Below are 110,000 nucleotides of genomic sequence, written 5' to 3' on the forward strand. Positions count from 1 at the left end.
TTCCTCATCTCCTTCCTACCCTCTCTCCTTCTCCCTTCCATCTTCATCTCCTCCCTTCTATCTTCCTTCCCTCCTCTTCCTCTCCTCTCCTCCTCTTTCTTTCTTTTTCTATTGTTGTAGGTCCTTTCTTTTCTCCCTCCCTCCCTTCTCTACTTTCTTCCTTCCTCTCTCCTTTCCCTTCCTTCTTCCCTTACCTCTCCCCTACTCTTCTCTTCCTCATCTCCTTCCTACCCTCTCTCCTTCTCCCTTCCATCTTCATCTCCTCCCTTCTATCTTCCTTCCCTCCTCTTCCTCTCCTCTCCTCCTCTTTCTTTCTTTTTCTATTGTTGTAGGTCCTTTCTTTTCTCCCTCCCTCCCTTCTCTACTTCCTTCCTGCCTTGCTCTCTCCTTCTCCCTTCTTTCTTCCCTTACCTCTCCCCTACTCTTCTCTTCCTCATCTCCTTCCTACCCTCTCTCCTTCCCCCTTCCATCTTCCCCTCCTCCCTTCTATCTTCCTTCCCTCCTGTTCCTCTCCTTCCCTTCTCTCTTCCTTTCTTTTTCTACTGTTGTAGCTGTCTCTTCCAGTTCTTACTTTTTATTTTCCTGGGGTGATATTTAAACCCAAAAATAGTTAAATATCGTTTCTTTTTCCCTTTCCTTCTCAAATCTAGCCAGGATATTTATGTTTGAAACTGCCTGCCCACACCTACCCACCCACCCAAGGAGAGGTGGGGAGCCTCCCACACCCAGCAACAAGCAGGGCTGTGTCAAAGAAATCACTTAGGCGTTTGGGTTTTTTCTAAAGAGCTTTATTATTTGTTAATAACAAAAATAAACATTCCATCTTTCCTTACGCAGTGTGTCATCTGGGTACAAACATTTCTGTGCAACTTCGTTCCTTTTTTGCTACATCTGTCACATTCATATTAACATTATTTCCCTAAGTTTAGTATTATAATATATTGAGCATTTAAACGTTATAAGACTCTCCATTTTTCTTCTTAATATCTTCTAGTAATAATATCATATCAACGTTAAACATCATTATTCTCATCATACACATATTAACAGTTTTCATCTTATTTATATCTCTAAGTGTATTGTCAACTTATTTTTTAGCTTTCTTCATTTCCAAACTCCTTTTTTCTCCCTCCAACCATTGGTAAAACACTTCCCATATCATACAATAACCAGTTTGCTCTTTCCCCTTAATTGCTAATGTTAATCTGTTCATTTCTGCACAGTTTTATCTTACCTTATCACCTTGTCATCAATAGGAATCTCTACACTTTTCCAATGTTGTGTAAATACAATTCTAGCTGCGGTTAATACATGAATGATTAAATATGCATTCTCTTTATTATAAATTTCAGGTAGAATTCCTAGCAGAAATGTTTCTGGCTTCAGCTCAATATGTTGTTGAGCTGAAGGGGGTGTTTGGTTTTTTTAATTGGCTGCGTTTTATCTTTCCCCAAAGCTGAAGGAGGTAGTGCTGAAGAGTGGTAAGATACTCCGGGCAGATGTCTGCGTGATCGGCATAGGTAAGTAGCTGGAGTATTGGGGGGAGGGCTTTGGGGGGGGTCTGAAGAAGATCAAAATGCACCAGGACTGCCCAATCGAAGCTCACTCTCTCTACATGTGTCACATGCTGTGCTGCCCCACTCACTCACACACACATCTAAGTGTGGTTTATAGAGAGTTTTATTGATGCTCCCCAGCAGTTCCCTTCACCCAACCTCAGAACTGCCCCAAATCAATCCAGCCACAAGCAGGGCAGGATTAGTCCACCAGACAATGGCCGGTGGTTCATAAAACAGTAGAAAGTTGCTCCAACCAACCAAGTCTACCAAACAAACTTGAATCCACCAGGGAAAACTGAAAGGACATCTACGAGAGCTCACGGTAAGAGAAGTTCAGAGTCTCCAAGGCACAAAGTCGAGCAGGACATATGAGGAATAAACACACATAGCCATAAACACAACATGTTATTCCCAGCAATGCCTTCCTCTTCCTGCCATGATAAATAGCTTTCCAGTGCAGCCCATCAAGACAGCCAGGGCCTCCTCCTGAGAAATCTGGAAGATCTCCATTGCTCTTGTTTTTTCTCTGCCCTGCGTGCTCTCGAATCTACCGGAGAAGGCAGCTCCTGCTCCTCCTCTTCACTGATCATCCACACCTGCAAGCTGTCTCCATCCGAAGCATCCTGTACATTTCTTTTGGCAGGCTGTTCAGAGTCATTAATTAACCCACTTTCTGACATGCCAGGAATGAGCTCATCCCCCCTTGAGCCGACCTCCAAGGAAGAATCGGAGGAATCATCCAAGAGAGACATCACACATGCTTTGATCAGTTGCTCTTGGCCATCTTGAGCTTTTGGATAACCCCCTGGGGATGTCCCTGAGTGCCCCCTGTGTCTTGAGGACTCTTCCTTGACCTTCCCACAAGGACAGCCCTTACTTTAATTATACAGCTCTTTCGGTCCATCAGGGGGCAGCATTTAGCTGACACTTGCTGAGTTTGAAAAAAAAACCACTGTAGATTTTGGGATGGGGGACCACCTGGAGATTCTAGAACAATGATTAAGCTGGAAAGGGGGCCCTGGCAAAATACGTCTCTATGGTGACCAAAAAAAATGTCCCTGAAGTAAGTTACAGAGCTCAGTGAGGAGAGTCAGTAGAGAGATGATAGTTGACATCGGCTCATTCACAAAAATGCAACTGAATGGAGCTGAGCGTTTACTGACCGGATGCCCTTCCTGTCACCAATGTGGAGTTTTGTTCAGCAGATATAGTCTCACTGGGCCCAGAGAGAAATATCTGCCTCTACCTAGGATCAAACTCACAGCCTCCTGATTGTGAGACGACAGTTTCCACCTCTAGGCTGCCGCACCACTCAGAGAAATCCTTGCATAGGATAATTATTTCATACGACAGAAACTGGGATCTTCTGAAGCCATGAGAAAGTGTGAGAAGGAAGTGATGACATAATGGGGGGGAGCCCCAAAAGTGTTTGACTTTGACAGTAAGGAATTAACAGCATCAGGGACACTAAAATATAGCATATATTTAAATAATAGTTTATTTAAACTATTTATTTAAAATAAGCTACATTTTAGTTTATTTAAAGCATTTTAATTCACTTTTCCACCAAAAAGCCAGAATGTTTTATAGGCCACCAAAGAGCAACCATCACCTAAAGTTTTTTACAAGCTAAAAAACTGTAATATGGAAGGAAAATAGGAGGGGGAAGTGGAGGGAGGTGGGGGGGGGGACTTACAACAAAGCACCAATTGGTAATTGGGACTTAAACTTGTATTATCTCCAGTTTATATGGATGATCTGTCGTTCTATGATTTATAAAGCAGATGGAGTTGTCAAGAGTAATTAGCATTTGATAATGGTCTTTTCTGTGGTTGAAATAAATGGGGCTGGGGGTCAAGAGTCCCTCCCACTGCTAATGCCCTTCTTCTCTTTGGTGCAGGAGCCTCTCCAGCCACTGGCTTTTTGAAGCAGAGCGGCGTCCATCTGGACTCCAAAGGTTACATTGTGGTGAACAAGGTACCCTAGAAGCAGCCAAACAGGCCGGCCAGGGAGGAGGGGGCAGTGGCAGTGGTGGGGGAGGGGGCTGTTGGCCAAGCACTGGACTATTCATCCATCCATCCATTCAATTCATTCATTCATTCAGCCATCCAATTCAACCATCTATCCATCCATTCAATTCATCCATCCATCCAGTTCCTCCATCCAGCTATCCATTCAATGCATCTATCTATCCATCTATCCATCCATCCATCCATCCATCCATCCATCCATCCATTCAATTCATCCACCCATGCATCCAATTCATTCATTCAATCCATCCAATTCATCCATATATCCATCCATCCATTCAATTCATCACCGGGAGAAGAGCCTGCTTGTCTCTAGAGTTTGTGGGAGCTTCATCACTGGAGGCATTCAAGAAGAGATTGGTCAGTCACCTGTCTGAAATGGTAGAGGGTCTCCTGCTTGAGGGGGGGAGGGTTGGACTAGAAGACCTCCAAGGTCCCTTCCAGCTCTATTCTGACTAATGTCACATCTAGCCCTTGTTTCAACGTTCTAAATACCATGCATGAAATCAATCAGAGACCAAGGCAGAATCATCCTTAAAGTTCCAATTTAATCATACAGGCAAGATAGCACGTCTATGGAATTCCAACTCTGATTTTCTTCCTGGAATTCCACCCAGTTGAAAGTTCATGATCTTATCCCCACACCCACAAATCCATCACATGTTCCAATCATCATCTTCTACGCTGGCATCTACACCCCTCTGCTTCCGGTCAGGTGTCGAGGTGCAGAGACAAAAGATGACCTTGGCTTCTATAAAAGAATGTCAACAATACATTCCACAATCCTACTCCTTTCTATTCCCCCCTCCCAACTACTACACTAATGAAACACATAGGAAATTATAAGAAAGTGTGGCAGGCCAAAGATCCTAAAAGAAACATAACTACAGGCCTGATACCTTGCCTTTCTTGAGGTCTGAATTGGAAACACTCCCTGGCATATCAGGTAAGAGAAAGTGTTGAGTAGGTTCAACCTTCTTTAGCCTTGGTCTTTGGGGTATTGTTGCTGGCTAATGCAGTTGCAGGTTGGATATCAAAAAAACCTTAATATAACCCTAAAGGCATATATTAAAAAGATTTATTAAGAGGGGTCTTCTATTTATGGCAAAGATTTTCTTTCTGGATACACCCCGGGAGATCCTGCCTTGTGAAGAGAGGAGTGGGCCATGGACAGGATTTGCAAAGGGGCTGCTTTCCTCGGGCAAGATTTAAAGCCCTCCCCCATCTCCCCACTTCCACCCCTGGAATGGCCTTGTTATCAGCAAAGGAGGCTTACATATTAATGAGGATTAACAAGTATTAGGCACTTGCTAAGACGAAAGAGAGAAATAATTAACTGATAAGGTTAGAACTGGAGGTTTTTTATCTTGCTATAAAAGTAAATAGGAAGATTAGCTTGTCTGGGCAAGCCTCTTTCCAAGTATTAATTAAAAAATGTGGGTCAATCACAGGGCAGGTATTGAAATATAAATGGATATTTTCCTGTCCCTGGGTCTCTGCTGTGTTTTCCACAACTGCTTAGCTGAATTGCAATTTTTTATATGACTTTAAACAGATCTGCTGCTAATTTCTCCAACTCCTGCAGTTTGCTTGCTAGCAGTGTTTTCTAAGACTTATTTTTTTTTATTTCTAGAACCTCTGGCTTTAGTGATAAAATCTTCCTATTTTATTTGGGGATCTTTTTAACGATTTATCTGTACAGTCACACACCTGTTCTTCACATCTTTCCAGTAGGTCTTTGCCTTATTGTTTTACGGAGTCCCTGTTTGTATAAATGTTTCTCTTAATTTCTATGATTTGCTTATGACCTGTTCTTCCCTGCATTACTCTAAATTTACTCCTTTTCTTCTCTGCATTTAGTTTGGGCACTTTTTCCTTCCTCTTTGTTATTTCTGCTTTCATCTCATGTTTTCAATCTTTGCCTTGTTTTGCTTTTTGCATTTGAGATTTGCTTCATCTTTAAGGATGTCAAGTAAACCTTCTAGTTAGCCGAAAAATGGACACACCAGGCTTAATAACCCAACAATTTATGGAATAGGTCAGATCAGTCAGAAGAGACTTACAGCCCTTGGGTAAGCATGAGAATATTAGAATACAAGGATATCCACTCTTCATGTGAATGTGACTCTCTCAAGAGGAAGAGCAGGCTGGGCTCCCTGTTTCACTGTCTGTATTTGCACGAGGACAAAGGCAGCTGTGCTTCCTTCAGTCAGAGCCAAACCATTTCTTAGTTATTTACTTCCCCCGTGCAGCTGAAAACCAGGAAGTGTCACGGGGCTGTCCGTTAAAAACGATCAGGATGCAACAGGTATAAAAACTAGATGACTCTGGCTGTGGAGAAGTTCCTAAAGACGCTTCCAGGTATTCCTCAGCATCTTTATTTCTAGTCATCACTTGACTATTGTTATATTTTTTAGAGGTTAGACAAATGATAAAAGCTACTGGGAAAGTTAAGAAAATGATTCTGTCTGGTTGCTTTGCCTGTCTTTTGAAATCTATTGATAGTGCATCCACCCTTCCTTCCTTCTTTCCTTCCTTCCTTTCTTTCTTTCTCCCTCCCTCTCTCTTTCCTTCCTTTTGCTCCTTCCTCCTTCCCTTGCTCTTTCCTTCCTTTGCTCCTTCCCTCCCTCCTTCCTTTCTTCCCTGCCTCCCTGCCCCTTTCCTTCCTTTCCTTCTTTTTTTCTTTGTTCCTTCCTTCCCTCCTTCTTTCCTTCCTTGGCCCCTCCCTCCCTCCCTTCCTTCATCCTTCCTTCACTCCCTCATTCCTTCCCCTTTTCTTTCTTTCTTTCCTTCCTTTACTTCTTCCTTCCTTTGTTCCTTCCTCCCTCCCTCCCTCTTCCGTCCTGCAATGGACCATTCCCTGTCCGTCCTCCCCTTGCAAGGTGTTCCCCCAACAGAACTCTTCTCTCCCTTCCAGATGATGCAGACCAACATTCCAGGGGTTTTCGCTGCAGGCGACGCGGTGGCCTTTCCTCTGGCGCTGAGGAACCACAAGAAGACCAACGTTCCCCACTGGCAGATGGCTCACATGCACGGTGAGTGTTGTGGTGGTGGAGAAGTCTCCGTGTCCCCTCTGGGAGTCCTGGGAAATCCTTGGCAAAACGGTGCAGGTAGCTGCAGCCTGTCTTGGCTTAGGGCAGTCAAGATATCGGGGAGGGAGGGAAGAGGGATGAGAACCTCTTCTGTGGTCCCTTCCCAGGCCCAGGACTGTCCTAGGCCTAGTTGGGTGCTCAGCTTCGCCTTTCCCAATCATACTTTCCCTATAAACGCCAAAGGAGACGCCTAGAGAGTCGTTGGAGATCCTCTCGTTCCGAATTTGACCGAGCACAGGCACGAGCCTACTTGAGGACGTACCTTGTGGCATTAAGAGCGGCCAAACGTCAACATTGCGCCGCCCTTATTGCGTCTGCAGATAACCGCCCTGCCGCCTTGTTTCGGGTGACTCGTTCCCTCTTGTTTGAGAGGCCGCGGGAAGCCCCTTTACAGGGTAGAGCAGAGGAGTTTGGGAAATATCTACATGACAAAGTCGCTCAAATCCGGATGGGATGGACCCCCTTCAGTGGTTCAGTAGAGACGCCCGGGGCGAGTCTTGAGGGTCCGCTTTGGGAGGAGTTTGATTCGGTTGCCATCGAGGATTTGGACAGGTTGCGTGGACGTCTGCGACCCACCACATGTTTATTGGACCCGTGTCCCTCCTGGCTTGTACTGGCATCCTGGGAGGTTACACGTGACTGGCTCCTGGTCCTAGTGAACACTTCGTTGGGTGAGGGGTCTCTACCAGCCGCCTTGAAAGAGGCGGTGGTGAGACCCCTGCTCAAGAAGTCTTCCCTGGACCCGACGGACCTAGTCAATTATCGTCCAGTCTCCAACCTTCCTTTTTTAGCGAAGGTTGTAGAGAGTGTGGTGGCACAGCAGTTCCCACGCCACCTGGAGGAAAATGATTATCTAGACCCGCGCCAGTCCGGCTTCCGACCCGGGCACAGCACGGAGACGGCCTTGGTCGCATTGGTGGATGATCTCTGGCGGGCCAGAGATAGGGGTTGTTCCTCTATCCTGGTCCTATTAGACCTCTCGGCGGCTTTCGATACCATCGACCATGGTATCCTGTTGCACCGGCTGGAGGGGCTGGGAGTCAGGGGCACCGTGTTACGGTGGTTTGGCTCCTACCTCACTGACCGGACGCAACGTGTGTTGGCAGGGGAGCAGAGATCGACCCGGAGGCCTCTCACATGTGGAGTGCCACAGGGTTCGGTACTCTCGCCTCTCCTGTTCAACACATACATGAAACCGCTGGGCGAGATCATCCGTGGTTTTGGGGTGGGATACCATCTGTATGCTGATGACACTCAGCTATACATCTCCACCCCAAACCACCCCAATGAGGCCATCGAAGTGATGTCCCGGTGTTTGGAGGCCGTACGGATCTGGATGGATGGCAACCGACTGAAACTCAACCCTTCCAAGACGGAGTGGCTGTGGCTTCCGGCGCCCCGGTTCAACCAGGTGTTTCCATCCCTGGCCATTGGGGGCGTGCAACTAGCCCCTATGGAACAGGTGCGCAATTTGGGCGTCCTCCTGGATGCCCGGCTGTCCATGGATGACCATGTAACAGCCGTGGCAAGGGGGGCGTTCCATCAGGTTCGCCTGATGCGCCAATTGCGCCCCTTATTGGACCGGGATGCCCTACGCACAGTCACCCATGCGCTGGTGACGTCTCGCCTGGACTACTGCAATGCTCTCTACATGGGGCTTCCTTTGAGATGCACTCGGAGACTACAGTTGGTCCAGAACGCGGCCGCGCGGGTGATCATGGGGAGGACTAGATTCTCCCCTGTAACACCTCTCCTGCGTGAGCTGCACTGGCTTCCTGTGGTCTTCCGAGTGCGTTTCAAGGTCTTGATTATGATCTTTAAAGCGCTCCATGGCACAGGGCCTAGTTACATGCAGGATCGCATCCTGCCCCACACATCCCTACGACCAATCCGCTCTCACAGAGAGGGACTTCTCCGGGTGCCGACCGCCAAACAGTGTCGGGGGGCGACACCCAGGAGCAGAGCCTTCTCTGTGATGGGCCCAGCCCTGTGGAATGACCTCCCCCGGGACATTAGGATGACTTCCGATCTCCGCTCCTTCCGTGTACAACTGAAAACCCACCTCTTCCAACTATCTGGCCTGGCTCAACCGTAATTTCCTCGTACTCCTCCTGACTGTCTGTTTTTAATCATTTTGAATTGGATTGTACATGGGGTATTGTAATTAGGGTATTTTAATGGTTTTTAACTGTCTATGTATTGTATTTGTTAACCTCCTCCGAACATGTGTGTCTTTGTACTTATGTATGTCGTGGATTTATGTAAATGTTATATGTTTTTTACTCCATTGTACGCCGCCCCGAGTCCTTTTCGGAAAGGGAGCGGCTAATAAATTTAAATTATTATTATTATTATTATTATAAATAAACCTCCCTCTGTTCTGGTTTTAAAGCTTGCTTCGCTCCACCTTGTTCAAGACAGATGCATCACACACACACACACACACACACACACACACACAAAGTCACACCCACCCACCTCCAACCACAACAGGGCAGGGTGGACCGTAAAAAAAAGAGAAGGCCGTCACTGTAACCACCCGTCCAACTTTTCCTGATCTTGCATCTTCCTTGATGCCCCTTAGGATTGAGTCTCCTTTGTTTGTAGCTGCTGGCTCAGGTTTCACTTCGGGATCCACCAGGATACCCAGAAACTTTTCACATGTGCTGCCGTCCTTTAAAGTTCCCCCCATCCTACTAGGTACCCGTCTTTAGATTTTTCCCTACTGGAGTCTCAGACTTTGCATTTGGGAAGAAGTGTAGAGCTGGTCTTGGCAATGAGGAAGGTAGGAGTGAGCTGTTAAGAGAGGATTTTCAGTAGTCTTGACAAACAGGAAAGCAGGAGAAAGACCCTCCAAATGGCTACGGTTTTGTGTACGAGACAGGGAGAAAGCTGGACAGGCTCCCAAGATGCTGTTTCTTTACCCCACAACAATAAAGAGCCCTGCGAGAGTCTCTCTGCAGTGTTCTTGTCTCAGAGGATGGATTTGTTGCGTGCAACAGCCAACGAAGACATGGATTGTTTTTTTTGACCTAGGCAACCTCAAAGGGCTTTCACCAGTTTTTCTCAACTTTAGCAACTTTTAAGATGGGTGGACTTCAACTCCCAGAATTCCCCAGCCAGGTTGGGGAATTCTGGGAGTTGAAGGCCACCCATCTTAAAGTTACCAGAGTTGAGAAACAATGGCTTTCACCAGGGGTCGGCAACAGGGGTGGGTTCCTGCCAGTTCTAAGCTCTTCTATAGAAGAGGTTCCACAAATCTACTGTGCCGTTGAGAACCGGTTCCAGCTCCTTCCCTCCACCCGTCCGTACATCATCAAGATGAAGAGCGAGAGGAGGAATTCTGGGAGTTGAAGTCCACAAGTCTTAAAACTGTCAAGTTTGAACACCCCTGGATTTTTTTTTCTAAAGGGTCTTGTAACTTGACAGCTTTAAGACTTGCACACTTCAGTGCCAGAGTTTCTGAGCCAACATTTTGGTTGCTAAGCAAGAGCATTGTTAAATGAGTTTCACCACATTTTACAAGTTGGCCACTCCCACCCAGTCACATGGCTGGCAAGCCAATCCCACCCAGTCACATGGCCGGCAAGCCACTCCCACAAAACAGGCCACACCTACAGAAGAGGTTCTAAAAATTTTTGAAACCTACCACTGGTCGGCAACCTTACACACTCAAAGAGCCACAAAGGTCCTAACTGGAAGACCCCCATTCAATTCTGGAGCCGACCGGAAGTCTGGTTCCTACACCATTGAGTCTCCTCCTAGCACGGCCTCCTTTTTTCTGTGCTGCCGGAAGTCTGGTTCCCCCACCATAGAGTCTCCTCTTAGCATAGCGTTCTTTTTTCTCCACCTGTCCTAACTGAAAGCCCTATCAATTGTGGGGCCAAGCAGTGACAGGGAGACACCGGAGAGGGATGAAAGAGCCACGTGTGGCTCCAGGGCCGTGGGCTGCCGACTCCTGCTTACACCATTCAAATAATGAACAAACACAGTTCTGATGTGCTCTAAAGTCCCTAACTCACATGCCTCATATTGACTTCCCTGTTACATTCTCTGTTGCATCCCAGGGCGCATAGCAGCACTCAACATGCTGGCCTACGGGACCGAAATCAGCACCGTCCCTTACCTGTGGACAGCCATGTTTGGCAAGAGCATCCGCTATGCAGGTGAGGGAAGAAAAGTTTAGGACTGGAGTGTGTGTGGAGACCTGCTTTTTGGTTGCCTTTCTGGGTTTTGGGAGGTGGTGGGCTGTTTGATATTCTCAGGTACTTTGTATTTTAACTCTTGTAATGTTCGTTATTGTTTTTATTTCGTTGTTTGCTGCCCAGAGTCACTCATTATTTAGCCACATATATTTGATAAATTAAAAAAAAAAGAATACACTCAGACAGATTGGCAAATCTTAGAAAGCTTGGAAGAAATGCAGAAATCTTGTATCTGTCTACGATTTGTGCTATGAAACTAAGTCCAGATTTGAATGGCTGGAGAAAGTATCTAATTTAGGGTGCCTTAAAATGTCGCCTTCTCCACTCTTGACCAAAAGGGAACTAATTCTGCACCTGGTCAACTCACCTGCACTTTGCAGCAAAAATTCTCTTTGTTTTTGCCACGTCGTAACCCAGCGCTCCATAAAAATGTGGTGAAATACATTTTTAAAATGTCTGTTTGTTTCAAGATGCTCTAAATGTATTTATTAGTGTGTAGTATTAAATTAGTTTCTTATTATATATATTATTATGCTTTTTTAAAGAGACGGCAGATTAAAATAGGAAAAAGAAACTAGTGCTTCCTACCTAGACAGGTTGTTTTTCTTTTCTAGGACACGGAGAAGGATTTGATGATGTGATTATTCGGGGAGACCTAGACGAACTTAAATTTGTAGCCTTTTACACTAAGTAAGTGCCCATGAAAAGCTCTAATTTAAAAGCCACCATGATGAGTGTTGCAAAATTACGCTATACTGTTTGTTTATAATAAGCAAATACAGCTGTTTGTGTATTGCTTGTTGGTGTTGTCAGAAGCTGGCTGAATCTGTGCAATCGATTTTAGCTTCCAAGAATCATAATAGAACTTTTTATTTTATTACTTGGGCCATGAAACTCCAGATTTATAGGGTTTCTCAACTTTGGCAACTTTAAGATGGGTGGATTTCAACTCCCAGAATTCTCCAGACTGCATAGCTGGCTGGGGAATTCTGAGATCGAAGATCATCTCCCGAGAAAGGCGGTACTAAAAAAAAAACATTTTGGAAGAAGCACACCAAGGACCATTCCAGGCTTCCAAAGTTCCAAAGAATTTTGATTGTCTTGAATATTGGGCTGCATCCAGTTCATTGTCCATGTTTAGCGGTGAGAAATGTCAGATTCCAAAAGTCAGTAGAGATTCTCAGTCATCCAAGTCACGGTTGTCCCAAAGGTGCTTTTTCAGGAGGCATAACTGGAGTTTCTTGTTTTTCCTTTTGAAGACGTTTCGCTTCTCATCCAAGGAGCTTCTTCATCTCTCAAGACAGTGGGGAATGGAAGGATTTATATTCCTTTAAATTTCCAGAGGACAAATTGCAGATTACAGGAACCATTTGCACCACTCAGCTGACCCTGAGGACACAGATAAAACCTCCAAGTGGCCTCAAGGACCCTCTAAAAGGATGCAAATGACCAGCTGTCTGCAAGGAATATAAATCCTTCCATTCCCCACCATCCAATCAGAGCTGAAGAAGCTTCTTGGATGAGAAGCAAAACGTCTTCAAAGAAAAAACAAGAAAGCCCAGTTATGCCTCCTGAAAAAGCACCTTTGGGTCAGGTTCCAAAGTTAAATACAGTTTATGCAGTTCCTGGCTTAGCAGTTGTACTTGGTAGACCACAGATTTCAAATAAGCCAACAATGCAAAGCACTTGCTCCTAGAAGGGAGCCTACCTGTTGCTGCCGAACAGCGCCATCTGCAGAAGGGAGTTTGAAAAGCCGTCTTTTTTTGACCATCCCCGAGAGATGCCACCATTGCTAGCTTGTTATTTGAGCCAATGAAGTGGGTCATGCGAATATAATTAGTCGGCATTTGTGCTCCATTCATATCACAGTTCGCTGGGTCAACTCAGCGGACCTGGATGCAAAAGAAGCAAAGCGCCTAGGAAAAGCTCCCTTGGGTTCCACTGGAGCCTCCCGCCTTGTGTGAAATGCACCCTGGGCAGCTGGCAGCGGCTCTTAACTCCCACTTCTGAGCCTTTGATCTTTTCTTCCAGGAGCGACGAAGTGCTGGCCGTGGCCAGCATGAACTACGACCCGCTGGTCTCCAAGGTGGCCGACGTCATGGGTTCTGGCAGGGCCATCCGCAAGCGAGACGTGGAGTAAGTCCTCTTGTGTAGCTGCCGCCTTCCTCCTCCACAGAAAGGTTATCTCTCCGCATATATTCCAGCCCCGCCACTCCCACTCCGCGTGGAGCAAACATGTTGGGACAAAAGCCTTTGTGTGAGCTTCCCGTGTCCCTCCCTCATCTCATCAACTTCTTTGTGGGGTGGAGTGAACAACTGAATGGAGCTTAGTGTTTACTGGCCAGATGCCCTCCCTGTTGCCGATGAGGAGTTTTCTTCAGCAGATATGTTCTCATCGTGCCCAGAGAGAGAAATATCTGCCTCTACCTAGGATTGAATTCACAGCCTCCTGATTGTGAGGCAAGAGCTCCACCTATAGGCCACCGCACCACTCTCCCTGTGGCTTTCCCTGACCCTCTGAAACACAAGCGCATCATTCTTGCGACTTTACACTGGGCTTGCCACTTTTGCCTGGAGGAAAGAGCCTGGAGATTGGAAGGAGGGAGATCTGAAGGGTTCTTTGTTCTAATTCTGAATCAGGAGGGTGCACATGTGGGTGGGTGGGTGGGTGTGGGGGTCTATGACAATTTGCTGTGGCCAACTGACCGCAGGACACCTCTCTGTGGGACAAGAGTTACACAAGCATTACAGAAACGGTGGGACAGAATCATTAAAGCAAGGATGCAAAAGGAGGGACAGAGTGAAATGCGAACGACAACAATGAAAATATTTGTATTCATTTTAAATAATTGAATTGTTAAATTTGATTTAATTATTGAATTTAATTCAATTATTCAATTTAATTATTGAATAATTGAGCCACGGTGACACAGTGGTTAGAGTGCAGTAGTGCAGGACTACTTCTGCTGACTGCCGGCTGCCTGCAACCTGGCAGTTCGATTCTCACCGGCTGAAGGTTGACTCAGCCTTCCCTCCTTCCGAGGTGGGTAAAATGAGGACCCAGATTGTTGGGGGCAAAAGGCTGACTCTGTAAACCGCTTAGAGAGGGCTGTAAAAAGCACTATGAAGCGGTATATAAGTCTAAGGGCTATTGCTATCTATCTTCCTTCCTTCCTTCCTTCCTTCCTTCCTTCCTTGTGGTTAGAATGCAGTATTGCAGGCTAGCTCTGCCCACTGCCAGCAGTTCAATTCTCACCAAGCTCAAGGTTGACTCAGCCTTCGGTCGTTCCGAGGTGGGTAAAATGAGGACCCAGATTGTTGGGGGCAAAAGGCTGACGCTGTCAACCGCTAAGACAGGGCTGCAAAGCACTGTAGAGCGGTATATAAGTCTAAGTGTTATTGCTATTGCTAAATTGTCCCACGGTGAGTTGGTCGTGGTGTGTGGGCTGCAGAAAGTTGCCCCTTTCCGTGTCGGAGGCCAGGGTGGGGGGAGCACCAAGCCAAGAAGGTGCTTGTTCAATCATACCCCATGTGTAAAATTGGGATGGGGCTTTGGTTGCGCAGTCCTGGTGGCCACCCTGACTTATTTGACGGCCCTGGGAGGTGCCTCATTCTAAGTTTGGGCATAAGCTGTTCTAATGAACAGAATTGACGAGAGGCCAAGGAATCCTACTTTTGGGGTCTCAGAACAGGGACAAGGTGAGGTTTGGGGTGATGGAGAGCTGGGTGCTTTTGAATGGTTGGCTTTCCTAGACTGAAGAGTGGAGAGGAAGGAACAGGGAGAGACCAATGGTCTCCGGTTTTGAATCCTTCCCTCTTTTTCTAAAGTGGCTTCTGCACTTTTGTCCTCCCCAACACGGCCACGGCAAATATCTGCATAAGAAACTTGCGCTGATCGTTTGCAACAGAATGTTAGCAGTACATAATTTATATTTCGGCACTGCAGTTCATGGGGGAAGGAGGGAGGGAGGGGGAAGAATGCAAAAAGGGAGCTGGGACTATATGTTGGTGCCGAGAACTCGGAGTGCTCCTCTCCCACCCACCACCCACCCCCTGGTTTAGAAAGTGGTTGGTCCTATCCAGTGTTAGGTTGGAGTGGAATTTAGATTTCTTTTTTCCAGCACCCAGGAAAGTGGCCCTGAACTTCTTCTCCTCTTATTCTGACTTCTTCTCTCTTTCCCTTTTTACTGCTACAACTCAAGGCTCTTCATCCGGTATGTATGTGCCTGTGTATGCTTGCCCTGGGGCCACAGCCCATCTGAGGGCATTGGAGGGGCTGCCTTGGGTTGAGAAGCTTTTCCTGCTTTTTAATTAGAAAAAAAGAGGGAACATGTGGCAGAAGAGCTTCATTATTCCATGATCGTTAAAAGAGGCCAGAGGTGCTTTTCTGCAGAGTTCTGGAGCCTACCTGAGTGTCTGTCTGTCTGTCTACCTATCTACCTTTTTGTTCGTTTTATGTATGCATGTATGTATGTATGTATGTAGGTAGGTAGGTAGGTAGGTAGGTAGGTAGGTAGGTAGGTAGGTAGGTAGATAGATAGATAGATAGATAGATAGATAGATAGATAGATAGATAGATAGATAGATAGATAGATAGATAGATAGATAGATAGATAGATATAAAATAAAGCTAACAAAAAGAAACAAATTAATATAGTACAATATAATACACACACACACACAATTCTTTATATTCTTGCAAGCTACCTTGAGTTGCCCTGTGTGAATAGGCGGCAATATAAATGTCCAAATATAAATAATAAAATAAAATAATAAAATAAATAAAATAATAATAAAATAATAAAATAAATAAAATAATAATAAAATAATAAAATAAATAAAATAATAAAATAATAAAAAAATAAAAAAATAAAAATAAAACAATAAAATAAAATAAAAAAATAAAAAATAAAGTAATAAAATAAAATAAAAAAATAAAAAAATAAAATAAAATAAAAAAATAAAAAAATAAAGTAATAAAATAAAATAAAAAAATAAAAAAATAAAAAAAAATAAAAAAAAAATAAAGTAATAAAATAAAATAATAAAATAAAATAAAATATAAGGCTTTGGCCGAACTACTGGCTGGTCCACCCCTGGCCAGGCCCTTCGGTCAGCATTGCCCGTTTTCTGCTGGGCTTCAGGGAGTCTGCCATAACCCATTTTGTCTTTTCTGCAGAACTGGCGACATGTCCTGGCTGACGGGGAAAGGCTCCTAAGAGCTGGGGATCCTGTGCTCGGTTCCCTTTCGGGGACCTTCCTCCAGGTGTGCTGAGCCCGACCTTCCCCTGCGACTCTTCTCCCGGCTGCCCCCTTGTCTCAAGGATCTCTCCGGAGAGCATCGGAGGTGGACTTGCCCTCGACCTGCTGTGAGACGGTTGTAGCAGCTCCCAGGGAGGAGCTGAAGGAAGGAACCGTGGGACCTCCGGGCTGGAATGCTGTCCGTGGAGCGGGCAGGAGAAGGAAGGGATATACAAACGTGGCGGGCACCTTTTGCCGGCTGGCACAAACTGCTGAGCCTGCCATGGGAGAAGGCTCAGCTCCCTCAGGATGCTGCCTGGCACCACCCTTCTCTTCTCCCGAGTCAAGCCCACGCCCACTTCCCCCGCAGTGCCATGTGCCAAAATGTCTCCTTGCGTCATGTGGAGGGAGGCAGACGACGGGAAGGGTCCTGGGATATCTGGGAAACCAGAATGTGGCCTGAGAATCTTGTTCCTTGTTCCTCTGGGCTGAGCCTCCCTTGATCTACTGGGATAACTGGAATCTGCTCGTTCTTCCCGGGGTCCATCTCCCCCCACCACTCTTTTTTTTTTTTTTTTGGCAATGCACTTTATCGATTTCGGACCAGGTTTCTTCTGCAGGAACGCTGCAGAATTCCAGTCTCGGATTACTGGCTGAGTAGGGAAGGATTGTCTTCTTGGCTATTAATTGAAATTACGTTGGCCTTTTCATTAAATCAAGCTTAATTTTTGTTCTCTTCCTGCCCCCTTTGTTGGAATGCAGCCTCTTAGTCTGGAAAGGCCAAAACCAACCCCAGGCAGAAAATGTTCCCTCTCTTTTTCCCCCCTCCCAGCGTGATTGATTCATAAATCTACATGGGGGGGGGGGGAACTGATTCATCCTGATCACACTCAGACTAATGAAATCGTCACTGGGTTTGATGCGTGAGGCACAGCCCCTTGGGGGCCACTCTCTTTACTTTTTGTGCTACAGTTAATCCTCGACTTACAACCATTCATTTAGCGACTGTTCAAAGCTCCGACGGCCCTGAAAAAAAACCAACTTGCAACAAGTCCTCACACTTACGACCACTGCAACATTCATTGTATTCAAAATTGCACGCTCAGTAACCACCATGTATTTTCGAGGGTTGCAGAGTCCCAGGGTCGTGCGGTCACCATTTGCGACGTTCCCAGCAGACTTCCAACACCCGAAGTCAAGGGGGAAACCAGTTTCACTTAATGACCATGTGATTCACTTAACTGCAGTGACTCACTTAACAACGGTGGCAAAAAAAAGGTCATAGAATTGGGGGCGAATCACGGTAGTAACAGAAATTCTGGTCCCAATTGTGGTTGGAATTTGAGGACTATCTGTACACCCTTTGGGACACCCCCCCACCCCCCCTGTGGCTCCCCATCCCAGGTGCTCAAGTAAGAGGGCAGTTGGGCTGGCCTAACGTGGCCTCTCCTGCGTCATAATCTCCCCACTTTTTAAAAAGGTTCTTAATAAACCAAATATATGCCATGCATCTGTCTTATGTTAGTCTCCAGTGCTTTTCTCTTGGTGGAAGAAACGTGGCGGTCATCCGTGGTCGAAAGGGGCAGGGAATTGGGAAGGGAAGGAGAAGGCCAGCAACACTCACCTGGATCTTCGGCAGGTGCCTGTCTACTCCGTGGAGCTGAATGTTCGCCCAGGACAAAGGCTCAAAACTCAGGAAGAGGAGGGAGGGAGGCGTCTTCCACTCCTGTTGGACTACAGCTTCCATCATGTCTCGCATTCCTGCCTGAAAACATGCTAGGTTGGGAAGTGGAATATGTAGTCCAAGTGTTCCAGACTTCCTCCTTGCGTCTGGCTGCATCCCAGCTGGTGGATACGCTAAAGGTGCATCTGGATAGCAAAAGCCTTTAAACTTCCATGCCGCTTCACATGGCTTTCCATCCCTCTCTAAGCGGTTGACAGAGTCAGCCCATTGCCCCCAACAATCTGGCTCCTCATTTTACCCACCTCGGAAGGAGGGAAGGATGTCAACCTTGAGCTGGTTAGAATTGAACTACTGTCAGTAAACAGAATTAGCCTGCAATACTGCATTCTAACCACCATGCAACCTGGAAGGAAGGAAGGAAGGAAGGAAGGAAGGAAGGAAGGAAGGAAGGAAGGAAGGAAGGAAGGAAGGAAGGAAGGAAGGAAGGGGAAGAGAAAAGGAAGAGCTATAGGAATAGCACTTAGACTTATATACCACTTCACAGGGCTTTACAGCCCTCTCTAAGCGGTTGACAGAATCAGCCTTTTGCCCCCAACAATCTGGCTCCTCATTTTATCCACCTCGGAAGGAGGGAAGGATGAGTCAACCTTGAGCCTGGTGAGAATTGAACTGCTGGCAGTGGGCAGAGTTATGCAAGGGAGGGAGGGAGGAGAAAAGGAAGAGCAATAGCAATAGCCCTTAGACTTATATATCGCTTCATAGTCCTTTTTACAGCCCTCTCTAAGCGGTTTACAGAGTCAGCCCATTGCCCCCAACAATCTGGGTCCTCATTTGACCCACCTCGGAAGGAGGGAAGGCTGAGTCAACCTTGAGCCTGGTGAGAATTGAACTGCTGGCAGTGGGCAGAGTTGTGGAAGGGAGGGAGGGAGGAGAAAAGGAAGAGCAATAGCAATATCCCTTTGACTTATATACCGCTTCATAGTGCTTTACAGCCCTCTCTAAGCAGTTTACAGAGTCAGCGTATTGCAAATCCCCACAATCTGGGTCCTCATTTTACCCACCTCGGAAGGAGGGAAGGCTGAGTCAACCTTGAGCCAGTTGAGATCTGAACTAGCAAATGGCAGGCAGCCGGCAGGCAGCAGAAGTAGCCTGCAGTACTGCACTCTGACCACTGCGCCACTTTTGCTCTAAGAAACTCCTCAGGCACCAAAGGAGGAGTGGATCTCATCCGCAGGCGATGGAGACACTGTGGAACAAGCAAGAGGTGCCCACTCTGATGGCTGCAGCCTCTGTTCCCCTCCCCTCCCTCCCCCTCCAGGCATTTGGGCACCAGCTTCCTTTTGGGTTCCACTGCTGAACTCTGGAGGAGCAACAACTTTGGCAGTGGGGGGCCTCGTTCTTTTAAAGATGTGTTTGCCGCTGTTAATTTTACTAAACAGAACAGAGAAAAGAAAACATTAGGGGGGAAAAGAGGTGGGACCCACAGAAATGAGGGCTTCTCGCACATGTACACAGCATGTAAAGTTTTGCACACATTTTTCATATGGTGACTGTACATCAGCACATGATCTGCCCCTGCGCATAAGACAGAGGCAGAACCTTTGCATTTTGGAAACTGGGTGTAAACATGGTCACCATCCTGATGTTGGTTCCCTGTGTCTCGTGCATAAATTGCCAGTGACATCTTCAAACCAGTGAATAACGGGGAGCCATCCATGTGGCTTTCCGACTGGAAGGTCTCCAACCCTAATCTTAACCTGATCTCTTGTTGTTAGTTGCAAAGTCATGTCCGGCCCATCGTGACCCCATGGACAACGTTCCTCTCAGCCTCTATATTTCTTTGCTTGCTATCGGCTGCCATAGTAACGGAGAGGGGGTGGTGGTTCGGTATTTGGCGGGGGAAGCGTGCGGGAGGAGATATCTTGGGATGAAGAGGGAGTTTTGTTCTCACCATCTTCTGCGCATGCTGAATGGTGTTGGTTAGGTCTGGTCAACCATCTCTGCATACCAGAGGGATGAAGCCACCTGAAGATGTGTCCCATATGACACCCTTGGGAGCTGGAGATCGGGTATTTAGCTTGGAGTTGTTGGGGGGAAGGGATTTGGTAAGTCTTTGATATGTACAATTTCGCGCCTTTAGTTTAAGATCTTGCTTTACTTTTGCTGCTTTCACTTCATATTTAGTAGAAGTACCTTTTCTCTAAAATAATGGAGTTGTGGATTTCTTTTCTTGAATTTTGAAGGAGGCACATCTGACATTAAGCAAGATCTGAAAATAAAGGGGTGAAATTGTGCATATCAAAGGTTTACCCAAATCCCTCCAGGCCTTCCTGTCCTCTACCATCCTCTGGAGTCCATTTAAGCTCACACCGACTGCTCCGGTGACTCCATCCAGCCACCTTATTCTCTGCCGTCCCCTTCTTCTTTTGCCCTCCATTGTTCCCAGCATGAGGCTCTTCTCCAGGGAGTCCTTCCTTCTCATTAGGTGGCCAAAGTCTTTGAGTTTCCTCTTCAGGATCTGACCTTCTAAAGAGCAGCCAGGGTTGATCTCCTCTAGGACTGACAAGTTGAATTGCCTTGCAATCCAAGGGACTTGCAGGAGTCTTCTCCAGCACCAAAGGCCTCCATTCTTTGGTGCTCAGCTCTACTGGTGGCTGAAAGGTTTCTCTTTCAACATTGGAAAGCACAATGGATTTTCAAGAGCGCTTTCCAAAAACAGAAGAGAAGAAGGCAGGCTGCTACCAAGCCAGACATCAAAATGCAGCAATTCATGCAGCTGCATTAAATGCCTTCACAGCCAAAGGAGATGGGAGCTGAGCTGGAAGGACAAAGCATGTGATGCTGGGAAGCCCCTTTGCACATCGCAGCCCTGCAAGCACTAAGCACTTGCCACATAAGCCTAAGACTGGAAATCAGGCTTGTCAGATGCTCCATCTTTTCTACCCTGCTCTACGGAGTGGAAAGTTGGTCTCTGACAGGAAGCCACTTGAAGAGAGGAGAAGCATTTGAAATGTGGATTGACAGGCGGCTGTTACGTATAAGCTGGGTTGACAGAGTCAGAAATGAGGAGGGGATAAGCTGCCTGGGCAGGGGTGGGTTCCTGCCATCATTACAACATTATGCACGTGTGCAGCATTTGCACCTAAAAAGGTCTACACATGCGCACAATAAAAATTATATATTTGCAATGAAGATTGGTCTGCGCATGTGCAGATCGAAAATCAAGATGGCGGTGCCAATCACAGGATCGGTTTAGGGGCATGACAGGCTGCATTACTACCTAGTCATCCGAACTGGTCCGAACCGGTGGGAACCCACCTCTCCGCCTGGGAAAGCCAAGGGAAATAATCAAACCCATCAAAAAGCAAAAGTTACAATATTTTGGGCATGGGATGAGACACCTGGAAAAATACGGCATCCTTCCCTTAATCCTCCAGGGAAAGATTGAAGGCAAACGAGGTTGAGGCAGAAGAAGAACCTCGTGTCTTCAAAATCTAAGAGATCAGTTTGGACAAAAATTCAGCAGCCCTTTTTCATGCGGCTGTTGACAAAAATATAATCGCCAACATGATCGGCAACGTCCGATGACAGATATGGCACAAGAAGAAGCGCTGCAAACACTGGCTGGGGAATTCTGGGAGTCAAAGTCCCCAAGTCTTAAAAGCTGCCAAGTTTGGAGACCCCTGGCATAGCCTGAAGATCGCTAGGACCCCCTTTTCCGTGCTCTAAATGAAGGGTTGCAACGGGAGCAGAGAGATGGGGGCTTTGTCATCTGGCAACCTCGGACTCTCAAAGGCCAGGCATGGTCAAGTTCTCATCCTTCCTACATCCTATTTTCAGCAGCACCAGATTAGCCCAGAGCCCTGGCTTGAAGGACAGTTGGGACAGCCTGGCCTGATAATGCGATTAAGCACAACTACCACCACGTCTCATGTGATCCAGCTGGGGAGGGGGAGGGTTGTCAGGGCTGCAACCTCCCTCTGGATCTCTGGAAGCTTTGGTCTCTCTCTCTCTCTCTCTCTCTCTCTCTCTCTCTCTCTCTCTCTCTCTCTCTCTCTCTCTCTCTCTCTCTCTCTCTCTCTCTCTCCCTCCCTCTCCCTCTCCCTCCCTCCCTCCCTCCCTCCCTCCCTCCCTCCCTCTCTCTCTCTCTCTCTCTCTCTCTCTCCAGCAACAGCCAGACCTAGGACAGCAGCATGGCTGAGCTCTACCAGCTAGGTACCTGGGGTAGGGGGTGGGAGTGGGCTGCCATACAGCACAGGAGGGTCTCACACATCCCACCCTCATTGCAAGGAGGGTTGAAGCCCTCCTGGGATCCTGTCTGCCCTGCCTGCCCAATGTGGAAGGCAGCAACGCCAAAAAAGCCGGATAGTTGGGTGGGGGGTCAAGGCTGCAGAGCAGGGGTGGGGAACCTTGGCCTTTTATGACTCGTGGACTTCAACTCCCAGGATTCCTCAGCCAACAAGGCTGCCCATCCTGGCTAGAGGGTCTCAAGAGCATCCAAATTGCGAAGGGCCTCAAAGGGGTGTCCCTCCTGACTAGATGACCTACGTATATGAAGTCCCTTCCAACTCTTGTTAATCTGTTAATAGATTGTGGGCAGGCTGGCAAAGGAATCGAGTGACGGAAGGAAACTCCGTTACCAGCTGGTGCCTCAATGCCAGCTCAACCCAGGAGGGGAGAAACTTAGGAAGAAGCATTTCTGACCACTTAAAGAGACTTTGACCTGGAGAAGAAGCTCTCAAAGGGGCTGGAAAATCCACACTTACGACCATTGCAGCATCCCCGTGGTCGCAGGATCAAATTTTGGGTGTTCAAATTTTGGGGCCAAATAGAAGAAGGTCGGGTACCACCAATGGCAACCGTTGCTGTGTCCCGGATCCCCCCTTTGTGACAAGTAAAGTCAATGGGGAAGCCAGGCCCACTTAACAACCAGGCTACTGTGTTATCAACTGCAGTGCTTCACTTAACGACCAGAAAGGTCATAAAAGGGGGAAAAACTCACTTAACATCTGTCCCGCAGAGCGATAGAAATGTCGGGCTCAATTGTGATCGTAAGACGAGGACTACCTGTGTTTTCTCCAGGCTGCCACAAAAGACCCCTGCCTGAAATGTGCACAGAGCTGGCCCAACTGAGGGAGGTCTCACACTTGCCTGGCCTGGCAGTGGGGAGGAGGAGGAGAGGACCACCTCTGGAGCAGCGCCAGGCACATGACGGTGAGTGGGTCAAAAAACATTGGCCACAATTGGTCCTTCGTTTTTAGATGCATCATCTTGCACACCCTGAAAAGACGAGCACTGGCATGGGGCCAAATAGAACAAGCCCAGGTACCTCCAGGGCCTCCTCCAATTTTGGAACTCTTTGGTTGCTAGTTGGCCTCCCTTGCAAGGCTCCTGGGGAGACTTAATTCCAGCAGAATTATTGAAGAGGGTGGTGGATCATGGGAAATGATGGGTGATGTAATTGCTGGGTGATGTAATCTTCCCAGGTGCCATGTGGTGAGGTGGGTAGAGGGTTAATCCTACTTTTGTGGATCTTGAGTGAGGGTGAATAGACCTAGCTATCTCTTTATCTCCTAAGTGCTGGCATCTGCTGTGGGCTCTTGAGGAGGGTGGGGGCTATTAAGAGCGAGTCTGCTTCCTGCCTTAAAAAACACGTTTCTCCATTTCTCATCCAGGGAAATACAACATTCTGCCTTTTTAATATTTCCTAGGATATTTCATTTTTCTAGGAGAGGGGTGGGTGCTAACTTCCTAGAGGTGTGTTCCAGCAGAGGCTTCCCTGGGGGGGGGGGCTCTAATTCAGATCCCTGTCCTGGACCAGGGGTTAGACCTGAGCTTCTTTTGCTCCTGGATTCTAGGATTTAAATGTCCACCACAAAACCAAAGACAACAAGGAAACCGAGAGTTTTTCCCCCACTGAGCTTTTTTCTGTCCCCCGAAGGCCAGACGGTGCTCTCCAGCCTGCCTCTTCAGATGCTGCTGTACTTCAACGCCTTCTTCCTCCCCTTCTGGTGTCTGTCGGAGGCAATTATGCTGGAGCTGAAGGTAAAGGGCTCTCGGGGCAGCTGCTGAGGGTAACTCTCTTCCCCTGCTTGGGAAGGTTGGACTAGATGACCTACAAGGTCCCTTCCAACTCTGATAATCTGATAAAAGGTGGAAGGGAAGTTTTCCAGTCCGTGGCATGACTGGAGTTTGCAAATAGGGCTTATAGTTGGAGGAGTCCTGGAACTGGAGCAGGACAAGGGACAGAATCTCCTCAAATGTTTGTGCATTACTCCATTTAATTGCAACCTGTGGTCTTTAACACGGAGAATAAAAGAGTTAGAAGAGACCTTGGAGGTCCTAGTCCAGGGGTGTCAAACTCGTAGCCCATGGGGCGGATGCATCACGCACTGGCCATGCCCACCCCTGGTTTAGTGAAAGGGGAAAAGTGATACGTCACATGATGACGATGTCACAATGCGAGTTTGGCACATCTGCCCTAGTCCAGCCCCCTGCTCAAGCAGGAGACCGTACACCATTCCAGACAAGTGGCAGTCCAGTCTCTTCTTGAAAGCCTCCAGGGATGAAGCTCCCACAACTTCCGGAGGCAACTTCTGTTCCATGGGTTGATTGTTCTCACTGTCAGGAAATTCCTCCTTAATTCTAGGTTGGGTTTCTCCTTGATGAATTTCCACCCGTTGCTTCTTGTCCTGCCTTCAGGTGCTTTGGGGAATAGGTTGAGACCCCTCTTCTTTGGGGCAGCCCCTGAAATATTGGAAGACTGCTATCGTGTCATCCCTAGCCTTTCTCTTTGTTAGACTAGGGTTACCTAGTCCCCTCCATTGATCTTCATATGGCCAGGAGTAGGTTCCGGCAGGCAGTACTGCCAGTTCATTCGTGTGCATGCCATGCGCATACGTGTGCTGTTTGCACCTACTTGATGTGCACTGCGCATGCACAGAACTGAAAAACAAGAGGACCACTTCCAGCGACCCGGGCCACCAAACCATTACTGAACCGGTCAGAATCAGTAGGAACACACCACTGCATATGGTTTAACCTCCAGTCCCTTAATCTTCATTGAACTGAATCATGAATCCTGAGCTCCACCATGCCACCATATAGGAAGCTTTGGGTCCCTCAAAAGTCTTGTGTACTCACGACAATTTTACCTGGGTCAGGAGAAGAGTCTTTGTCTCATATGAGCAGGCAAAGTCCGCAGGAGCCTTACCTTCAAATCTCCCTGTATCCTGGAAGAGAGGGTTAACTGAGGGCTCAGATTAGATTAAGTGAGTTGGAAGGGACCTTGTAGGTCATCTAGTCCAACCCTTGCCCAAGCAGGAGACCCTACACCCTTCTGACAGATGGCAGTCCAGTCTCTTCTTGAAAGCTTCCAGTGATGAAGCTCCCACAACTTCCGAAGGCAACTTCTGTTCCATGGGTTGATTGTTTTCCCTGTCCTTCAGGTCCTCTGGAAAATAGTTTGACACCCCTCCTCTTATTAGATTCAGAGGAAACCAGATCTGCCTGCAGCTAGTTTATTTCCTTCAGAATGTAAAGATAACATATTTTATGGGATGGCCAGTGCAAAAAGGATGGCTGCTTGCGATATAATAAGGGAAGTTTTCATTATTACGGTACCAGAAAGGAGGGAAGCAGCAGCTGGCTGAATCCCGTCTGTTGTGAGAATGCAGCCAGTGAATCTCTCCTGGCTTGCTGTTGAATTGCGGGCGGACAACCCTGGAGCTCTAAAGAGGCAGCTTTCCAGCTTCCCTTCGAGTTCAGGCATCGGCGCTGGGGGGCACCAAGTGTGTGGGCTGCTCCCCTTTTCTGGCAGGGAGGACCTCCTTCCCAGTATCATCTCAAGCTGGGCTCTCCTTGCTTCCCTTGGGCTGGAGAAGGCTCTGGAGAAGGGGCAGGAGTAGCGTAGCAGGAGGGGCCCATTGGAAAATATCCCCCACCTCTTTTTATGCCCCCACAGTTTGGCTTGCTACCCTTTTACTACCAATGCTTGCTGGTTGCTGCGTACCTGACAATCGTCGGAGTGGAAGCCGCTCGCCTCTTCCTTGGATACGTTGGGAATTTGAAAGAAAAGGTAAGGAATGACGGGGGATGCTATGCTTAGCTTTCTTTCAGTTGTGGATATATTTAGACGTTATTGCAAAGTATCTCCCACTGAAATCAAAGAGTCTGGGGTCCCTGCAGCTCCAGCCCTGAAAGAGAAGTTGTTGCAGGCCTCTCGTATGGGGCGGAGTTTCAATTGTCCGGGCAAGGCTGCCCTCTGACCTTTTCGGATCCTCCCTGTGGATACACCTGAGCAGGTGTCCAATGCCTGGCGCGTTTTCAAAACGCATTAAATTAATCTTAAACACGGAAGCAGAGAAGAACATTGAGAGGAGCAGATTTGGCTTCAAGGGTGCCCAGAGGCTTCTGAGATATAGCTGCAATTCGGGATGAATTCAGGGACCAGGTGGCAGGGTTCCAAATAATACATCCATGGCGAACAAAACTCCGAGGCAGGTAGATTCCTCAAAGAATAGTTTTATTAACTATTAATAAAATTATTTGGATATATTGTACTAGTACAGTTCTGGGGAAAGCTGACTCTGAAGGTTCCCGTGGTTTTCACCTAATTAAAAGTCCCCCCCCCCTAAAAGTCGCATGGTCCAATCAAGGTGCCGCCTGGTTGCCTGATGACATCACTCCTCCTCTCTCTGATCAGGTATGAGACTGCCCTTGGTTCCCAAGAGAAAATATTTTGTTTTGGCTACAAAACCCCGGCTATCTCTATTCCCCCCTCCCTATCCCTCAGCCCTAGTGCGGCAGCACTGAAGCTCCAAGATGGATCCGGTCAGGTGAGCTTCAGGGTTGACACCAGGTTAGTCTCTTGAAAGGTGACACCCCCGCCTCCCCATTGGCTCCCACAGGTTCCAGAGATGGCTGGATTCCTCCTCCTGTCCTTCGTCATTGAGATGCCCGTCTTGCTGTTCATCCTGACAGACCATCAGGTGATCCGTATGCCTCTGGAAATGGCGGTGCACGGCGTCCTCCTTTGCTTCCTCACCCTGGAGATCGTGGCCGCTTCCTTTGCCCTCAAAGACATGGCCAGGCACCTGGCCAGGCAGTTCTACCTGATGCAGTTTGAAGGGCGTCCGGGCAGGGTTAGGCACCAGGAGTTCTGTGGGGGGGACCAGCAGCCTTGAACATGCCCCAGTTTCAGTGCAGGGGCTCTAAGCACCCACTTCCTGCAAGAAAGAGGAGTCCCTTAATAAATTAAACGTGACTTTGGACCACTTGGGCTGGAGAGGACTCCGGGAACGTCGGTTCCTCTCAGTTTCTTTTCTGGTAAAGTCTGTTCATTTTGGTTTTGCTCATTTTTCATTTCTGCAACTCTCTAACAAAATGAAATTCAACGCAGAGAAAAGGAAAGTCTTGCACTTAAAACCCAAAAGTACACATATAGATTGGGTGAAACCAGGCTTAATAGCAGAAACTGTGAGAGGGATATTGGAGTCTTAGGGGACAACCAGCTAGGAGCCAGCAGTGTGTGGTGGCAGCCAAAAAAGCCAACACAATTCTAAGTTGCATTAATAGAGGGATACAAGATCAAGTGAGGTACTAATACCACTCTATAAAGCCTTAGTAAGACCACACCTAGAGTACTGCATCCAGTTTTGGTTGCCGCGATGTAAAAAAGATGTCGAGACTCTAGAAAAAGTGCAGAGAAGAGCAACCAAGATGATGAGGGGACTGGAGGCTAAAACATACGATGAACAGTTGCAGGAATTGGGCATGGCTAGTCTAGTGGAGTAGAGGTGACATGATAGCTGTCTTCCAGTATTTGAGGGGCTGCTACAGAGAGGAGGGGGTTGAGCTATTTTCCAAAGCACCTGAAGGCCAGACAAGGAACAATGGATGGAAACTGATCAAGGAGAGATTCAACCTGGAAATAAGGAGGAATTTTCTGACAGTGAGAGCAATCAACCCATGGAACAGAAGTTGCCTTCAGAAGTTGTGGGAGCTTCATCACTGGAGGCTTTCAAGAAGAGACTGGACTGCCATCAGTCAGAAATGGTGTAGAACAGAGATGGCGCATGAGAGACGTTCCTTCCCATTTTTTGCATGCGTTTTTCGCTCTCCCCAGGCTCCAAAGGCTTTATAGGAGCTTGGGGAGGGTGAACACAGCCCCCCCCCCCGGAGGCCCTGAAGCCTCTGGAGGGCTTAAACCGACCCTACGAGCAAATCGGAAGTCCGTTCCTGAACTTCTGGTTTGCCCATAGAGCTGGTTTGTTTTGCGCTCCGGAGGCTTCAGGGAAGCTCCTGAAGCCTCTGGAGGGCCTCCGGGGGGGGGGAGGCTCTTTTCGCCCTCCCCAGGCTCCTATAAAACCTCTGGAGTCTGGGGAGGGCGAAAAATGGCTTTAAAAAAGGCTTTATAAAAGGCTGAACTCAGCTGGCCAGTGCGTGCTCTGAGGGCTCTTTGGGACAGTTTTCATCAGCAGAGACCTCTCCCCCATCTCAGCAGGGCGTCTGTCACTCCATGGCCTCTCAGTCCCTGCCCCCCCCCCCCCCCCCCAAGGCAGCAGAGAACAAAGCTTAGTCAAGCATCATGCTTGGAGGCCACCCTCAGCCTATTCTGGAGCAAGGGAGGAAAAATGATGGGCTGGGACAGAAAAAGGCAACATTGTGGGCATGTGACGGAAAAAGCATGTCATTAAGCATGTGTTGCCACAGACCCCTTTCAACCTTTAAGCCTCCCGCTTGCTTTGGAGAGGCAGCATAATTGGTCAACATAAAGAAGAAAACTTCCCCCAAGTTTTACAATACATGCTTTTAGTTGTTTCTTTTGTGATACGCTGCTTACCAGACAGAGCCATGGCTCACACTTGGCTCAACATTTCTGGGATGTCCAGAGATGAGATGAGATGTCTAGAAATCAGTGGAATATCAGTAACATCCTCTACTTTCTGCCCCCTGGTGGGGTTCCCATACTACAGTCATACAGGGAAACCACATTCATCTCTTTTATAAAATTGCCTCCCGGCGATACTATTAAAATCTAATTAATAAGAGGCTTATTAATTGAATAAAGCATAAAACCCACAAAGGGCAATTAAAACCTACAAAACAATAAACCAGAAAGAAAGTAGCAATACTACCAGAATCTGCTAGCTCAAGAGAACTTCCAGCATTCTCACAGATTTTCCCCCCCAATAACATTTTCAAGAACTGCTCCAAACTTGATTGCAGAAAATATGACTTCAGCAACGGAGTGGTCAATGCCTGGAATGCTCTACCTAACTAACATCCACTAACCCTCACAGCTTCAACCCTAAACTATCCACCGTGGATCTCACCCCACCCCATTCCTAAGAGGTCCTTAAAGGGGGCGTGCATAAGCACGCCAGCGTGCCTACCGTCCCTGTCTAATTGTCTCCATTTATTCGTGCCCATTTCCTGTGTTCATGTCCATGTTTATACTTATACCTGTTATCTCGTACATGTTTGACAAACTAACTAACTAACTAAATAAATAAATAAAAACATAGATGAACAGTTATACCAAAAGGTGGATTTAGTAAACAAATATATTCTAGCCTAGCACGCTTAGCTGATGTTTCAGTATGCGGTATAAATGAAGATTAATTTGAATAATTTCCTAAACTAACATTAACTATGATGGAGGCTTACAATTATTTTTCATATCTTGGAACACCACATTTCAAACGCATTGGCCTTTTCATCCTTTCCCTGTGATATAATTTGCAATTTATTCTATTTGTGCAAAGACACCTATGACAACTTCCCTGCTTGTCCTTAGAGCCAATTTGTTCTTAGCTATGGCCTGATCTGATGACTTGTGTGGAGGTTACACTTTAGAACTGAAAGCGGCCTCCAGATTAAAGAGCTGTGACTATTTAGACTTTCCTTGAATGCAACCAGTGAAGTGGAGCCTGCCATTTATTTATATTTATTAAAATTATTTGCAGATGGTTCATCATAAATTTTCATTCCCACCTCCTAAGTAAGCGTCTACCTCTGCGTCCCTAACCTGGTGTCATGAGTCCCAGAATGTCCATAGACATCTCCCTTGGTGGTCTCCATGTTTGCTGCTTGTGACTAATTTATAGTATTTTTAAGAATGGAAGATTTGTTGCAAAGCAAAACATTGACCTTTATGTTCATCATCATCGAGAAAAATACCTCTGGGCCACAAAGTCTGCTTTGGACTTCGACTCCCAGAGTTCCTCAGCCAGCTTTGTTGGAGTTGAAGTCCACAAATCTTAAAGTTGCCAAGGTTGGAGAACCCTGTGCGAGGAAATCTGCAGGCCAGATACAGGCTTGCAAACTCGCTTCGCTTGTACGCACCACCTCCGTGCATGCGCAGGAACTTCTGCACATGCATAGAGCATCAAAAACAGGATGTGATGACGTCTGGGTGAGTGGGTGGAGCCTTCTGCCACCACTACCGATTTGCCACCTCTGATTTTCGGTAAATTTGTACTTGTGAGCATTTGTTTAATGGATGTTCCTTTCTGGGGGGATTACCTGTATTAGGGACTAGATCTGGATTGCAACATGTGAACCACCACTAGAGGGCAGTAATACCCTCTGCTGCCATCTAGTGATCTTTCGTATTTTGGCAGCCCAGATTCCGTCTCTGTCAGGGTTATTTCTATAATAGCACACTGGAGAAATCCCTCTGTCCTGAGATACGCCTTTGCCTGCAGCCAATGTAATGGTTATCTTCCACCGCCATGAATAGAATCACGAACAATAACCTAGAAATGCAGATGACATGCAATGTCCCTCTTTCCTTAGCCCAAAATATAGCCAAGGATTCCATGCTGGGTTGGGCAGTGCAAGAGCCCAATTTGTTCTGTTCCTGACCGCTGCAAATTTCTGATTTGTAATCCAAAAGGCTAAAGCAAGCACTGATTCAGGGATTCTCCAGTGCTGAAAACCACCACGAGATGCAGCACCAGAGAGCACATCCTGCTCAACTACCAGCTGGTGCTTAAAAGGCAAAGACGCATCAGGCACTTTCCCTGATGCCCATCCAGCCAGGCATGCGCTTTGGAATGCTGGGAGTTGAAGTCCACAATACTGGCAGGCCACATGTTGGGCCAGGTTGGTCTGAGACAATAAAACAGGTCGTCGTTCTCTTCTCCCAGTGCAAGAAGGAAAAGCTGCAAGGAATATCAGACTGCTAAAATTGAGGGCAGCTAAGGCAAGCAGCTATATTGGGGGCATGGCCCAGTTTGGCACCTTTTGAGGTGCTGCTCTTTTCAGTAGTAGGTTCAATCTTTTTGCCTCTGCAATAAGCCAGAAATGTCTGGATTTTCTCAAACCCTGAGCCAAAACCAATGAAGGCACATTATCGGGATCGCGTTCTGCCCCACACATCCCTGCGACCCATTCGCTCGCACAGAGAGGGACTTCTCCGGGTGCCGTCCTCCAGAGAGTGTCAGAGGGCGGCGCCCAGGAGTAGGGCCTTCTCTGTGATGGGCCCTACCCTTTGGAATGACCTCCCCCCAGACATTAGGACAAGAACTGACCTCCGCTCCTTCCGCATGAAACTTAAGACCCACCTGTTCCGACTAGCCGGCCTGGCTTAATTTAGAGCTTCTCCACCTCTTGGGCATTTTTAATTGTTAATTTTAATTTTTAAACTTTAACTATCATTGGGGATTTAATTGTTTTAAATTATTGTAATTTATTTATTTATTGTTCCACCTCCTCCATATTGTATTGTTGTGACCGCTGCTAGTGTACGTCGCCCCGAGTCCCTTGGGGGAGAGGGGGCGACTAAGAAGTCAAATTAATAAAATAAAAATAAAAATTAATAAATGGCGTAACATGATCTGCAAATCCAGCTTTCTTCTCCCTAAGACCACCAGGTTGTGTACCCTCTGTTTTCTTCTTCCATTGGCTGTGCTATTTGCACACTGTTTAGAATCAAAATTGGAACAGAGCTGGAAGGGACGTTGGAGGTCTTCTAGTCCAGCCTTCAGCAGGGCCGCAGTCCGAGGCTCCGGGCTTCCCGGGCGGCCTCTCGCAGGATTCTTGTAGCCGCATCAGTTTGTCTTGCATAACGCTGTCACTTGCTTGTGCCTGGAAGCGGTGGCCACAGCAGCGGGGACGGGGCATCGAGGCCTGGCGAGGCTTCAGCTTCGTGCCTGTTCCTCCTTGGCGCGAAGGTGCTATGGGGTGGAGCTGGCAATGTCTGCCCTGGAGACCGCAAAGAACAGGCTTTCCCTTCAATCCAGGCTGACGGGGCTCCGCGAGGCTGCTGCTTGCCCGGTTTGCGGACCAGGTTAACAGAATTGGAAGGGATCTTGTAGGTCATCTAGTCCAACCCCCTGCCCAATTAGGAGACCCTACACCATTTCTGACAAATGGCGGTCCAGTCTCTTCTTGAAAGCCTGCAGGGATGAAGCTCTCACAGCTTCTGTATAATAGAATAACAGAGTTGGAAGGGATGTTAGAGGTCATCTAGTCCAACCCCCTCCCCCCAATTTCTGACAGTGGGCAGTCCAGTCTCTTTTTGAAAACCTCCAGGGATGAAGCTCCCACAACTTTTGAAGGCAGGGTGTTCCATTCAATATAGAATAACAGAGTTGGAAGGGACTTTGGAGGTCATTTAGTTCAGCCCCCCACTCAAGCAGGAGACCCTACACCATTTCTGACAGATGGCAGTCCAGTCTCTTCTTGAAAGCCTCCAGGGATGAAGCTCTCACAGCTTCTGTATAATAGAATAACAGAGTTGGAAGGGATGTTAGAGGTCATCTAGTCCAACCCCCCCCCCCCCCAATTTCTGACAGAGGGCAGTCCAGTCTCTTTTTGAAAGCCTCCAGGGATGAAGCTCCCACAAGTTCCGAAGGCAAGTTGTTCCATTCAATATAGAATAACAGAGTTGGAAGGGACCTTGGAGGTCATCTAGTCCCAACCCCCCACCTGCCCAAGCAGGAGGCCCTACACCATTTCTGACAGATGGCAGTCCAGTCTCTTCTTGAAAGCTTCCGTTGATGAAGCTTCCACAGCTTCCGAAGGGAACTTCTGATGGTTCTCGCTGTCAGAAAGTTCCTTCTTGGCTTGGCCGCCAGAGGGATCCAGCAGATCGAGGCCTCTCAACGCGAGGCAGTAGAAGGCCCGGCACATGGGTTGCCAAGCCAACGCGAGCGGGAGATCGATAGGTGCCGCCTCGCCTCCCTCCTCCAATGGTCACGCGCGATTTCCGGATGCGCCCGCCCCTTCCGCTGGCTGGCCCGCCTTCCTCCGTCCCCTGCGCGGCGACGCCGTTGCCATGGCAGCAAAGCATGCCGAGGCCAGCCGCGCCGATGCCCAAGCTGCAGCTCTCGCCGGTGCCCGAGCAGGAGGCCGACGCGGCGGGGGAGCGGCTCTCCGGCGGCGCGTCCTCCGCGTCCCTCGCTCGGAGCGCCTCCAGCTCGCGGAACTCAAAGGCAAGGAGGAAAGAGCCGCCTCCCCCCCCTCCGCCCTCCGCACCTGAAGTCGGACCTCAACTCTCATTACCCCCGAGGCTGGGGGTGATGGGGATTGTAGTCCAGCGGGGACAAACTGACGGGATGGGCGCGGGTCCGAGTGATTTTTTTTTAAAAAAAGGAATGATGGTAGACCTCGGCAGCACGCCAGCTGCGGATGAGGGCGGTTGTAGTCCAATAAGGCTGAAAGGCTGTGAGGAGCAGTGCCGGCTGGGGATGAGGGCAATTGTAGTCCAATACATCTGGAATTAGGGAACTTCGGCGGGGGTGGGGGGTTGGACTAGATGACCTGCAAGGTCCCCACCAACTCTCTTAATTTGTCTCTCTGAGCAGGGATGGCTGGGGATGATGGTGGTTACAATCCAAAAGAGAGAATGCTGCTTTGGGGTTTTATTTTTATTCATGCAGGTAGTCCTCAGCGTACGACTACTATCGAGCCCAAAATTTATGTTAAGTGAAAAATTAGTTGAGTGAGTTTTGACCAGTTTTTACTGTTTTTCTTTCCATTTTATTCAGTGACTCATTGCAGTTATTAAACGAATAACACGGTCGTTAAGTGAATCTGGCCTCCCCCCGCATTGACTTTGCCTGTCAGAAGGTCGCAAAAGGGGATCACGTGACCCCAGGAGGCTGCAAAGGTCATAAATATGAAGCAGTTGCCAAGCATCCAAATCTTGACCATGGGTTGCTGCAACAATGGTCATAAGCATGAAAAATGATCATAAGTCACTTTTTTCAATGACAAAACTTTGAACAGTCACTAAACGAACTGTCGTAAGTCGAGGACTACCTCTGTTGTCATTCATATTGGATGGCATAGCTAGGGGGTGGCCTGGTGCCCCGCAAGGTGGGAGGAGAGCACGAGGTTTCCACTAAGACACCCGTCTCTCTTTCCAGTCTAATTCGTGCAAATTCGTAGCAAAATAAACGTTTTTCAGTAAAGGAGTTTTAACCTCCAGTTTTAATGACTGTTTCTCTTGACCCAAACAAGAACAAGAGGAGAATATTTGTAGCTCAGGCTTAAGAGGAGGGGGCCTTGTTGCTGTCGGCCAACCTCTAAATAACGTTCAGAATAAGCTCTCCGCGATCGGAGCCTGGCTCGTTCCTGGCTCTGAAAAGCAGGGGGATGTGCAGGGAATTACATTGGCATCAAATGAAATTTAAAAGTCTGGTGTTGATCAGGATTATGGTGATTAAGAACCCTGCATTGAAACCGCTGGATTAAAAAGAATAAATGAGTTGTAATAATATGTAACTGTCCATAGCTCAGGAAATGCATGACAGGAAACCACAAATATAGGCAATTGCGTTCGCTAAGTAGGTTTTTCTTTTCTAAATATGCTTCTGAAATGGGGCAAGCCACAATATTGCAGCAATTTCTGCTTTTTATCTATTTTCATGCAAACGGCTGTTTTCTTGCTTATGTAACCATGTAAACCACATAAAGTATAAAAACTATGTCGAATAGATCATTTGGGGTTCTTCCAGCTTTAAAAGTTCTTCCCACTTTTATATAGATCTAAGTAAACGTGACTCAGAAAGAATGACATTTTGCCTCTCTGCTTCTGCCACGCCAGGCCTAGATTTCCTGCTTGGCCCTGGTGCAAATCTCTTAGCTTAGAATCCATTTTGGTGTTTTGTTTTCCTTGGACGGTGAAAGCAGGCTTCAGAAAGTCACGTTGCAAACTTTAATTACTGGATTGTTTACCACTTCCTGAGATAAAGTTAGTCAAAGGGACATAATTACAAAATGATCTGCTTCTTAGTTATATTAGCAATGGGGGGACGACTCTTGAATATTTCCAATATATTTGGTATATCTATTAGAATATCAAGAGTCTATTATTTATTCTACATCCTGTATTTTCCCCAGCCTGCTTGAGGTTTTATTCAGGTTTCTAAGGCTGCTGGTTTTCTAGATTGGTTGCTGTCCCTAGGTGTTTTTTTTCTTTTTTTTGGGGGGGGGGTCTCATTTTTCAAGGGTTTTGTTAGCTGGACCTCTGTATCATTACTTCTTTTGGATAGAGATAGGTACGGTATGTTCGTATGTTTCTGTATCTTGACACGGTCTTTTATCAGACTTTTTCGAGGTCCTCTGATATATCAGAGCCCATCTTCCGGAAGAACAGTCCCTGCTTCTTGGAGAAAGCATTAAACTATTCTAAAGAAGAAGATGAGGAAGAAGACACAGAAGACGATGAAGAGGAGGAGTGGGACACAGACCTTGAAATAGAAAGTATGGATTAGACAAATTGCCAAGCTGCTTACCATTGCCAAGGTTGGGAAACATTGAACTAGATCCAGAGAGACCTAAGAGACTTTAGTTCATCTTTAACTATGGAAGCTCCCTGGGTGACTTTGGGCCAGTCAGTCAGACCAACTTACATCGCAAGGTTGCTATGGGAAAAATAGACTGAGCAACATGGAAGCCACCTTGAGCTATTGATAATAAAGGCAGGATATACGTACATGTGTCAAACAGATAAACAAATAAAGAGTTCTCAAGGATTTGTTGGCAATTATGCAAGCATCAGGTGTTCCTTCCCCATCAATCTGATAGAAATCTTAGACAATCTCATGAGAATTTGGCCACTCTTTTATTAACGTTTGTAACCTTTCATTCTTGTAATTTTTAATTCTGAATGCCCTGGTGCACCTGCCTGCACCTGCCTGCTTTGAGTGGCCAACCTCCAGTGTGAGCAGGGAATATTCCGCCTGTTAGCCTGGCTTCCACAAATGTGTCTTATTTCTTTTTAAGCCAAGTAAGGGTCGGTAGTCATTTTCAAAGCATTGTGACTTTGATGCAGCTCTTGTAAGTTTCAAAACAAACACACTAAACTCTTGTGAATTGCCCTGAGAGAGTCATTGTCCCTTCTGTATTTTTTGCATACAAGACCACTGAACATCTGGTTCAGGCATGCCTCACTGGGGACGGTGGTGGGACTCGGGCGGGTACTACAATTTTTAAACTCATCTTGCTCTTGCACTGCCTGAAACTGCAGATGCTTCCTGGGCCTGGTTGTTTTACAGAAAGCCAAGAGTGACCATTGCTTTCATTTTCCCTTTTGTCTTGGCCTAGGCTCTTCAATATGCTACGATCCTGCCGGGAAAGCCAGGTACCTTGCGATCTGTCAAGCGTACGGCGTGGTCCCTATCTCTTATTATTTACGGCATATGAGAGATTCTGAACTGATTCTGAACCATCGTGGCCTTAATCCTAAGGTAATTGGCCCGGCCACTTCAGGACTTGCTTTCAACTCCGCAAGTACGAATCTCCTCACCGCCTTTGAACATTCCCTCTTCCCCCTCTCCTTTTTCCCCATCTGCGTTGCACTTGGGAATATTATATTCCTTTACAAGAGTTATTTGTGGGAATACTCAAGGAGCATTACGGTACCAACACTTACACCATTGCAGAAATACGTAGGTGCCTGATTAAATGTTGACTTCAAATGTTCAAGGTGTCTTATGGGAGAAAAACGAGTTAAGCACGCCTAAAGACAATAGGATTGTTAGTAGCAAAGCATAAGCGACCAGTTTGGTCAACCTAAAATAGAGAAACAAAATAGGCCAGTTGACATGACAAAAGTGGTAAAGACATCCTTGCCTGGCACTGATAAGATTGCAGAGCAGGCTCAGGGGTCAGTCTTCTATCACAACACAGAGTTGCCACACGCTAAGCCTTTTATGAGGAGAGCCAGAGGGCTGCCAGATGAAGCACACGGAGGAGGAGAGTCCTTCCAGTCCTTCATTCTGTAACTTTAGGCAGCTGCCTGTTTCAGTTTGTGACCATTTGTCTCCAGAGAGGATGGTTCTGTCCTTTAAACAAGGTCTAAAGTTACTGGGCCAGTTCCTGGCAAAGCAGCCTCCAGGGTCTTAACCATCTCAGCTAAACGGGACTTATGGAGTCAAAGGCAGCAGGTGCTGCTGGCATATGGTGGAGCCTCCCTCCCCCTCCCCCCCCCGCCCAAGGCCTGTGCTTGATCTATATGGGAAACAGGAGTCCAGATGCGCTCGTGTGGCAGTAGAGCTTTGCTGCCCACTTCCAGGCTGCAGATCAGGAGACGTGACCTCGTTTTCTTTTCATGGCTGCTGAAATAATCCACCAGGCTCTGCTGTGCCTGTCACTGGGAGGTGAGACCGAAGGCAAAGCTGGATGGGGCCGTCTTTGTCCAGCACCTCTTCTGACCCTTCATTTCCTTCTCTCTTCCTTAATCCCCGGTGTTGCTTGGCTGGAGGTCTAAAAAGGCCCCTTGCTAATGGCTTTTCAGTTGTGGCAGAGCCTCTCGTGAAATGAAGGAAAGGCCATGCCAGCCTCCCTCCCCCAGGCTGCAGTTGGTCTCCCCCAGGCCCCCAAAACCTGACCACTGCTAGAGGACCGGGCTAGATCCCAGCATTCTGCCCTCACGGCTCTTCCCTCCTCTGCCTCTTCTTTTAGGCAGCCAAGGCTCTCGCTCTTTCCCTGACCAGCAACACGTCCATCCTGAAGCTGAACCTGAGTGACAACGGGCTGGATGCAAACGGAGCCATTGCGATAGCGGAGATGTTAAAGGAAAATTGCTACATTTCAGGTGCACGTCTTCATTGTGAGAATGGCTTCAGGAGAGCAAAATGGAGAGTCCGTGTAATCCGTAGCCTTGAGGTATTTGGGGTGGGCTGTTAAAACCATTGTCAGAGGATCCCCTCTCCAAAGTTTCCAGTTTTGAAAAGCAGCCATTTACTCTTTTCATATAATGGAGCAGCAAAGCTTGAAGCTGTGTTGAAACAGTTCTTCAGAGTTTAGTCCTCTTGACTTTTACACCGGGCAACCCAAGCATAAGGATTGCTAATGAAATGGTGGCTTGTAAGTTTGTTTATTTGCTTTACAACATTTATGTGCTGCCCCCAAATAAAGACTCCACGTCTGATGGATTGAAGTGAGGAGTGCCTTTCTCCAAGGGATCCTCCACGAAACCAGTTGCCCATTTCATTCCTGGTCAAAGCAGGGATTGAGGAACAAAGGCATGTTGGGCTAATGGGTCTGGGGGATTTTGCATGGGGAGCCACAGCTAGAGACCAACCTCCTTTCTCTTTCAGACCTTGATTTATCAGACAACAGAGTCGGGATGAAAGGGGCGGAAGCTCTCTCCGCAGTTCTTCGGGAAAACCCACTTCTTGTGACCGTGAAACTTTCAGGAAATGAATTAAACGACAGGGCAGGCAAACATCTGGCAGATGCTTTAGTGACCAATCAGAAAGTGAAGCACCTTGATCTGAGTCATAACATGCTCGGAGAGCCAGCAGGTAAATCTCATAGAAATATTGTATTTGTCTGTAGTGTGGGAAGCGCTGTGTAGCACATGTGAGAAAGACACACATCTACCTAGACATGCCATTTGTGTGTTCATGGCCCTTTGGTTTCCACATACCTTTAAGGGAATATGAAATGTTAAATTAAGGCCCCGCTGTGGTTTTCATAAGCTAAGAACTAACCATTAGGGTTTACTTTTGTTGGGGGGAAAAGAATTGCTGGGCTGTGACTCCTGCCCACCTTCCCTCCCTCCCTCCCTTCCCCCTTTTCTTCCCTTGTTACCTGCTGTGGCTTGGAATCTCCTTCTTTGCCTCATCCCATGAGAGGTTTTGACTTCCCACCAGCCCCATCTCTTTCTTCTCCTTATGTTTTGAAGAAGACTTTGTCATTTGATGGAGAACAGGCGGGGACAAAAGGAAGAGAGAGAGAGAAAGTATGCAGAAAATAGGGAAGAGCTACCAAAGTTGAGAAAGCGAAAAAAGAAAATTAAGGTAGGGATTAGAAAGTTGGGCTCACTTAAGCTTCTGTCTGCCCTTTAAGAGTTTTATCTATTGGTTTTCCAAAAGAATTGCTTCCTGAAATAGAATTATTAATATGTAAAACTAAAATTGTGTAGGAGTAATTAAAAGCAGTATAAAAAAGGTCATCGAAATAATGTATTTGGCATATGGCGTATCATACATGGATTAGTAATATAAATTAACAAGTCAAAATAATATGAATCATATATATATATAGAGAGAGACAAAGCCAGAACTGGGAAGATAAAAAGTACACAAGTGTTGCTGAAAAGCATTATAATTAGCTCCTGATAAAACTTTTCTGAGGGGGGGGGGAGTAGTCCAGAAAAAGGATAAAAAGCAAGTCAGATCTTTGAGTTGGCTTCGGTTACTACAGGCATTGTTTTCTTGAAAAAAAAATACAAAGGGGATTGCTAATGATTTCCTGTAGGACATGTGGTCAACTTTCAACCTGAGATTTCCAGAGAAAAACTGGAAATGTGTCTTCCTAGCACTGGGCAGCTTTATGTGATAGCAAGGTCAGCCGGAAGCTGCAACCGGCTGGGGCAAAGTAAAGATGCCACAATTAAAAAAAGTTAGGGTTTGTCTCCTCCAAATTGGTTAAAAAACCCACCAAGAACATTCTCGTAGATCTTCAGTCCAATTTGTGGAAATCTTAAAGTGCCTGAGGGGAACTGGGCTTCCACAACACGCAGTTTAAGAAACTCTGCTCTAAACTTGGGAACAGCTAGGCGAGTGATGGCGAACCTTTTTTGGCTCGCGTGCCACAAGTGGGGGGAGCGCAGGGGGGGTCGAGTGCGGGCGTGGCGCACCCATAATGCAACGCGCGACCCCCCCAGTGCGCATGCGCGCACAACGCGCGACCCCCCCCCATTTTTACATGTTTTTTTCGCCCTCCCCAGGCTCCAGAGACTTTATAGGAGCCTGGGGAGGGCGAAAAGAGCCTCCCCCGACCCCCCGGAGGCCCTCCAGAGGCTTCAGGGACTGTCCGGAGGCTTCCCTGAAGCCTTCCGAGCGCTTAAAACCACCCTCCGAGCAAACCGGAAGTGACTTCCGGGTTGCGCTCTGAAGGCATCAGGGAAGCCTCGGACGGTCCCTGAAGCCTTCGGAACGCTTAAAATGACCCTCCAAGCAACCCAGAAGTCACTCTGGGGGGGGCGGGGGAGGCTCATTTTGCCCTCCCCAGGCTCCTATAAAGCCTCTGGAGCCTGGGGAAGGAGAAAAATAGCTTTTAAAAAGGTGAACTCAGCTGACAGGGCAGCGCCTCGCGTGCCCTGACAAATGGCTCCGTGTGCCACTTGTGGCACGCATGCCATAGGTTCGCCATCACGGAGCTAGGCTGACCTGAGGGAAGAGAATAAAACTTCTCCATGTCTTCTGGGCAACTCCGTGGACTCCTCAAGTGGGAGGTGTGCAGGGGAACGGCCTTATGAATTGGGCCAAGCCTGTGAATGAGCTGCTAGGGAAATGAGCTCTTTCTGGAACTCTCTGGGGATTCCCAAAAGCAAGTGCTCCTCAGAGTTCTGGCTCTGTGGGAACCTCCTCTTCCTACTGCTTGCAGATCCTACTATCCTTCCCTTCTTCCTCTGTGAGCTGAAATCTATGCTGAGGTCAGAATTGCTTTGCGAAAATTCAGCAGAAAAAGCCACATTAGGTTGGATAGCAATAGGCCTTGGACGTATGCATACCGCTTCACGGTGCTTTCCGGCCCTCTCTAAGCGGTCTACAGAGTGGCTATTGCCCCCAACAATCTGGGTCCTCATTTTATCAACCTGGGAAGGACGGAAGGCTGAGTCAACCTTGAGCCGGTCAGGATCAAACTGCTGGCAGTCGGCAGAATTAGCCTGCAACACTCATTCTCACCATTGCGCCACCATGGGAAAGGCAGCTCCTGTAAATGTGGGGTGGGACTCAAGAGGGTGTCATTCTTTTGCAAAGCCTCCCTCAGTTTGACATTTCAGGCCTCTCTCCCATTTCTTGTGTCTCCCTCTAACACTGAACCAGGAGAAGCTCTTGGAGTGGCCATGGCGGAAAATGTGGGGCTGAAGGAACTCGACCTCAGCTGGAACAACTTTCGGGGCCAAGGAGCAGTGGCTGTCGCCAAAGGCCTGGGGGTAGGAAAGGGGATTTGGCTCGAGAATTTTCCTGATGGATGAAGTTGCGAAGCATAAGATGTTATTTCACCCCTCCGTCCTCTTAACATGCAAACAAGAGTGAAATAATTTGGCCCTGCTCGGTCTAGTGCAGTGTTTCTCAAACTTGGCGACTTTAAGTCCTGTGGACTTCAACTCCCAGAATTCCCCAGCCAGCTATGCTGGCTGGGGGATTCTGGGAGTTGAAGTCCACAGGACTTAAAGTCGCCAAGTTTGAGAAACACTGGTCTAGTGTATAAGGGCACGGGTGGGCAACTATGGCAGCTAGTGGTTTTTTTAAATTGTTTTAACGGTTTTTACTGTTTGTATTATTTTAAAATGTTTTTTTAAGATTTTAGTTGTAATATATGTTTCTGAATTGTGAGCTGCCCAGTGGTGTTTGCCAAGAAATCAATCAATCAATCAATCAAACAAACAAACAAAGCTTTGCAACCTGTACACTTCAACTCCCAGAATTCCTGGTAATTGAAGTCCACAGATCTTGAACTTGCCACAGTTGCCCACCCCTGGCCTAGTGGTACAATATCCTGGTCACAATATCACGGCCCACATTTCCTGCATCTCTCAGCAGTGGATAAGGGAAAGTGTGCAGCCACCGGCCCAAAAAGCGAATACAATCCTGGGTTGTATAAACAGAGGCTTAGAACCAAGATCACGTGAAGTATTAGTGCTGCTTTATAAAAACCCAGTAAGGCCACACCTGGAATACTGCAACCAGTTTTGGTCCCCATACTACAAAAAAGATGTTGAGACTTTGGAAAAAGTTCAAAGAAGAGCAACTAAGACGATAAAAGGCCTGAAGAATAAAACATAGGAAGAACGGCTGCAGGATTTGGGTTTGGCTAGTCTACAGAAAAGAAGAATTAGGGGTGACATGATAGCAGTCTTCCAGTATTTGAAGGGCAAAAAAAGAAGGGGTCAATTTATTCTCCAAAGCACTGGAGGGCAGAACAAGAAACAATGGTTGGAAACTAATCAAAGAGAGAAGCACCCTGGAATTGAGGAATTGGCTTAGTGGGCATGGCAGGGGAAGGACACTGCAAAATCCCCATTCCCACCACACTCCCGGGGAAAGGATATTGCAAAATCCCCATTCCCACCACACTCTGGGACCAGCCAGAGGTAGTATTTGCTGGTTCTCTGAACTACTCAAAATTTCTGGTACCGGTTCTCCAGAACCTGTTAGAGCCTCCTGAATTTCACCCCTAATTTAGGGGGACGTAGCTTTTGTAGCCACTTAAGCCATTGTTTCTCAACTTTGGCAGCTTTAAGATGGGTGGACTTCAAAGCCCAGAATTCCCCAGCCAGCTACGCTGCTAAGGTTGAGAAGCACTGACCTGGATAGGGGAAGAGTTTCCCTGTTTGAAAAGAAGCCAGAAGCAAATCTGGAGTGGATGAAGGCCCAGGAACCCTCTGTCAGGCTGTGCCTTGTGATTAGAAGCTCTAGATGGCAAGCGCAGGTCTCCTGTGGACCCTCCACCTTGGACCTTCTCCAAGCTCTGCTAACTCTGTCTTGTTCCACAGGCGAATATATTCCTTCGAGTCCTTGATCTGTCCTATAACGGCTTTGGAAACAGTGGTGCAGCTGCTCTGGGGGCAGCCCTGAAAAGCAACGATGTGCTGGAAGAACTCCACATCGGGTAAGGAGGCACATGTGTGTGGGCATCTGCACTTCCTGAGTGCCGAGAGCCATTTCTTAGTCATCCTTGGCACAAGCCAGGGCGGTTGAGGCTGAGGCCATCAGGTGAGTTTCTGGCAAAGGTTGGATTTGAATCGGGGACCTCACCTGCTTAAGGGGAGAGGAGAATAATAATAATAATAAATTTGGATTTATTAGCCGCTCCCTTTCCAAGCAGGACTCGGGGCGGCGTACACTAGGACATATATAAACATACATATATACAAAGACATACATGCATACATGCATGGAGGAGGTAATAGATTACAACATTTAGACAATTAAAACCAGTAACATACCCCATAATAAAAACCCAATATACAATAAAAATTTAAAATTTAAAAAGACAGTCAGGAGGAATATGAAAAATTACGGTTGAGCCAGGCCAGATAATTGAAAGAGGTGGGTCTTCAGCTGAACACAGCAGTCTCTTCCCTCCCATCTTCCACCCTGCCCAGGCTGCCCAGCCAGAACAGAACAGACTTAACGGAGTTGGAAGGAACCTTAGAGATCTTCTAGTGCAACCCCTACTCAAGAGGGAGACCCTATACCACTCCAAACAAGTGGCTGTCTTAAGCCTCCTCTTAAAAGCCTCCAGGGATGGAGCGCCCATCACTGACATCGCAACCAGCCTTCCTCTGGTGTAGCGTTTAGGGGAAAAAATGTTTGATGGGTGTTGAGAATTAAACAAGTAGATTGCTTCTCTTTTACGTGCCATATGTCAACAGGCTGAGCTGATCCTGTGGCCTCTTGCCAATCAGAGAGGGAGGAACCTGGGAGGGGCTGAGCCCAGGTCATCCAGCGCTGTAAGGCAAACCGAGCGTTATCTCCTTGTTGCTGGGGTGATGTGTGACCTCTGGTAATTGCAAACCATGGCTTAGCTTGAGATACCAACCCAGCCAATTAAGCAAATTGGGGCTTACCACGGGACTCAGGGTTCCGCCCTACAGAAGAAGAATTATAAACCTGGAGTTAGCAACAAAATGCTGCTGCTTAAGAAGGCCATTTTCCTTTTTTGTTTTGGTGAAATAAAATATTAAATAACCCATGTTTTTTTTTTTTTAAAAGGCACAGTGCAGCATCCAAGGATAATCTCAGAAGCTAATTTTTCTAATTTAACCCGAAAGTGAATTCTCGTGAACTGATGGGTTCTTCGAATTTTTCGGGAGCTGGACATCCTGCTTTCAGATAACTGATGGGCTGCCATGCAAAAAAATAAAATAAAATCCAGCAGTCTTGTTCTCCTTTCCCCCAATGAAGAGGGCCAGAAGGAAAGTGTGGGGCTTGCAGAATTTGGGGACTGGATTGCCCTGCCCTCTTTGCTGGATAACTGTTTGCATAGGATTCTGCTCCACTTCCAGACACTCTCAATTGAATGGTTCCTGGCGATCCTCTCAGGGAGGAAGCTGCCTTGTGGGTGGCAAAAACTCCCGGAGCCTCAGGAAAAACAAAAGATTTTTCCCCCCTTCAATTATTAGTAGTTCAGCTACTGGAAATGGAACACAGAACCTAGAAATCTAGAGTTGGAAATGCTGGGAATTTAGTTGGACCTATTACCCTATTTTTTGGAGTATAAGACGCACCAGAGTATAAAACGCACCAAGGTTTTGAAGAGGCAAATTAAAAAAAAAAGTAGGTAGGTAGATAGAGGGATAGAGAGGGAGAGAAAGAGAGAAATACAGTAGGTAGGGAGAGAGAAGGTAGGTAGGTAGGTAGGCAGATAAAGGGATAGAGAGAGAGAGAGAAATAGGGTTAGAGAGATAGAGAAATACAGGAGGGAGGGAGGAAGAGAGTGTGTGTGTAGGTAGGTAGGTAGGTAGGTAGAGGGATTGAGAGAGAAATAGAGAGAGAGAGAGAGAAATAGAGAGAAAGAGAGAGAGAGAAACACGGTAGGTAGGGAGAGAGAGAGAAGGGGGTAGGTAGGTAGATGTTTCCAGGTGTATTTATCCATGTGCTGGAGAAGGAAATCACTGACAATCTGCAGCACCTAAGACTTTGTTTCTGCTGGAACAGCACTTGATCAATGTAATTCTCATCAATCAGTTAAAGAGCTTTCCAAAAGGAAAAAAAAAGTTTTTGCACTCTGCAAACCTCCCAAAAACGGGCCCGGTTTTTTTAAAGGCATGAATAGCCTTGGGGGGGGGGGGGGGGGCTTGCAGAGTGCTCCAGGGGGGGGCAAAAACCAGCCCCGTTTTTTGTCAAACAAATTGCATGCATAGCCTTATGGAGGCTTATAGAGTGCCGCTGGGGGGGAGGGGAACGGTCCATTTTTTGCTCATTTCTGCCCTCCCCAGCCCCCAGGAGCTCTCTGAAAGCCTCCATAAGGGTATGCACGTCCATTTTGGAGAAGGGGGCGGGGCTTCAGGAGGCAAAAAATGCTGTATTCGGTGTATAAGACGCACCCAGATTTTCAGCCTCTTTTTTGAGTCAAAAAGGTGCGTCTTATACTCCGAAAAATGCGGTATGCGCTGACTGGGAGTTCATGCGATTAATGGGAACAATTTGGGCCAAATGAAAATGTGGGTGGCCACCCAGAAGTGTTTTCCGGAAGAGAAAGTTTGCTGAAGTTAGTTCCTTCCCTGTTTCCCTAATCTTTAGATCTGAACGAAGCTCTAAAATGTTTAAATGCCTTGACTAAGAGGGAAGATTTGATCTTTTGTCATCGCTGGTAGATCCTGTGATGTATTTTTTGTAAACTTACTTCCAATTGCAAGCTGGTGTGGGGTCTGCGTGGATGGGCGGGCGGGCAGAGAGAAAGTGGGGGGGGGACAGGACTTTTGAGCGCCTTCTCTCTTTATTTCCAGTAACAACCGCATTGCCTTGGAAGGAGCCCTGGCCCTGGCCCTGGGCCTGAAAGGAAACAAGAACCTGAGGAGACTCAAGGTGAGGAACCTTTGGGAAGGGGACCCTGAGGTCCAAACAGCCCTGCCAGGCAGGCAGGTGATGCAGAGGTGGGGGGGGACCCTGTTCTTTCCTGTGCCCTGCAGATGTCCAGGAACCCCATCCGGAACGAAGGCTGCCTTGGGATCCTCAAAGCCATCCGCGCGAATCCCGGAGCTGCAATGGAACTTCTGGATTTTTCAGTAGGTGTTGGTCAAAGAGAGAAAAGTGGCCATCTGAAATGGCGATACAGGATTGTCAAAATGGGTGGGGAACAGAACACCCTTTATTGGGAGTTCCCAAGGGACGGGGGTTTCGTGGGCGGTGGACGTTGTGAGTGGCACGCAAAGTAAAGGGAAACCCAAACAAGAAATGCTGGGTGGATGCAATGGAGGGTTGTGGTGCGAGCAGGTGAGCAGGCCTGTAGGCAGGAAGAGCAGGAGGAGAAAGGGAATACAGGTAGCCCTCCAGTTACGCAGGGAGTAAAGCCTTCCCATTCCATTCGTGAATCTCTTACCTTGAATGGGATCACTCCCTCCTTTCGACCACACATTCGAATGCGTGGCTTGTTAAGTGCACCTGAGGTATTTCAGGGTGTGGAAGGCCATGGGGGGGGGGGGAGGCTACTGATGGAACAGGCCACCTGCCTAAGACCACCCAAGAGGTCCCCGACCCACTGAAATACCTCATGCTCCCCCAAATTGCTTCCCCCCCACCCCCCCCAACCTGCCGCGTCGGATTGTGAAGATCTAGCAAGCAGTCTCCTCTCCAGCCCCTCAGCTGTTCCGTTCAGGCTTCTGCAACAATCCGGGGGAGGCCAGGGGAAGGGCCCAGATCTTCCCCCCGGAAGCTCCATTTTGGACTGCAGTGTTCAGAACAAAGGTTGCAGAAGCTCTGCGATCGTTCGTAAGGGAGAACAACCGCCGTGGTGCTGCAAGATTCGTAGTTTCGGCACTCGTTTGCAAATGCTAGGGGGCGCTTCTGGCGTAACTTCAAAAGTTTGCTAAGGGAACGCTCATAACTCGGGGATTACCTGTAATGAATTTGTGAAATTGCTGCAACTGCCACAGTTTGAGGGAAAGGAAAGGCAGCCTGGCCTAGGAAGGAGTTGGCATTTCCTTCTTCCAGGATGCCTGTTCGCTTTCCCAATTTCCTTCCATCTGACTTTCAACCAGACCTGCTTTGCTTGCAAGCCTAGGGAAGGTTGCAAAGTTAGGTTAGATTAGGCGAATGCATTAAGGAAGGAAAGCATATGGACTCTACAGAGGTGCTGCATTCCAGACTGGGGGGAGAATAGACAGGGAAGGGCATTTCCTCAAGCCCTGAAGATGAGGTTTCCAGCTCCACACAGCAGAGCACCAACTGGGCCTTGCTCTGATCCAAGAAGGATCATTTTCTGTCCTTCTCAGGTAGAAGAGGCCGCAGCTGGTGCAGTCCCTGTCTTCAGGTGAACCTGCCTCACCTGGCCAGGAGAAGCTTTGCTTTGTGGCTGTTTGTTGGGCTGCTGGGGGAACCTTGTTTTGTTTTAATCCATCTTGAGATTGTGGCAGCTTTGGCTCCAACCCACTCACTGCCCGGAATTCCTCTTTTCAGGCAATTGTGGTGAAGCAGGACTTTGTCCGGGCATGTGAGGCTGTCCAAGAACTTTTCCCCAGCCTTCTGATCCACCACGATGGAACCTCTCGCTTGTTCAGAAGAAAACTTCCAAAGGTGCAGCAAGTCACTTCGCTTCTCCGGGGAACAGCAGGCTAAATGCAGGGGTCCCCAACACCCTTGGCAACTTTAAGATGCATGGACTTCAACCTCCAGAACTCCATGCCATCTGAGGAATTCTAGAAGCTGAAGTCCACAAGTCTTTAAAGTTGGAGACCCCCGTCCTGAGGCGCTGTTCCTTCCTACCACTGTCTCAGCTTAGCCAGGCTGAGCAGTGCATGGGGGTGGGGGTGGGGGGACTACTAAGGGGAGGGGTTGAATGTGATGGCAAATATGCCGTTTTGTCGAACCCCAAGCATCCCAATGCTGCACACAAAGCTAAAAGGGGCAGAGCGGGCAGCACAAGGCTGCAAAGACCCATCGGTTCTTCTGCCCAAAGCAGGAAAAGACCTGGCAGCTTCTGCAGCCCCTGGAAGCCACCGGCTCTCCATGATCCCCTGATTGTCCATCCCGGCAGCATCTGAGTTCCCCGGTGTCCAGGGAAAAGAATACAAGAGCCTCAGGCGATATTTAGGCGACTTCAATTACTGGCTCTGAAGACCCCTGTCCCAGGAATGTTGGGTGGTTCCAGGCACTCTCGGAAAGGAGGTTCCGCAGCCCATGGTGCACTGCTTCTGCCCAGCCAGACCAAAGATGATTTCTTCCGCTAGACCAGGGGCGCCAAACTCAAGGCCCGTGGGCCGGATCGGACCCGTGGGGTGCTTGGATCTGGCACACAGGGGCCGCCCTGGAAACAATGAAGGACCAGCCCCAGGAGTCTCTGCCAGTGAAAATGGAACTTGGGGGGGGGGTCCTCCTAAGCTCTGATTTCAACTGCGATGGTCCCTGCGCTAGATCCTTTCCCGGCCAGATGGAGGATTCCAGCTCTGCATGCCCATCGCTGGGGCGTCAAGGCCGATTCTGTCGCTCGGTAGCCCACCTGTTCCCAAAGCCTTTCTTAGCACCTGAGGCTCAGAGGCAGCCCAGCCAAGCTTCAAGCTCCAGTTGCTTTCCAAAGGACGTAATTTGCATCAGGAGCTGGAGAAATCCGCTGGTGGCAGAAAACAGTGGCATTGACTCCTTGGTGGAATTACAGATTGGAAGGGACCTTGTAGGTCATCTAATCCAGCCCCCCACCCAAGCAGGAGACCCTGCGGCATTTCTGTCAGATGGCAGTCCAGTCTCTTCTTGAAAGCCTCCAGTGATGAAGCTCCCACAACTTCCGAAGGCAACTTCTGTTCCTTGGGTTGATGGTTCTCACTGTCAGAAAGTTCCTCCTCATTTCCAGATTGAATCTCTCCTTGTTCAGTTTCCATATCTATTGTGCCCTGTCTGGACTTGTGTGTCTTCTCACATTTGCAGGTTTCCTAAAGAGATTCCTGGTGGCCCTGGAAGATCAGCCTTTTCTTGTTGACGTCCTGGATGGGAGGAGCCCGTCAATCGTCTTGCGATGCTTGATAGAGGTCCAGGACTTGTTATCCTTTCCCTTCCTCTTTGGGCTGGAGCCAGCAAGTTGTGTGAAAGGCCGCCTTTTCATCTGCTGAATGATGGCTGCAGGGATCTCCTTGCAAGGATTTCGGTATCCTGCTCATAGCAACACGAGGGGATCCACTAGCACAAGATGCGGCAAGCGCTCCTAGCAATTTTCCCTTTGAGGCAAAACCCTCCAGTGATCTGATGAGGCAGGTTGTCCGAGCGGACCTCAGTGGAGGCTAAGAGGAAGCCGATAAAAAGGGAACTTTGTATGCATTTATTCCCTCTCATTCCACAGAGTTTGGAAACTGCTCCTCTATCCAAAACTCTGTCCCGGTACTTTTAGCCAAATTATTCTGTGTGCCATCCTCAATATCAACCTTTCCTCTTATGTAAATTGCACAGCTTCCCCTGAAAACATTTCCAGTTGCCAGGATTGTCCAGCAGACTTCCTGGCTGGACATTGTCCCAGAGGAAGTCCCCACCTCCACCTCAGGCAGACCAGTCCTGATGGCCAGAGGTGGTGAAGGTTGAACTCACTCCTGCTGGAGGCCATCTATAAACACACACACACACACACACACACACACACCATGGTAAGGGATATTCACACAGCTGTAGTGAAATTCAGGGTGGCTGGGGGGGTCGAAGGCCACAGCTTTCCGGGTGCATGTGGTCAGCTCCAAGCCACATTGAAGGGTGGGGCCGAGAGAAAGCTGAAGGAAGAAGGCAACAAGGGTTGAGGAAAGAAGGGTACCCCCATCCCTCCAGAAATGTGTGGGTCAAGCAGTGGATTACTTCCATGCTGTTTGCTCGATATAGGGCCACTTGTAGTAAATAATGTATCTCACTCCAGTTCTCTTTTTATTTTATTTTTTATTTTTGTAAACTCCAGTTTTGCCAATCTTGTCAGAGAAATACTATATTGTTGCTAAGTTTGATGTATTCTGCCCAGAATCACTTTGTGCGAGATGGGCAGCCGTATACATTTAATAAATAAATAAATCTAAATCTATACATCCCCTAAAACTCTCCTGCCTGTAACCTTTAGCCGGGTGAAAAGGTACATCATAGGCCAAAACCTTTTTCAGCCAGTTATACTTCAGATGGGCTAACTTACAGAATCTGGGACATACAGCTCTTGTAGAGCTGAAATTTGGCAAATTTCATACAATATGACAATCAATTAGCATTTTATGTAGTAATAAAAAATGTCATAAAACATTTCCTGTGGTCAATGTTTGACTGTGCTTTATAATTCAACACGGGCTACTTACAAGGCTGATACATCCTGAATTTTAAAGAACTTTTCAAGTACTTTAGAAGCTCTGCCATTCTTAAAGATACTGAGGAATCTGGCAAGGAAATATTTCTAAAACGGTGACCCAACAGGGCACAGGTGGTCTAGTAAATAAATAAAATCCACTGGGTGAATTAGCATAAGGATCTTTATATGCTTCAACAGGAAAAAAAATGGGCCAGAGAGGAAAGATTCATATTCTTTCTCTCTGTGCCATGAATCTGCTCCAGAAGAGAGACGCCTCAAAAAGCAGGTTAAAAAAAAATAGGCAAGAAATCTAGTAATTCTTTAAAGATCTGCTATTCTGTAAGCCAGTGTTTCTCAAACCTGGCGACTTTAAGTCCTGTGGACTTCAACTCCCAGAATCCCCCAGCCAGCATAGCTGGCTGGGGAATTCTGGGAGTTGAAGTCCACAGGACTTAAAGTCGCCAAGTTTGAGAAACACTGCTGTAAGCTTTTGCAGATCACAGACTTTAAAGTACCTATAAGCATCTTTGTTTTGATGCAGAAGTTAATAAAAGCTACTGGGCTTTGGTTCAAAACCAGCCTTAAATGCATCACGTAGTTAGTTATTCCTAACTAGAAAAATTGGAATCAGGAAGTGACTTCAATCTGGCATTGGGAGGATAGACGTTCACACGCCAGTTTAAAAGAATTAGCAAAATCTTTGGGTTTTGTTCCCCTTGAGAATGAAGTCACCAGAGCTGTAGCTATATTGTCATGAATTAACTGATTAGGCCATTTAACCAGCTAGTCCTCTACAGTTTTTCCTTTTTTTTTACAAATTCCTGGGTTTGAAGGCCGGACGAGCGCATGGGAGAAATGTGTTTGATGCTCAAGTGTGCTACAGTCCTTTGAATGCTACCTGGTGGGTGTGAGAACTCTGCAAGAAATGCTTATGGAAAGATTTTATTAGAAGCCGCTGTTTTATAGAACGAGGTGATCTTTTTTTTAAAAAAAGCCTATTCATGCCTTCTAATTTTATGCAGAAGCGGGATTCTTTAAAAAGTTTTCTACAGAAACGCAACCTTATTGTGATGACTGTTGTGGGGTAATCCAAGTGGGAAGGACGGGAGACCCTTGAGGCACCTCTGAACAAGGGGGGCTTGAGGTGAGCAGGGTGGGTGGGCACAAGGCCTTGCCTCTGTCTTTGGAGTGATGTGCGAAGGGTGCGCTCCCGATAAAGTTAGCGCTCGGGCAAGCCACACCTTTGCTGTAAGAAACCTGAAATCTATATTAACACTTGAGTTGCTCCTCCTGTATTTAACACCATTCCCTTTTTGTCACTTACAAGAACGGGTGTGGATTTAAGCTTTCCGAGGGGGAGGGGGGGAAGGCTGCCTGCGCACTACATTGCTGTCTGAAATAATCTGCACATCATCAGTTGAAGAACTGGCCGCCCAGCAAAGACAAGTCTTTATCGTTGGCTGGCTGGCTTCTTGGCCAAACGCCATCGCACAAAAGTCACCACACAAAAAGAAAAGGAAGAAGGATGTGGCCGGGGACGACACACACACACAGTCAGCACACAGTTAAGCAGGAAGCGGAGGAAGTGCGCGGTGGGAAAGGAGACGGGGGCCGCCAGGCAGGACAAACCCTGAGTAGCCCCTCCCAGCGAGGAAAGCTTTGAAAAAGGAAAGCCAATCTTCCTCTACATTATTGTCCCAACATGAAATGTGACTTCTGTCTTCTCTGTCCTAGCAGGCATTTCCTCCTTCCCCAAATGTTGTTTCCAGCCTGCTCTGCACCCTCCTGCATGGACCTAGAGGCAGCCCTTTCTCATGGGAAGGGCTCACCACTCCTACGTGCTCTCTGCACCCTTCAGGGGGGGCAGGTGCTGTTGCCCCCTTGGGTCAGGGTCTGTGCGGGAGGGCAGCCCCCTTGCAACCCTGCAGGAGGAAAGCAAACCCTGCAGCCTTCCTGTAGGCCAGGGGTGTCCAAACTTGGCAACTTTAAGACTTGTGGACTTCAACTGCCAGAATTCTGGGAGTTGAAGTCCACAAGTCTTAAAGTTGCCAAGTTTGGACACCCCTGCTGTAGGTATTTCCAGCCAGCAGAGTTCCACGGGCCTCGAAAAGCATGTTCTCACAACCCATGGGAAGAACAGAGCCACCCAAGAGGCCGTATCCACACAGCACACCAAGCCAGGGCAATTACAAGCCGTATCTACCCCCACAGGTCCAGCTGGGAGAATTCTTAGCATGGCAGTCTCTGTGTCTGCGTGTTGTGTGTGATTTAGCGTGTGGCGCTAACTTACCCTCGGGTCATTGGGGGTACTTGGCAAAGCAGGGATCCTTGGGGTAAGGGTGTCGTGTGAACTCAGCTGTTCTGTTTCCCACCTTCCCTACCCTGAAGAAACAAGAGGAGGCGCCCACTGTAATTCCTGCCTTCTGTTTCTGGGCGGGGCCAGCCAGAGATGGTATTTGCCGGTTCTCTGAACTACTCAAAATTTCCATTACCAGTTCCCGACCGGGGTCCCACTGTAATTCCTGCCTTCTGTTTCTGGGCGAGTCCAGCCTTGGTTTTCTTATCTGTCCACCTCCCTCAGGGGTGAAATTCAGCAGGTTCTGACCCATTCTGGAGAAACGGTAATGGAGATTTTGAGTAGTTTCAGAGAACCGGCAAATACCACCTCTGGCTGGCCTCGCCCACATCTATTCTCTGCCTCCCGAGTCCCAGCTGATCGGGAGGAAATGGGGATTTTGCAATAACCTTCCCCTGCAACGCCTACCAAGCCACGCCCACAGAACCGGTAGTAAAAACAAATTGAATTTCACCATTGATCTCCCTCCACCGTTTCTCTCCACATCGGGGTTGCTTTGCTCTAGAGTAGGGGTCTCCAACCAGAGGTGAGTTGCTCCTGGATTGGCCTGGATCGGCCAAACCAGTAGTAGGGGTGGCGGGAGGCTCTGCCCACCCTCCCGGATGCTTTTGAGCGCGCGGGAGAGGGCACACCGGAGCCCACCCGAACTGGTAGTAAAAAATTGGCAACCCACCTCTGTCTCCAACCTTGGGAACTTTAAGACTTGTGGACTTCAACTTCTGGCTGAGGAATTTTGAAAGTTGAGGTCCACAGGTCTTAAAGTTGCCAAGGTTGGAGACCCTTCCTCTAGGGCTGTCCGGGAGAAGAGAGAGTCAAAAAAAAATCAAGGTGGCCACCACCACCATAGAGTTGAAGGACCTCTTCCTGCCTCGTCGAGGATGCCATGTCGACTTGCTTCACCAGCCTCGGTTTGCTCCTGCCATGGCCAACGGGTAGGCAATGCCTTTTTGCAATGGGTGGATTCTACTGGCTCCCCTTCTTGCCTCCTCTCTCTCAGTCCGTGAGGCTACCCCCAAGGCTGCCCCCCTCGCACCCGAGAAGCGTCCCAAGGCCAGGTTTGTCCAGGAGGAAGTTTGTGCAGGAGGAAGCTTACCACACGTTTTTAACGCCTGCTGTTGTGTCAGTTGGATGGGTGTGATGACTACATCCCACAGTCTGTGCAAGAGAGAGAGATTCTTGGGCTCTCAGGTGTGCCTTTGGTAGTGGTCAAGGACCGTTTGAGACCGAAACTGGAAAATCAGCTCGTCTCAGTTCGTCATTCTGACAGCCCTGTCCCTGCCCTGCAGGAGCCCATCCAAGACGTACATCACACATCCTGCCTTCCTCCACTGATTGATCAAGACCCCGAAATGGCAGGCCAGGCATTGCCCCTTGGAGGGCAGGTCGGAGAGGGAGGGGAGGGGAGCAAGTGGATGGCACAAAGGAGGCACAGGAGAGGGGGGCTTAGCTGGGCTGCAAACATGGGGCACAAGAGGAGGAGCCATTTTGGGTGAGTCCAGTCTTCCAGTCAGAGAAACAAGGCCAGGTAAGAGAGGAGCAGTGGGGGGGGGACCCCCCGGCAGTAAAAGGTTGGTTTCTCCCCAGACTTCCCTGCCTGTGCTCGTCTCTGCCCAGACTGGAGAGCGACGGGTGGGGTGGGATGGGTGGGTGAGGGAAACATGGCCTCTGCCGGATCCTCCCAGGTCATCTCTTGGCTTCTTCACCACTCTCCTGGGCATCTGGCAGGCCCTGGGCCGGCTCCGTCCTGGGCTGCACTGTCTGCACCGTCTCCTCCAAGCTGCTGCTCGGGAAGACCACATAGCGGGCTCGGGCTTCCTGTGTCGGGGAGTCCCGCAGGTTCTCTTTGCTGTGCCAGATGCCGTAGCTGAAGTAGACCAGCAGGCCTGCAAGGAGAAGCAAGAAGAGCCATATCAGATCCCATCCCGACCCCAGGAAGGAGCTCCAAGGGACGGCATCCCCGGGTCTGAGAGCAGCTTCAAGGCGCCCCGTGGAAGCTGCTGGAGCCCCCTTCAATCTCACCTTGCAGAGGAAGCTTTGCTGCCTAGCCCATAATTTTGCTGAGATTCTTCCTTATCAATGCAGGCGCTCCAGAGTTATCTCATGGGGTGGACCTCGAGTGCAGGTAGTCCTTGATTTACAACAGTCTGTTTAGTGACCATTTGAATTTACAATGGCACTGAAAAAAGACCATTTTTCACACCTATGACCATCGTCGCATCATGATTTACATTCAGGGGATTGACAGCTTGTTCATCTTTATGATGTCCTGGGGTCCCGTGATCGTATTTTGCGACCTTCGGACAAGCAAAGTCACGGGGAAAACCAGGTTCACTTAACAGCCGTTACTAATTGAACCACTGCAGCTTAACAAGCGCGGCAAGAAAAGTCGTAAAACTGGGGCAAAGCTTATCTAATAAATTTCTCACTTAGCAACATAAATCCTGGGCTCATTTATGGCCGTAAATCAAGGACTACCTGTGCTGAAAATGCTCCAAGCTTTCAGAGGTTGGCCATATAGAGGGAGGCCCTCCTGTGGCAGCCAGGGTGCCCCAAATTATCAAGAGCAGGGGTGTCCAAACTTGGGAACTTTAAGACTTGTGGCTGGCTGGGGAATTCTGGGAGTTGAAGTCCACAAGTCTTAAAGTTCCCAAGTTTGGACACCCCTGATCAAGAGGAATGGGGTCCGAGTCTGAAGACCAATATCCACACTACAACCTTCCCGGTAACTAATTGCTGCCGAAAATAGCAACAGCACTTAAGACTTATATACCGCTTCACAGTGCTTTACAGCCCTCTAAGAGGTTTACAGAGTCGGCCTCTTGCCCCAGCAATCTGGGTCCTCATTTTTCCCACCTTGGAAGGACGGAAGGCTGAGTCAACTTTGAGTCGGTCAAGATCGAACTCCTGGCAGTGGGCAGAATTAGCCTACAATACTGCCTCCTTCTTCCCGGTTGCAATGTATGGCTGTGAAAGTTGGACCATAAGGAAGGCAGAGCACCAAAGAATGGAGGCCTTTGGTGCTGGAGAAGACTCCCGCGAGTCCCTTGGATTGCAAAGCGATCCCACCGGTCAGTCCTAGAGGAGATCACCCCTGACTGCTCTTTAGAAGGCCAGATCCTGAAGAGGAAACTCCAATGTTTTGGCCACATTATTATTATTATTATTATTATTATTATTATTATTATTATTATTATTATTATTATTATTATTATTATTATTATTATTATTTATTAGACTTGTTAGCCGCTCCCTATCCACGAAGGGACTCAGGGCGGCGTACAATAAATAGAGAAGGAAAGAATCCCTGGAGAAGAGCTGCATGCTGGGAATGATTGAAGGCAAAAGAAGAAGGGGGCGACAGAGAATGAGGTGGCTGGATGGAGTTACAGAAGCAGTTGGTGTGAGCTTTAATGGACTCTGGGGGATGGACAGGAAGGCCTAGAGGAACGTTGTCCATAGGGTCACAATGGGTCAAACACGACTTCATGACTAACAACAATTGCCTTCTAACCATTGCGCACCATGGAAGGAAGGAAGGAAGGAAGGAAGGAAGGAAGGAAGGAAGGAAGGAAGGAAGGAAGGAAGGAAGGAAGGAAGGAAGGAAGGAAGGAAGGAAGGGCAATAGCAATAGCACTTGGACTTATATACCGCTTCATAGTGCTTTACAGCCCCCTAAGCAGTTTACAGTCAGCCTATTGCCCCCAAAAATCTGGGTCCTCATTTTACCGACCTGGGAAGGACAAAAGGCTGAATCAACCTTGAGCCGGTGAGAATCGAACTGCCAGATTAAAGGCAGCTGGCAGTCAGCAGAAGTAGCCTGCAGTACTGCACTCTCACCACTGTGCTACCATGGCAAATAGATATTTCCAGGGATGTTAAACCAGCTTCAATATATTGCATGGAATTTTATTCTCTTTTTAAAATGCTTCACATTTTTTAATGGTTCAGTAATATGGTTTTGGGGCAGGTTCCAAAGACGGAGAGCTCCCCACTTGCTTTCTCTCAAAACGGCCAACCTGCCCATTCTTGGAGATGGTTGAGTTGAATAAGAGATTAAACCCACGTTCAGGGGCATCTGAGGGAAGCGTGTGTGTTAAAAAGTCAAGATGGCAGTCAGGACTGGGTGACCAAGCCCTGCCTTTCTAATGTGGCTTCTACAGGAAGTCCTCAATTTACAATGGTTCACTTAGTGACTGCTTGGCAACTAACTCAGACTCATGACCGTCACTGTGTCCTAGGGTCACGTGATCCCCTTTTGTGACCATCTGTCAAGCAAAGTCAACGGGGAAGCCTGATTCACTTAACAACCGGGTGTCAACTCATAAAGCATTGGCATGTCTGTTATCAAGTCGCCATGGTGAGGAAAGGGGATGGGGGGGGGAGCGTATTCCACGCATACCTTTGGCTAGAGTCGGATCTCAGATTACTACAGCAGGCTTGTGAGGCGTGCACCTCATTGGTGAATGTGATTTATGACACAGACTGAGGGGAGGGAAGAAACAGGGGCAAAGTTCACATATAATTAAAATGAGGTCAGATCTGACTGCAGTGGGGCATTGCCGAAATGGTGTTCCTAATAAATGACTGGATTTCTTTTGAAACTTGAATTAATTAGGGCATCTTTCGGAAACCTGACACCGGGTTACTAACTTAACAACTTCGGTGATTCACTTAACCGCCGTGGCGAGAAAGGTTGTAAAAATGGGGCAAAGCTCAACAAATGTCTCACTTAACAAGATAAATTTTGGGACCCGTTGTGGTCGTAAGTGGAGGACTACCTGTATTATATGGTCTGTGTTATGACTGTCCCCTTAAGCTTTCTGACCTCCTTGCCAATGTCTCTGCCTGGCCTTGCTTTGGATGCGACCCCCCATCTCAGTCCTCATCCCAAATTTGCTGACCTTCCTGTGTTTCTTCCAACCCCAAATTCCAGGTGAGCCTTTTTGCAGTCCTCTTAAAACTTACCTGCCACCAGCCAGATGGAGAAACGCAGCCAGGTCATGTAGCTGAGCTTCAGCATGAGGAAGAGGTTGATGAAAATACTCAGGGCAGGCGTCAGCGGTACCAGAGGGAGCTGGAAAGGAAGGAGGGCAGGGGTCATAGAATCCTAAGCCTCCAAGGAAACTTGAGGTCTTCTAGTCAACCCCCCCCTGCCCCAGGCAGGAGTTCTTACTCCTTCCCAGACCAATGGTGGTCCAATCTTTTCTTAGAAACCTCTGGAGATAAGATGTCCCGTTGATTCGTTGTTCTCACTGTTAAGGAAATTTCTCTATATCTCTATGACGCACTTAATTCTTCCCTTTGTTGGCTAGACATACCTAGTACCAGATCCAATCTGGGTCGGTAGCCAGAACCAGACATTTTTTTCTTCTGAGCTTTTGGATTCATGCTGGAGCCCATCCTCAGGGAAGTTCTCTGTGCGCATGGAGAAGTTTCCCCAAAATTGTTTCCAGCACAAGTCCAAAAGCTTGGATGAGAAACCTCTGGTGCTGGCCATCCTGCAACATTATCCTGGGACATGTATATTCTTCATTCATGATACTTAGTACCCTTAGCCATTCATCCTATGATTCATCCTTCAGATGCCTTATTTGTTGCTCTTCTGTTCTGACTCGGCTCCCCAAACACGACAAGCCACCTGTAGTTAAATAAATGTTCCCTTTATTAGGAATGCCAGCAGCCCCGGCAAAAGGTTTCTCTCTCACCGCAGGCTAACAAGTTCGTCCGGCAGGGAGATGAATAGTTGTCTGCCACACTTATTCATCTCCGCCTCCTGCCTTTGATCCCCAGAGCTAGGGTGGAGCTTTGCTAGCAGTGGTGGTTCTTCTGTCTCAAAGACCAGCCCATATATTTCCACTGTTCTCCTCTCCTCTGCCTTCTGCACGTCTGGGCATCTGGCACTGGACCAAGCCGATCCTTCTCCTCCTCATCAGCCACCTCCAGACCTGGGGGCTGTTGACTCTTCATCTGAGGGCTGAACAGCCTCCTCCTCCTCCCTCTCCCCTTCCCTCTCCCTCTCCCCCTCTCTCTAAGCTCCATTCCCTCTTCCCCCTCGGAGCTCTCAGGTTGCCTTGCTGCTGACCCTGACTCCCACACCTCCTCCTCATCTGATTCGGCTGCTGGAGGGGCCGGTGGCCGAAAACATCTTCTCTACACTCTTTCTACGGCCTCAGGGTCTGTTTTGCATTGTGTTGATCAGAACTGAATGCAGCGTCCCAAGCGTAGTCTTACCAGTGCAGCATAAAATGTTAAATGTTCACATCATCTCTGAAGCTCGCTATCTATTGATCAGTCTAGGACTGCATTGGCTCTTTTGGCAGCCGCAACACACTGCTGGCAGAGGACCAGAAGGCTGGTTAGGGCTGCCTGGGAGACTCCCAACAGATGTGCAAAAGGGCTTTGATGCCTGGAGGGGTCTTGGCACAGGATTTGGCCCATCATGGTCTGACAAACAATGAGATTGTCAGGCCAGCAGCCATCTTTACTTTCGGATCTTTGGCCTGCCACACTTTCTATTATTCTGCTATGCATTTTCTATTGTGGGAAAACAGCGTTAGATGATATGTAGCCATAACAAAATTCTTTCTAGGAAGCCAAGGTCATCTTTTGTCTTTGCACCTCTGCACCTGACTGGAACTGGGTGGGTGGAATTGCCAGCATGGCAGTGGGAGATTGGACCATGGGATGGACTTGTGGGTGTTGGGGGCAAAGATCTTTCAACTGGGCGGGGAAAACCAGGAAGATTCAGGTTTTCCCAGATGTGCCAACTGGCTCTCTTCACAAATTGGAACTTTGAGGAATCTTTCGCCTTGGACTCTGATTTAATTTTGGAGGCTATTTGGAACCCCGAGACAGGTTTGGTCTCCCGAAAGAGATAAAAACCTTATTTACAGAAAGCAGCAGCTCCAAAGGAAGTGATGAGAGACCTAAACTGAAGCTGCACTTTGAATACATCGTTCGCACAACATGCTCTCCTAAAATTAAACCATGTTAACTCATTTTCGTGGAGAAAACCTACGTGGTCACAGAACGATTTGGTGGCACCTAGTCAACCGTGGCTCAATGCAGGGTTAGAAACGGGGGTGAAATTCAATTTTTTTACTACTGGTTCTGTGGGCGTGGCTCGGTGGGCGTGGCAGGGGAAGGATACTGCAAAATCTCCATTCCCTCCCCACTCTGGGGCCAGCCAGAGGTGGCATTTGCCGGTTCTCCAAACCACTCAAAATTTCCGCTACTGGTTCTCCAGAACCTGCCAGAAGCTGCTGGATTTCACCCCTGGTTAGAACCAACCCATAAGGCCTGGTGCATCATCAGCCAGGAAACTCTCCCAATCTCTGGTGGCTGGACTGAAGGACTTGTGCCCCAACCCTGCCAGGCAACCACAGCCCAATTTGAAAACAGGTTTCCATGCAGAGGTTCGACTTGGTCAGCCTTAAGGGCAGCCTCCTCCGCCCCAGCTGTGTTTGGGGAAGATGCATTTCCCCTGCCCTCCCAGGTCACACCCGCCCCCTCTTGCATCGGGAGCTGCCGTGCCCGCCTGCCTCACCTGGAAGGTCTGGGAGGTTGGCTTCTGCTCATGGACGCCAATGAGGACAAGGCTGCCCGTGAAAGCCAGGCTGGAGATGAGGATGAGCAAGGCGTAACACCAGGTGGGCAGGTGGAGCTGTGTCTTTCCAAAGACCAGGATGGAGGCCAAGCAGAGGGCCGACACCATGAGGACAACCACGGCCACGGTGACCACTTCACCAGGGTAGAAATCACTCAGGAACTCCAAGTAGGGTTCGAAGGCTGCCTTCAGCTGCCCTGGTCCGCGCACACTGCCCGCTTTCTCTTTGCCCACCAGCTGCAGCTTATCTGAGAAAGACTCGTATTCTTTGGGTTCGGTGGCGCCTGCGGGCTCAGCCGGTGCCGGGATGGCCTCGCTCCTCCCGGCGGCCTCCAGAGCTTCCGTCTTGCCTCGCTGGAAGCGCAGGATGATCACGCTGGCTGCCACAAAGGTGTAGGCCAGGAGTGTGCCAATGGAGAGGAACTGGACCAGGGCCTCCAGGTCAAAGATGAGCGAGAGGACGGACATGAGGAAGCCGAACACCGCGATGGCCACCACGGGCACCTTCGTGCGGGGGTGAACGCGGGCAAACACCTGGAAAAAGAGGCCGTCCTCGGCCATGGCGTAGACAATCCGAGGCAGGGAGAAGAGATTGCTGAGGAGAACCGTGTTCATGGCTGAGGAGGAGAGACACATTGCTGGTCACCGTGGGCTCCCGAGACCATTGGGGAGCGTTGCAGAAGGTATTGAGGGTGCTTGCAGGGAATGGGACAACTCACCATGGCCAACTCACCGCCAGGCAACTGGACAATTTAACAATTCTATTTAATTGTTTAAAGTAAATAAAAATCATTTAAATGTTTGCCGTTGGAGTGGTGCAGTGGCCTAGAGGTGGGGCTCTCGCCTCCCAATCAGGGGGCTGTGGGTTCAATCCTCGGTAGAGGCAGACATTCCTCTCTCTGGGCACGATGGGAATTTATCTACTGAAGAAAACTCTGCATCAGCAACAGGGAGGGCATCTGGCCAGTAAACACTCTGCTAGCTCCATTCAGTTGCCCAGACTCCACCCCAATGAAGGGATTATGGCAGGGATGTCCAAACTTGGCAACTTTAAGACTTGTGGACTTCAACTCCCAGAATTCCCCATGGGAATTCTGGGAGTTGAAGTCCACAAGTCTTAAAGTTGCCAAGTTTGGACACCCCAATGAAGGGATTATGGCAGGGATGTCCAAACTTGGCAACTTTAAGACTTGTGGACTTCAACTCCCAGAATTCCCCATGGGAATTCTGGGAGTTGAAGTCCACAAGTCTTAAAGTTGCCAAGTTTGGACACCCCTGGATTATGGGGTTGTTAAAAGGAGATGATGATGATTTTAATTTTTGCCATTCACATTTCATTCTGTCGTTTCTTTCATGACTCTATTCCACCATTTCTTTGATATTACTGTAACTTTTGTCCTGCAGTGAGTTGGCTGTAGCAAATTGGCCATGATGAATTGTCATAGACCCATGTCTGCCATTCGGCCCCTTTTTTGCAGAAGACCAGCCTCTAGGCCAGCGAGTCTTGTTTGGGGGTGGGGGGTAGGCAGCACCCTCCTTCTACACCATTGGACACTAGAAGGACAGCAGGAGAAGAGAAAGCTAGGAAAGCTAGCACAAAAGAAGACACCCCCACCCCTCACCCCCACACCAAGTGTGGACTTGACCAGGGACTAATCCAGGCAGTACTCTGGGTTCTTCAGTGGCCATCCAAGAGGTCTCACAAGCTGTGGAAGCAAGGAGGGATGGCTTCTCCCTGCCAGCCAAGATTGTTGTTGATGCTTTAGGAGGACCAAGCAGCAATCAAAACGAAGAGCAGGTGAGACCCGGATCCCTTAGGGATTTTTGTCTCACTCCTCTCGCCCACCGAATATAGAATAACAGAGTTGGAAGGGACTTTGGAGGTCTTCTGGTTCAACCCCCTGCTCAGGCAGGAGACCCTATACCTCCCACCTACACCTCCCACACCGTCATGGCTGCCTCTTTCCTAGCCAAGCTTCATGAGCTGAGAGCCGGACATTAGCAACAGAGAGAAAGGGTCAACCCTGAAGCTGACCTGACCGAAGCCATTTTGAAGTCTGGTCAGGTCCACCCTTGGTGTGTGAGGGGGTGAGGGGGTGTCTTCATTTTGAAGTTGCCACACTGGAGCCAAGGGACAGGGAGTGGGGAATAGAGATAGCTGGGGGTTTGTAGCCAAAGCAAAACACTTTCTCCTGAGAACCAAGGACATTCCCACAGGGAGAGAGAGAGAGAGGAGGCATGTTGTCACCAGGCAACCAGATGGCACCTTGATTGGACCATGTGACTGATTGTTTGGGAAAGACTTTTACTTTTAATTAGATGAAAGCCGAGGAAACCTTCAGAGTCAGTTTTCACCAGAACTGTGCCAATATGATACATCCAAATAAGCTATTCTTTGAGGAATCTACCTGCCTTGAAGCTTTGTCTGCTATGGGTGTATTACTTGGAACCCTGACTGAAAGTTTGGACTACAAGCAAGAAGAAGCGTTGGGGATGGAAGCCCAGTTGAGCCTTGTCAACTATCCAGCCAGCCAAGGTCAACTATCAATCGGTAGGGCTGAGAACCGAGAACCTGTTTCCTGAAAAATAGACAAGCGCCTGATTGGACATTTACAAATATCTGGGGAAAGGGAGGGGGGGTTGAGAGGAACATTTACTTTGTATTGTTTGCACAAGAACATCTCAGATTCAGCTTCTCTACTTCTGTAACCACTTAAGCTTCAGTAAAGTATACTCTTGGCAAGAACAGATGGCCGGGAGTCTTCCTTTGCCAGATGACTGAGTGGGACGGTTGACACACAGTCTACTTCCTGTTTTACTCCCGGATGCCCCAATCTCCAAGCAGGGTAATTCTGGATGCAACTTGACAGAGAGGGACAGAAATATCTTTTCATGCAAGCATAAAATCCTTGCTAGTCTCTACTGTTTTCTATCATTTTAAAGTGGCCTAGCCTGCAGGCACATTCTCTAAACTGGGGCCTTTATGTTATGTTTAATCACGGTTCCCAACCTACTCATTTAGGATTAGGCATAGTTATTTTAGGATGAGGCGTAGTTATATTGCATCTTTGCATAACCTCTTGTGTTGGCCGAGTGTCCCAGGCCGTGCTCAGTCCTAGGAGCTGGCCATGTCCTTGTCTCTCCTACCAGCCTGGGTCCTGTGCCAGCCCATCTAAAGGAGCCCACTTTGGTAAGACTACATTAGGAGAAAGGCTAGAGAAAAGGTAGAAATGGCACCCAGAGTGCCAGCCAGACTGTATCTGTAACCCAGGCATAAGGGAACTTACCAGGGGTGAAATCCTCCCAGTTTGGCCCGGTTTGGCCCGAACCGGCAGGGACGATTGGCATCAGTTCTCCAAACCGGTGGCAAAAATCCCTGGTGGCCCCACCCATGCCTGCCTGGTTGCCCTGTTGCCACTCACCTCTTCTGGCTGCTCGACCCACCCACCCAATCCAAACGTTTCTCCCTCCGTTCACAGCAGAGCTGTTGCAGCCTGTCCCTTTAAGGTAGACCCAGAGAGAGAGAGGGCTGGGGGAACCATAAAGGGAGCATCAGCTCTGCTGTAAATGGAGGAAGAAATGTTCAGATTGCCTCTGCCACAGAATTCAACGTTAAATGCAGCAGAGACAATCCAAACATTTCTCCCTCCGTTCACAGCAGAGCTGTTGCAGCCTGTCCCTTTAAGGTAGACCCAGAGAGAGAGAGGGCTGGGGGAACCATAAAGGGAGCAGCAGCTCTGCTGTAAACGGAGGAAGAAATGTTCAGATTGCCTCTGCCACAGAATTCAACATTTAATGCAGCAGAGATAATCCAAACGTTTCTCCCTCCGTTCACAGCACAGCTGTTGCAGCCTGTCCCTTTAAGGTAGACCCAGGGAGGGAGGGGGCCATGGGGGGAACCATAAAGGGAGCAGCAGCTGTGCTGTGAATGGAGTCATACACACAGGCCCACTGAACCGGTAGTAAAAAAAAGACTTTCACCACTGGAACTTACCACAAATGGAACCGGTGGCCACAATGAAACCTGCCCAGGAATAGCCCCTCTTGTAGAAGGCGTCGGCCAAGGCTGAATCAGGGTCCAGCGAATGCCAGGGCACCATCAGCGTCAACACCATGGACACAAGGATATATGCTCCGGTGGCAAGGCTCAGTGAGATGGCGATGGCCCTCGGAATGGCCTTTTCCGGGTTCCGGGCCTCCTCGCTGGACGTGGCAATAACATCAAAGCCCACAAAGGCATAGAAGCATGTGGCTGAGCCAGCCATGATGCCAGAGATGCCATAAGGGGCAAATCCTCCCTCACTGGCACTCCAGTTCTGGGCCTTGGCCAAGATGAATCCCATGACCAGGATGAAGAGAATGACGCCCATGCTGATGGCCGAGAAGACGTGGTTGAGCCAAGAGGAGAAGCGGGCGCCAAAGGAAATGAATGCCGTGGCGATGAGCACAATGCCAGATGCCAAGAAGTCTGGATAATGGGCCAAGAAGGGTACGTGCCAAGTGCCAGCATGGGTTTCCGTGAAGTTCTTGATCCTGTGGTCAAAAATGGAATCCAGGTAGCCACTCCAGGCTCTGGCCACAGCTGCCCCACCAATCATGTACTCCAGAATGACATTCCAGCCGATGAGGAAGGCCCAGATCTCCCCTACTGAGACATAGGTAAACATGTACGCAGAGCCCGTCTTGGGCACATGGGCACCAAACTCTGCATAGCAGAGGGCGGCCAGCAGAGAGGCGATGCCCGCAATGATGAAGGACACCACGATGGCCGGTCCAGCCGTCTCTTTAGCGATGGTGCCGGTCAGCACGTAGAGGCCGGAGCCCACCATCCCGCCAATGCCCAGCAGCGTCAGGTCGACTGTGCTCAAGCAACGGTTGAAGGAGGTCTCCATGAGGTCATCTTGCAGAGTCTTCACACGGTTGAGCTTTTGGCAAAAGCGGGCCAGGTCTCCAGAACGAAGCCGCCTGGTTGCCATCTTGGACAAGAAGGCCCTCTTCTCCACCGAGAGGCCGAAGAGCCAAACGTGTTCTGCTGACCCAAACGGTAGAAAGAAATTTGGTCAAAGCAGGATCAGGGAGAGGTGAAGTCCCTGCTAGAGGCAAAAAAAAATAAAGCCCAAGGAGGAGGAAAAAAAACAACATTCACGCCCTCCCCAGTCTCCCTCTGGGCATGAAGTGGAGCATGCCTAGAACATTAAAAATGGACAAAAAAACCATGCCAACAAAGTCAGCGGAGACCGGGGAACCAATTTGGAGGTGTGGCCAGCCTGGGTCGCTGTCGGTTCTGCAATCCAGACCAACAAACCACTACCAGTTCACCCAAACTGGTGTGAACCGGTAGCAACCTACTTCTGATTTGAAGCAGGCAAATGAAGGCTGCCTGTCAGCGTCCGAGTGACCCAGTGAGGTTCTTTAAATCAGGGGTCTCCTTTTTTTTGGTCAGGGTTTTTTAAAATTTTTATATTGTTTATACCAGGGGTGTCCAAACCTGGGAACTTTAAGACGTTGTGGACTTCAACTCCCAGAATTCCCCAGCCAGCATGGCTGGCTGGGGAATTCTGGGAGTTGAAGTCCACAAGTCTTAAAGTTCCCAAGTTTGGACACCCCTGGTTTATACATATCAACGTATATCAATGGGGTAATACCTGGGTATCATACATTTCAATAAAAATAAACATAGCATTATTACTCACAATCCTTACATTTCATTTTCATTATTTCATATTATTTGTACATATCCTTTACCGCCATCCTTCAACTCTAACCCTTCTTCTTACTCTTTCATCTATCTTAACATCTCTATCTCTATATCTACCAGGGCTGGGTTCCTGCCAGTTCTAACCTCATCTATAGAAGAGGTTCCACAAATCTTCAGTGCCCTTTAGAACCGGTTCCAGCTCCCTCCCCCCACCCGTCCGCACATCATCAAGATGAAGAGCGAGAGGAGGAATTCTGGGAGTTGAAGTCCACAAGTCTTAAACCTGTCAAGTTTGAACACCCCTGGGGTTTTTTCCCCTAAAGGGTTAGGAGTGCAAGGGTCTTGTAACTCGACAGCTTTAAGACTTGCACACTTCAATGCCAGAGTTCCTGAGCCAACATGACTGGAGGAGGAATTCTGGGAGTTGAAGTCCTCAAGTCTTAAAGCTGTCAACTTTGAACCCCCCTGGGTTTTTTTTTTCTAAAGGGTTAGGGGTGCAAGGGTCTTGTAACTTGACAGCTTTAAGACTTGCATGCTTTAATGCCAGAGTTCCTGAGCCAACATTTTGGTTGCTAAGCAAGAGCGTTGTTAAGTGAGTTTCACCACATTTTACAAGTTGGCTATGCCCACCCAGTCACATGGCTGGCAAGCCACTCCCACCCAGTCACATGGCCAGCAAGCCACTCCCACCCGGTCACATGGCCGGCAAGCCACTCCCACAAAGCAGGCCACACCTACAGAAGAGGTTCTAAAAAGTTTTGAAACCCACCACTGATATCTACCTACCTGTCTGTCTGTCTGTTTATATATTATAGTTCGCCCCTTATTGCTGTCTCTATTTTACCTTTTCCACCCCTTCCTGTCACTATAATATTCAAAGACGGCATAATAACAAATATATTATTTCATTATCTAATCAAACTGTATTGTTTAATTCTAATCTTTCACCTTCAACCATAGTTTTATACTTCTATCACTATCACACTACATACAAATCAGTTATCCAACATATACAGTATAATTCTAATATTCATACACATTATTAAAATACTTTCATGGCCTATTTTTACTTTACATTCCCTTTCTTTTCCCTTTATCCCACATCTTTTGCCCAGCATCCATATTTTTAATCTTTCTTTTTTTGGGTGGGGGGGGGGGAGTTTGCCTTCCATACACTTCTTTTAAATCTTTTAAGTCTTTCATTTAGCAAAGCTGGCTGAGGAACTCTGGGAGTTGAAGTCCACAAGTCTTAAAGTTGCCAAGGTTGGAGACCCCTGCTCTTAATAGCGGCTGCTCCGTCTGTCCTGAAAGTGCCAAGGAGACAATGGCAGCACCTGTCGCTGGAAACAGGCTGGAAACACAGGTATTCTTCCACCATGCTTTATGCTGCTAGAGAGCCTGGATCAACACCCCTTTCAGGAGGCAGAAAATCTATCCTTCCAAGGGGGACCCTTTCTGGAGAGTTAGCAATGTTCTCTCTCCCTCCTCCTCCTCCTCTTCCCAGATGGTCAGGATCCAGCCCCTACGCCTTGAGACACCCCTGCTCTAGAGTGACTGTGTCTGAGTCACTGACAGCCGTGCCTTGCAAGGACTGGGGAGGGGTGCAAATTTGGGACCTTCCTGTCCCATCCTTGTCTCTCAATCTGGTGGATGGGCAGAGATAACAATTCCAGAATATTCTGTACTGCGAGTCCATCTGTCATGCCTGCAAGCCATCTTTTCTTTTTGGACTTCAGCCCTGCCACACTTTCTACTGTGGGAAAATGGGAGGGGGGATTATACGGAGTTGGGTGCTATGTAGCCATAATAACATTCTTCTTAGAAATCCAAGGTCGTCTTTGTCTCTGCACCTGGCCGGAACTGGATGGGAGGAATCTGTCTTCGTGGCAGTGGGAGATTGGATCACGTGATGGACTGGTGGGTGTGGGGGCAAGATCCTGAACTTTCAACTGGGTGGGAAAACCTGGAAGCTTTCAGATTCAGGTTTTCCCAGATGTGCAAACATGGCTCTTTTAATAGATTGGAACTTTGAACAATACTTTGACTTGGACTCTGATTTAATTTTGGATGCTATTTGGAATCCTGACACCATCCTTGGCAGCTATTGCGAAGGAGGATTCAGACATACATGTAGCTCTTGACTTACAACCAATTGTTTAGTGACTGTTTGAAGCTCAATGGCACTCTAAAAAAATGACTTAACTCGGGCTCTCTCACCCTCACAACCCCACAATCATGGGACCACAATTTGGGTGCTTGGCAACTGACATGTACTGCTGACAGTTGAATTGTCACATGACCACCGTTTGCAACCTTTGCAGATAGCTTCCAAGAAGCAAAGCCACATTCGCTCAATGACCACGTGTTTCATTTAACATCTGCAATGATTTGCTTGACAACTGGGGTAAAAAAAGGTCATTGTTTCGGGCATGATTCACTTAATAACTGCATTGCTTAACAATAGACATGTTGGTTCCAGTTGTGGTTGTAAGATGAGGACCAGAACCCAACCCAATCACCCAACCCAACCCAACCACCCAACCCAGCCCAACCCAATCACCCAACCCAACCCAACCACCCAACCCAACCACCTAACCCAACCCAACCCAACCAACCAACCCAACCCAACCAACCAACCCAACCAACCAATCCAACCCAACCCACAGGATTGAGCAGTGTTTCTGAGCCAGTGCAGTCCTTAAGTGGCCCTGATCTGGAACTCCTGGACGCAGTTGCACTTTGGCCAGGTATGGCTTGGCTGTCCTTCTGCACTGCCTTTGGTCCCAGAAAAATGACATACCTGCTGTAAGAGGCACCGGCTGAGATGGGCGCCTCTTGTCCATCAAAGCCCCAGGTGCAGGTAAACCTCGACTTACGTCCACAATTGAGCCCCTAGCTTCTGTTCTTAGGCGAGTTTCACCCCGTTTTACGACCCTTCTTGCCACCATTGTTAAGTGAATGACTGCAGTTGGGTAACCCGGTTGTTAAGTGAATCCGGCTTCCCCATGGACTTTGCTTGTCCGAAGGTTAAAATCACATGACCTTGGGATGCGGCAACGGTCATAAGTACAAGTCACTCGCCAAGCGCCTGAATTTCGATCACCTGATCCTGGGGAGGCTGAAAAGGTCGGAACTGGGGCAAACAGTCCCAAGGCACATTTTTCAGTGCCCTTGAAACTTGGAACGGCTGCTACACAAACCGTTGTAAGTCGAGGACTCCCTGTATTGCAGAGCCCCTGTATTGGGATCCGCTACCCAGAGACAGGGGGGTTCTGGGGGCTCAGCTGCGCAGGGATCTGGCTGGGATGATCTGACTAGGTGGCTCAGCGGCTAAGACACTGAGCTTGTCAATGGCAGTTTGCTGGTTCGAATCAGGGGGTTGGACTAGATGACCTCCAAGGTCCCTTCCAACTCTGTTGCTGTTTAGATGTTTGGGATACTCCGAGGGAGATCCAGGGGTGAGCAGCAGGTGGGACCCTCGGATCTCGAGGACTCCCCCCACCCCAGATCGTATTGGAAAGAGACCTACTGGGTCCTGTGGGTCAGCCGGGGCCCTTCTGCCCCCTTATCCGCCCCTCCCCCAGCCCTTGGGAAGCAAAGTGGCAAAGGGGGGGGGGCTGGCGGGGGAGCGCCTCTCCATCCTTCTCGCATCCACCTGCGCTCCGGCCGCCAAAGCCCCTGGACAGCTCCTGGAAGCGGAGCGAGCGGGGTCCGCCCTGCAGCCGCCACCCCGCCAGGGAGGGGAGCTCCAGGCCCCGTCCGTCCGTCCCCCCGCGGGCCGCGCCCGGCTGCCGCCTTACCTGTCCGGCGCCGCTGGCAGCTCCACGCCCGCCCTCCGCCGCCGCCGCTACTGCGTCACCGCCTTGCGAGGATCCGGCCGGGGAGGAGGAGGAGGAGGAGGCGGCGAGGCCGCGGGCGAAGCAGATGCCCGGGAAGGCGGCTCCTTCCTCCCAGCAGGTAGCGGGTGGAGGGCGGTTAGGGAGCCGCTAAGCCGCGGCTTCTCCAATGGGGGCCCGTAGAGCAGCCGGCCGGGAGGGAGCCACGCAACAGGCTGAGTCCCCCGCTAAGCCGGCCTTCCCGGGCGGAGGGCGCCGCTGGCCACGCCCGAAGCGCCACGGCAGGTGCTCCGTCCAAGCGGCGGCCTGGAGCAAACCACGGTTAGCGGGACGGGTTCCCGTGCAAGCAAGCGGCGTGGCGGAGAGGCTCCGCTGCAAAGACTGGGGCTCCCAGGGAGACCCCCCGTCTGAACGTCTGAAGGGGGCATTTCCCCTTTGGGCGAGGGAGGAGTCGACCCAGCCTGCTTTGCCTCTGCGGGCATCGGATCGAGGCCCTTTCGGGGAGGGGAGAGGAGATTCCTCCCCAGAGGAAAAGGTTGGAAGCCCCTTCCTTCCCCCAGCGCATTTTACCTTTCTTTGCAAAAATCGGGCAGATTTCTAAGACCTCTGCTACAAAAGACTGCACAGGTAGTCCTTGCCCTATGACCAAAATTGAGCCCCACATTTATGTCGCTAAGTGAGACTTTTGTTCAGTGCGTTTTGCTCCATCCTATGATTTTAACCACCACCATTATTAAGTGAATCACTGCAACTGTGAAATTAGTATCCTGGTTGTTAAGTGAACCTGGCTTTGTGGAGTGAATCTCCCACCGATTTTCCTTGTCAGGAGGTCACCAAAAGGGAATCGCCTGGCCTGCAACCGTCGTAAATACGAGTCAGTTGCCAAGCATCCGAATTTTGATCACGTGACCATGGGGATGATTGAACTGTCGTTAAGTGTGAAAAATGGTCACCAGTCACTTTTTCAGGGCTGCAGATAAGCAGATAGAAATTGGATACAAAATTTACATGCTGCATTTTAACCATAGCAAATGTGCCAAGAAAACCTGTTTGGTGTCCCGATTAAGGAGAGAAACCAGTAGATCCAGTCCTGCATTAGGCACAGGGCCAGTTGGGTGACCTTGAGTCCCCCATTCTGTCCTTGGAAGGAGGGGGAAGGACAGATCTCTTCCGAAAATGTTACCAAGTAAATGGCAGTTGCAATTGCACCTCACTCAAGGGACACAGTAACATGCTAAGCAGGTTATTTTACTTTGTTCCAAAATAATTTACAGATTTGTAGATTAACAGAGTTGGAAGGTCATCTAGTCCAACCCCCTACCTAAGCAGGAGACCCTACAGTGGGCCTACACCATTTCTGATAGAGGACAGTCCAGTCTCTTCCTGAAAGCCTCCAGGGATGAAGCTCCCACAACTTCCAAAGGCAACTTCTGTTCCATGGGTTGATGGTTCTCACTGTTGGAAAATTTCTCCTTATTTCCATGTTGAATCTCTCCTTGTTCAGTTTCCATCCATTATTCCTTGTCTGGCCTTCGGGTCTTTACTCCCTCCTCTCTGTAGCAGTCCCTCAAATATTGGAAGTCTCCCTGGCCCTTCTCTTCACTAGACTAGCCATGCCCAGTTCCTGCAATTGTTCATGTGTTTTAGCCTCCAGTCCTCTCATCATCCTGGTTGCTCTTCTCTGCACTCTTTCTAGAGTCTCAACATCTTTTTTACATCGTGGAGACCAAAATTGGATGCAGGATTCTAGGTGTGGTCTTCCTAGGGCTTTATAACTATTAGAACCTCACTTGATCTTGATTGTAACCCTGTTAATGCAATTTAGGATTGCATTGGCTTTTGGGGGCTTTTTTTTTAAAGAGAACAAAATAGAATTGTAAATTCTACTGCAATTATAAATTTTGCAGTACCAAAAACAGACTCCTGGGTATGGAAGTAATTACAGTCAATTTTGAAGTAGCAAATTAAACCAAGGCCCTCTGGAACTACCCAGATGATATAGGCAGCACACAAATCTAATAATGAATAAATAGATAATTTAAAAAAACTTATTTTGTCCAGCTGGGCCTCTTCCATCATACAGAGCCAATTCAGAGGGAGAATGGAGGATTTTCTTTTAGCGAATCTGCCATCATCTATCCTCCCTTTTTCCCCTAAGTTCAAGCACCATATATTCAAGGCTTCTCAGATAGATGAATTCCAGATTTCTGGAATATAATTTAGCAGCATATTCACATTTTTAAAACTCAATTTCCTCCCCCAACATTAGTTCACCTCTAACCATGCGAGAATTTCCATTGGGCTTGACCAAACCAAACACATGGAAAGTCTGTTCAAATTTGTTACCTTGCCAGTTTAAGAATAACTGTTAAACTATTTTTAAATAGCTGTTGAGGAATGCAGCCACTTCCAGAAATCTTTTTCGGTAGGACTAACTTGGCTTTAGAATAATGAGCAACATTTAGTATTTCTTAAAATCCAATGCTACATGATTTAGCAATCATTTGTGTATTCTAAATGCATGGTTATCCAATTTAATAACAATGGTTGCAGTATTACCTAATTATCCCACTTTCAATCTTTCAAACTTTAATTTCCTTAAGTAAACTTGTTGCTTTAAATTTCAGAGTTCCTACAGTACTTGGATCAAAGGACTTGCTATGCTTTTAGAGCTGCCCAATAGCAATTTTTAAGTTGGGTTTGCAGTGGGCACACACGTTCAGGATTTTCATATAGTACAAATTAAAACACTATTTTTGTATGAAAAACGTGGCTTTAGAAAACTGTTGGAAAGAAAAATCCATCTGGTTCAGTTCCAAGCGGGGAGAAAGACATTGGAAACAACATGGAGGCTGGAGGCTGAGTGGAAAAGAAAGTCCATTTATTAGTGAACAGAACCACCAGGGTTTGTGGTTCTGGGTGAGCTGAACCGTTAGATAAGTGCCAGGATTTTTATACAGGTTCTGAAATGCTGCAATTTTTGTTGTGCAATGAAAGGGTGTTAGGCAATTCCTATTGTAGCTAATGGCTTTGCTCCTGTGCTGGACCTTGGGTGAGGGGCTGCTGTACTAATCCCACCATTCTCCTTCTGTTAGCTGTCAAACTTTGCTGCAAGGAGTTTCAAAATAGCCTGCCTTGCATCAACTTCTGCCTGCAGCATTTGCTTTGCGTATGAATAAGAGCCATCTAGATAGTTGGCTTCCTTTTTTCAATAAGCTCTTTATCTCCTTAAGTGCTGGCATCTGCTGTGGGCTATTAAGAAAGACTGGGGCGTGCTTTCTGCCTCTAAAAGCACGTTTCTCCATTTCTCCTTTAGGGAAATATAATAGTCTGCCTTTTTAAATATATATTTTTTATATTTCCCAAAATATTTCATTCAGGGGAGGGCGGGGGCTTCCCACAAAACAAATCCTAGGCATGTGTTCTGTTAAAAAAAACTTATCAATTAAAATATTTAATCGGGCAAAGCCCACAAAGTATATAATTTTTTAAGTCCTTTTCCTTTCCATTGCATTTAACCTTCCTCACAAATTTGTATTTTCTATCATTTCTTGATAATACAGGCTGGGTCAAGCAATATGAAATCATTCATTCCCTCTAAACAAGCTGTATTCCTAGCAATAACTGCCAGTACCAATAGCTCCTATTTTATTCCGTTACAGTTTTTAATAGCACAGTATTGGCAGTAGAGTCCTTTTGCATTCTATAATCTCCCAGGACTTGAAATGGATGCTGCACATTAGAACCATCATTAAAAAGGAAAATAATGTTTTTCCTGCGTCAACTCAGAAAGTTCAGACTGCCCAAGGAGCTGCTGCTAACAGTTCTACAGAGGAATTATTGAGTCTCTCTTCTGCACCTCCATAACTGTCTGGTTTGGCTCTGCAACCAAACAGGTCAAACACAGACTTCAGAGGATAAATTAGAACTGCAGAAAAACAAGCAACCAGCCTGCCTTCCATTGAGGACCAGTGTACTGCATGAATTAGAAAGAGGGCTGTGAAAATATCTACAGAAACCTCACATCCCGGACACGATCTATTTCCACTTAGTGCGCTGCTATAGGGCATTGCACCCCAAAACAACTAGACACAAGGACAGTCCCGTCCCCCCAATGCCATCACTCTGCTAAACACTTTATTCCTACCGCACTGTCTCATTTCTCATCTTTCCTAGCTTCCTATTGTTTTCTTACGGTTTATCAATCTTTGTTTGTAGCTTATGATTAATGCTTGTAATTATGATTTATGATCTATGACATATTGCTTGTAGGTTGTATACACACTGTGAGTTTATGCACCGGAGAGAAATTCCTTGTGTCCAATCATACTTGGCTAATAAAAAATTGTATTGTTCTGTTATACTCTGCTCTGTTTTGCTCTCCTCTATTCCATTCTATTCTTCACAAATGTTTGGACCGCTTGGGGCGGGGGCGGGGGATTTAATATATACAGTAGAACCTGTGGTCATGACCATAATTCATTCCATAACTTTGGTCGCAACCTGATTTGGTCGTCACCTGAACCTAATTTTGGAAATTTGGCGCTTAAAAAAAAATGGGCACGGAAGGGGAAATCGCTCATAGGAAAAAAAAAACTGTGCATTTTTTGGTTGGAACCAGATTTGGTCGTGGTCAGAAGGGTTGGTGACCAGAGGTTCTACTGTATTTGGTTCCGAATAGCTGAAGGCCAGGGGGTTGGGGACCCTTGTTCTAGAGCAGGGGTGTCCAAACTTGGAAACTTTAAGACTTGTGGACTTCAACTCCCCAAATTCTGGGAGTTGAAGTCCACAAGTCTTAAAGTTTCCAAGTTTGGACACCCCTGTTCTAGAGGATGATTTGTGCAATTCCCAGGGGCCTTTTCACCATTCAACACCACCACTAAACAAGCTGGATAGGGTGACCCAAGCAGGGTCCGTTTTGGAAGGCAACTGCAGAGTTCACAGCCAAAGGGGAATTTCTAACGCCTCTCTCATCACATTGGGGAAATTTTGTGCTTTTCTGATTTAAGGCTTTCCTCTTGAGTTGGGCTTACTGATGCTGCTTTAGCATGTTTTGATGCTGCTGGGAGACTTTGGTTTTAGAGCTTCATTCCAAGCACGTGCGCGCAAGGCGGGCGGATAAGCCGCCTTAACAAATCTTGATGTTGAAGCGTGGCAGAGTCAAATTAACTAAATAAAGAGCTGTGGTGGCACAGAATGCAGGATTGCAGGCTAATTCTGCCCGGCAGCCTGGAGTTCCAAGGTTGACTCATCCTTCCATCCTTCCGAGGTGGGTAAAATGAGGACCCATATTGTTGGGGGCAAGAGGCTGACTCTGTAAACCACTTAGAGAGGGCTGTAAAACACGGTAACGCAGTATGCAAGTCAAAGTGCTATTGCTATTGTGCTTCCTTTTCTTCCTTCCTTCTTTCCTTCCACCTACCCACCACCCATTCATTCATGATATGCAGTGGTTAGAATGCAGTATTGTAGGCTAACTTTGCCCACTGTCAGCAGTTTGATCCTGAGGGTGACTCAGCCTTCCATCCTTCTGAGGCAGGTAAAATGAGGGCCCAGATTCTTGGGAGGCAAGAGGCTGACTCTGTAAACAGCTTAGAGAGGGGGCTGCAAAGTACTGTGAAGTGGCATATAAGTATAAATGTTATTGGTAAATGTATGGGAGCAATTTAAAAAAAAAACCTTTTCCGTAATCATAAAAATTAAATTCTAGAAACACTCCCATTCACAGGCCTCCTTGTTCCCTCTCCCAAAGCTTCCTTCCCCAAGACGAAAACCTTGGAGACTTGGCAGTGGGCTTGAGCCGGGGGCTGCAGCTGTACGACAGAGTCCCTTTCTTGCTTGGGCTGAATGTTGACTGTAGCTTCTGTAATTCCACACCCCTTCCCCAGCTGCTATGTGATTTCCACTTTTTAATATATGTTTTTATCCTTTTGAACACTGTTAGCCACCCACGATCTTGTGTTTGAGATAGAAGTCTACTGAATAAATAAATGGTGTTTATTGCCTTTTCGCAGCCTGTATTCCCTATATTACAATTTCCAAATATCAACCTGTAGATATTTTGGAAATTCCTCAAACGTTATTAAAAAACCAACCAACCCCAGGACCTCTGTTCTAAGAAAGACCAAAAACCAAACTCGATCTGAGCTCCTTTGAGGGGTGTCAGCAAGAAAGCCCCTGGGCCTGCCCAGCCCCCCAGCCTTGTTCTGCTCTCTCGTGGGGCAAACCTCTGAAATAAAAACCACCCACCCGTCCTCCGTTTTTCCACAAGGCCCTCGAGGAGGGTGAATGCTAGGCATGGTGGGAGACAGTCCTGTGCCCCTCCAAGAGGGAACCGTTATCTGGGCTGCATTTCCCTTTGCTGCAACTTCCGAATGAGCTCCAGCATATTCATTTGGAGCGTCAATTCCTGGGAGAGAAACAAGAGTTTATGTTTAACTTAGGAATATAAAAGCCGGCCAACTTCTTCCAACCACCCACCCGTCAGCAAAAGGTCTTGCAAGAAGCAAGGGCAAAGCCAACCCACTTTCACATCCTGCCTATAAACAATAGTTTTGAACTGTGATGCTGAGCCATATTTGCTGGCATGGCAGCCCTTGGCTCCGGGACGCATGCGTGCACCGACCAGGTGATCTTTGGCCTTCCGGAGGGCCAGGGGAGGGAGTCCATTTTTGCCCTCCCCAGGCTTCAGGAAAGCCCGAAGAGGGTGAAAAACAGGCCCAACAGGTCAACTGGAATTTCGGAAACCATCCATTTCCGCCTTCTGGAGGCGTCCGGGGGCGCTGGGGAAGGGCGTTTTTGCCCTCCCCAGACGTCAGGAGAGCCTCTGGAGTGTGAAAACGCCCCCCTCCCACATGGGGTAAGTGAGTTGTGCTTGCAACGCGCATACACAAGCAAGTAGGGTGCGTGTGCAGAATTTTGGCACGCCTTTAGAAAAAGGTTAGCCATCGCTGGATTAGAAACTCATCTAGCAGGCCATGAAAGCTTGAAGGGATCGGGAGAGGAGGAGGAGGAGATGGGGGCAGTTAGCATCTCAGAAAGCAGCAGTCCTTGCCTCAGCCCCCCCCCCACTTCTCCCCCAAACATCTCAGTAACAACAACCCCCAGGGGAACTTTAAGCCTCTCCCTGCTGAGGGCCCAAATCCCTGTGTAGATCCAGCCTGCTAGACAGTTTCAAAATGTCTCTCCGGCTCGGACTCTGGATGCAAGAGGTGGCAAGGAGGGAGAGGGGGCAGAGGAAGGCAGGGAGTGTAGTCAATCAATCAGAATCGAATTGGAAGGGACCGGAGGTCTTTAAGCAGGAGACCTTACACCACTGATAGTTCACCTTTTTGTTGTTGGATGCCAAAATTGCGAGGGCGCGCGCACAATAGCGCACGGGGATGCCGGCAAAGCGCCCTCCCCCCATGTACATGCATACACAACCTTCCCATGCTCCCCACCCCACGTGCACTGCCCTACTCGCCTGCAAGCTGAGCTTGGTATTTCCTCTGGGGGCGTGGGGAAGGCCGTTTCCGCCCTCCCCAGGCTCCAGGAAAGCCTCCGGATCGTTTCCAATGGGCCCATTTTTCACCCTCTCCAGGTTCTGGAGGCTTTCCTGAAGGCCAGGGAGGGCGAAAACTGCCTCCCGCCCTGGCCCTCTGCAAGGCCAAACATGCCTATGCCCTGGATCGGATGGCTCGCATGCCAACACATATAGCTGCAGACGTGCCATAGGTTTGCCATCACAGCCGTATACCATTCTGGACAAACGTTTTTCCAATCTCTTCTTAAAAACCTCCAGGGATGAAGCTCCCACAACTTCTGAAGGCAACTTCTGTTCCACTGGTTAATTGTCCTCACTGTTAGGAAGTTTCTCCTCAATTCCAGAGTGGGAAGAACTGCTAGTCTGATAAATGTAATCTGTCTCTGAAGGGGGAGAGGGGGGGGGAAGTGTCTCAGAAAGGGGTCTCCCTAGTTTTCGGGAGAATAGAGGAGAGGGATGAGAGAACCCCATAATCCCTTGCAGGGTGGAGTCTGGGCAAATGAATGGAGCTAGTGAGTGTTTGAATGGCCAGATGCCCTTCCTGTTGCCAGTGCGGAGTTTTGTTTAGCAGATATATTCTCATTGTGCCCAGAGAGAGAAATATCTGCCTCTACCTAGGATCGAACTCACAGCCTCCTGATTGTGAGGCGAGAGCTCCACCTCTAGGCCACCGCAGCACTCCCCTTGGGTGGCTTACAAATAAACATGGATTTCTCCTGCAGGGCCTTCTGTTGCTGCTATGTAAAGAGATTGTGCCCCTCTAAAGGTCCCGTAGAAGATCCCCCATTCTCTCTCTTCCTAGCAGGCTGCTCTGACCCTCTGGTGGGGGTGTTGTTAAGCGATTTCCAAGGGGGCGGGCCACTAGAGCCCCCATTCCTTGATCTCAGGAGGGGGAAGATGGGCCCTTGCATCTCTCCCTGCTATACCCTCTAGGGTGGGCAGCTTTACCCTCCAGAGCAGGGGATCTGCAACCCCCATCTTCCCCCGTCCCCCGCTCTTCTTGTTGGCACGCAACTTTGGGCAAAGCTGTTGTGGTCCGTTGGCGGCCTGCGGAGCTGGCAGCATAGTCGGACAGTGTGGAGGTTGGGGAGGAACATGGGCCAGTCCTGGAGTCTGGGGCAGACGAGGGCTCTGCGTTGGAGGCAGAGAGGGAGCTAGACAGCAGTGAGGCAGAGGAACAGCTGGAGCCTGTTTCCAGTGTGTGCATGCGCAGAGCTGCCAGAAGATAAGAACAACTAAGAAAGCAGGGTTGACTTAGGGGTAGAGCCACACCTTGGAGGTGATTGGCCCCTCCCAGAGGAAACAAAAGAGGAGAGAATGGGGAGGGGGCTTTTGCAGGAAACAATTCGTTCCTTCGGTCGTTTCAAGAGTGGAAAATGCTTTTTGTGACAGTAAGAGACTCTGTGCCAAGCGTTGCCTTGCCCTGCGTTTGGAAACTAGCTATCTGGCAGCTCTCCGAGGGAGATAAGGTTCGTGTGGATAAACATTCCTCTGAAAGACTGATTGCTAAGCCTGGCTGACTGTGAATGAAAGGAATTCACAGCCGTGTAACTAAAAGAGGTTTTGCCAAGACAAAGACTCTGCTGCTTGCTTTCTAAGGAAGCCGAGGGCAAAGGATCCCAGCCTGAACAGACCTGGGGATTGGTGGTGATGTAGAAGCCAGAGACCCCTGCTTTCTCCAAGGTGCTTTGCTGGTCCACCACTTTCTGATCCAGCTCCAGGACTATTTTCTCGTCCATCATCCGCAGCTCCGTATGGATTCGCTGCTCCACCGCCTGAGCAGAGGAGGAACCCCAAAAGGCAAAAGAAGAAGGACCATGAAGAGCAATGGGCGCTTTGAACGATGCTTCAAACCACGGGCCGAGTGGGAAGGGAGCTCTGCATCCCACCGTCACCCCCACCAAGGTTACTCTGACTGTTGCTCCTGCTGCCTTTACCTCCGTCTCTCGCTGCTGAGCAGCCTTCAGAAGGGGCAGGTTGTGCGGCTGGCAGCTTTGCTGGTCTTCCTTGTGTTTGCGGAAGGTCTCCTGCTTCAGGGCTGGTGAGAAAGGAAGGAGGAAAACGGAGTGAGGTCCCCAAAATGCAGCCCACCACCTGCCCAACAGACTCAGCCTCTGCTGGCTACTCCGCTGTGCTCATGGCCCAGCACAGGGAGCTGAAGCTGCTTGCCTTCAAGGACGAGAGAAGAGCTTCTCCGCTGCAGACTTCAGGTCCAAGCCCCCTTCAGTGCAGGAATCTACACAAAGCTTCCCAAACAAGCACCATATTTTTTGGAGTGTAAGACACACCGTATAAGATGCACCAGGATTTTGAAGAGGTAGTTTTTTAAAAAACGTTTTTGCATTCTGCAGGCCTCCCAAACCCTCTGCACGCCCTCATTTTTTGTGAAAAGCAGGGCATGCAGAGAGCTTGAGAGGCTGCAAAATGCTCCTGGGGGCTCCCCCGCCCCCAAAAAACGAGCAAAAAACCAGCACGTTTTTTGCAAGAAAACAAGGCATGCATAGGCTTCGGGAGGTTTGTAGAGGGCTCCTGGTGGCTGGGGGCAAAAATGAGCAAAAAACGGCCCCTTCTTCACTCATTTTTGCCCTCCCCAGCCCCCCAGGACCGCTTTGCAGGCCTCCCAAACCTTCTGCACATCCATTTTTGTGAAGGGGGCGGGGTTTCAGGAGGCCAAAAATGCTGTATTCAGTGTATAAGACACACCCAGATTTTCACCCTCTTTTTTGGGGGGGGGAAAGGTGCGTCTTATACTCCAAAAATATGGTACCTTACACCCTTTGCCTCCCAGGTCATTCATTTCACAGCCCAGCTGTCCTTTCAAAGCCTTTCAAAGGGTCAGTCAGGCTTTGCCTTCATGACACTTATTACACCACATCTTGAGTTAAAGTCCACCCATCTTAACATTGTTATAGTAGAGGAAAAACTGTTCTAGACTCATAAAACATATGTTTTGATCCTGACTTGTGTCTTTTTGAGATCTTTTTGAGATCTGAAGAATACCATTATCTCCTTTTCCCAAAATCTCAACATCTTTTTTTTTAGTACAGGGACCAAAGCTGGTTGCAGTATTCCAGGTGTGTGGTCTTATTAGGGTTTTATAAAGCGGCACTAACACTTCCCATGATCTTGATTCCATGCCTCTGTTTATACAACCCAGGATTGTATTAGCTTTTTTGGCTGCTGCTGCCCACTGCCCACTTTCCCTTCTCCTCTGTTGGGAGATGCAGGAAATGTGGCTTGTGATATTGTGATGCCACAGGAGGAAGTAATCTGCCAGCTCTCACCGCCAGTCCATTCCTTCTCCTGGGGAGGGTTGAGCTTCCAGCCATCTCCTTTCACTCACAAAAAGGGAGAAGGGGAAAACCACAGTTTGGCCAAGGACCCCTGCCCCTTCACTAGTGAGTGCAAAGGCTCAGTGGGCGTGACCTATTTGTGCAAGCAGCTCACTTGCCTCGATGCTCCGTCTGCAGTTTGAGCCGCTGGTTGTAGAGGTTTCGCTCCGTCAGGTGCTGGATGTCCAGCAGGCCCTGCACAATCTCAAAGACGGTTCCGTCAAGGAGGGCCAAGGCCAGGTCGCTGAGGATGGTGTAGGACAGCCTCTGTTGAGAAGAACTGGGGGAGGAAAGGTTTTTGTCATCAAGACTGCGCTAAGCGGGAGGGCAATTGCATCTCAACCACAAAAACTCAACCACGGAAACTCAACCATAGAAACTCAACCACGGAAACCTAACCATGGAAACTCAACCATGGAAACTCAACCACGAAAACTCAACCACAGAAACAACCATGAAAACTCAACCACGGAAACTCAACCATGAAAACTCAACTACGAAAACTCAGCCACGGAAACTCAACCATGGAAACTCAACCACAAAAATTCAACCACAGAAACTCAATCATGAGAACTCAACCACAGAAACTCAACCACGAAAACTCAACCACAGAAACAACCATGAAAACTCAACCACGGAAACTCAACCATGAAAACTCAACTACGAAAACTCAGCCACGGAAACTCAACCACAAAAATTCAACCACAGAAACTCAATCATGAGAACTCAACCACAGAAACTCAATCATGAGAACTCAACCACAGAAACTCAACCATGAAAACGCACCACAGAAACTCAATCATGAGAACTCAACCATGAGAACTCAACCACAGAAACTCAACCACGGAAACTCAACCATGGAAACCAGTGGTTTGTTGCAGGCGGTACGCCCCAGTACAGGCGTACCAGTGCCTACCTGGAGCACCGGGTACCGTTCCGGTACAGTGCTCCAGAGGGCCCACCCGCCCGCCTGAGCTCCTTACCTGTATTTGAGCTCTTTGGTGCTTCTGCGCACACGCCAGAGCACACGGCGTCTGCGCGATGCTTCTCCGAGCAGCTGGAGCGCTGCGGAAGCTCGCAGAGGCATCGGAAGAGGTAAGGAAGTAATGTGTGCACTGCGCGCGCATGCTGTGCGCATTCAAATGGTTTCCATCAGTGCTGGGTTCTGGATCCCATTGCAACCATCCGGAACCCACCACTGATGGAAACTCAACCACAGAAGCTCAACCATGGAAACCATGAAAAGAGGCCAGTAAATTGGCCACTTTCTCCCAAGCGCAAGGCTGCTTGCTTGCCTTTAAGGACTGCAACAGGAGTTTGGATGCACCTGGATCAAATCCCTTGTTGGCTCAAAAATGTTGAAAGCTCCTTGTCAGCTGGGTTTCCACAAGCAAGTTTTCACCCAAGTCCAACAGAGCCCGCGGCTGTGTGCATGCACAAAAATACACTGTACCCCTGCAAACAGAGTACAGCCTGGGGGAGGCTTCTGCACTTAGCCTCCCACTGCCATTTTGTATTGGGCTGAAGCCTGCTCCTCCCAGCTCTTATTTGCAAGCCTTCACACCCTTTAAAGAGAATGGAATAAAGGAATAACTGAATAACTGAATGGGAAGGAACCTTGGAGGTCTTCTAGTCCAACCCCCTGCTCAAGCAGGAGACCCTCTTGTCGGTGATGCACACAAGCAGATTGATCCCCCTAGGCTAGTTCTCATTCTTCACCGCATGCAGTTTTATCTGCCCTCCGTATTCCATCTCCACTGTCATTTCTCCCCTGCTTTATGGCTCCTTCCTCTTGGACGGGGAAAACAGAAGGAACTTTGCTGACTAAATAAGGTGACGGAGGCATATGCGCAAGACAGAGACTTCAAAGTGGGAGAAGAAAGTAAAACATTTAAAAGGTTTTCCCACCGTTCATCAGAAAACAATACAGAGTATATATTGTAATGGGTCTAAATGGGACAGGCTGAATAACATTGGTTTAAAATCTATTGGTCTTTCTAGACAATGGACAGGATTGAAAGTTTGTCAACACTGTGCCACTAAAATCAGTGAGATCTGTTAGACTCAGTTCTTGTTGGCCAATGAGACAAATAGGGGCCAGTAGATTAAACCATATGAAGAACGGCTGCAGGATTTGGGTATGGCCAGTCTAGAGAAAAGAAGGACTAGGGGGGACATGATAGCAGCATTAAAGTATTTGAGGGGCTGCCACAAAGAAAAGGGGCTCAAATTATTCTCCAAAGCACCTGAAGGCAGAACAAGAAGCAATGGTTGGAAATTAATCAAAGAGAGAAGCAACCTGGAATTAAGGAGAAACTTCCTAACAGTAAGGACAATTAATCAGTGGAACAGAAGTTGCCTCCAGAAATCATGGGCACTCCATCACTGGAGCTTTTTAAGAAGAAACTGGGCAGTCGCTTGTCTGAAATGTATAGGTTCTCCTACTTGAGCAGGGAGCTGGACTAGAAGACCTCCAAGGTCCCTTCCAGCTCTATTCCTGTTCCTGTTCCTGTTCTAAATCTATTTCAAGGTCTTCCCTAAACAGTTAAGTCTGCTTCCAACCCCTGACCTTAGAAAGCAAACAGAAGACCATTGAGCTGCTCAGGGGAGTTTAGGAGAGCTTTTATAACAAGAGGCGTCCAAATCCACATCCAAAGTGCTAATTGTTAGGGATGTATCCCAAGGCTTGGCTTGGCAACGTATATAAGCTATGATTACTTTACTGTTACTTTAAATGCTTAAGAGATGTAATTGGTTTGTTACCTCAAGCAGTCATAAGAGGGAGCCAGAATGGCTGTTAGCTCTCTGTTTTGTTAGACGCTGGTCAATGTATTGTGAGGTATTGTGATTTGCTACTGTTAGCTATATTTTGTGTGCTAGACTGACTATTTTGATAACTGAATTACTGAACCGTGTATGACTTGGATTCTGAATACCTCTATATTTCTACACAGTAAACTACTATATTTTTATACTATTCAGTGTCTCTGTATGCTGGTTTGTGCGTGTTATTCCATATCACTCTCATTACGCTTCTCTGCATACTCGCTCTCCTAACGGGGAGCTTGATTACTTAACACTAATGGCTACCTTGCAAAAAATGACAAGTAGGCAAGTTTAGTGATGGGTTTGGTAGCTTCCTAGAGACCTTTGTGTGGCAAGGGGGATAGGTCACAAAGGTGGAGGAGCAGGTGCACCCTGATAGGAGGAGGCTGGTCATCTCCTTGGGAATTCTGATGGCTTTATGACCTCATTCCTGCAGGCTAAAAGTGTCAGTTACTGTCAGTTATCAGAGTGAAGGTGCCTTCCTGGAGATAAGCAACCTTTAAATGGGGCTAATGGACTCTGGGGAAGCTTCCCTCCTTCTGTTACCTGCCCTCAGAGGGGTGAGTGAGGGTGAGAGTTTGGGTTGGATTTAGGATGGGGGGTGAGGGCGAGAGGGTGAGGGACAGGCTGAAGGGGAGGGTGAGAGGGTCAGAATCAGGGTAGGTGAGTGGGGGAAAGAGAAGGTTAAAAAGAGGATGGGGAGGCGAGGAGGAAAGGAAGATGGGGAAGGGGAGACAAAGGGGGCGAAGAGCTTTTCTGGAAAAGGGGGCGTTAGGCCTTCCAAAAGTTTATCATTTAAACAAACATAATCATACTTTTTCAACTTCTAACATTTGTGTATACATAGTAATCTCAATATGTTCTATTATATTCCAGTATATATAATATTATTTTCCCAATTTCTACTTTTTTCTAACACTTTTTAGAGTGAGCACCATGCTAAAAAATATTCTATGTCTCTCCATCATCTCTTGCCCTTTTAAGTATGATTTATGTATATTTCAATAATATTATCGTCACAATTGTATGCAAAATATATTGACCCAGACAAATACACTGTCCACGAAACAATTGAATGTTAAAGAAAGAAATATATATATATACACAAATACATATATATATGTTTATATCCCAGTAAGGGTATGGCTAGCTGATGAGAGCTAATTAGCTCGAAATAGATTTATACTAGTCTCCCTTTATTTATTTATCAGTACAAATATAACACACACACAAACACACACACACACACACACGTATATATGTTATATTTGTACTGATAAATAAATAAAGGGAGACTAGTATACATCTATTTCGAGCTAATTAGCTCTCATCAGCTAGCCATACCCTTACCTTACATATATATATATATATATGCTGGTTTTGTTGTATTTGGGTCTTTTCCCGTGTAAGGTATGTATGTATGTATGTATGTATGTATGTATGTATGTATGTATGTATGTATGTATGTATGATGTATGTATGTATGTGTGTATTTGTGTTACAACCCCTGGTATGCCTAAATATGGGAGGAAGGTCACTACTCCCTCTTTCTGTCCTTCGGCTCATCACAGAAGACCATGCAGGCAGAAAACCATATTTTTATTTTTAATGTTGCCTTTTTATATTTGTGTTGTATATATATATATATTTGTGCTGACATACCAGGGGTTGTAACACAAATACATATATATATGTATATATACATATCCCAGTAAGGGTATGGCTAGCTGATGAGAGCTAATTAGCTCGAAATAGATCTATACTAGTCTCCCTTTATTTATCAGTACAAATATAACACACACACACACACACACACACACACACATATGCTGGTTTTGTTGTATTCGGGTCTTTTCCCGTGTAAGGTATATATATGTATGTATGTATGTATGTATGTATGTATGTATGATGTATGTATGTATGTATGATGTATGTATGTATTTGTGTTACAACCCCTGGTATGCCCAAATATGAGAGGGAGCTCACTACTCCCCCTTTCTGTCCTTCGGCTTACTACAGAAGACCATCCAGGCAGAAAACCATATTTTTATTTTTAATGTTGCCTTTGCTATGTTTGTGTTGTATTTGTGCTGATAAATAAATAAAGGGAGACTAGTATAGATCTATTTCAAGCTATTTAGCTCTCATCAGCTAGCCATACCCTTACTGGGATTTTGTATGTATGTATGTATGTATGTATGTATGTATGTATGTATGTATGTATGTATATGTGTGTATATGTGTATATATATATATGTATGCATATATACACACACATACATATACATATATATAATTTTATTTATAATTGTTTCTCTTATATATATATGTGTGTGTGTATACACACACACACACACACACACACAAATATATACACATACACACATACTTATACGCATACACACACATATATAAAAGCTGACCTTCCTTAAATTTGCTTCCCCCCTTTCGGAGCCCTGAATGCCAACGGCTGATCTCCAAAAGGGCATGAAACCCCCCCACCCCATGATGCGCCCCCCCCAAACCAAGCCCCCCCCTTGTGACTTCCGGGTGTGTCCCTCTGCCCCCTCCCTCGGACGTTGCGGGGGAACCCCGGCGGTGTGGGGGGGAGGGGGCTGGACCCGGCTGCCCTGCGGGAAGCCCCTTCCTCCTCCTCCTCCTCCTGCGCCCCCCGCCCCACCTGGGCAGCTCCTTCACCAGCGCCTGCAGCTCCGAGAGCAGCTGGTAGTGCCGCGCCTGCTGCCGAGTCGGACGGTCGATGACCAAGCCGCCCCCTCCTCCTCTTCCTCCTCCTCCGGCAGGGGTCCCGCCCGCCTCGCCCTCCGGGAAGACGAAGCGCTCCATGGGCGGCGGGGGCGGGGAGGAGCGCGGCGGCGGCTTCTCGCGGGAGCCTGCAGACGCCCCTCCCCTCGCCCCTCCCCCTCCGCGGAGCCAAAAGGGGAGGGGTCTTCCTCCGCTTTGCGGGGCGCCCCGAGAAAGACCCTTCCTCTCCCCCCGGGGGCTTCCTTCCCTTGCCTCGGCTGCTGCCCCTCCGGCGCCCGTTTCGCTCCTCTCTGCCGGCGTCCAGCCTGCGCTTCGCTGGATGCCACCTGGATCTGCTGCAGGCATCGCGCATCCCCGTCCCGGGCTCGGATTCCCTTGCGGTGGCTTACAAGGATGCAAAATCCCGTCGCCGCCCCCTCCTCCCCCAACCCCAGCCTCCTGCTCGGAAGAGCTTATTTTATTTTATTTCTAATTCTTGGTCAAGCATGTTAAAAGACAACCGGTATAAGGATAAACATAAATAGGAACACGGGAAATGGGTGCGAATCAATGGGGACAGGGACGGTTGGCTTATGCACGCCCCTTGCAGACATCTTAGGAATGGGGTGAGGTCAATAGTAGGCAGTCTAACGCAGGGGTGTGCAAACTTGGGAACTTTAAGACTTGTGGACTTCAACTCCCAGCATTCTCCAGCCAGCATAGCTTACTGTCTTGTAATCCCCTCCTCTGCAATCTCTCCACTTAGATCAGAGGTCATCAAACTTGGGAACTTTAAGACTTGTGGACTTCCAACTCCCAGAATTCCCCAGCCAGCCAGCCAGGGAATTCTGGGAGTTGAAGTCCACAAGTCTTAAAAGTTCCCAAGTTTGGAAACTGTCCCAGAAGCTTTTCTAGATAATAAATGCTAAATTTCAATTTTGGACTTAACAGCCACAATGGAAACACAAAATGTCATGTTGGGAAGCGAGATAGTTGTTAAAGTGGTTAAGAGTGCAGTGCTGCAGGCTACTTCAGCTGCCTGCCAGCTGCCTGCAATTTGGCAGTTCAAATCTTACCAGGCTCAAGGTTGACTCATCCTTCCCTCCTTCCAAGGTGGGTAAAATGAGGACCCAGATTGTTGAGGGCAATGGGTTGACTCTGTAAACCGCTTAGAGAGGGCTTTAAAAAGCACTGGTATATACCATATTTTCAAGACTATAAGATGCACCGGAGTATAAAATGCACCAAGATTTGGAAGAGGTAAAAATTTTTTAAAAGGCTTTTGCCCTCCCCAGCCCTTAGGAGCACTTTGCAGGCCTCCCAAACCCTCTGCACATTTTTTTGGGGTGTGTGTGAAAAACAGGGAATGCAGAGCTTTTGGGAGGCCTGCAAAGTGCTCCAGGAGGCCCGGGGAAGGCAAAAATGTGACGTGTGGTTTTTTTCCCCATAAAAACGGGCCTGGTTTATTTTGCAAAAACAGGGTGTGCAGAGGGTTTGGGAGGCCTACGGAATGCTCCTAGGGGCTGGGGAGGGCAAGAACACCCCCATTTTTGTGAAAAATGGGCCTGTTTTCACTCGTTTTTGCCCTCCCCAGCCCCCAGGAGCAATCTACAGGCCTCCCAAACCCTCTGTGCGTCCATTTTTCCAGGGCAGGGTTTCGGGATGCCAAAAATGCTGTATTCAGTGTGTAATATGCACCAAGATTTTCACCTCTTTGGGGTGGGTGTGGGGAAGGTGCGTCGTATACTCCGAAAAATACAGTAAGTGCTATTGAAAGTGCTATTGCAATTCTCCCAGCAACTTAACCAGCCAGAGGAAGCTGCCGCCTTCTCCCTGGCATTTCTGCTCATTTACCGCAGTTTGAGGTCAAGAGCTGGAGATAAGTTCTTCTTCCCAAGTCATATCATGTCAGTGTTGTGCCCAAACGCCTGCTCTTTCCTTTTCCAAAAAGAAATGCAAAGGTTTTAATGACATTTAAATCATCCAGAGAACGTTGGCTATGGCAGATTAGAAGCACACTGGTGTCAATAAAAGTGAGGGTAGGTAAGAGCCAGTTTTTCTGGATGTCTTTTGGTGATTATGCACTACAGGAAAATCCGTCTCGTTAATTGTTTATCGTTGGACTGGTTTTTAAATTATATTGTTCCTCGTCCAAAAAGTGCTTTTCTAAAGGTAACTGGAGTTCCTTTGTTTGTTTGTTTTTCCCCTTGAAGACATTTCGCTTCTCATCCAAGAAGCATCTTCAGTTCTCACTTCTTCAGAACTGAAAAAGCTTCTTGGATGAGAAGCGAAATGTCTTCAAGGGGAAAAAAACCAGGCAACGTCCAGTTGCCTTTTGAAAAGCTCCTGACCCTGAATTTCCATGGACGTATATCATTCCTTGTATTGTGGTTTGATTTTATGCAGCCACGTTGGTGCAGTGGTTAGAGTGCAGTACTGCAGGCTACTTCTGCTGACTGCCGTCTGCCTACAATTTGGCAGTTCGAACCTCACCAGGCTCAAGGTTGACTCAGCCTTCCATCCTTCCGAGTTGGGTAAAATGAGGACCCGGATTGTTGGGGGCAAGAGGCTGACTATTGGGGGCAATTGGCTGTAAAGCACTTGAAGCGGTATACAAGTGCTAAGTGCTATATGGAGTTCCCATTTTTGGCCTGGCATCGCCAGTATCGTTCAATTTACAGAAGCTCCATAGGGTTGCCTAAATTCACAACAGATTCCTTTCCTTAAACACCCAGCTGCCCATTGGCCGAGGAGCTGCAGTGTCCTTTGCCAGCTGAAAAGCCCAACGACACTGACACCTGTACTTTAACAGGAAGGCGGGGGGGCACTTTCTGCCACAAACCATGATTAAGAGAGACGCGTGTCTGCAAAATGGTCTGCGGCATATTTCAAAACTCTGATCAATGTCGCCTATAAAAAGAGAAGGAGCACAGGGAGTTGGTCAAAAAAGTCAAGATGGAGTCCACAGCTATGCAGTCAAACTTTTTATGTATGGCTGTAATCTTGTTTTATTAATTCCCCACTTCGATGCCTTCCCTCAATGTTCCTGAAACAGAGACATCATAGGAGAGAGAGGGGGGGGAGAGAGGAGAGAGAGATAGAGATTGAGAGATGATAGATTGAATAGACTAAGACAGGGGTGTCCAAACTTGGCAACTTTAAGACTTGTGGACTTCAACTCCCAGAATTCTGGGAGTTGAAGTCCACAAGTCTTAAAGTTGCCAAGTTTGGACACCCCTGGACTAAGAAGACCTCTTCCAGGTCTTCTTCCTGGAAGGGTTAGGGTTAGGACTAGACATATACATATTCCTGCAACTGTTCTTCATATATCAATCAGAATAGAGCTGGAAGGGACCTTGGAGGTTTTCTAGTCCAACCCCCTGCTCAGGCAAGAAAACGTATACCCGTGATGATGAACCTTTGGTATGCATGCCAGAGGTGGCACCCAGATCCCTCTCTGTGGGCATGTGCGCTGTCCCCAGCTGTTTTTCTGGTTTCCAGCACAAGCCGGCTAGCTGGTCTTTGCAGGTGCCGGAATGCTGGAAAACGGTAAAAAAACAGGCTGTTTTTCGGGCCATTTCTGGACCGTTTTTTGGGCTGAAAACGCCCCCCAAAACAGGCATGTGCACACCAGCCAGCTGATCTTTGGGGCTCCAGTGCGCACACATGCATGTTTGGGCACTTGGTGCCGAAAAGGTTCGCCATCATTGCCCCTATACCATTCCAGAGAAATTGTTGTCCTCTCTCTTCTTAACACTCTCCAGTGTTGGCGCATTCACAACTCCTGGAGGCAAGTGGTTCCACTGGTTAATTGTTCTGTCAGGAAATTTATTAGTTCTAGGATTCTTCTCTCCTTGATTAGTTTCCATCCATTGTTTGTTGTCCTGCCCTCTGATGCTTTTTGAGAATAATTTGATGGCCTCCTCTTTGTGGCAACCCCTCATATACTGGAATACACGTCCCCCCTGGTCCTTCTTTTCTCTAAACATACCTAGTTCCTGCAACTGTTCTTCATGTTTTAGTCTCCAGGCCGTCAATCATCCTAGTTGCTCCTCTCTGCACTTTTTCCAAACTCTCAACACCCTTTTTTCTAATGTGGTGACCAAAACTGGATGCAGCATTTCAGGTATGGCCTTAAGGTGGCTTTATCCAAGCTGGAAACACTTTTAGGGTGGGGAGAACCTTAGTTGCTCTTTGAAATTTCCCATAATCTCCTAGCACAAGGTTCTTTTGGAGAATTACAGGAAATTAATGGGCCAGCAACCAACCTACCCACAAGCCATAGTTAGCTTTCCCCAGTGAGGTGTCTTCCAGATGTATTGTCCTGATAAGAATAGCAATTTTGGGGATAATTCTGGAGGACAGCAGAAGGCAGAAGACAGCAGGAGAACTGGACTGAAGAGACCTACAGTAGTGGCCAAAATTGTGGAAACCTTTTGGGAAAAGTGTATTTTTGAGGTTTGATGGCTCACCACTTCTTTTGGAGTAGTACCATAAAATTATATATCATTGGAAAGATAATTTAATCAAGAATGTAATGCAACAAAATTTGTTCACGTATCTGTATTTTTTGAAAAGATATAGCCAAATATAGCCAGCAATAAAACCTAGTTAATAGAAGCAAGTATTCCATCTTGGTTTCACATTATGACAGCTGCAGAGCTAAAAGACTTATTTCACTCCATGGGAAGACGTTGTAAGGGCGTAATTCATGTTAAAGGTTACCCAACTTAAGTATTAACTGACATAGCGATAAATTTTGTATAGCTTGTTTTTTCTATGGTGATAATTTTTGTATATCTCATTTTTTTCTACGTTTCACTTTTTTTTCTTTATAATTGTTAGTCTAATAACAAATCCTTCATAAAAGTTAGTGCATTACATTCATTATTACATTATCTTTCTATTGATATATAATTTTATGGTACTATTAAAAAAAAGTGGTGTTATTATCAACCATCAAACCTCAAAATTACTGTACACTTTCCCCAAAAGGTTTCCACAGTTTTGGCCACTACTGTAGCTCTGACTTCAAGACAGAAGGTTCTCCTAGGAGGCCAAGAACCCAAGCTGCCTTGAGGGCTGGAGCAGGTTGCCCCCCCCCCCGTTAGTCCTTGCACAAAGAGACCCTCAGGAAACCCGCCTGAGAAATCCAAGGAGAGGAGACCGGCTTCTTTCTGGCCAGTTGTCCATGATGGAGTCAGCGGCTGAATTCATCCTGAGCCCCTCTGCCTGAAGGAGGGGAAGATGGACCTGGGGGAGGCAAATGGGTCACCAGGAACAGAAGTCCAAAGATGAGGCAGAAGCTAGAAATACCATCCTTTTATTTGAGGAAGCACCAGATGGAGCCATTCAAAGCCTCCTCACTGCTGCCCCCCCCCCCCCCCCGCAGCTCCCAAGAGGAGGATGGAGGCTGTGGCATCGGCTATTCCAGGAGAGGGATCAGAGGCAGCTTAGCTGCCTGGGGAACACAGCCCACTGCTTGGCTCCTGGGAAGGGTCCCATCCAGGGGTGAAATCCAGCAGCTTCTGGAGAACTGGTAGTGGAAATTTTGAGTAGTTTGGAGAACTGGCAAATGCCACCTCTGGCTGGCCCCAGAGTGGGGTGGGAGTGGAGATTTTGCAGCATCCTCCCCCCCCTCCCGGAATGGGGTGACAATGGCATATCCTTCCCCTGCCACGCCCACAGAACCGGTAGTAAAAAAAATTGAATTCCACCACTGGCCCAAATCAGGTCTGTTCTGATTGCAGCCCACAGGTGATCCGGCAGCAGCCCCTGTACTCCCCCCCAAAAAAATCTTCCTGCAGAATCTGCCCTCGCTTCCCAGGGATTCCCCCCCAAAGTGAAGCCTGCCTCCCACTTTCAGGGGCAAGAGGCTTCCCAGAGGGGAATGCAGCCACCCCTCCTCCAATAAAAGTCTGCTGAGTCCTGGCTGACTGTCCCAGTCTCAGACCCCTCCCTGCCCCAACCCCCCACAAGGCCCCCTCCCCCAGGCCGGAGGTCGAGAAGCAGTTATAGCGCCAGTTTAAAGGAACCCCCCACCCCCTCCCTGCCAGAGCCCAGCGCCAGCGCCGGGTCCCCGGAAGCCCCTCGGCCCATCCCAGGGGGAGCCCATCCAAAGAGAAGCCGCGGGGTCTCCGCTGGCCCCGGCTTCCCCCGGCCCTATTGTACAGTCTGCGGGGAGCTGGCGGCTGCCTTGGGCGGCTCCGCGGCCCCCTCGCGGCCCTTCTTGCGCGGCGGCTTCTTGATGGGCGTCTTCTTGGGCGCGGGCTCTCCGGGCGCGGGGGTCGCCTCGGGGCTCTGCTTCTCCGGGCTCCTGGCCTCGGGGCTGCCGGGCCCCAGCAGTTTCTGCAGCGGGGCGGAGGTGGGCAGCAACGGCTTGCCGGCTTTCTGCCCGGCGGGGGCGGCCGCCTGCTTGGCCTTCTGCGGGGGCGCCGGCTTCTCCCCTCGCTGGGCCGGGAGGGGGCTCATGCCGTTGGGCCGCGCGGCTGCCTCGCCCCGCTGGAGGCTCTGCGTCTTTTCCTTCAGCTGCGCGGCCAGCAGCGTGGCGGCCTCGGAGGAGAAGCCGAGCGGCGCTTTGGGCTGCGCGGGGCTCCGGAGCGCCTCGGCCGGCCGCCTCTCCGCCGCCGCCGGGGCCCCCATCCTCTTGAGCGCGGAGTGCAGGGCGCCGTTGAGGTTCTCGGCGGGCTCCGGTCCGGTCCGGCTGCGCTGCCTGGCCTGAGCGGGGCCGAGCTGGCCCTCGGGGCTGCCGGGCTCCTGCGGGGGCTTGGGGGCCCTCTCCTTGGCCCGCGCAGCCTCGCCGGGGCTCCGCTTGCGCTTGGAGGGGCCGGGCCGGCGCTCCGCCTGCAGCTCGGCGGCGGCCGGCAGGGAGTTGCTCTGGGCCGCGTTGTACTTGTGGTGGATCCAGGAGACTTTGGGCTTGGTGGAGGGGTCCGGCGGGGGCGGCTTGGCCCGCTCCGGGGAGGGCGGCTTGGCCGGCCTGGGCTCCGCCGCGGGGGCCTCTTCCTCCTCCCGGGACTGCTTGGAGAGGCGCGCGATGCGGGCGTAAAGGGCGCCGCTGACCGAGCCCGAGCCGCAGGAGGAGCGCTCGCTGTCCGAGGACTTGAGCAGGGGCGCCTCGCCGCCGTCCGCCGGGCCCTCCTTCAGGACGGTGTACTCGCCCGCCTCCTCCTCCGCCGTCGCCACCGCCGGTCCCTTGCGCAGAGGCTGCGGCGCCTTCTCCAGGGTGCTGCTCGGGGCCGAGACGCGCTCCTTGTGGTCGCTCTCTGCGGAGGGAAGGAAGGGAGAGCCGTCAGGGGGGCTGGAAAGGGGGGGGCATCAAGTCAACTGAGCCAAACTGCAAAGAGGCAGGGAAGACTCTCTCTCTCTCTCTCTCTCTCTCTCTCTCTCTCTCTCTCTCTCTCTCTCTCTCTCTCTCTCTCTCTCTCTCTCTCTCCTTCCTCCATCCTTCTTCCAAGCCTTTGATTAAAAAAAAGAACTAAAAAAGAGGTTGAGACTCTACAAAAAGGGCAGAGAAGAGCAACCAGGAGGATTGGGGGACTGGAGGCTAAAACATATGATGAACGGTTGCAGGAACTGGGCATGGCTACTCTAGTGAAGAGAAGGACCAGGGGAGACAGGATAGCAGTGTTCTAGTATTTGAGGGGCTGCCACAGAGAGGAGGGGGTCAAGCTATTTTCCAAGGCACCTGAGGGTAGGACAAGAAGCAACGGGTGGAAACTAACCAAGGAGAGATTCAACCTGGAAATAAGGAGGAATTTCCTGACAGTGAGAACAATCAACCCATGGAACAGAAGTTGCCTTCCGGAGTTGTGGGAGCTTCTTCCTTGGAGGCTTTCAAGGAGAGACTGGACTGCCATTGGTCAGAAATGGTGTAGGGTCTCCTGCTCAGGCAGGGGGGTTGGATTACATGACCTTCAAGGTCTCTTTCATCTCTGTTAATCTGAATCTATCTAAAATGATCAAAGGCCTGGAGGCTAAAACATAGGATGAACAGTTGCAGGAACTGGGCATGGCTAGTCTAGTGAAGAGAAGGACCAGGGGAGACAGGAGAGCAGTCTTCCAATGTTTGAGGGGCTGCCACAGAGAGGAGGGGGTCAAGCTATTCTCCAAAGCCCCCTGAAGGCCAGACAAGGAATAATGGATGGAAACTGAACAAGGAGAGATTCAACCTGGAAATAAGGAGGAATTTCCTGACAGTGAGAAAAATCAACCAAAGGAACAGAAGTTGCCTTCCGGAGTTGTGGGAGCTTCTTCCTTGGAGGCATTCAAGAAGAGACTGGACTGCCATTGGTCAGAAATGGTGTAGGGTCTCCTGCTCAGGCAGGGGGGTTGGATTACATGACCTTCAAGGTCTCTTTCATCTCTGTTAATCTGAATCTATCTAAAATGATCAAAGGCCTGGAGACTAAAACATAGGATGAATGGTTGCAGGAACTGGGCATGGCGAGTCTAGTGAAGGGAAGGACCAGGGGAGACAGGATAGCAGTGTTCTAGTATTTGAGGGGCTGCCACAGAGAGGAGGGGGTCAAGCTATTTTCCAAGGCACCTGAGGGTAGGACAAGAAGCAACGGGTGGAAACTAACCAAGGAGAGATTCAACCTGGAAATAAGGAGGAATTTCCTGACAGTGAGAAAAATCAACCAAAGGAACAGAAGTTGCCTTCGGGAGTTGTGGGAACTTCTTCCTTGGAGGCTTTCAAGGAGAGACTGGACTGCCCTCTATCAGAAATGGTGTAGGGTCTCCTGCTTGGATTGGGGGTTAGACTAGATGACCTACAAGGTCCCTTTCAGGTCTTAATCTGAATCTATCTAAGACGATCGAAGGCCTGGAGACTAAAACATATGAAGAACAGTTGCAGGAACTGGGCATGGCTAGTCTAGGGAAGAGAAGGACCAGGGGAGACATGATAACAGTCTTCCAGTAGTTGAGGGGCTGCCACAGAGAGGAGGGGGCCAAGCTATTTTCCAAAGCACCCGAAGGCCGGACAAGGAATGATGGATGGAAACTAATCAAGGAGAGAAGCAACCTAGAACTAAGGAGACATTTCCTGACAGTGAGAGCAATGAACCCATGGAACAGAAGTAGCATTCAGAAGTTGTGGGAGCTTCATCACTGGAGGCTTTCAAGAAGAGACTGGACTGGCAGAAATGGTGTCTCCTGCTTTGGGGGGAGAGGTTGGCCTAGATGAGCTACAAGATCCCTTCCAACTCTGCTAATCTGTTAATCTTTTCAGAAGTCATTGCAAGAGACCTATTGTCAGAAGGCTGCTTTGGCAGAGAAAATACATTGCTAGCCAGCCTGAGAATTTTCACTCCCTTCAAGGAGAAATCCCTGAAAAACCAAATCTGAAAATTCTCCAGCAATCTTTGGAGATTGCTCGCCACAGGGCTTCCTCCTTTCTAGCCCTGGAAGAATTTTGCACACCAAGCGAGGGTGACAGAGCAACCTGTGCAAAAGGAGGGATTTGGGTCCAACACGCTTTACGTATTGAGTGCACAGAATACAGTTTGTGCTCAGGGTGGATTTTAATTCATTTTACAGCAAGGAAAGAGCCATTCCTTTTAGCTGTTACTTAATGACTGATGTTCAAATGATTTGCACGTAGTCCAGGGTGAAGCTGTGGCCCGGGCAGAATTTAAAAATGTATGAGCAGGGCTGCTTCCTTCCCTTTAGCAAGGTGAAGCCCTTGGAAGCTGGGGTGTCCCAGGAGGATGGAGGTAGAAGGAAGAATATGGGTACACTTGTGCAGTCAAAGGCCTGCTCCCACTCATCCTATTTGTTGGGACTACAGTAGTGGCCAAAATTGTGGAAACCTTTTGGGAAAAGTGTATTTTTCAGGTTTGATGACTAACAACACCACTTTTGTTTTTAGTAGTACCATCAAATTATGTATCAATGGAAAGATAATTTAATCAGGAATGTTATGCAACAAAGTTTGTTCAGTTATCTAGTTTTTGAAGAGTTATAGCCAAATATAGCCAGCAATAAAACCCAGTTAATAGAAGCAACTATTCAATCTTGGTTTCACATTATAACAGCTGCAGAACTAAAAGACTTGGTTCACTCCATGGGAAGACGTTATAAGGCCGTAATTCGTGTTAAAGGTTACCCAACTAAGTATTAACTGACATGATAATTTTTGTATATCTTGTTTTTTCTATGCTGATAATTGTTGTATATCTCCTTTTATATGTGTTTCACTTTTCTTCTTTATAACTATTATTCTAACAGCAAATCCTTCATAAAAGTTATTGCATTACATTCTTGATGAAATTATCTTTCTATTGATATAATTTTATGCTACTAGTCAAAAAAAAATATGGTGTTATTATCAGCCATCAAACCTTAACATTACTGTACACTTTTCCCAAAAGGTTTCCACAGTTTTGGCCACAACTGTATACTCCAGATTTTTCTGATTTTCCCCAGATGCGGCTACACCGTCTTGGGCTTCACCTGGATATCACAAAGACTCACTTTCCTACCACCGAGGGATGCTCTCTAACCCAATAGGTTCTGCATCAAAGAAGCAAAAGCAAACTCTGTTATTCATATAGTTTGATGGTGAAAGGTTTCAGGATTTATTTATTTTTTTAAAGAAGGGATTGGTATACAAAATTTGAGATAAAATTAAACAGCCTGAACCGAGTTCATGATGCTGAGCAGACTTAGTGGGTTTTTTTTAAAAAAATCAAGATTAGCAAACATTTCTTTTTCCAATATTGAGTCTGAGACAGCTACACATTTCCCTACAGATCCCTCCTGGCAACAGTTGAAGGCATAATCCTTCTCCCAACTCCGCTGCCAAATTGGAGACCACTAGATTGTGATGTTTTGGAAGGGATTTGTGTGTGTGTGTGTGTGTGTGTGTGTGTGTGTGTGTTCAAAATATATGTGGCTTTTGTACCAAAAGCATTTTGGGAGGTTTGAAGTTTCTTCACCCACGGATATCATGCATATTTCCTCAACAGTTAACTTGCTTATTACATTAACTCGTTACTTGGAAGGAGACACAATAGGTTTTTTTTTTAAAGCTGACCGAACAGGCCAGTCACACAACACCCTAAAGCCAGAAAACAAACAAGCCAACTACAAACTAACCAGGGTTAGCATATTAAAGGGTGTATGTGTGAGGACAGTCCATTTCAAGAGGCTGAAACCCAGCAGCTCTGAAAGCTGAGGGAGTGGCTGGCTGTCATGCTATTGCCCTTCCTTCCTTCCTTCCTTCCTTCCTTCCTTCCTTCCTTCCTTCCTTCCTTCCTTCCTTCCTTCCTTCCTTCTTCCATGTGCACAGTGGTTAGAATGCAGTATTGCAGGCTAATTCTGCCACTGCCAGCAGTTCAATCCTGACCGGCTTAAGGTTGACTCAGCCTTCCATCCTTCTGAGGTTGGTAAAATGAGGAGCCATATTGTTGAGGGCTAAGAGGCTGTAAACCGCTTGGAGAGGGCTGTAAAGCATTATGAAGTGATTGCTGTCCCTTCCTTCCTTCCTTCCCTCTGCCCACTGCCAGCAGTTCGATTCTCACCATCTCAAGGTTGACTCAGCCTTCTATCCCTCCAAGGTTGGTAAATGAGGACCCAGATTGTTGGGGGCAAGAGGCTGACTCTGTAAACCGCTTAGAGAGGGCTGGAAAGAGCTGTGAGGTGGCATATAAATCTAAGGGCTACTGCTGTTGTGTTTGTGTTTATGTGTCTTTTGAAAGCCGAGAGCCAGGGGAGGGAAGACAGCGCTGAGGCGTGGAGTGGCGACAGTGAGCTGGGCTGGGGTCAACTAGAGAGTGGGGGAAGCAAGGGGTGGAGAGGGAAAGTTTGTTCTCACAGAGAGGGGCCCTTTTCCTGTTCATGCGTGCCCCCTCCCCTGACATGTGCCAAAGCCGTCCCGGAGTTTTCCTCTTGTGCGAAAGGAGCCTCTGTGTCTGCAGGAGTTAATTTCCACTGGTGGGAACATCTCTGCCTGATAATTAGGGTGCTGCTTTTTTCTTTCAAAGCCAGGCATGTGTGGCCCGAGAATTCTTTAGGCATTACAGGGTCCTTTGTGAAGGGCTGTTATTTGCTACAAAAGGGCTGCGGTGGAGCTGGGACCGAGTCAAATTCCTCAGCTCCATAACGGCTGCCAAAATAACGGAGAGGAGAGGAGAAATTAGGAGCTCGGATCCTATGGGGAGCTCCGACCACGGGCCGGCCATCCGAATGCAGAATGGAGACTCCAGCCTGCCTTGCTACGGCCACGGCGCAGCTCTCTCATTCCAGAGAACTCCAGTCGGCTTATCAGCATCCTAGTCCTCAGTTTTGCAAAGGAAAACTTGAAGTGGGTCCCGTTTGTGTTAAGGGAAAAAACTTCTGGAGACGTTTTGGTAGCCAAAGTGAGAGGGCAACGAACTTCATCAGGGATACGGGAAAGTTGGGCACATCTGTAGTACAGGTAGTTTGCTTAGTGACCAAAGTTACAACGGCATGGCCTTTTTTTACAAGCTTAAGACTGAAAGCCAGGCTTCTCAGACGCTCCATATCTTTTCTACTCTGCTCTGCGGAATGGAGAGTTGGTCTCGGACAGAAAGCCACTTGAAGAGATGAGAAGCATTTGAAATGTGGATTGACAGGCAGCTGTTAGTGGGTTGACAGAGTCAGAAATGAGGAGGGGATAAGCCAGCTGGGAAAGCCAAGGGAGATCATCAAAACCATAAAAAAGCGAAAGTTAGAATATTTCAGACATGAGATGCGACACCCAGGAAAATACATCATCCTCCCCTTAATCCTCCAGGGAAAAATTGAAGGCAAAGGAGGTCCAGGCAGAAGAAGAACCTCATGGCTTCAAAATCTAAGGGAGCAGTTTGGACAAAACTCAGCAGCACTTTTTCATGCGGCTGTTGACAAAAATAAGATCACCAACATGATCGCCAACGTCTGATGATGAATATGGAAGAAGGAGAAGGAGAAGGAAGGCGGAGAAGGAAGGCAGAGAAGGAGAAGGAGAAGAAGGAGGAGGAGGAGGAGGAAGGCGGAGAAGGAGAAGAAGAAGGAGAAGAAAGGCGGAGAAGGAGAAGGAGAAGAAGAAGGAGGAGGAGGAGGAAGGCGGAGAAGGAGGAGGAGGAGGAGGAGGAGGAGGAGGAGGAGAAGAAGAAGAAGAAGAAGAAGAAGAAGAAGAAGAAGAAGAAGAAGAAGAAGAAGAAGAAGGAAAAGGAAAAGGAAGGCGGAGAAGGAGAAGGAGAAGGAGAGGAAGGAGGAGGAGGAGGAGAAGAAGAAGAAGAAGAAGAAGAAGAGGAAGGAGGAGGAGGAGGAGGAGAAGAAGAAGAAGAAGAAGAAGAAGAAGAAGAAGAAGAAGAAGAAGAAGAAGAAGAAGAAGAAGAGAACAGGAAGAAAGGTATTTTGATTACATTTGGGGCATTAGACAGCAGTGGCCCAACCTTGGCATTGGGTCCCCAGCAACGTGTGTGTGTGTGTATGTGTGTGTTTGTGTATGCACTCTTACAGATTTTTTTTTTGTTATCCCAACATTTCCTAATCACCAGCCAAGGAAATGATACCCTCCTGATACCCTTTACTCTTGGTGACCACTGACTACCACTTTCAGTGGCCAGATCTGAGTTCTCTCAAGGGACGGCTTGCGTGATCGGAGCCTGGCTTGTGCCAGGAGTTCCACTGACCTTCGTGGGGCACGCAGTAGACGGGTCCTTCGTCTGTGGTATCGAAGGAAGAGAAGGAGCCCCTGGATGACCAGGAGGGTGATGGCTGATCGACCACCGAAGAAGGTTCAATGAAGCTGCAGTTCAGGGTGTTCTCCAAGTCATGATGAGCCACTGCAAGGCACAAAGAGGGTGGAGAAGGGAGGTCCAATCAATCAATCAATCAATCAATCAATCAATCAATCAGCATAGAGCTGGGGTGACACGATGGTTGTCTTATCCCAAAGGTGCTTTTTGAAGAGGCAACTGGACTTTCTGGTTTTTCTTTGAAGACATTGGACAGAGATGTTGGACAGAGAGGACCTCTGGTTTGAAAGCGGGGTCCAAGAGGCCATCTATGTCACTTCTCTTAACAGAGGGGGACAGATAACGACATCATCTATCTCCAATCTACAACACAGATCCTTTCAACAGTTCCAAGAAGACTCCACACCCATTTGCACCACTCGGGTGATCCTGAGGACACAGGCAAACCTCCAAGTGGCCTCAACGGCTCACCGAAAGGATGCAAATGACCAGCTGTCTGCAAGGAGTATAAATCCTTCCATTCCGCACCATCCAGTCAGAGCTGAAGAAGCTCCTTGGGTGAGAAGCGAAGCATCTTCAAAGAAAACCAAGAAAGTTTAGTTGCCTCTTGAAAAAAGCACCTTTGGGACAAGCATGACCTTGGATGACGGAGAATCTCCATAGACATTCTCTATCCAGAATGTGGACCCTGAAGCTACAGATAAAGCCTCCAAGTGGCCTCAACGCTGCTCAGAAAAAGCACTAACGACCAGATAACTGAAAGGAAGATAAATCCTTCCGCCCTCCAATATTCAGTCAGAACCGAAGAAGCTTCTTGGATGAGAAGCAAAACGCCCTCAAGGAAAAACAAAAAAGTTCAGCTACCTGTTGGGGGAAAAAAGCACCTTTGGAACAACCAGGACCTGGAGGACTGAGAACCTCCCTAGACAGGCAGTTGTCTTAGTTAACAAGGAGAGATCCAACCTAGAACGAAGGAGACATTTCCTGACGCTGAGAACAATTAACCAGTGGAACGGTTTACCTCCGGAGGTTGTGGGTGTTACCTCCAACACTGGAGGTTTTTAAGAAGAGATGGGGCACAAAGACTACATCCCACATGCAGCATTGTGCAAAGGTCGGACTTTCAGGGGCAAAGTGTCCTTTAGAAATGTCTTTGGGCATCCATGAAACTTCTGCTGGGAACATAGAAAGCGGCCACAGACGTCCAGGAAAAGACACAACCACTTTAAAGGGGCTTGAAGTCAGATCTTGGCCAAGGCTTTGTGCCGCTCTGACAGTGATGCACCCAGATGAGCGCAACAGAAGGGCCTCTGTGGGAAGCAAACCTCGGAGGGGAAGCGGCGTTTCCGATGCCTTCGGACCTCTGGTTCTGGGTGAGTCACTGCCAAATAAATCATGCCCAGAGTGGCTGAAGAAGGCTTTCCTGTGGGCCTCTCGCCTTCTCTGCCTGGGTGTTTATTCTGCTGCAAGGCAATCTCTAGCCTGCTGTGATTCTTAGAGGGGGCAGCCTCAGGGGGGGGGGCTCGTGGCTCTGAGCTGACACCCCCCCCCTGAGTGGGAAGGTAGCAGGGAGGCAAAGGCTGCGGGGTCTGGAATAACTGCCTTCGTAGGGTGCTTCGAAGCCATCCTTCCTTTTTGAGATTGACACTAAGAATGGATATGGCTTGGATGGGGAAGGAAGGGAAGGAAAGGAAAGGAGGGAGGAAGAGGGGAGGAAGGGAGAGCAGGAAGGAAAGAAGGGGGAGGAAAGGAAGGAAGGAAGGAAGAGGGAGGGAGGAGAGAGGAAAGAAAGGGAAGGAAGGAAAGAAAGGAAGGAGACAGGGAGGGAAGGAAGGAAGGAAGGAAGGAAGGAAGGAAGGAAGGAAAGAAAGAAAGAAAGAAAGAAAGAAAGAAAGAAAGAAAGAAGCCAAATCAAGAGAAGAGAAATGCCCTGCCCTGCCTGCAGCTCCATCTGGACTCCCACCCCCTCTGCGCTTCAGCCATGTGGATCTTCCCCAGGAACACTGGGCAATGAGAACATATGGCAGAGCCCGTGTGCCAAGCCAAACAAAGGCGCTTGGCACCAAAGCATTTCATTCTGGTGAAATAAGAGAACTCTGGCAATTTAGGGGCGCTCCGGGAGGGCCAGTCGGTTGTAGGCAGAGGGAGCAACGCAGGAGGACGTGGGGCTGGTCAGGCCCCGAATGGCTCTGCAGGCAGCCACAACAAGCCCTCCAGACTGCAGAGCCTGGCAACTGCATGCAGAGCGCTTTAGGGGAAGGGAGCCACAGGGCGAAAACAGGAGGCAGGAGGGGGCAGCATCGGGGTCTAGGTCCAGGAAGCCCCGAAGCTGCTGGTTGGGGGCTTTCAGCCAAAGCCCTGAGCATTAGCATCATGCATAGCTGTGAAATTAAAAGACGCTTGTTCCTGGGGAGGGAAGCCATGGCAAATCTAGGCAGCCTCCTAAAAAGCAGAGACATCACCCTGACAAGAAAAGTGTGCGTATAGTCAAGGCTACGGTTTTCCCAGTCGCAATGGATGGCTGTGAAGGTTGGACCATAAGAAAGGTTGAGCGCCAAAGAACGGAGGCCGTTGAATTCTGGTGCTGGAGGAGACTCTCACGAGTCCCTTGGACTGCAAAGCCATCCAACCGGTCAGTCCTAGAGGAGATCAACCCTGGCTGCTCTTTAGAAGGCCGGATCCTGAAGAGGAAACTCAAAGACTTTGGCCACCTAAGGAGAAGGAAGGACTCCCTGGAGAAGAGCCTCATGCTGGGAACGATGGAGGGCAAAAGAAGAAGAAGGGGACGGCAGAGAACGAGGTGGCTGGCTGGAGTCACCAAAGCAGTAGGCGTGAGTTTAAATGGACTCCAATGGATGGTAGAGGACAGGAAGGCCTGGAGGAACATTGTCCATGGGGTCGCAATGAGTCAGACACGACTTCGCAACTAAGAACAACAACAACAGCTGTGAAGCCCAGTTTGCAGCCTGAATCTGCACGGCACACGAGCCCAACCTGAAACAAACGGTCTATATTTGGGGTTTTTTGCCATCCCAAGAATCCTGTAGGAGAGAGGAAGTGGGCGGAAGAGGGAGCAAGCCAGTCTACATAAAACATAGAATCATAGGGCTGGAAGGGACCTCAGAGGTCTTCTAGTCCAACCCCCTGCTCGAGGCAGAAGTCCTTATAACATCCCAGACAAAAGGTTGTCCAATCTTGTCTTGAAAAACCTCCATCACAACTCTGGGAGGCAAACTGTTCCAATTGCTAAGTTCTCCTTCCTTCTTGTTTGCGTCTCTCTTTAACAAGTTTCCACCCATTGCTTCTTGTCCTGCCCAGAGGCGGATGCCTACCGGTTCGGCCCAGTTCAGCCGAGTAAGTAGTAGCTCGGCCAGCCACGCCCCTGAACCTGTTCTATTGGTGGTGCCATAGACGGCACCATCTTGTTTTTTGCTTTTACGCATGCATGCATAGCGTGCATTAAGTGCCCCCTGAGCAAACCAGCAGTAGAAGAAGGCAGAACCCACGCCTGGTCCTGCCCTCCCGTATACGTCAATCCCCTCTTCTCGGTGATCATCCCTCAAGTAGTCCCAAAGCTGCTTTTTTCAGGAGGCAAACTGGACTTCTTGTTTTTCTTTGAAGACGTTTCACTTCTCATCCAAGAAGCTTCTTCAGCTCTGACTGGATGGTGGGGAAGGGAAGGATTTATATTCCTTGCAGACAGCTGGTCCTTTGCATTGTTTTAGAGGGTCCTTGAGGCCACTTGGAGGTTTTATCTGTGTCCTCAAGGTCAGCTGAGCGGTGCAAATGGTCTGCAATTTTTCCTCTGGAAATCCATTCAAACAGATAACAGGACACGCAGGAGTATAAATACTCCCAAACCTCCAAGTGGCCTCAGCGGCTCACCGAAAGGATGCAAATGACCAACTGTCTGCAAGGAGTATAAATCCTTCCATTCCGCACCATCCTGTCAGAGCTGAAGAAGCTTCTTGGGTGAGAAGCGAAACATCTTGAGAGAAAAACCAGAAAGTCCAGTTGCCTCTTGAAAAAAGCACTTTTGGGATAACCATGACCTGGAGGATGGAGCATCTCCATAGACAATCCCTCAAGTACTGTACTGGAAGACAATTATTTATTCTCTTCCGATCCTTCTCTTCTACGGGGCACACATATCTAGGGCCCCCTCAACACTTCATTATATGATTTAGCCCCCAGACCCTTTATTATCTTCCTGGCTCTTCCCTGCACAATTTCCAGCCTCTGTGGCTCAGCACGTCTTGGGACACACAGCTAGCGAGTCTCAACAGCGTACATGGTTCTGGTATAGTTTTGAGTGGCTTCACGCCATGGTTCAATCCTGGTTTATTGAATCAATCCCCACTAGCAAGCTTCCCACAACATGAAAACCCATCTCCTATGGTTTGCAGGCTGCAAGAGGCAGGCCCCATTTCAGCCGAGCATGTTGCTGGAATCCAGCTGGCTTGTCTCAGTATTTTGCACAGTTGATGGGGCTCCTGCCTCTTCATTTCCTGGATGGAGCATCTGGCTAGCAGCTGTCGGGAAGCAGGGTTTGAAAGTGGCTGGCTCGATCAGACCAGGTTCATCTAAATCAGGGGTATCCAAACTTGGAAACTTTAAGACTTGTGGACTTCAACTCCTAGAATTCCCCAGCCAGCCATGGCTGGCTGGGGAATTCTGGGAGTTGAAGTCCACAAGTCTTAAAGTTCCCAAGTTTGGACACCCCTGATCCAAATCCTGGTCTGAGGATGGGCAGCGGGACTAGTCAGGATGCTCCATTTCTAAGCAATGCGCCTCGGATTGTGTGGCCCAATCGGTCTCCGCTTTCTGGAGCGCCAGCGAAGAGCACAACTGCACGACAGAGGCCAAGGGGAAAGCTCTCGCTGCCATTGTTTATACAAAATCTCCAAGCAGCAGTCAACGCCAGGAAGGGGAGACACACAGACTCATTCAGTCCGAGTCTCTCTTTCGGAGAAAGGGCCTCTATGCTGGCGAGGGGAGGGAAGCCAGACCCAGCTTGCTACTGTAAACACAGCTCTGAGGATCATTTCAGGAGGAAAACGTTCCAGGGACTTTGGCGCTACGGCTTTCAGGACCTTTCCCAACAAGATTTGGAAGAAACAGAATAGAACGACAGAGTTGGAAGGGACCTTGGAGGTCTTCTAGTCCAACCCGCTGCCTAAGCAGGAAACCCTATACCATTTCAGACAAACTTGGTTGTCCAATCTCTCCTTTAAAGCTTCCAACTTCGTTGTATTTAAGTGCAGTGACAATAAAGATTATACTTATTCAGTGTTGGAGTATTTGCAACTTCTGGAGGCAAGCTGTTCCACTGATTAATTGTACTAACTGTCAGGAAATTTCTCCTTAGTTCCAAGTTGCTTCTCTCCTTGATTAGTGTCCGCCCATTGTTTCTTGTCCTACCTTCAGGTGCTTTGGAGAATAGCTTGACTGCCTCTTCTTTGTGGCAGCCCTTGAGATATTGGAACAATGCTATCATGTCTCCCCTAGTCCTTCTTTCTATTAAACTAGACATACCCAGTTCCTGCAACCGTTCTTCATATGTTTTAGTCTCCAGTCCCCTAATCCTCTTTCTTGCTCTTCTCTGCACTCTTTCTAGAGCCTCCACATCTTTTCTACATCGTGACGACCAAAACTGAATGCCGTATTCCAAGTGTGGTGTTATGGAGGGCAAAAACGGCCAGCTCTGAGGTTTGTGATGCCACCAGATTAAGGCCAAAAAGATGTCCGGAAGATGATGTGTCCAGAGGCAAAAGGAGAGGCCATATGCATCACACAAGGACTATCAGAACGGTGAACTAAGGACCACCTGAGATTGTCAAAGCAGAAATTACAGGTTGACATTCTAGAACTGGAATGGAATGGGTCACTTCACATTAAAAAAACTTTGGAAGAAGATAGAATGAATGAGCTGGAAGGGACCTTGGAGGTCTTCTAGTCCAGCCCCTGGCTCAAGCAGGAGAACCTCTACCATTTCAGAGAAGTGGCTGTCCAGTCTCTTCTTAAACACCTCCAGCGATGGAGCGCCTACAATTTCTGGAGGCCAGCTGTTCCACTGGTTAATTGTCCTCACTGTTAGGAAGTTTCTCCTTAATTCCAGGTTGCTTCTCTCCTTGATTAGTTTCCATCCATTGTTTCTTGTTTTGCCCTCTGGTGCTTTGGAGAATACTTTGAGCCCCTCTTCTTCGGGGCAGCCCCTCAAATCCTGGAATCCTACTGTCACGTCACTCCTAATTCTTATTTTCTTCACATCTTCTATTGTGGACCAAGAAAAAAAATGATAGGAAAGAAGGAACAGCCATGTTTATAACCCAAAGGGTTGCGGTTGTTGTCAGCTGCAACCCAAAATGACAGAAAGATCTCAGTTCTGTTCCCAGGTAAAAAAAAAACCACAGCAGGTGTTGCAAGTCTGTGCTCCAGTTGCAGGTGCAAAGGAAGCAGGAATTGAGCTCTTCTAGGAGGCCTCACTGCATCTTGTCAAGGTAGCACCAGGTAACAGTCCTACTGATGATGGACAAACACAGGTAGTCCTCGACTTACAACCGTTCAAAGTTACAACGGGGGTGAAAAAAAGGGACTTACGACTGTTTTTCGTAGTTAGGGCCTTTGCAGCATTGCCCATGACGATGTGATCAAAAATTCAGACGCTTTGCAACCGAGTCCCTTCGGGAGAGGGGGCGGTCTATAAGCGCTAAGAAAGAAATAAATAAAGCTTCATACTTATGACCGTTGCAGCATCCAGGGGTCCTGTGATTCCCTTTTTGTGACCTCCTGACAAGCAGTCAAGATTCACAACGAAACCACCACGTTGTTAACTTATCAACTGCACTTAACAACGGTGGCAAGAAATGTCGTAAAAGGGGGCAAAAACTCACTTTAAAAATGTCTCACTTAACAACAGAATTTTTGCCCTCCGCTGTGATCGTAAATCGAGGGCTTCCTGCAGAATGCTCAAGTTGGAAGTAAAACAATGAATCATAGGAGTATTTGACGTGGTTTAGGGAATGAAGCAGAAGACAGATTAATTGTGTTCTGCCAAGAAAATCCAGCGTTTCGTAGAGCAAAGAAACACAGACATCATTGGATGGAAAACACAAACATGCGAAGGTGGAAAAGCTCTGCTAGTCAGCAAAATGAAAAAAAAAAAAACCCAGGCATTGACTATTGTTCAGATCCCAAGTTTCCTAAAACTAAAGAACCTTAAAGCTGAAGGAAACAAATTTATCAGGCCAATCTCTTTAACAATATCCCACAGCAGCGAAAACAAAAACTAGATTTAATGGGTTGGATTTGATGAAGAGATTTCTGGGACAACTCAGACTGAAAGGCACGCTGCTCTGAAAGATGAAACAAATACAAATAGCCTGGAAGCGAAAAGAGAGAAAAATGGCTATTTGCCGATTTTGTGAAAATAAAAGTGAAAAGTAAAATGCAAAGAATCTGTTTCCCAACTAAATGCTAAAATTCCAGAAAAGAACAAAGAGAGACAGGGAAATAAAGATTTTGTACTGCACTGGATATTATCATGATAGGTATAGACTAAAGTGATTCAGTACATTAATCATTAAAAGTATATTAATAATTTAATTATATTAAGGGCTGCCACAGAGAAGACGGGGAGGTGTCAATGGATGGAAACTAATCATGGAGAGAAACAACCTGGAATTAAGGAGAAACTTCCGGACAGCTTCACTTAACAACTGTATTACTAACTTAGCTGCAGTGATTCACTCAACAATCATGGAACAAAGGTCATATAATGGGGCAAAACTCACTTAGCAAATGTCTCAGTAATAGAAATGTTGGTCTCAATTTTGGTTGTAAGTTGAGGACTGCCTGTTATAAGGTTCTCACTTGACACCAGAGCATTTGTTTCCTCTGATAAAACTCTTATCTTCTCCCTAATAAATAGCTCTGGGGATTTGATCCCTTGAATTAGCTATTTCCAGATAGGAGAAAAGGAGAAGGAGGAATTTGCTGACAGTGAGAACAATCAACCCATGGAACAGAAGTTGCCTTCGGGAATTGTGGAAGTTTCATCACTGGAGGCTTTCAAGGAGAAACTGGACTGCCATCTGTCAGAAATGGTGTAGGGTCTCCTGCTTGGATGGGGGGTTGGGTGGACTAGATGATCTACATGGTCCTTTCCCATTCTGCTCTGCTCTGCTCTGCTCTCCTACCCTACCCTATCCTTCCCTTCCCTACCCTATTCTTCCCTTCCCTACCCTATTCTTCCCTTCCCTTCCCTACCCTATCCTTCCCTTCCCTTTCCTTCCCTACCCTATCCTTCCCTACCCTTCTCTACCCTACCCATCCCTTCCCTATACTTCCCTTCCCTATCCTTCCCTACCCTACCCTATTCTTCCCTTCCCTATCCTTCCCTTTCCTTCCCTACCCTACCCTACCCTTCCCTACCCTTCCCTACCCTACCCTTCCCTATCCTTCCCTACCCTACCCTATTCTTCCCTTCCCTACCCTATCCTTCCCTTCCCTTTCCTTCCCTATCCTTCCCTTTCCTTCCCTACCCTATCCTTCCCTACCCTTCTCTACCCTACCCATCCCTTCCCTATACTTCCCTTCCCTATCCTTCCCTACCCTACCCTATTCTTCCCTTCCCTATCCTTCCCTTTCCTTCCCTACCCTACCCTATCCTTCCCTACCCTTCCCTACCCTACCCTTCCCTATCCTTCCCTACCCTACCCTATTCTTCCCTTCCCTACCCTATCCTTCCCTTCCCTTTCCTTCCCTACCCTTCCCTTCTCTACCCTTCCCTATCCTTCCCTTCCCTACCCTACCCTATCCTTCCCTTTAATTCCCTAGCCTATCCTTCCCTTCCCTTCCCTTCCCTACCTTTCCCTACCCTACCCTTCCCTACCCTTTCCTTCCCTACCCTATCCTTCTCTATACTGCCCTTCCTTTCCCTACCTTTCCCTACCCTACCCTTCCCTACCCTACCCTTCCCTACCCTATCCTTCCCTTCCTTTCTCTACCGTATCTTTCCCTTCCCTACCCTGTCCTTCCCTTACCCTTCCCTTCCCTACCCTACCCTACCCTACCCTACCCTATTCTACCCTATTCTAATTCTTCTTGTTGTGACTCATCGCTGTGAGTCTTTGTTCAATTACAGATACAGAGAAAGCCAAAGCTGAACAGTCCCAACATTGCCTGCGAATGCGCTCGAAAAAGACCTCGGAGCCCAAGAATAACAAATATTTCCACAGCTGAAATAAATCCAGGCTGTTCATTGGAAGCACCAGATAAAGCTTAAATAGTTTGGAGGAGGAATGCCAAGTCAAGAACCAGACATCGATGCTCGGGGAACAAACAAAAAAAAAAAAAATCAAAACTGAAAAGGGGGGCGACAAAAATCAAGAAGGCAGCTTCAGAGAGATTAAAATTATGTCCCTTGATCATAAAGAGTTTGACCGTCTGAATAACCTGCCCCTGGTTTGTTGATTTTCAAACATTGGCTTAAAAGGAGGGTTTTTAAAGTGCTGTCTCTTATGACTCCTGACAAATGCATCTTTTATTTTATGTTCACCGAGAGCACATGCACCAAAGAGAAATTCCTTATGTGTCCAACAAAGAATTCTTCTATTCATTGACATTGAGCCTTTATTGATTAGCCCTTGGGCCATAGCAAAGTGCAAAGTTCCAGAAACAAATTATTACTAAAATTTGATAAAAGCAACTTAAAATGGAATTTGATAAAATACAGTTTAAAATGGAATTGGAATAAAATACAGTCTAAAATGAAATTGGCATAGAATACAATAATTTAAGATATAAAATATGATAAAATTATATTTCGGTGTCACCCTTGCAATCCACCCCAATCAGTCCCACAAATGCAGATCTCAATCAAACCATTTTGTTTAAGGACTGTGCTGGGTTAAATGTTATTTTCCGGTTCTGGCCACACAAAAGGTAAGTTGTTTTGACATGGGGATCCCAATGGGTCCTTTGTTTGGTCTATGGACCAAGGTCCCCGTCTCTCACCCCCTTATATAGGCAACAATCCAATAGGAAGTGAGCCAGGTCTTCTCCCTCTGCCGCTCTGCAAACGCAGAGATGCTCATTGTAAGACCTAGAGTGGAATCTC

General features: G+C 48.2%; 6 protein-coding genes across 11 annotated transcripts in view; 3 read left to right on the top strand and 3 right to left on the bottom strand.

The window, feature by feature from the left end:
- Positions 1-17,640, top strand: part of AIFM3 (AIF family member 3) — a 56,351-nt gene extending 38,711 nt beyond the window's left edge. Inside the window, exons 14-20 of the mRNA XM_081966907.1 lie at positions 1,457-1,520; positions 3,460-3,536; positions 6,507-6,624; positions 10,749-10,847; positions 11,501-11,576; positions 12,918-13,022; positions 16,066-17,640. Of these exons, the coding sequence (XP_081823033.1) occupies positions 1,457-1,520; positions 3,460-3,536; positions 6,507-6,624; positions 10,749-10,847; positions 11,501-11,576; positions 12,918-13,022; positions 16,066-16,105 (579 nt within the window). The 3' untranslated portion in view covers positions 16,106-17,640. The remainder of the gene's footprint in view (positions 1-1,456; positions 1,521-3,459; positions 3,537-6,506; positions 6,625-10,748; positions 10,848-11,500; positions 11,577-12,917; positions 13,023-16,065) is intronic.
- A 4,316-nt stretch (positions 17,641-21,956) lies between these two features.
- On the top strand, positions 21,957-27,053 carry LOC309399274 (transmembrane protein 17B-like). The gene is made up of 5 exons (XM_081966974.1): positions 21,957-22,026; positions 22,894-23,025; positions 23,753-23,856; positions 25,775-25,888; positions 26,721-27,053. The coding sequence occupies exons 1-5, from the start codon at positions 22,005-22,007 to the stop codon at positions 26,994-26,996; spliced, it is 648 nt and encodes a 215-aa protein (XP_081823100.1). The 5' UTR covers positions 21,957-22,004; the 3' UTR covers positions 26,997-27,053.
- Positions 27,054-33,125: 6,072 nt separating this feature from the next.
- Positions 33,126-50,599, top strand: LOC309399167 (uncharacterized protein). Of its 3 annotated transcripts, XR_014176479.1 has the most exons (12): positions 33,126-33,254; positions 35,373-35,529; positions 36,373-36,515; positions 37,732-37,864; positions 38,370-38,576; positions 41,109-41,218; positions 42,782-42,897; positions 45,740-45,818; positions 45,923-46,018; positions 47,409-47,525; positions 48,870-50,260; positions 50,296-50,599. XR_014176479.1 is itself a non-coding variant. In XM_081966718.1 (11 exons), the coding sequence occupies exons 1-11, from the start codon at positions 33,132-33,134 to the stop codon at positions 48,876-48,878; spliced, it is 1,290 nt and encodes a 429-aa protein (XP_081822844.1). In that variant the 5' UTR covers positions 33,126-33,131; the 3' UTR covers positions 48,879-50,599. The 3 variants fall into 3 exon arrangements, 2 of the variants coding, with proteins under 2 accessions (XP_081822844.1, XP_081822845.1); XM_081966718.1 differs by having other exon boundaries at positions 48,870-50,599; XM_081966719.1 differs by lacking the exon at positions 45,923-46,018 and having other exon boundaries at positions 48,870-50,599.
- Positions 50,600-52,309: 1,710 nt separating this feature from the next.
- Positions 52,310-70,350, bottom strand: SLC7A4 (solute carrier family 7 member 4). Of its 3 annotated transcripts, none has more exons than XM_081966901.1 (5): positions 70,314-70,350; positions 64,204-65,241; positions 60,150-60,826; positions 57,569-57,677; positions 52,310-54,486 (listed from the first exon to the last, which is right to left on the bottom strand). In XM_081966901.1, exons 2-5 carry the CDS (start codon positions 65,183-65,185, stop codon positions 54,287-54,289), a joined length of 1,968 nt encoding a protein of 655 aa, XP_081823027.1. In that variant the 5' UTR covers positions 65,186-65,241; positions 70,314-70,350; the 3' UTR covers positions 52,310-54,286. The 3 variants fall into 3 exon arrangements, with proteins under 3 accessions (XP_081823027.1, XP_081823026.1, XP_081823025.1); XM_081966900.1 differs by lacking the exon at positions 70,314-70,350 and adding an exon at positions 69,708-70,118; XM_081966899.1 differs by lacking the exon at positions 70,314-70,350 and adding an exon at positions 69,708-70,118 and having other exon boundaries at positions 64,204-65,302.
- Positions 70,351-75,726: 5,376 nt separating this feature from the next.
- DGCR6 (DiGeorge syndrome critical region gene 6) lies at positions 75,727-86,292 on the bottom strand. Its single transcript, XM_081966557.1, has 5 exons — positions 86,107-86,292; positions 80,720-80,880; positions 79,206-79,306; positions 78,903-79,043; positions 75,727-76,152 (listed from the first exon to the last, which is right to left on the bottom strand). Exons 1-5 carry the CDS (start codon positions 86,268-86,270, stop codon positions 76,081-76,083), a joined length of 639 nt encoding a protein of 212 aa, XP_081822683.1. The 5' UTR covers positions 86,271-86,292; the 3' UTR covers positions 75,727-76,080.
- Positions 86,293-92,168: 5,876 nt separating this feature from the next.
- SCARF2 (scavenger receptor class F member 2) overlaps positions 92,169-110,000 on the bottom strand; it is a 74,768-nt gene continuing 56,936 nt past the window's right edge. For both annotated transcript variants that reach the window (XM_081966882.1, XM_081966883.1), the window contains 2 exons: positions 99,815-99,967; positions 92,169-93,433 (listed from right to left, as the gene is read on the bottom strand). In XM_081966882.1, coding sequence (XP_081823008.1) covers positions 92,331-93,433; positions 99,815-99,967 — 1,256 coding nt within the window. In that variant the 3' untranslated portion in view covers positions 92,169-92,330. The remainder of the gene's footprint in view (positions 93,434-99,814; positions 99,968-110,000) is intronic.

The sequence above is a fragment of the Natrix helvetica genome (assembly GCF_964273705.1).
Source record: "Natrix helvetica genome assembly, chromosome: 14".
In the NCBI taxonomy this organism is placed as follows: Eukaryota; Metazoa; Chordata; class Lepidosauria; order Squamata; family Natricidae; genus Natrix; species Natrix helvetica.

Coding starts and splice junctions, on each gene's coding strand:
- LOC309399167 (XM_081966718.1), top strand. CDS start 33,132: ATGCCCAAGCTGCAGCTCTCGCCGGTGCCCGAGCAGGAGGCCGACGCG. Junction 36,516..37,731: donor ATCGTGGCCTTAATCCTAAG/GTAATTGGCCCG, acceptor CTCTTCTTTTAG/GCAGCCAAGGCTCTCGCTCT. Junction 45,819..45,922: donor AGAACCTGAGGAGACTCAAG/GTGAGGAACCTT, acceptor TGTGCCCTGCAG/ATGTCCAGGAACCCCATCCG.
- DGCR6 (XM_081966557.1), bottom strand. CDS start 86,270: ATGGAGCGCTTCGTCTTCCCGGAGGGCGAGGCGGGCGGGACCCCTGCC. Junction 80,881..86,106: donor CTGGTGAAGGAGCTGCCCAG/GTGGGGCGGGGG, acceptor TTCCTCCCCCAG/TTCTTCTCAACAGAGGCTGT. Junction 79,044..79,205: donor CTCAGCAGCGAGAGACGGAG/GTAAAGGCAGCA, acceptor TCCTCTGCTCAG/GCGGTGGAGCAGCGAATCCA.
- SLC7A4 (XM_081966901.1), bottom strand. CDS start 65,185: ATGGCAACCAGGCGGCTTCGTTCTGGAGACCTGGCCCGCTTTTGCCAA. Junction 57,678..60,149: donor CAACCTCCCAGACCTTCCAG/GTGAGGCAGGCG, acceptor CTTCCTTTCCAG/CTCCCTCTGGTACCGCTGAC. Junction 54,487..57,568: donor CTCCATCTGGCTGGTGGCAG/GTAAGTTTTAAG, acceptor TTCTCCTTGCAG/GCCTGCTGGTCTACTTCAGC.
- LOC309399274 (XM_081966974.1), top strand. CDS start 22,005: ATGGCTGAGCTCTACCAGCTAG. Junction 22,027..22,893: donor GGCTGAGCTCTACCAGCTAG/GTACCTGGGGTA, acceptor TGTTTTCTCCAG/GCTGCCACAAAAGACCCCTG. Junction 23,857..25,774: donor CAATTATGCTGGAGCTGAAG/GTAAAGGGCTCT, acceptor ATGCCCCCACAG/TTTGGCTTGCTACCCTTTTA.